Genomic DNA, 121,195 nt, shown 5'->3' on the forward strand with positions numbered 1-121,195 from the left:
GGCTTTGCATTTTTGGTTTGATCTGCAAAAAAATATTTTTTATTCCCCTTCCCACCCCTCCCACTCTCCCTGCATCACAACACTGTGGACAGGGGCAGCCTAAGAATATTGGGGAAGGTTAGCAAGCGGATGCTTGGGGATACACCCCACATGTAATAGATCTATTTTACACATGAAGCATGTGTAATGACTTTTTTTGTGTGTGTGTTCGCCACCACCAGCTGTAGTGGAGGGGGAACCTACCTACTTGTACCTTTTAACCCTTGAAATCAGCTCTTACACTCATTTATATTTTCCAGGCTATTTTTGCAAGGAAAGGAGTGAGAAACTTGCTTTTGGATTTTAAATGGAAAGTGAGTCTCCTTTCCATGTCTAGTTCCCCGAAATCTGGGAGGAACCGAGGCCTGGGCGCTGTGGGGCTTGAGAGCTCTCTCTGCTTTTGCAACACAAAATGAAAGCCACTCCACAGAATGAACCAGTAGCATAGGATGTTTTCAAGATCCGTGTGTTTTTCCTCACTGGAGTGACCTTTATGGAGCTACCAAAGCTGCTGCAAGTGTCCCCTTCAACTACATTATAATTTCACACAGTCTGTCCATTATCACTAGATAGCACACAAGGGATTGCCACAGCAAATACACAGATTTAAAAGGTGCATAAAAAGCATGCAACTTGTCCCCTGCTGCTTCCTCTGGGCTGCATGATGCCTCTACTTGTGCTCTGCAGTATTTGGAAAACACTGTTGTATATCCATACAGAAGGTACTAAATCAGGAAGGGGTGTGTCTAATGCAATGTGAGGAGTTCTATGGAACAATTTGTTACTTTCTCTAACCTTGATAAATTGATGCTGTCTCAAGGGACAGTAGAGTCAGGGGTGGCTCTAGACATTTTGCCGCCCCAAGCACGGCGGCATGCTGTGGGGGCGCTCCGCTGGTAGCTGGTCTTGCGGTTTCGGTGGACCTCCTGCAGGTGTGCCTGCGGAGGGTCCACTGGTCCTGCGGCTCCACCGAAGCCGCGGGACCAGCGGACCCTCCGCAGGCATGCCTGTGGGAGGTCCACCGGAGCCCTGCCTGCCGTCATCCCAGCGACTGGCAGAGCGCCCCCCATGGCATGCCGCCCCAAGCACGCACTTGGCGTGCTGGGGCCTGGAGCCACCCCTGACAGTAGTACTCTGCCCCCTCTAACCATGATGGTACATTGCACACACTGGGCGCTATAGACTCAGGTCACATTACTTTCTGATACAATAAGACAGCCATGTTGGATATATGCATTCAAATAAAACATTGCATGCTGAAGTGGGTAGTCTTCCCCAAACCACCCCTACATGAAAAATGAAGGCAGGTACAAAGTGGCCTGTTTCATACATACACCTCTACCTCGATATAACACTGTCCTCAGGAGCCAAAAATCTTATTGCGTTATATCGAACTTGCTTTGATCCACCGCCGGAGCGCAGCTTTACCGCATTATATCGTGTCGCGTTATTTTGGGATAAAGGGGTATTAGGTATGGCCCTCACTGTGGCAAAGTGTGGACACCTGGATAGTTCTGATAGGAAAGAAATCCCTCTTTTCCTTATTACATAATTGAGAAGTCTTTACTTACACATTATGGGAAAGGCTTATTGATTTAATAAATTGCTTCACTACTGTGGAAAAAAAAATCAGATCTTCTCCTTGGGGAGAAATATATTTTCTTTGCTTTTCCTTGAGTGAACTGTATAGATGAACCATGTGGAGGTTGATCTGAGTAATCTTTAAAAAAAGATTGAGACCCAAATTTCGGAGTATGTGCTTTTGTGCTATTCAATACCACTGATGCAGACGGGTAAGGTTGAAGTTCAAGGCAAGCATGGAGAAGTGTAATTTCTCCCTGCACAGTCACAAATAAAATAAGATTCAGCTCTACAAGATTAAATTAATTAAAGATGGATCTTGTGCTTGATGGTAGTTGATAGAACTGGAGTCTGTAGTGCTTGTATCATGAACATAAGTGGACTTCTCTAGTGGTTAGCTAGTATTTTCTTTATACTCCTGAGTGTTTGCTATGGCACACAAATGTTAACTGGTTTTATCACACAGTCATCATATCTCCTTTCTTTCTACTATTCAAGGTGTCGCTATTGCAAGATAATTTTACTATCAGCTCAAGATTCGATCTGCTTTATTGGGGGTGGGGTGTGTGTGGAAGGATAGCTCTCTGTTAGCTATGCTGTTAACGGTTAGTCTCTCCAGTCCTCAAAACACCAGAATTTTTTTTTTTTTTAAAGCTGCATGTTAAAAATTGCAAGCAAGAAATAACCACACATTCCCTTGAATAAACTATGAACAGCTTGGAAGGAAATACATGCAGTGTGAGTGTTTATCTGGAAAATTCAGACCTTATGACATGCACCATAAGATTAAGCCAAGAGTCTTCCAAAGGTGTCTTTAAAGTTGAAACCATAAGATTTAATCTAACCTAAAACTGAAACAATTTTACCAAGAGCTGCAAAGTTTGTATTGTTGTTCAAAGCAAGGCCGTTTCCTCAAGCATGTTCTGAACACTAGTGTTTCCTATACAAGGATGACTGGGGATACTGGAACCATACAAATAAATGCCTTTTAAACTTTTCTTCTTCTCTCTTGTTTTTGAGTAAATATTAAGAGAAAAAGATTTTTTCCTCCTTTTTAAATACAAGAATCCATTTGAGAGTTTCATTTGTAGCCTCACAGTGTTTAGTAACTAACATTAAGGAGGTCTGGCATTTGGAAGGTTAATTTTCTTATCAAAACTGTACGAAATCCTAATTTTGCAGAGTAGCAATTTGGAAAAAAAAATCAGCAATGGGAAAATGTTGGTTATGCAGCACTAGACATTCAGTACTCAGGGGATCAATTATAAAAACACTCATTCAGCTATTTCTATTCAAATGAACACCTGAAGAGGAGGTCTCAATGGTTTTAAAAGTGTGTGGATATTACTGGATAAATGTTAGTCCAATAAAAGAGATCATCATCTGCTATTTGTGTGCATTTAAGTTGACACTAAAAAGATCTTTGTGGAGTATTGCTGCTTCTTTTTCTTTGTGTGTGTGCATCTTTTATCTCATATTCCCTTAACACTTTATGAACTGAAGAAAACAGACCAAATGAGCTGTTCTTTAAGATTAAAGGGGCAGCGTTTAGTTGAACACACCTGAATGTGGAAGCAGTCTGTTTCCCTCACACTTATGAATATGTAATAATGTGCTTGGAGGCACAGTCACGAACCCCTAATAAGAATTCACGAGTCTATGTTTGAAAACAGACATTTGCATTTGCCCTCTGGTCACAGTACATGGGTCATTCTTATTCAAAAATTTATTTGCCTTATTTTTACATTCTCAGCTCCCTCTCTTTGCCACCTCAAACTATTTTCTCATTTCTAGGTTTTATTCTGAGCAAAATTAAGAAGACGGATAAAACCACCAGAACAGTCAAAATTCAGTTAGAGAGCGCTTATTCAGGAATGTATATATTTATACATGCAAGTGGAATGTATATTCCATTCTTTGTTTGCCTTGAAATGAGAATGTTTGTCTATTTCATGAAGCTTACAGAAATCTCTGAAAAGGGCTTAGGTAAAAAGCAACATGGGCACATAAAACACAGAATTTTACCAAGCCAAAAATAGAACTGTCAAGGAAATGTTATAAATCAATCTAGACTTAGGATATACTTTTTAAATGTGTAAATACATTGAGAACAGTATCATCCAAAGATAAATCCACAGAGTATCATAAATGTTAACATAGTGTGCTAATATGTAATATACTGGGCTACCAGCTTTGAAGATATGGTAAACCAGGTTGGGGAATAGCAGGCTGTTAAGACTGGCACTTAATGAGAATATTGTATTTCTATTATAAATTTCTTGCATAAATAGCTTTCAATGTGTCATTGTGAAATATATCCATGAAGGCATTATTTTGGTTTTTGCACTTTCAGGACCAACACATAGTAGTTCTATAAGAGAATGGGGAAAGAAAGCTTGTTAAAGCTATTCCTATAGCTTCAAATAATTAAAGACTTTTTAAAAAATTGTTTCTTTCACTCCCCCCCCCCCCTTTTTTCCTGCTTTCTAATAGAAATACGTTACCTATCATCTAATAGGCCTGATTCTTCTGTCAGAGTTCATATTATATGTGTAAGTATGAGCCAAACACTATGAGAAGAATAGAATAGAATGTATTTGTACACAATCGCATGACTGGGCTATTGTAAATTACCGTAAACAATTTCAGATGTTCAGTATCAAATCACCATGTTAACGTTTACACATTCTAACACCCTACTGCAGATTGTACCATCACTTTGCTAAGGGCCAGCGGAAGTTAAATAGCAATCCTAAAAATCAGGGGGGATTTTGGAACATTTTCAGTCAAAGTAGTATGTCTAACTACATTCTTTCTGAAGAGATTTAATTTTACTTGTAGAAATGCTGATGTATTTATATCTACTCATATATAAAACAATACACACACACCCATTTATCCATAGATATATAAGGAGGGATCTAATTATACTTTTTGTACATTTCGAGACTTTGCATTGCTTTCACAAGTATGACTTTGGTAGGAGAAAGATTCCATTGTGACAGCAATAGTTAGAGAGCAAACTTTTATTTCAGATCTAATAGTGACACCTGCAGTTGAGCCCAACACACTGACGTGCAAACATCTTAAAATTAAAAACATATAGACATATTCTGAATCAAACTGTTCCACCCATACACATCTCCTGCTTAATTACACTGATGTACCTAAAATTTGCCTCTCCCAATTGGCAGCACTATTAGCATACACCAGAATGATTCAGCTTTTTTCCTGTAAGGCAAACGGTCTGCCATAATGTGTATAAATAGACTAAAAAACCTTCCCATGGCTGCTGGGGGAAGGATAGCTACCCATGCACACACATACCCACAGATTCTTCCTGAAGAAACACCCATTTAAGAAACAGTCAATTGTATTCTCCACCTGAATTCCCTGCCTATATGAACAAGACATTTAATCATCTTTTTGTGCAGTGCAATATAACATTTTTGTGTTCGGTCTGAAAAAGGACTGTGGGTTTTGATGACAAGATGATTCTCCTGCACTTACTGATACTCATGGGCTTCTGTCACCAAAAATAAGGGGGGGGGGAGGTAAGTGTGGGCTCTGTCTCTGCTCCCCTCCTCTTTCCCAGATGCTCCAAGGACAGTGGATTTTTACCCATTCACTCATTCTTTTCCACCTATTGTTTAAAGTGTACAAGAAGGCTAAAAGGAAGAAAATCCTATTAAAGTTCTTATTTTTCATTGTTGTTTTAGAGACTATTGCTAAGGGGGCCTGGATTCACGTATGAATAAAAATTAGAAGGTAAACCTTCATCTATTATTTGTTTTCCTCTTTCGCTGTTTATTATTCTGCTTCATCACAAAGCCTGTGATAGAAAACATGCACCTCTCTCAACATCTTAAAAACAGACATTGCAAGTGAAGGCAAAGCCACCACTTTGCTACAGAATAAGCATATTCCTTTTTTACTATCAATCTTATTGACCCACTTTCACTGCAACAGAAAGATTCTAACAAAGCTCAATACCCCCCTCCACCCCTAAACACTGTATGAATGAATTTGATTCTCTCCTTATGGATTTGCTTTACAGCTCTTATATCCATTTCTTCCTGCATGTAAATGTCTGCAAGTTTGTGTTTATATGCGTGTGAGAATGAACAAAAAGATTTCTTTATAACTTTTCTCAATATTCTGTTGATTGCTAGTTCAGTAGCAGATGTGCTATGCTTAATGGTGCATATACAAGAAGCATTCCTTAATCCCTAAATGAACTTCTTATCTCTAAATAGATACAGGACAAGCTATATAAACTCAATTTAGTCACTAGGCTATTAAATCTACCAGAACTGAAAAGTGATAAAATATTGTTAAAGCCAAGCACCTGTTAGCAAATACTTAACATACTAATAAAATTAAACAAAACCTTGATGACCACAAGTCAAAACAAAGCAGTTACAAGCCCACAGATTCGTTTCTTCTATCATTTGCACCCCATTTACTAGTAACAGAAATGCATATATACAGTTCCAAGCAAACTCTTCTGGGTTTGCTGGCACCAAAGTGTGTCAGTCATAATTCATTGCCAAAAAATGAACTGTCTTTAGATTAGCCTTCCTAGCTTTGCATGAATGCAGATGGGTCTATTACAGGATTTAAGAGAAATGCACGACAGGAAGCGTCATCTACTGGTTAGAGCTCAAAACTAGGAAGCCCAACTCTGATAGTTCCAGCTACGACACTGACTTTCTTTGTGACTTAGGGCAAGTCATTTAACATCTGCACCTGCGTCTCCTTTTTTTAAGAATGGGAATATTCATCTACCTTATAGCTGTGCCCCCAAGATCTGTGCACTATGGTCTTTATCTCACAGAAGGGTACGGTTTGCCTGTCAGACACACCTGCAACAACATTCCCTCCTTTCCCTGTACCCTGCAGAGGAGTAAGTAGCCCCAGGGTGGTGCCGGGGAATGCCTGTCCTATCCCCCAATGGCCCTGCAAAGATTCCCTCACAAAGATAATGAATCCCAGAACACTGTCATATTGAGATTAGAAATGGCCCTTAACATGAGACCCCAGGGGTACCTGTCAGCTAGAGAAGCCCTATTAGCATGGTTCCAGTGGAACCACAGCAGTAGGGAAGAGGGGACACCAGTGACCTCACAGTCTCCATGCAGACAGCCTTGACCTATTGCTAGCCTTTCAGCATTACAGCTATTCCAAGCGTGGGACACACTCCAATCCGATGGAAGAACTGCAGGGAAGCTGTACAAAATATAGAGATTTCCTCTAGTCCCCTTCCATTGATTTTTTGCAGGAATGATAAATCAGGTCCAGAGTATTGAGAGGCTGGATTACTTAATCTTTGCACTGAGATCCAATGCAAGGAGAGAGGTATCCACTCAAAACGTACCCACGCTTTGCCCACGTCCAGACTACCCCGCCGTATCGGCGGGTTAAAATCGATTGCTCGGGGATCGATATATCGTGTCTAGTCAGACGCGATATATCGATCCCCGAGCGCGCTTACATCGATTCCGGAACTCCATCAACCCGAACGGAGTTCCGGAATCGACACGGAGAGCCGCGGACATCGATCCCGCGCCGTCTGGGCGGGTGAGTAATTCAATCTTAGATATTCGACTTCAGCTACGTTATTCACGTAGCTGAAGTTGCGTATCTAAGATCGATTTTCCTCCCCTAGTCTGGACGAGGCCTTTGTGTGCTCATCAGAAAATAAGCACTGCAGTCTTGTCTTGAACTCCATAGTTATGCCCGGTGCCATCTTGAGAGAGAGAGAGAGGGACTGGTACTGACTTTTCCTATCATAAGAGTAGTTATAAACTAAGTGGTACGAATATGCAGAGAGCACACAGTAATGGATTAAACCTAAAATGGAGCCCTTTGTTTAGATTGCATCCAGCCCCCACTAAAAAACAAATTGGTGTTTACAGCATTCCTGGTTCCTGATGCTACCTGCTCCCCAGTCTCTTTGGCAGATTCCACCACACTCCAGTGGGTCATCTCTGTCCTAGAAAAGGAGTCTCTGATTCAGGCTTTGTGAGTTCATAGGCCCCTAGACCTGGATCCACTTTAAATCAATATGCAGGTAGTGAAGCAGCACTCACAACTTTTATCTTTGCAGACCTGGGTTTGAAGGTGACCTAATTCCCAAGCGAAATTAGTTGATGGCTTCCCTGGAGACAACTGTGCATGTAACAAGCGAACCATGAAGATGACCACACCTCAGCACAAAAGGAAGGCCCCAGGGCTGGGACAGGAAGAGGGAGTTGCAGGTGAGTGCTGAGGTGCATGTTTAAGAGTATCACACAGCTCCTGCCCACATGATGCTCAGCTCTGGCCCATGTTAATGTCTTGTCACATTGGCTAAACATCAAAAAATTTAAAAGAAAAAACATTTTAAAAGAAAAAGTCTTATGCATATGCAAAATGGATTCAAATACTTTCAGATTATACCACAGAAAAGCTGTGGCTTAGTTTTTGAAATACACATTTCACTTTCTGTTGCACACAGCTGGGTTTATATTGGCACTCACACTAATATGCAAAATGCAGTATCTTGTATTTGTAAGTGACTCTTTATAAAATGCCAGGAGGGCACCTGTCTTCTTTTAAGTCTATATCATGACAAATAAAAAGCATGTATTAATGGCCAACTTCCAGCTCTGACCATAGCCTAAGAGGATATATGCCAGCTGGGTCTGAAAGAGGGTTTGAAGCAAGCACTGTCCCCTGGTCAAAAGGAGTTACATACATTTTGTGGGAAAAAAGAGACTTGTTAATTAGAAGCAGAGTATTGGAGAGGAAGTGTTTGTCTAAGTTGACCGTGTATGGAGCAATTATGGAGAAGTGTATACAAACTCATACACATAGTAGACACAGTCTGATCACTTGTGTAGAATGATACGAGGAGACCTGGTTCATTCAGATTAAGCATATAAACAAAAATTAATTGTATGCAGATCAACAGATGCAGCAAAACATCTGCATTCATTGGTTATCGATGTTCTTATAGCTATCAAAAAAAAATCAGGCAAAATTGCCATGAGTAACCTGGGAAAATTGGTAGGATTTCCTATCTTAAGAGTCAAATATTAGAAGTGTCTCATCCCAGTACTTTCAAAGGAAAGAAACTGGTAGCAAGGTATTTGACATGACTGACCTTCATCGTGGGAAATTACTCCTCTCACCTTCCCATTTGACAGAGCCTGGATGTTTTTATTTTCAGGTCATGATGCAAGGCTCATCAATTTTCCAGGATTTTTACTGAGAAGATGGGTTGCAGTATATGAAATAATTTGACAAAGAAAGCTGGTTTTTGAAAGCTTGATTAAATGGGCAATTTTTATTTTAAGAGATGGATTGAACAGCCAAGCCTTTGCAATGGGGGCATTTAACGTCTGGCTTTCTACATTGTTCAATGTTTGTACAAGCACCTAGAGCCTCAGATAGTATATATTAATTGATTTTAAAAACCCTTAACATTGCATCACCCGTAGCATATCAGCCAGTGTCTCTCAAAAGTGCAGTGCCTTTATCATTCATTTATTTCACAAGGTTTAGGAAGGCAGAGTTCTATTCTCCATGATGAAGTATTTCTTTTGAAATTTATAATTATGTTTGAATTGCAGTTAACCACTTTCAATGCCTGATGCTATTTGAGGCATCCTCACTATGAGCAGCAGAATCATGCTGCACCACTGTCTCATTTTTTGTCATATCTCAACAAGTACTTCACATTGGTAAATCACTTAGAAATAAAAGTCATCAATAGCAAGAGCTCTGCCTATAAATATATGCATACAAGAGAAATGCACAGCAACAGCACAGGAGAAGCGTGCCTCGTATGTGGTATCTCAACTCCCCTCGCTAGCCTTTGTTCTTCCCTGAAGTTTGCCATCAGATCATTCATTGCTACCATAGCCTCTCCCTCTTTGCTTTTAATTCAGCATACTAAAGATATCAAATCATGGAAATCAAAGATGGATAAAGACCAAATAGGCCATGTAGAGACTGCAGTACAGGATTGTGCCATACAATGTGTTTTCTATCTTTATCTAAATTACTTTTAAGGTTGCCCTTTAAAAGAAAAATTCTACTAACCAAGGACATTACAACCTCAACTCCCAGCAGGATCAGCATAGACCATCATCCTTCCACAGTAGGTAGGGTAACATAAGGTCAGGTAAGATCTTATTAACTCCTAGTTGTGCTTTAGTCAGGACATTAATGACCCCATCCAGGGCAATTTTCCGTCGCTGTTGTGCAGCAGTGTGTGCACAACTTGGCTGGCATACCAGAAATAAGTGAGAGAGTCCTGTGGCACACTATAGACGAATACCTTATAGACTAACAGTCTATAAGGTGCCACAGGATTCAGTCGCTTTTTACAGATCCAGACTAACATGGCTACCCCTCTGATATTGATACCAGAAATAGCTGTATTTCACTAATGATATATATGTGCATACATTATATATTGCCAAGTATCAAAACAAAAGAAGTCTGTCATCCTCTAAAAATGGAGAAGATAGTGCACAATCCTGATGTAAGGCAACAACTGCTTGTGCAGTGTTATCTAATGTTCATTAAAGGAATCTCACTGTGATCATACTATAACTGACACACTCATGTTTAATAAAATAAGCAACCTCAGGGCAGCTCTAGGACAAAGTCCCTGCCCTCAGGCCATGTCCTGCTTCCTGGACCAAGGAAGGAACAGTATAGGGGAGAGGAGGTGGGACTCAACAAAGTGGGCAGGATTGGTTGCAGGCAGCAACTCAGCAGCTTCTCTTACCAACAGTCACTGAACCCTCCTTTCTCATTGTCACAATGCTTTACAGTGGCCTAACAGTCCAGACGTTAGCCAGTCTCCAGGTTATATTTCCTGCATAGATCAGCGGGCGTTAAAGCAACAACCAGAAGCTTTGTGGGGGTTAATATAGTAAGGTGCCTGGAAATTCCTCGGTAAAAGATGTAAGTGTAAAAAAATGCATTAATTCTACAATACTTACAAAAGCTTGCTTTGAAAGGGAACATGAGGAGATGTTTGTTAACAATTAGCTATAATCTAATAAAGGTCTTTTGACATTGATGCAGGGAGTGTGAATTTTATGTTGATCAATTAGGCTAACTGTCTTGGTTAGCCATTTTACTGATAAGAACAGCAGTCAGGATCAAAGCCTACAATGAAGGATATATAAAATATAATGCTGCCCCCCCCCCTCCAAAAAAACCTGTTATGCTACAAGGACTCACAAAAAGGAAGGATAAGATGAGGACTTTTAAGAAGGGCAGTGTGCTATAAAGGCGGTAGAGTAAAGATACTGCTTTAGTTTCACTTGGTAGTGAGCCATCATTTTGCTAAACGAGGTGTGCTCTTTTTATAACATATGACAATGTCTGCCCAGTACGGAATTCGATACAGAATAAGAAAACTTCATATGTAAAACATCTGTTTAAACAACTATAGTCATCTTACGTGGGCCTTCATTTTTCTATTTCTCCATTCTCAATTACTGCTAATCCAATTCCTGACTCAGATTATATTTAAATTACAGTATCTCTCTGCATTCAGTGAAGACAATGATCAGAAATAGAAGGGAGACTGTGCTGTCAAAAAACAGAATGCATCAAAACAAGAATGGTTTGTTCTTCCATTATAGTTGGTATATAAACTGGGTAAAACGTGGGGTGGTTATTTTAACTTAGGCTACAAACAGCAAGGATTCGCAGAGCTGTACATGGTTAAGAGCTACACTCATTGCCAGCATTTGAACCACAGAAATTTGCTGATATTACTTTTCCCAATATGAACGACTGGGCTTTGGCTGTAACAATCCAGGGGATATAAAAGACCTAGTGGTTAGAAATTAGGAGTAAGTGATTACTTATATTTTCAGCTCTATTGCTGAATCACTGGGTGACATTGGGCAAGACATAACCTTTATTTACCCATCTAATATATGCGTCTACTACTATATTTATTTAGCTCATAGGGGTGGCATGAGACAATTAATGTCTGCTCAAAGCTTTAAGATCATCAGATGAAAGGCGCTTATATAAAATATTATAAGGACAATGAGAAAAATGGATCAGTGCCAAGGCAGTCAATTGGACAAACGGCTTCTCATATCAGCATTGTCCATATTTCAGTTTCTAGTTTATCAGTGGAAATATACACGGCTGTTTAAATAAAAACTCATACATATTCAACTGTGTACAGACTCAGTCACCACAGTTTATAGTTTGAAAACCATTAGAAAGCTTTAAGAGAATTGTTAGCAAGACATATATTGTACCTTGAGTCCTAGCTGTAAATAGTCCATCTTACAGTGTTTGTACACACTAAGGGGAAATTTCCTATGGCAGCTACCAGCATGTATGTGGGGTTTAAATAAAAAAAAATTTATACACTGTAATATTTGATCAATGGGCACTGGAATTGCTTTCTCTTGACTGTTTTATGGGCAAGAGCTTGAATTTAGTATCTGCCAAGCACATCACCAATGCCTAAATAAATAAGAATCGTTTACTTCTCCGAGGATACCCATGTCTTAGTATTGAGACTACAGGCATTAATCTTTTACCAAAGGACTGGAGGGAGGAACTCCTTTCAGTGCCTTAATGGGCTGGAGGGACCACTGATGAATGGAAGACCATCTCCTGTGCTTCTCCTGCAATTTGATGATGGGTAACCATAGCTGATTAAACAGCATTCAAAGCCACGCTGGTACTGTAATCCAAAGTACAAGCCACAAAATAGGTGAATCTCATGCCTGAACAGCTGTAATATGGTTCTGCCCCCTCAGTCCTTAGCAGCAATAGCCTCATGCCTCACTGCAATAGATAGGGCTGGTTCAGCCAAAGGTGCCAAAACTGCAGCTGCAAGATCCTACCATTTCTGGTATGATCACTGCTCATGCTCCCATGGTACATGGGGCTAAGCATGAGCTACTTTTTACCTAATTCCAATGAGTTCTATAACATGGAAGTAGTCCCACTCACAACAGTGGTAAGATGATCTGTTGATAGCAACACATTTCCTTGTTTCTTCATTGCTGTCTGTAGCGAACCGTGGAAGACTGTGTAACGGCCTAGCTAGGATAGTTCTGCTTTCTCGGTGGCCGGTCACTGTAGGACACAGCATGCCAGTTATAACTTGCTTTAAACCGGTTAGGACTAGTTTGCTTGGCCCTCAGCCAAAGGGCGGACGCCGCCTGTGGAAAGTCCCTGGCCTTGGGCCAAGGGGCGGACACAGCCTGTGGAAAGCCCCTACTTGCTTATGTATGAGTTGTGTTTGTATTCTGTATATATAGTTGCATGGTCTCAGTCCCGCCCTTGGACTCCATACCAGGCCAAGCTTCGGTGCGCTCGGTTCCCCGCCTCCGTGGCAGCAACGCCAGGAGCCCCCGTTGCAGGTGTGTCACTTTACCTTCATTAAAGCCAATAACTCACAGTGTGTGTGGGCCTCGTTCTTGCAGAGCACTCTGGGTAGGCCCGGAGCCTCCCAAGAACCTTACACGGTCTTTTGTAAAAAAACAAACAAACAAACAAACAACGTAGCTCTTTTTGTCCACAGATTTCGAAGTGCTGTACAACAATCACAAATGATCTTTACAGTACAGATGGGGAAACTGAAGTGCAATCAGGTTAAAAGCCTGGAAACGTAATAGATTTTTTTAAAAAAATTGCTATGTAGTTGTGCTCCAGAACTAAACTTTCCTCAAAATTAAAGCAGTTACCGTACAAATGTGAGCTATGTCCAGTAACACCTGCCTGCCATTGGCATAGGTAATCCACCTCCCCAACAGACTGTAGCTAGGTCATCAAAAGAATTCTTCCACCATTCTGTTGTCTACACTGGGAGTTAGGCTGGCATTGCTATGTCTCTCAAGGGCATGGATTTTTCACACCTAAGACACATAGCTATATTGATGTAAATTCCCAGTGTAGACCAGGCCTGAGTCTGCAGACAGCATGACACTTCAGCATTAGAATTCACTGGTTTCTGGACTGAGTTTTGCTTCTGCTTAGTCATCTGGGGTAGGTCTACACAGCAAAGAAATCCCCTGGCTGGCCTATGCCAGCTAACTCAGGCTTGAGGACCCTGTAAGGTGGGCAGGTCCCAAGCCTAGAAGTCTGCATAGCAGTGAAACAACCCTGCACTTTAGCCAGAGACAACAGGCATGGGCCAGCCACAGGTTTTTCTTTGCTGTGTAGACATACCTCCACGAGCCTAGGTCAACATGACACCAAGCGAAAGTTTTGTACGAATGGGAAGCCATCCTCAAGTCACTTACCAGACACTGCCCAAACTTCAGTATTTTTGACTTTCAGGAAAGCTACATTTACTTGACAACAAAGACAACATTCTACTTCCTTCAGCCCTCCACCATCCTTTTTCAGTCTACAGAGTATACCTTGTAAATAGAAACTTGTCCTAATACAGTGTGGCATAAAAAAATTTCCCCAACCATCCCTGTAAGGTCAGACTGAAAACTTAAGAACAAAGCATCACCAAAAAGGAAATCATAGCTCCATCTAGATGTTTATGGAGCTGGAAGAGTGGATTCACTATCTGGAATACAGCAGAAAGCCCTGCCTCCAGTACACTGAAAACTGTATGTCTCACCATATAATATATCTACAACAGCTGCTCTGTTTTGTTAGAAGCATGATAGTGGTATACTCCAAATTAATTCTGAGAAGTACAATTAGTGTACTGTACTGTGCCAAAAAACCCAAGTTTTTATACACGGATGAAAACATGAGGAAAAACCTGCTCTTAGATGTGGTTTCACAATATAAATGTGATTTAAACAGGGAAACCAGTCATGGTTAACTTGATAAGAGCTATATTATTTTATTAGAGTAGCACCCTCAGTAAGTAAGGCTGAAATTTAAGATTACAGATACGCAAAAGGAAGGAATACAACATCAGACTAAACAATTCAGGTGGTAACTGACTATAGTGGTAACTAAAAATTAACTAGTGTTATCTATCTAAAGAACTCTAGTTTAACTTCAAGATCTCACCTGAAAGGAGAAAACCACCATGACATATGGCTGAGCTATGATTTAATAAACACCAAGGTAAAGCAGTACTGAATTGGCCAATCTCAGTTTTTATCTTCTCTGGGAGGATGTACCTATTATTCATATATCAGAAGACACACATCTGAATTTACAGATACAAAACCAGGTAAATCTAAGACTAGAGAGCCCCTACTGGTGTGTATTACATGTTGTCATAAACAGATAGCTAAGGGTTAATGTCTCTTACACCTGGAAAGAAGGACCTGAAACACCTGACCAGAGGACCAATCAGGAAACCAGACTTTTTCAGATCTGGGTGGAGGGAAGTTTGTGTGTGAGTCCTTTGTTTTTTGGTCTTCTGTCTGTCTCTCTCTCGGCTATGAGAGGATTTCTGTTTCCTGCTTTCTAATCTTCTGTTTCCAAGTTGTAAGTACAAATATAGTAAGGCAATAAGGTTTCCATTGTTTTCTTTTGTATTTACCTGGGTATAGTTGCTGGAGTGTTTTGAATTGTATTCTTTTTGAATAAGGCTGTTTATTCATATTTCTTTTAAGCAATTGACCCTGTATTTGTCACCTTGATACAGAGACCATTTTTATGTATTTTTCTTTCTTTTTACATAAAGCTTTCTTTTTAAGACCTGTTGGAGTTTTTCTTTAGTGGGGAACTCCAGGGAATTGAGTCTGTGCTCACCAGGGAATTGGTGGGAGGAAGAAGTCAGGGGGAAATCTGTGTGTGTTAGATTTACTAGCCTGACTTTGCATTCCCTCTGGGTGAGGAGGGAAGAGAGATTAGCTCTCGGTACTTCTGTTTTCCAAGGCTGGAAATGGGGGAGGGTGGAATCCCTCTGTTTAGATTCACGGGGCTTGCTTCTGTCTCTCTCTCCAGGAACACCTGGAGGGGGGAAGGGAAAAGGTTTATTTCCCTTTGTTGTGAGACTCAAGGGATTTGGGTCTTGGGGTCCCCAGGGAAGGTTTGGGGGGACCAGAGTGCCCCAAAACACTCTAATTTTTTGGGTGGTGGCAGCTTTACCAGGTCCAAGCTGGTAACTAAGCTTGGAGGTTTTCATGCTAACCCCCATATTTTGGACGCTAAGGTCCAAATCTGGGACTAGGTTTATGATACATGTACAGTAGGGTTCAAATAATAAATTTTACAGCATCTTCCTTATGAAGAGTCTCAAAATACTTCACAAATATTAGACCTCAACATTCCTGTGAGGAAGGTCTGAAACATTCTCATTTTACTGATGGAGAAACTGAGGAAAAAGATCAAGTGACCCAGTCAAGCTTATATGTTCATGCCCATCTCCAGCCTAGATCCCCCCCGTCCCCCCACAAATCTCCTCAGTGTTGTGCACTGATCATTAGAAAATGCTGCTTCCCAGTGAAAGTAGGGAATCCAAAGAAATGTTTAAATTTTGATAGTACCCATGCATTTTAAGTCATTCCCCCTCCCCCCCCCCCGATGTAAGGCATGGCATGGCATCCAACGTATTTTGAACCTTGAAACAAACATGTAACTTTTATTCACACAGAATTTGAACAATCGACTACATACATTTCTATAGACCACATTGCAAAAGAAGAAAGGCCTTACACTGTGCAAAGAAAAGCTGATGCAGCTGACGAATGTATAGAATTTTTGCTAAAACACTGACAATTAGTTGACTGCCTCATAGATAAAATTAAACACTAAACAAAATGTATCAATATAAATTATAGAAATTAAAAGTTACCCATATTTGGGCATCAAGAGGTTTGAGTCCAGATTCAAAGTTTTAGCACCTACTATATGTATGACTAAATAAAACAATGTGACAGAACCTAAATTAACTCACAAACATAAAAGTTATAAACAAATAAGTAAATAAATTCCCCACTTTACATAAATAACCCCAAACTAGAAACTCATTTTCAAGAAAAAAAATCCTCAATTTTATGTTAATCTTTTAATGATTGTTGGGCCAGACAGTAAAAGCAACTTTGTGCTGTGGCTGTAAAGACTCAAACTGTGAATTTCATGCTTCATTATTTTTTTTTAAATACACCCCACAGTAATCAAATCAAAGTATTCTCACTGCTCAAAAAGCAACCAATGGTGAGGAGCCCAAACTTGCTGTTTAGACTTTATCTGCAAAAGGGAGAACATCTGGTGCACTTCTGGCTAGATAGGTTTTAGGGGCAACATCACTGGAGAATACAACGCAGATCCCAGATCTCCAAAGGAAGGATAAGTATTAGAAATGAAAAACATATAGCCACAATAGAAAAAATTCCTTGCGTTTCATTAGTCTTATAGCAGGTGATTGGTAGAACCTCAGTAAGGAAAGCTGAGATTCTTGGGATTCAAAACTGTTTTCACACGCTCAAAGATTTCTGAAATGTTCTCTTGGAGCTAAGATTTCTCATGATTGTTCCTAGCCAAGATGTAAAATACGGAAACTTCAGAGCGAAATCCTTTCAGTCATATTGAGCTATTGCAAAAAGGCATTAATTAGGATTTTTCTGATGATTAAAGAGAAAAAGGTAAATTCTTTTTTTGCCAGCCTATAAATAAAAAAAAAAGTACATCTTCAAACTTTACATGCACACAGTCCCTTTATAGAAATTGTAACCTTCAGCGGGTTAGGAAGAAGTGTACAAAGATGTAATTGGAAAAAATCACTTCTGGGCATGCTTAGTAGGAATTTACAGACTTTTTTTTTTTAAAGCAGACTACTAAATCTTTGCCCGCTTTGTGCGATCATAATGTACATTTTCCAAGTCAGGGCTAGGCTCTCCTGTTAGGATAACACTAGAATACTTCTGTCTTATGTTATCTGTGCCATTCTGTCTGAAAGAATGAGTTTCCACTGCACAAAGTGGGTTGGCACAAAAACCGGAAGAATATAAAGGCGCTCCCTCCTGCAAACAAAAAAGACAACATACTAAATAAGATTGGAAGTGGGTATAATAACCCCCGACTAATTATTCCTGAAACTAAGGAAAGTAGATTTCTCCTCAGATGGTTACAACTAATATATATACTGTAAAAATGTTCCCAGCAGACACACTACTTCTTGTAGTCAGAATAATTTGATCAAGAATAAACAAAGCCTGTGCCCTCCTCAGAGTGAAGATTAAGAACAGCTAGAAATACCATTAGTACACATATATAAGGCTGCACAAACATGGACAAACTACAAATGTTATATCAGTCTTGCCATTCTCATATTGTGATGGATTAAAATGGTTCACAATAAACTGTGGCTAAGACACTGAGCACATCCATTCATCATTCTAGGCTACTCTTATTCCAACCATGTCATCGAGTTGAATCAAGCTTATGACACATCTCGGCAGGGAGATTCCTATGGAAGCTAATATCTAGATTGAGTACATGAATAATGCATTTTTCCATAAAAGCCCAAAATGTTAGCTTTAGCCTTAACAAGGCAACAGAGTTTTACTTCATTGAACAGGACCAAAATGGAAAATTCTTAAAGTCCTAACAGAGCAACCTCAAAAATATTTCAGGATTGTACATTTAGAATGGCATGTGGGTCATTTCAAACTGAAATTTCTCTCATGCCATGAAACTAATAAAAACCAGTGTGTGAAAAATATCCCAAATTAAAATGGATGCCAGAAAGTTAAAAGCTTGATACAAATCCTGTAGTAAAGCTGAAGATTTTTCTCTCCTCATGCACCTAACAGTCTTGGCACAATGTCCAGGAATGACCAGCTCTCTGCTGGGGGCAGCATTCTTGGCTCTGAAGGTAGAGCATGCCCTCTGTCACTCATGAGCATCAGTCCCATCCAACTGTCTCTTTTCAACAACTTTATCATCAATCTCTTTATTAACAGCTCCATTGCAGACTGAGAATGTAAACAAGGACCGATGCTCATGCCATATTTCTGGAAGGCAAAGAGTACCAGGCACCATGCAGTGTGCAAGTTTGTAAAGAGGGTATTTTAAGCAGAAGAAACTGAATCCATAAAAAAATGCTTTTGTTTAATTGTATTAAAAAAATACACATTTTATTATGCCGAAGGTCTTAATTTAGGAGCAATCTAAAATTGACTGATTTTGAAAAAAAAATTAGTTAAAGAATATTCCTCAACTTCGAACTCCAGAAACTTCCCTCAGTTGATTTCATTTTGCAGCTCAAATTGAACTGTCATATTAGTCAGGGCTACATGATCTAATATACCTTTCAACTTTAATAATTCACCATTCGTGCAAAGAAAGTATTTTATGTTTTAAATGCCTTAGGACTGCATATTATTACTACAGAAGCAAACTTATACCATAATATGAAGATAATTGTTTTCAGTGAACTCTAATAAATCTATGTATCAATTAAAACAATTGAAGATTTGTTTTGAATTACATAAAATGTGACCCAGAGTTGCCTTATCAGGAAAATTTATTTTTAAAAGGACAAAAGTAAAATCTATTCATAAAATGAGAATTGCTAGCTTGTAAATAAAACATACAAATTAGAGGCAAGAGGCAAGTAAGATTTGCTAGTTTGTGAGATGTCCATTGTCTGTATGGGTCACTGGAATTGTGGGGCTGTTTAAATGTACTGGCTAATTTTCTATGTTTAAAAAAAAAAAAAGAAAGCTTCAGCTTACTTAGCCAACTAAGTCTGAATTTTTACCATCATACATTAATAGCATTTTGCTTTATTATTCTTTTCCATTACAGCTGAAAGTCTCATCTGTACAAATTCTTGTTTAAAACAGTAATTTACTGGAACACTGAGTTTGAGAATATCTGCATATACCATTAAGCACAGTTTTTCCATCCATCAAGAGGTGGTTTTATTTGAATTAGTTTTCTCATTCAATATCTTTAAAGCTTATTTTGTTAGTTTTTCATTAAAACACATGTGGGAGCTTCTTACTTGCACTTAGATGAATTAGAAACATTTGACTACAATACTAGACTTCTGTATACACAGAGAAGTGGAATAATTTTAGTTAATGTGACTTGACCCAATTCTCTGGATGTGAAACCCTCACTCCCGCCCAAAGAAACTGCATTATAGAATATAGTGAAAACAGAATATGACTAAACTTTATTAAAAAAAAAAATTAAATATCCAAATAAACAGATGGGACATCCAGCAGTAGTTCACTGAATTATTTTTTAAATAATGAAGTTTGATATCAGAGTTAACATTTTTTGGTGATGAAATTGGCAGATGTTTGATGTTTATAGATATTTCAAATATTAGTTTGAACCTTGTACACATATGAAATTGCATCTGCCTCCAACAAATCCATGCTTTGTTTCTAATGAACAGTTAAAAAATATTTAAAGATGATTAAAGTAAACTAAATAAAAAATGGCTATTACTGCTATGTTCTATAGCATGAACATTAGGATCTTTGAAAACATGCATCTACAGGGCATATTCCTTACTATTTTTATGGAAGAGTGTAGAAGTGGAGATTTACTTAATTTCGTGACTTCCAATCAATTGTTTGTTCACCCATAGTAATGGTCACAAGATGTAAAACACTTCAGCTGCTTTTCAGGTGGACAACTCCAAGGAATTAAAATGATTAAGCTGCAGTGACCATTTGAACATATGAGAATTCTTTTATAAGTAGTCATATTTTCCAAGAATGTAAATGGAAGAAAATAAACTAAAGGAACAAATATTTACATACCAAAAAGCTATCTTCCTTTCACTGTTAAATTTAGTTGGGATGAGAGTATGGAAGAATGTAGCTTTTGGCTTAAAGTGATGTCAAGTCCAGTGTACTCTCTCTTGCAAGTTTGTTTTGTTATTTCAGCTGTAGAACTGTTATTATTATTATTTAAACATAGCACTTAAAATGCAGCATAAGAACAGTTAGATTTTTCAGGGTACATTTAGTGATTTTCTTTTTATATTCCAATTACTACTAAAAGCTACTCCTCAGTTACCACCAGAGGCAGTGCTATGCAGCTCTTGGAGAAGCAAAAGGTGTGTGATAAGAGAGAGTGTAAAAAAGAGGTCTAGAGCACTCACTGATCCACAATATAAAAGCAAAATTTTAGCCAACAATCACTAGTTCAGTGAAGTCTAACTCAAACATACATACCCCAAAGCAACCTAGCTGTGGAAATTAGGAGCTATTTTTATTAAAAGCACAGTAGTAGCAGTACAAATTTAAGTCAATTTTAGGTCACATTTCTAAATGTTTGCTGGATTGGGCCCGCAAGCTAATAAGATCAATCAACTGGCACCTTTTGAATTTGTAGTTTCAGTGCACGCTGGAGTCAGTGGAAGAAAAACAAGAGAAACAGTGCCATCTGCTGGTCATATAATGAGTTGCTTCCAAAGACAAGAAGCATGGTGCATTTTACAGAGTACACCATAGCTGTTTCAATTAATATTTTTACCTTAGAGCAGTGATGGGCAACCTGCGGCCCATCAGTGTGCTGGCCAGTGCTTCCTGTAGCTCTCATTGGCCGGGAACAGCGAACTGCAGCCACTGGGAGCTGTGAGGGAGCATGCTTGTGGATGGTCAACATCAGTAAAATGTCTTGCGGCCTGCAATCAGATTACCCTGATGGGCCGCATGTGGCTTGTGGGCTACAGGTTGCCCACCACTGCCTTAGAGGATAAAAAGTTAGATCAAGCTTTTTAAAAAAAAACAATAGTCTACACAAACTGATTATATATGCTATTTTTCTAGTTTTGCCTACCCCAGTCTTTAAGATTTTGATGCATGCACCCAAGTCAGGGAACAAGAACGGGTTGCTATTCAAATGGATTTGTCCTTTTTGAAACGAAGTGATGACAAAACAGCAATTTACATTTTTCTTCTAAAAACAGACTAAAATTTAGCATGCTGCTAAATGCCATTTTTTAAATCCAGACAATTTAAGAGTGTATTGTTCTTATCAGGCAGCATTACTTAATTGTTTCTGCTGATATAGAATGTAATTTAACTGACAAGTCTGGAATAAAAACAAATAGGAAAAGCAATTCTGGACATTTGAAGAAAAATCAGGCAAATGTGGGATTGTGCTGTTTTTTATTGTGTTTTCAATGGAGAAATACATCATCTGTTTACAAAATAGCTCTTGAAAAATACAAGGAGTACAGATACTATAAAACAAAGCAAACTCCAGTTATGAGACACTACGTACATCATGCGAAAGCAACAGTCTGATCTCCAGGTTATGAAAACTAGAATTAAAAAGTCACTATACAGAAAGATTCCAAGTTCCCAGCTTGGCAAAACTTGGGTGCAGTTACATGAAATGTTTAATAAAATGAAAAAAAAAGATTTCCCAATGTGTAAACAAAATGACAAAACTAAATTTGTGCCTGGCAATTTCGATCTAAACTCCATAACTACACAAAATACACAGACACCTTGTACACTTCAATTGTTAGTACAACCTTTTTCGAGGTGGATGACAGCAGGCTGCACAGGGTAAGGGAAAGAGAAATATTGTATACTAGACATCTTAGACAAATGGCAAAAAGAAAAACCTCAGTTACTGCACAGCCTAAGAAAAAAAAGTAAGCTACACTCTGATTTTGGAAAATTAATTTAGAAGGATATGGGGAGAGAGTGTAAGTAATTTAATTTTAACATGAAAGAAGCACATGTAATAGGATGGAGCACAATGGGAGGAGGAATTCATAAAACATGCTAATTAGAAAGTATGGGAAGGATGATTTTTACCATCCCAGTTATTTCAGACTAAGTAATAACAACAAAGTTTGTTATCTACATCTGGTACTATCACCAACATCCCTCATGTTTCCTAAACACTGATGGTCTGCTGCTTAATCACGAGAGATTCAGTTCTTTTAAAGAAAAGATTTGCTGCTAATCCTTTTTTTGCTAGGACTACAGAACAAAAAGTAGGAGGAGTAAAGAGAGCTTGCTAGATGTCAAGTGCTTTCTAGAAATATGATTGTTAAAAATTCAGTGTTGTTAAGTATGTAAAACAACTATTTTTGATAAGCCATCTAGAAATAAAAAAAGATTAAAATCATTGGGAATTTTTTTTTGCCTTTATATTTAAAATTTGAAATGTTTTAATGCAGACAGGACTTTTATGGAGTGTACAAAAATTATCTTATATTTAGTGGTCAAAAGGCCATCAAGACAGGCGTTATGCTTCACAGGCACAGTTTATTCACTCTGAAGTTTTAGCCATGGGACAAAATTTGATGTTTGTGCCTTTGGGCCCCAAAGTATTGGGTTTATCTAATATCATGAGTTTAGGTTATTAAAAAACAAACCAAAAAAAAATTTGTTTTTGACCTTTGTCCTATTTTGTGCATACAAGCTGCAAAAAACATTAAACACAAAAGCTTTTTCCAAGAAATATGGCAAGGGGATCAGCAAGGGAGTAAGGAGTTTGATTAGGTCAAAGGAAAGTGTATTTGCTGTTTGATCGCTGATCTGTATGCACCATAAAATAATCCTATAAATAAAAATAGATCACATCTTAATCATGTCCCATCAAATACCAAATGCTTCCCAATTATTTTTTCAACATATGTCATATAACCCCAAGATTTGACATTTTATTTTAAAGGTTTACTGCTGCTTGATGGTAATTTAACTAGATATACTGTACACTTTGTCTTCAATGTACAGTATATCACAGAATGTTATCCAATTCGCAGATTACTAGCACTGAAGAATCTCTTCAATAAAAATGAAAGAATATCAGTTGAATATCTAAAATTAGTCATACTCCAATAAAAAAGGTACATAAAAGTGCATTTAAGGGATTCTTATGCCAGTTTTAGCTCAAAATTTTCAAACAATGCATCAAACATAAATCCAATCAGAATGTAAATTATGGCTACAAATAGTGTTCATGTTTGTTTTTAAAGGCAGTAATCCTTCGAAATATTTAATGCAACTGTTGCTAACACATTAAAAGTACTCCTGGCTTCACATACTAACCTGGACTTCCAAAGAGGCGGTGATTACAGCCCAGTCAGGGAAGTGCACAAAATATACCTAAATCCATTTGCAGTCATGTTCTAGTCTTGCACCCTCCATTCTCCTTTTTTAGCATTAGAAGACAACAGGTTGAGTTGGCAGGTATTGTTTATGGACCCCTGAGGTTGTTTTTACCGATTCAATCTCAGTTTTATTGAATTCTTGATAACAGGAATAGGATTTGCAGGGAGAGCAGGGATATCTGAAAGGTCTGTACTGGGTGTTTTCTGACATGAAAGAGGAAAAAGGAAAAGTGTTACATGTATTTTAATTCTCCAAAAATATTAGTTTAGCAGGAAGCAAATATCTGAGCACCAGGTTTTAAAGGTTTATGTTGCAATATATTTTGATAGGGTATTCAGAAATATATACCCAAAATATGTTAATTACAACTTTTATTAGCCAACAGAAAATGTGATAGTTAAGGAAAGAATGTTTATAATAGTCCCTCTCCTAGTATGCATTTAGTTTTCTACGAGCTGATGAAATAGGAAAAATAGAGCTCAACAATAACATACTTGAAAAACTCCTACACATAGGTTTATTGCACGAGTCCTACAAATGCTATCTGAATTTTTCTTCTTCTTTAGGATGACTTTAAACTATTTGATATCTGAGATTCCCCCCTTGTGGAGGCACAACGAATTACAACTGGAACCTGTTTATCATAATTTCCTATTTCAGAAATAGGACTCTACACTGCTGATACTGATAAAGTTACAGGATTTTGCAGTTTGTTCATGAAACCAAACTAAGCCGCACACTTGAAAAATCAATGCTCAGACTGCAAGTAAGAATTTAGAAACTGTTTACATCTAAAAATTTGAATTGATTATATTGTGTCTATATTTAAAAAATTTGCCAAAAAGTTTGTACTGCCAACCACTGCCTAACATCAGTTAGGCTTTCCATATTAAAGAATGGCAAATAGTATAATACTGTTTGATGGCAATAAGAAAATTTATAACACTCAAAACTGGACTCCGAGAAAAAAGATGAACAAAGTTGGCTTCTCCTCATTTGTGGAAATTTTTTTTAAAAAATATTAAAGAAAGTTAAAACTAGTGCAGCACGACTCAGTAGTAGAAAACAAAACAAGGGAGCAAAACAAAGAACACGGGAATACAAAGATTTATTATGAACAAAAAGGACATAAATTACCTTACCATAAATTACATAAAATACAAACCCTGTATTTTCTATACTTAATTGTCAAATTTTTATTTAAAATAATTTTCAGTTGCCTCTCTCTTGACCATATTGCTATAGATATCATAGCGCTCAAATTATTTTGTTCTGCTTTTCACGGTTTATTAGGAAAGTTTCTCTCTTATATGTACGGATGGTCAAAATTCACACAAGTTTTTCTGTGCACAGGGAAAAACGGTGCATGATACGATGACTACTGTGTTTACTGACCTTCTCCTATAAATGAACTAAGGTAATAGTGATAGATATGGCAGTGAGTGTAACAGAAGCAGAGCTCAGACAGTACACAATAGCTGTTGTATCTTTATTCACTTCAAACATTTTCTTTTGCTTTTCCCTCAGTTTACTCCTATTTTCTGGCTCACGTTAGCCAAACTTTCTAGAACTTTTGAATTGTTAGGAATAAGCAGGAGCATGCTTTTATGACTTACTCTGTGCAAAGCAGATAAAACTGGGAAATATGGTGACAGATGCAGCAAGACCTAGATCCGTGGTGAGAAACCTGTGGCCCATGGCCCGTCAGGGTAATCTGCTGGTTGGCCACGAGATAGTTTGTTCACATTGATCATCCACAGACACAGCCGCCCACAGCTCCCAGTGGCTGCGGTTTGCCATTCCTGGCCAATGGGAGATGTGGGAAGCTGCGGCCAGCATGTGCCTGCAGCTCATGCCACTTCCTGCAGGTCTCATTGGCTGCAAACCACGGCCACTGGATGCTATGGACAGCCGTGCCTGTGGATGGTCAACGTGAACAAACTGTCTCGTGGAAGACAGTGGATTACCCTGACGGGCCGCAGGTTGCCCACTACAGACCTAGATACAGCCCACCAGAATTTTGCAACACCCAAACTACATCTCTGCCACAATTGCAACAAATCATTTTCTGAGATGTCAGAACTAGAGAAACTTAATAAAGAACATAGGTCTTGGACAACTGAAAACTTCTGTTTATTTCAATATTTGTTATTAAGTGAGCTATAAAGATGCTGATTTCTGTGAAGCAAACTATTTTATCTTTTTTGCTGAGCATATACAATACATAAAACCTAGTTTGTCATAAACAATCTTGACACCTACATAATTTGTTTACTGCTTACCCCATTTCAAATCAAGTTAAGTGACCTATACAGCAGTGCAGCTATTTAAACAAGTATGTGTCTACAGGAGGTTTGCAATGGTGCAGCTACATTAATGGAGTAATAATAGTGCATTAAAACCCCAGTGTAGACTAAGCCTTGTTTTAGAACTGTTACAAATAATATGGAATTTCAAAGGAAAAACTTAATTATGGTGCTAGATAGCTGTATAGTTGAAGACTCATCCTTTTCAGGGTATCTACTGAGAAGCAACATGCAGGTAGTAGAATATGTGAAGTTCTCTATTTAACATATATTTGAGAGCCTTAAGCAGCTGTCTCCGAATAGGAATTATTTAACTGACTTGTTAGAAGTCCTCCTCCTCTTAGATTACATCATAAAGGGAAGAACAAAGAAAAAAAGTGAGCCATACTTTTAAGTGTTTTTCTGTCAAACAAATATTAAGGGCACAACTGAGAAAAGATAAGAGTCTGTCCAGCTTTTCTAACAAGCAACACAGGCACTAAGAAATAAAATACATATGTAAGATGTGAATGTTGTGAAGTAAGCACAAGCAACCTGCTATACAAATATGTATATGAAAATGTTCCATTATATATTTCTTTGCTGACATAGATCATAGAAGATCACAGATCATAGAATACCAGGGTTGAAATGCTCAAACCACTGAGCGATCCCTCCCCATATGAAGTAGAAGCATATCTCCTCTCATTCAAAAGGACTGCTCAGCGTGAGACGTGGCCCCAGTGGGCCAGCAATCTCGTCCCTTTTTGTGCAGAGAGGCCCAGAAGGCCTACTTTGATTTGCTTGCCACGGATGCCACTGACTATACCCAGCTGAAGGCAGAGATCCTAGCACGATCAGAAGTGACAGCAGCAGTATGGGCCCACAGGTTCATTGAGTGGAAGTACCAGGAGAACAAACCCCCTAAGTCCTAGCTATTCAACCTCATACACCTCGCACGGAAGTGGTTACAGCCCGAGGTGTGCAGCCCAAAGGAGATTTTGGAGACCCTGGTCATGGATCATTACATGCGAGGATGCCACCAGATCTCCACAAATGGGTAGGCCAGAACGATTCATCCAACTATGACGAGATGATCATGCTGGTAGAAAGATGCATGACAGCCACAGAATTGACCTGACTACCCAAGGAAGGCCCCTTTCGAAGCTAGCACCCGACCCCAACCCAGGAAGGTGGAACAGCCAAACCCCTGGGGACTCCTAGGTTTGTGGGGTGGGGGAGTTGTGAAAACCAGCAGGGACCCAAGACGGAAGGGATTGGCCTGAGTAGGGGGAACCCTGGGACTAAGCCCACTAACCTCTGTGATAGGGGAGTGATTAGATGTTATGCATGTGTGGAGTGGGGACACATAGCAGCACGTCCCAGCATCGAGGAGCCTATGCAATGCAACTTGGGGGATTGGGAGGTCCCGAGCTCCCTTATCCACCTTGCGGGCATTGCATTAGCCCTGCATAACTACAGCAGGCCGGTGAAGACAAACGGAGCAGAGACTACAGCGTTTGTGGACTCAGGGAGTGCTATCACCCTTATATCGGGTGAGCTGGTAAAAAGTATCCAGCTGCTACAAGCCAAATGCATAGCAGTGACACGCGTGCATGAGGCCATGGGCCATTATCCCACCATCTCAGTGAAGACAGAGGTTCAGGGGAACCCCATTGAGGTGACAATGGACATAGTTCCTAAACTCCCATATCCTGTAGTCAATGGGAGGGACTATCCAGGGTTTGATAATTTACTCCCCCTGGAGAGGCTGTAGGGAGGTGGGGACCCTGATGGCAGCAACTTCTGTCAATCCTCAACGTCAACCCCCAATATTCACTGAGATGTCTCAAGATCTGTTCTCCGGCTCCCAAAAGACCCGGAAGACAAAAAAAAAAGAGGAAGGCTGCGAAAGCTTTGGGAACCCGGATCCTGACCCAGGGCCAGAAGATCGCCCTAGTAGGCAGATGAACATGAGCAGCCATCAGAGAAACTACCACCACAGAAGGCGAGCCGGAGGCTGGCCCCAGCCACGACAGCGGAAAGACATTGGAAGAAGCAGAAGCCAGCCCCTGGGAGCTTGGGCAAGTTAGTCCCAGGAGAGAGACTTTCGGGCGGGACCAGGAGGAGGACCCTAGATATGATAACGTCAGGAAAGAGGTGGCTGAGATAGATGGGATACCAGTGGAGGGGAAGGTCTGGGGTCCAGGAGTTTACATTATAGTGAAGAAAGATCTCCTGTACTGCATGGTGCAAATGCAGGAGCAGGATATACATCAACTTCTGGTGCCACGAAAACATCAAAAAGCCATAATGAGTCTCACTCATAGTTACCTCGGGGTAGAGAAAACCTAGCACAGATCCTGTGGAGGTTCTTCTGGTCATTATATTTAACATTTGGATTTACTTTAATCTCAGTATTAGGTCATCATGATTAGAATATTCACAATATAACACTTCTTTAATGTCAATACCTGAGGAGCTTGCAGAGATGCCACTGTCTGAACAGTTTCTGTTTGAGAAGAAATATTTGCTTCTGCATCAAGTTGTTCCTTAAAAAAAAAAAAAAATTAGCTGCTTGTATATATCCTTTAGAAGCTACACAAACAACATTCTAATATAGCCCAATGTATCCCAGAATGAGCTGCACACAGGCAGTCTCCACCAAAACTAGAGTGGCTCTGCACTGGTACAAGTATCTGTCTGTGTACATCTCAATGCAGGATCAGGCATATACATATTACACAGAAGCAGATATGACTATCCAGTGCATCACACAACATTTTCGTACAACAAAACATTCATTGGTTACCTATTAGAATGCCCTGTAGCTTGCCTAATTTACATAGTTCCTGATTTGTCACTTACAACTTTTCCAGGAATCTTTCACATTTGGATCCATGTGGGTGGAAATCTTTAAACAAGAAATTATCTCCACATTTTTTTGGTCCAACTCAAAATAAAGTGTTAAGGATTTTTTTTTTTCATATTCTGCTTAGCATATCAAAGCTCCTTGATCTGTGAAAAAGCAGATCAAGAAACGTGTAAAGTCACAGCATTTGCTGTGTAAAGCATAGGAACATGTAAAGTCACAGCATTTGCTGCAGATTCCATTCTTTGCTCTAGCCCTATTCCATTGAAGAGAAAACTTTAAAAACATGAACCAAATGTAAAACATTGCAGACTTTGGAAGATAATACTGCAAACAGGCTGAAATAATAGCTCTGAGATGTGAAACGTCCTCAATGGGATACCTCTGAAAAACGGAGATGTTAGTTTCCATAGTAGCAGTAATACCAGTCAATATGCTTTCACCTCAACCCCAAACTATTGTGCAAAGTTCTAATAACTCCCTATCCAGCCTGGTATCTTACAGTACAGTTATACATAGTCAGTAAAAATCTTCAGCATGTTAAAAGAAAATCTGAAGATAGTAAATTGAAATTAATTTATTCTATCAAAACAGTCTTCTGCACCAATTATTTAATCCATTAATGACCTTGATTTTTCACTTGATTTGTCACCTCCGATCTGACATATAAGACTGCCAATGGAACACAGGGGCCAAGAAACAGAGTTTAGACTAGTTTACTGTGGACTATATGGGAGTCTGGTTGTAAATCAAATAAAGCACACATGCCACTTATACTGTCTGTTCCATTTATGATGCAAAACATTTTTAAAATTCCAACTTGAAGTCACAAATTACACTGTGTACAGCCAGTTGTTGGCACAGAACCATGGAACCAGCTAGTCCTAATACTGCTAGACTAAGCAACACTGGCACCTGAAAGAAAATCAACATGTACTGTCATGTCAGAATTAAATGGAACAAACTGCAAGAGGGAATTTTAGGGCTAGGTGGTGCAATGAGTTATTATTTGTATTGCAGTAGCAGAATTTTCAGTCATAACTGAAAGGTGTTTGAATTTAACGTAGTCTAAAGTGGACTATTAAAAATATAATGGAATTGAAAATTAGTGCACTATCAGCACTTGCTTGCAAGCAGCCCAGAAGCTTTTAAATGAACACTGCCTTATGGAAGAAGCCTGTACAACACCAACTGCCAACACTAACAACAATGGCTAGAAATATGCATAGTCTAACTTGAATGGACAACACAGTATGGACAACACAATATCTTCCACTCTGTTTAAAAATTTAAATCATATATACCTTAGTTTCCATTTTATCATGATCACACATATCAAGACAACTAGCATCTTCATTTATTTCATCCTGTTAAAACAAAAACTTTTAGTAAAGTACATTAAAATAGGCAGAAAAATAAAGTGACAAGAAGAAAACTTTTAACGAAACTCAAGATAAACCAGTTTCACAAGCAGAATTTACAAATACCGGTGGTAAAATTGTGTGTTCTTAAGGACAGAGTGTGGAATGTGTTTAGTATGTGTGTTATTGTTTGGAGTATAACAAACGACCTAAGAAATTTCTGGCTTCAAACAATTCTGGTGTCACTACTGTTGATTTCAGATTCTGTGACTATCAAGGTCTCCATGCTCCTTCACAAGAACATCGAGTCCACTCCATTACACTGAGGCAGGATTATGCATACCTAGGACTGCCTGACAGATGTTTATCTGGCCTGCTCTTAAAAACCTGTAATTATGGACATTCCATAACCTCCCTTGGCAACCTGTACCATTCCTTAACTATTCTTATAGGTAGAACGTTTTTCCTAATATCTCACCTAACCTTTCTTGCTGTAAATTAAGCCAATTACTTCTTGTCCTACCCTCAATGGACAAGGAGAACAATTAACCAGTGTCCTTTTCATGAAAGCTTTTTACTTATTTGAAGACTTGTTTCCCCCTCAATCTTGCCTTCTCTAGACTAAACATGCCCAATTTTTTCAACCTTTCCTCCTGGGTCATGCTTTCTAAACCCCTTGTCATTATTGTTCTCTAAACTCTCTTTGATTTGTCCACATCTTTCTTCAATTGCGGTGCCCAGAACTGAACACAGTACTCCACTTGAGGCCTCACCAGTGCCAACTAGAGCAGAACAATTACCTCCCATGTCTTTCCTCTGCCACTCCTGTTAATACATCACTGAATGACAGTTGCTCTTTTTGCACTAGCACAGGGGTGGGCAACCTTTCAGAAGTGGTGCACCGAATCTTCATTTATTCACTCTAATTTAAGGTTTCACATGCCAGTAATACATTTTTAAAAGGTCTCTTTCTATAAGTCTATAATATATAACTAAACTGTATGTAAAGTAAATAAGGTTTTTTAAATGTTTAAGAAGCTTCATTTAAAATTAAATTAAAATGCAGAGCCCCGCTTGACCGGTGGCCAGGACCTGGATTGTGAAAGTGTCACTGAAAATCAGCTCGTGTGCCGCCTTCAGCACGCATGCCATAAGTCGCCTACCCCTGCACTAGCACATTGTTGACTCATGCAATTTGTGATCCACTCTATCACCTGACCCTTTACTGCAGTATCACTGCCAAACTAGTTATTCCTCATTTCATATTTGTGCATTTAATTTTTCCTTCCTAGAGTGCAGTACTTCACACTCGTCTTTATTGAATTTCATCTTGTTGATTTCAGACCAAGTCTCCAATCTGTCAATATCTTTTTGAACTCTAATCCCATCCTCAAAAGTGTTTGTAACCCCTCTGCAGTTTGGAGACATCTGAAAATGTTGTAAGTGTACTCTTCACTCCATCTTCCAAATTGAATAGTACCAGACCCAGAACAGACTCCTGCAAGACACCACTTGAAACGCCTTCCCTGTTTGACAACAAACCATCGATAACTACTCTGAATATAGTTTTTCCTCTTGTGTACCCACCTGAGGGAAATTCCCTGGGTCTTCCTTTCTCTTCTTTACAATGTAATCTCCCCATAAAACATAAATGTCCGAGGTGAAGTACAGATAAATCATTCAATTGCAGACCAGTGAGAGGTTTACGGTTCTAACCCAAGCCATTGAGGCTAATGAATACTATACCCCAATGGAAAAGTATAATTTTCCACTTTCAATGGGGGTACAGAATTTGCTCTTAGGCCTGGAAAGTTTCATAAGACCTGCAATTTCTGAAGTTCTTTCCCAAGGTCCTGTATAATTAGAGTCATGGTAAAGGCAGTCTGGTTAACAGGTAGAGGGAGATAAAACTACTGTTGATACTTCTTCCTCAAATAGTAAAATGTTTGAAAAACATTTTCTGTAAAATATGTCACATTTATAGCATGTGCAAAGGTATAGCATAAGAGATTTATTAGCAATTGCATGGGATGACTTCACTCATAACTCTGCCACTTATAAGAATTGGGGACACCTCAAACTTATGCAGATAACACCTTTAATATACAAATGTATTCTATTGACAAAATAAATTATTCAGTTATATTTGGTGCCCTCTGCTGTAGCACTGAAGCCCCACGCAAAGTTAAAAAAAACCAGACGTTAAAATGAGTGAAATCTTGTACAACATAATCACATTTAAATTTCTTTTGTCCTTAAATATTTATTCCCTTACACTGAGATTTTCAAAAGACCCAAGCAGGTCTAGGCATCCAAATCTCACTGAAATGCAGAGCTGTCTGTAACTCCCTTAGGCTCTTTTGAAAATCCCTGCCTTAATTCTTAAAATAGGCAGTAAACAGGATGTTAAAACTCTTCATAAATGCACTCCTAAAAATTTAGAAAGTCTCTTTCTTACTTTGGAAACAAAAGTGTGTTTGTTCATGCATTCATAAGTACATCTTAACCTATTGACTTAACAAGTAAGAATAATAGTCAATAAAAGTGATAGTTGCATTGCAAAGTTCAGTTTATTATTTAAACTTTAAACAAAGTAATTAAGGAAGAAAATTACTTGGAACTTTTTTAGGTAATTCCTTTTCTGTCAATGTTGCTTATCTTTTAAAAAAAGATTTTGTTGAACTATTTTCTGTCAAATTCCAGAAATAAGGTAAATACATTTTGACCGATCATATAAAGCCAGTGTAATGGGTAATAAAAAATGAACTCAAGACTGAGTATGCTTTTAAGTTATCACAATTCAAATCTGCAACTCACTATTGACAAAATCGCAAAACGCAGGGCCAGATTCAACTTGATTAACTTCTATCTTTGACCCTTGGTTCTGTTTTTATTGTGAAGTGCTTTGAAATATATTAGCATAAAGTACATGTATGAAACAAGTTCTTAAAGTTCATTTAACACCATAAAGATGACCTACTGACACTTAACAGAACTGATTTATTTTACATGTTCTTATTAAGGGTTACCCAGCCAGACCAGAAAGACACAATTTAACAAGATGTCTCACTGCAGTACCACATGTACCAACTCTCTGAGTTGGCAACGATAATACTAATATTTCTTATGCGTGGATACAATTACAACCAAGGACAAAATACCTCTTCTGTTTTTATTTTCTTGGGAGACTCTTCTTTATGAGGGGAAGATGTCCTCTTCACCCCTACGACAGGGCTAGGTATTTTTGTTGCAGTGTTCCCTGATGGTCTTGGTGATTGGTTTGCCAGACGTGTTGAGGAAACAACTCTAGAGATGGTAGGCTTTGGTGGTGGAGAAATGGCGGGCTGTGTGGCAGTTTGAGGAATGCTTTCACTTGAAGTACCTATGAAATAAATAGGATACATTTTAAAATAGTTTCAGCATTTACATTTAAATTTGGAACACAGACTACCTGAAACCACAGGTTTAAAATCAAAGAACAATTAAAAATTTGGACTATCAGTCTAACTAGATAAATTGAATATTCTGCAGTTTACTGTGTCTTAAAGGAGACTGGAAGGTCTCTGTGTAAGAACGAGTAGGCCTTCATGAGAAAAAAACGCCCCTTTCTCTCAGTGTTGTATCACATTCAGTGAACTAATTAGCTGCCTCAATCTGATAACTAAAGATGGTTGCAGATATGCAGTTGGTGTAGCCCTCTGGGCGTCTTTAGAATGACAAGCTAAGTACAAAATTATAATAGTGATTGCTCATCAACATGAATGGGTCACACCACACAGCTGATTGAGATGAGTAAATTAGCAAATCAGGACTGTTTTTGTTTAGATCTTTTTCCAAAATCCAGAGTAGTGTAACCCCTGACCATCTCTAGCACTGGCTAAAGACACGGTTGCTTACATTGGAGGCAACAGTGATTTATATGACAGAGGACAAAGTGGTGAAGTCAGGTCATCCTCATTCAAGTTTTAATTGTACTAGGGAGAAGAAGTACCTAAGAAAGTGGCACTGTTAGGGCTTTAGCCAGTACCTAGCCACTCTCTCCTTCATTGGCCTAACTGGGAGCATAGCCATCATCTATACCGGGTTTGCCCTGAGCAAAACTGTATCACTAATATGAACAGCAAACATGAATATCCATTTTTAGAGGATTTGCAACTGACAAATGTAGATTACTGAAATACGAGTATATTATGGCTATTTTGATCATTATATCAAAATATCCTGACTCCTACAGGACATGGTTAATGCGTAAATCAGTTCAATGAGATAAGGATACAACATGCAGTATATTTAAATCTTCCAAATTACAATGATACATTTTTAGTAAGATACTCTCCAGAAATGAATGCTAACAATATAGTATGGAATTTTCCCTACCCCCTGAGCTTTCACTGGAAATGGTTGGTGGCACAGTGACTTCAGAAGCCTGTATGTTGGTCACGGATGCTGCTGTTACAGCTGGAGCAGGACTGCTTCTGCTAAAACATTGAAAAGGCAAAATGGATAACACTGACAAGTAAAATGTGCATATGGTATACTATTCGCCTTTCATGATATAGCATTTGCACTGCCAAAGACTTGAATTGACATGATTTAGCCAATTGCATCATCACTACAATGTTAGAAAAGGCCAAATAATATCATTGTAATTTTATGAAATATAATGTGAAGATAAGCAAAACAGTGTTAGCAACATTACTGTTATAAACCTGCACTACATGAAATACTACAGGAGAAGATTAATTTTATATGAAATAATCCAAGTTTCAATAAAGTTTTTAAAGCTATTTGAAAGGGAAGAAAAAAAATACATTTTTAAATCTATCATCCCCTTTATCTTCACAACAGAGCAAGCCAAGTGGAGAGGGCTGGCATGATAAGCATGTGCTAATATCCCGTAATATCACATGCACATCACCATTACAAACTCAGTCCCATAGATTGCCTAATCAAGAAATTGGGATTTAGCAGGATTGCAGCCTTGGTTTTGGCATTATAATAGATTTTGCTATATCAAAAAGGATGGGGGCATGATGTGTTAAAAACCAAAATGTAGGCTACATTAGATTTCAGCCCTGAGAACCATGACAGTATGCTTAACTGTACATTTTCTTTCCCTTTCTCCCCGACCCCTTCAAGAAGAGTGCTAAGTAATGTAAAAATCCTGGGAACAGTTTAACAAATGAGAAAGATTAAAGAACAGCTTTCACAGGCATTAAGAAAAGCTAGCTACTTTTTTTCTAAATCATATTCAATGTTTTATAATTTAATTTGTATATTGCATAGCTGTAGAGAGTCCACATTATCATCAGATATTTTGCAAATTAACATAAGGATATGAAAGTGACCATGTTGTCAAACAAAGAAAGCAAGAGACTGGAAAAGAGTGTATCATTAGAAATGGAATCTAACAGATCAAATGAAAAAGCTTTTTATTAGCTGTAGACAATGAAGACATAGTGCAATGATATCCCCCCACCCAAGTTAAGTCTGAGATAAACGATGACAATATGCCCTCTTGCAATATACAGAGTAAATACGTTCTCCAACAGATGTAACTTTTAGAGTATCATAAACTTGAATATCAAAGATTAAGATTAAAATCATTACCCCTGAGAGCTTCCAGAACTGTTCAATGGACTTGTCTTCATAGCACTAGTAGGAGAAGGCACAGACGTGCTGTTATCACTGTCCATAGATAAGTCTAAGCTGCTGTCATTCAGGACTGTCAGTCTGACCCCTTCTGTTGAATGCTACAACCAATCAGATAATAAATCACAGATGTTACTTACCCCATTAAGGACTGAGAATCAGTTGAAAGTCAATGAAGCAGTATTTCAATTATACTGATAATTTTCTGAAAATGAATTAGCTTGAGCTCAAATTGACGATATCTAAAAATTTAAGGTTAATTGTCTTGACATCAGTTGCATAGATAAAGAACATTTTTAGAGAAAAATAGCACTGATAAGTTCTAGAAGGCATACCAAAAAAGCAAACCAAAACCAACTACACTGAGTGGCTTGAATCTCAAATACAAAGGCTTCTAAAAGTCATACAAAATAGAGATGTGCAGAGTTCTCAGACTTTTCTACATGCAAAGGTTCTACTGGCCTGCTACCAGAACCATTTAATTCCTATGTTCAAAATTAAGGCCAGAACTTGAACGATCCATCATTTGCGCCCAGGTAATGTAACATACAAGACCAATTTCTCCTGTACTACCTTTGTATCTAGAATTCCAGCTTCATTTCAAGTTTCTTTGATTTTGTGGAATGATAATATCTCAGTTTCAATCAATACAAGTGTACTGCATCAAGAACTCAAAGAAATTAGGAAGCTGACCTGTGGTCTGGGTCATTTTTATCTATCAACAAGGCTATCAATCCTCATGCTGATCACCAAGTTTCTGTTCATGCTCCAGAACTGCCTAATCAGATGCATTGTGTGAGGTTTATATTTTCCTCTGAAGCAGCCAGCATTGGCTAATGTTGGAGACAAGACACCAATCAACTAGATTCCTACTGGATGTGTTTCAGTTTACCATGTGCAAACTTTGCTACACAATTTAGAGAGATTTTTAAATGGTGACAATGGCTTTATATGATATTAATCTTATATTGAGCTATTCATATGAATGCAGACAAGAAAACAGCAATACATAACCATGACATGCATGTTTCCAAAAAGACTTTTTTTTTTTTTTTTTTTTTTTTAACAAGTCAGCTTTAATATATGATTGCTCTCAGACTACAGTCAAACAGTGAGGCAGGGACTTCTTGCATTACTTACTTGGCCCATAAACACTCTTTCCTGTGGCAATTAATCATGCTCAAACTAACCAAATAGCTTAATCTTAAATTGCTGCTGCCCTTCATTAAATGCTGTTTTGCAGGCTGCCCTTTTTCTCATATATGATCACATGGGCCTGCCATGCATTTAAGGGAAAAACAACTTCAGACAGAAACGAGCCCCTTACTAAAAATTTGCTGTACAAGTATAGCAGCCAATTTTCAAGATTCATTAACTGTCATTTAAATCTTTCCCATCCAGGAGTAAAAGGTTATATCTAAGACAGAAAAAACTGTCAAGTGGAGACCCTTTTCAAGTTTTAGGCCAGAACATGTAGTCAGTCACATTAATTGTTGAAAGCATTCTCTAACCCACATCTTTAGTTATACGAGCAAATGTGTGTCTGGTAGCTACAAACGGCAGCAGCAAAGCATTCAACATTCTACTGAGTCATAAGAGAGGTCATACAATTTCTTAAGTAATTGTGTGTAGACCACAAAATCTCAAAACTATTAGTACAAGGATATGTTAGAAAACAAACCAAATTATTAAGTGTGTGTGCATCAGATAACCTTTGTTAATCACAAAAGTGCTGTGTTGTAACTATTTCCTTAACTTGGCTTCCAAATTACACTAGCAAAATAGTTTTGAATTCTCTAAATCAGTGTTTCTCAAACTTGGGACACCGCTTGTGTAGGGAAAGCCCCTGGCGGGCTGGGCCGGTTTCTCTACCTGCCGCGTCCGCAGGTCCGGCTAATTGTAGCTCCCACTGGCTGTGGTTCGCCGCTGAAGGCCAACAGGAGTTGTTGGAAGCAGCAGCCAGTACGTCCCTCAGCCCAAACCGCTTCCAGCAGCTCCCGTTGGCCTGGAGCAGCGAACCGCGGCCAGTGGGAGCCGTGACAGGCCGGACCTGCAGACGTGGCAGGTAAACAAACCAGCCCGGCCCCCCAGGGGCTTTCCCTACACAAGTGGTATCCTAAGTTTGAGAAACACTGCTCTAAATTAATCAAACTTAAAAATCTGTTTAACATTTCCAACAAAAATCATCATGTCATACCTGCATGATTTTAAGGAGAAGACATGAAATCAGAAGCAGATATTTTCAGGAGATAGGAAGAAAGGCATGCATGAAACATGTACAAATAATACAGTATTAATGCAACTAGGAACTATCAATGCATATCAGGATATCAGCACCGTTGTACCAGATAGGCTAGAAAGTTTGTGTAGGCGATACAAGTAAAACTGCCCTTTTAAAGTGGGTTTTAGTTATTTTGTTAACACACCAAAGACCTTTGGGAATCACAAAATTATAATGCAATTAATTATATTATAACATTAGTTATGTTTGTCAGTAATTTGTATGTTTACCTTTTTCTTTTTCTGAAGCACATGATTAGGTAGTAGTTGATGAAGTTGCTTTCGTTTTACATGCATTGCAGCAATTTTCATATCCATCTCAAACATCTTGCTGTTTATTGCTTGCCTATAAACTACACAATTAGAAGAATAAGATGACATATTGAAACACTGTGGAAAATGCAGTTACTTGCCCTGGAAGAAAGGATTGGCATTCCAGAGTATCACTCAACAAGAAGGCTAATATTTCCTCAGTCTTGAGAAAAAACGAACAGCCCTTTCTCCTGCACTGACAGTTGCATCACATCTGATAAGAAAGTAAAGTATCTGAGTTTGCTTATTTTTTAAAAAAAAGGAAAATCCATTAAAATGTAAATTTCCTCTCTGAAATATGGGACTGAAAAAGTATTTTACAAGTATGTGAGCCCCTTATTATATTTATGGAAGAATAAATTCAAAGATGGAACCAAGTAGAGTCAAAAGGTTTCTCATCAAACTTGATATAAATTAAAGTTAAGACATATATTTTGCTCTTCATGTTGTTATTGTGTTTGTATCAGTGCCTGACACTGATGGCCTTGACACATGAGCAGGGCCATTAGGTGCTGCTGTGATTATTGGGCCTAAAAATTCACCTTAATTGTAAGTTCAACTGTAAAAAGTACGTGAAAGTTCATAAGATGTCACAATAACAAATTTTTGCCTGCTTGGGAATTAACTATGGAAAATAGGTCAAGCTGTTTTCAATAATGAATGCTATGAACAAGTGCAAGAAAACAGACTGAATTAGTCCAAACAAAAAGAGGTCTACTGACATGATTCAAGGACTGTGCTGAGGCTGAACTTAATCAGCAAGAGATATCGGTCCTGAAATTAATGGACCAAAATTGTTAAAGCAGACAGTAGGCCTAATTGATGGACAAAATAATGAAGGGATGAAATAAAACACCCACTTTTTAAAAATATCTCAAAAGAGTCTAGATATTTTTTCCCCGCAAAGTCTCATCCCAGCTCAGTGCATCCTAGAGCTCTCATCTTGTTCCATCTCATCAGTGCACCTCATCTTCCCCAACCCCTAGATAGAGAGAGCAAACCTGACAGATGGATTCATTCCTGAGGAAGAAGGCTGTGATGGGGTGGCCACCTTACACTGGTACGGAAGGGATTAATAAAGCCCTACAGAGACTGTGCAGGAAGCAGCCAATAAGACAGAGACTGGGAGAAGCTGCCAAATCGAGGCCCAGCAGGCTCATATAAAACAAGCAGCAGGCCAGAGCAGGGTCAGTTACTCCCTGGAACTCAAGGAGGGAGAGACTGAGTGCCTTGCAGGCAGAAGGAAGCTAGTACCCTGGACAGAGCAGTGCTGGACAGGAACAGGGGAGCCAGAGGAAGCTACTGGTGGGCTGCTAGGACTGGCATGCTGAGATCCTGAGGCAAGGGTGAAGAATGTGCTGGAACCATGGGAAAGTGGTACAGGGAAATGTACAGAAGAATTGGAGGGGGATGCGGTACATGGCTGCCCCCTACAAGATTCTTGGCCTAGGAGCTTGAGTAGTGGGCAGGCCCGGGTATCCCCCACACTTGCCACTCAGTGTCTTTTCTGAAGTGTATCCAAAATCAGGATCTTAAATATGAGATCCTCTCTCTACTCTTCCAATCATCTACCTTACTGATTGTCCATCCTATGCATTCAATAAGGGAAGGGTCCTGTAGAACAAGTACTTTAATTACATGGTCACAGTATTAAAATGGATATTTATAAACGGGCTGAATAAAAGTTGCATACTGAAGGGGATGGCTATAGTGCTCCATTAATTCTTTGCTATGGAGAAGCCCATATGCTGTTGTGTAAGAATGGCTCTAATATATGCACCCTATCTCCTTCCAGGGCTGCACTGGTCCCTGAAGCAGCCCAGATTCTAGGAGACACAAAGTTTGCCTACAGCCATTTGCCTCCTCCGATGCTCTTCCTGTGAGGTATAGTACAGAATCTGGCTTCTGGAGTCTTATTGTTTTACTAGAAGTGAACTTTTGCAACCCTGCTGTTACCTCATCAATTGGAAGGAATGACATTTTCCTGCCTCTAGAGTAAGGTTATTACATCTTGCATAACAAGCGCTGAGAAGTGCACTGAATTACTAACACCAGTCCATGGAAGAGAGACTGGAACTAGATAAGTTCATGAAGGATAGGTCCACCAATGGCTATTAGCCCGTATGGGCAGGGATGGTGTCTCTAGCCTCTATTTGCCAGAAGCTGGGAATGGGTGACAGGGGACGGATCACCTGATGATTACTTGTTCTGTTCATTCCCTCTGGGGCACCTGGCATTGGCCACTGTCAGAAGACAGGACACTGGGCTAGATGGACCTTTGGTCTGACCCAGAATGGCTGTTCTTAAGTTCCTAAGTGATCAAAGCAGATAAAACACAAGTGGGAGCAGTTAAGGAGGCGAGGGAGCTGCAAAGGCGTACTGCTCTCCCAAACCTGGGAGGAGGAGGAGAAGGAGGAGGAGGAGCTCTTTCTCTGCTTTTAGTACAGGAGAGGAAACTGAGCTCTTCTTTAGCCTAAGAGAAGGCATATGTTAAAGTAATCATTCACCTAGGTAAAGGTGTGACTGCTGCAGTTGCTGCTATTATTGCTTCATCATCCTGTCCATAAGGATCTCTAGCTGTGCTTAGGAACATGCATAATGAGGCTGGCACTAGGGAAATTCACTGGGGTGGAGGATGCTCAGTGCAGATGGAATCTTCAGAGGTTCAGCAGAAGTCCCTAACATGCTCTGAGCATATGCAAATGGCAATTTTTAGTGGCTTATAACTTGGACATATGTAGGTATATTTTCATAAGCAAAGCAAAAAGGACCTCCCGACACCACGACTATGTCCCTCACAAATTTCAATTCCAAATCCCGAGCTCTTCAAATAATATTTTATGTATACACTAAACACTGCAAAACGTACCTATTTCCCTCTAACCCCATTTCTGGAAATAGCTGGAAGCTAGTTTAAGCAAAGAGGCAGAGAGCAAGCATAGAAAGTTCCAGCAAAAATGATTGTGTGGCAAAGTTTAAGCAACCAAAGACAGTGGTTTATAACAAAATATCACACAATCTTAACATTAGGCTCAGTAATGATGTCCTCGTCTGGGGAAGGATTTGATCATATCCTTAAATTCCTGGGTTAATTGTGGTGTGAGGAGTCTTTGGGTAGTTTATAGCAGGTAGTATTGGAGTGGTGGTGTTTGCCCTCATTAATGTAAACTCACGTTTGAGAACTATGATGGCACCCCTCTTTATCTGCTGGTTTGATCACTAGCTGGTGGTTGATTTTAGGGACTCCTCTCAGCAGTGGAGCAACTGTGCTGGATGTGATATTTGTTAAGGATTTCACTGTTCATTTTTTCCCCTGAAGTAATCAATGTAATGATCAAATGTGTGGCTTTTTCCACTGTGGGATGTCCAGGAAGATGATTCTTTTTTCTTATGATTGTCGGTGGGGACGTAGCAGTTGTGGGTGACAAATACATTGTTGTGAAAGAATTCTTCAAAGCAGAGTTGGTACAAGAATCTTCTAGTTCTCCATCTGTTAGTATGGTATCAGGTTCTGCGCAGCAGTTCAATCCCTGGGACAGTACAGATAATTCAGCTCTGGTTAGGAGTAGTCTTGACAAATTGATGATGCTGGGGTATGCGTAGTGTCCATATGGTAAGGTCTTTGTGTCATAGTTTCTCCTGGGGATGGTGTTCTGGGGATTGTAGTTAGTTCCACTTTTTGATTCTGGGTTGAATGGCTGTCAGATTTTGTTTTGTTTTGTTTGTTTTTAAAAATAGTTGTTTTGGATTTCTTGAATGATCTCCAGGTAGATTTCCTGATTTTTTCCTTCCAGTGCGTGGGACTTTATGACGACTTTTTGTCTGAGGTGGCTCCCGTTTTGAGAACTTTGAGGTACAGAAAATAGTTCCTCGGTTTTTCTGAAGTCCTCCTTCAGAGCTGTTTGGTATGTATGGAGATGTATGCAGTGGTCAGAAAGTTATATAGAGCAGGGATCATCAACCTTTCAGAGGTGGTGTGCCAAATCTTCATTTATTCACTCTAATTTAAGGTTTCGCGTGCCATTAATACATCTTAACGTTTTTAGAAGGTATCTTTCTATAAGTCTATAATATATAACTAAACTATTGTTGTATGTAAAGTAAATAAGGCTTTTAAAATGTTTAAGAAGCTTCATTTAAAATTAAATTAAAATGCAGAGCCCCCCGGACTGGTGGCCATGACCCAGGCAGTGCGAGTGCCACTGAAAATCAGCTCACGTGCTGCCTTCAGCACCCGTGCCATAGGTTGCCTACCCCTGTTATAGAGGGTGAATCTTCTGGGGATGTTTTATTTCTTGCATTTGCTCAGGAAGTAGATTTTGCTGGTAAGTTTTTCCTCCTTTTTCTTCATGCTGTGGAGTTGCCATTTCAGATGGCAAAATATGATATCCTCCATTGTTGTCTGCAGTTTTGTTGTGCCCACATTGGCCACAGGATATTACAAAGATACGGTGGGTGAAGCAATACCTTTTACTGGACCAACTTTTACTGGGGAAAGAGACAAGCTTTCAAGCTACACAGAGCTCTTCATGTTTGGGAAAGGTACTCAGCAAGCTAATGGTTGATAAAAGTTTATACAAACATATAGAGCGATGTTTAAAAAAGTATAAATATCTGCAAACAGCAATATTTCTAAAAAAATCCTATTAGCAGCACCAGGCAGCTGGCGTAAGGTAGAGGGGTTTGGGTTTTATTATGGAGGATGCACGGGGAGTGTTGGCAAAGGAGATGAACTGATGAATGGGAGCACTGGTAGGAAACTGGGAGAGAAAAAAAAGTCAAGAAGCGGGAGTTCATGGCATAGGAGACCATGGAGCCACTCTCTCTAGTCTGACAATGGGAGAAGAGGCAAAAGTTATGGATAGTATACTAGGAGAGTCTTTTCTATAATAGAAATTTAAGTGTTTGAAAAAATTCAAGTGCTTAAAAATTTACAGCTGGATATAAAACTACCTCTTCCACCCCAAACAAATTCAATTCCCATCCTCCCATAGGCTTATTTAAGTCTGCAGGAGTGGCTCCCTGCTTCAGTGAGCCTCACCGTGTGTTTGCAAGGGTAGCCAATGCAGCTCTTTTACAGTTCAAGTGCAGCTCACAGAGACCATCATGCCCCCAACCCCCATTCTTTGGAAGCTCGTGGCTTCTACCCTGCGGAGGGAAGGTGAGGCTAGGGGCTTCTGCCCAATGGGGAGGAGGGGGTCTCAGGGCTGAAGGCCCAGCAAATGCCTCCCACGGGGCAGAATTCTCTAGCGCCACCATCCCGCTGCAGAGCACAAGCTCTGCAGGGCTGAAGCTCTGGACCCTGACAGGCACGCCTGACTCTCAAACTTCTGAAGATTATTGTATGTGGCTCAGAGGGTTGGTAAGTTTGGCCTGGTGTATTCAAGAGGGTTCCCCTTCTGCAGACCTTAATGAAAATTTGAACTTCTGGCGCTCCTTGAAAAGACAAAGGAAACACCACAAAAGAAAAAGTATTCTAAAAAAGAGTTAAGCTTGAGAGCATATTACATTATTGTCCAGCTAAAAGCCCTCCCAAATTACACTTTGACAAGGAGTCTACAGCTTCAGAAAAAAAATATTAGAAGCCATAGTAATTAACAGCTTAGGGATCCAGTATAGTAGGAGTTGGGCGTGATGGGCTACTTAAGTACAGGCAGCCATGTGGCCTAGCAACCTTCGGCAAGTGCAAGTGGTGCTGAGCAGGTGGCCCCTTACATGGGAAGTTACGTCTGACATGGCTCAGAAATGGGCCTCCAGAAGGAATGCCCTGTCCTGCGTGGAATCAAGGACCGCTCTGATGAATTCTATCAGTCACACTGCCATGAGGCTCGATTTCTTTTTGTTCACTAACAGGCCTAGGTAGCAGCAGGTAGATCACACCAGATCTAGGTTGCTCTGCACTTGATCCTGCGATCTGCCCTTGATGACTCAAACGTCAAGATAAGGATAAACCTGGACTCCCCGATGCCTCAGGTAAGAAGCTACTAGGGTCATACATTTTGTAACTACCTGCTGGACAGAGGACAGGCCAAAGGGAAGTGCTGTGAACTGGAAATGGCGCTGGCCACCATAAAATGGAGGAACGGTCTGTGTCCTTGGAGAACAGAGATATGGAAATAAGTGTCTTTCAAGTAGAGAGCAGCGTACCAGTCTCTCAGATCCAAGGAGGGGATGCTGGAGGCCAGGTCCAGAATGGGTCTTAAGCCCCCTTTTGCTTTTGGGATCAGAAAACAGCTGGAGTAGAAACCTTTCCCCCTCATTTCCTGAGGGACCTCCTCTATTGACCCCACTTGTAGGAGGTTGTCTACCTTTGAATGAGGAGTTGCTCATGAGAAGGGTCCCTGAAGAGGAATGGGGAAGACGGGGAATGGGTGGCTGGAGGGTGGCTGAAAGGTGGAGGGTGTAGCCCAGCAACAATCTCTAGCACTCAACAGTCCAAGGTGACTCTAAACCAGGCTGAATGGTAGGGATGGAGATAGTTGAGAAAAAGATGGGGTAGATCCGGGGAGGTGACCAGGGTGTTGCTCTCACGCTTCTGCTCCCCCTGGTGTCTCGCTAGGCCAGGCTGCACAGGTGACTGGGGGGAGGAAGGGCGAAGGCAACTAAAACCAGTGTCCTTTCCCATGGTAGATACTTGCTGAGACTGCCAAGGCCTTGGTGGCAGGGGCAGCCAGAATTGCTTCCTCACCAAGCATCCTGTGACACCTTATAGACTAACAGACATATTGGAGCTACCCCTCTGATACTTCCTCACCAACTGAGACATATGCAACCCGAGAGTGGAGGGTGGTCCAAGTGTCCTTCAGACTGTGCAGCCTTGCACCCTATTTGTTCTGCAAACAGCCCAACTTCATCAACCAGGAGATCTTGTGTCAAGGACTACATCTCCTGTGACAAGCCTGCGGTCTGAAGCCAGAAACTGCACCTCCTCACGTCCACTGCCAAGGCGACCATCCTGGTCACATCCCTTATGTCTGTGCTGCCGCGGCACTGCCTTCAGAGCTGGGCACCTGGCCAACATCCGCCACTTTCCAGCCACCCAGCTCTGAAGGCAGCAGAGAAGTAAGGGTGGCAATACTGTGACTCCTCCTAAAATAACCCTGCAATCCCAGTGCAACTCCCTTTTGGGTCAGGACCCCCAATTTGAGAAACACTGGTCTCCCCTGTGAAATCTGTATAGTATAGGGTAAAACACAGGACCAGATTGCACAGTCTGTGACGCATTTTTCATGGCCATGAATTTGATAGGACCTTACGTATAAGTATTTGAACCCCTTGGCAGAGACAAAATATTTTTTCTCAGTTCTTTTGGAAGTGGGTGGGATTCAGGACGGGGTCTGCCAGAGGACTTTGGCAATATTTAGGACCCCTTCATGCACTGGCAGAGTGACAAGTGTGGGGGTGGATGTGGAGATCACATTGAACAAAATGTCTGATTGCTCCGGCATCTCTTCTGCCTCTAGGTCAAAGTTAGTGGCTACCCTTTGGAGTAGAGCTTGGTGCTCCTTAATGTCATCTAATGGGCTAACAGGGGAGGGCCCCTCCACTGCTTTGTCTGGAGAGGAGGACAATGACTAACCACTGGGAGAGGGCCTCAGGCATCACCCCATGCAGGGGAAGGGTGTCTCGGGGTGGGGACCTGTCCCTCCACCTCTGCATCCACTAGCACTTCACACACCAAGCCCATTGCCACTGGTGTCGATTGGAGTTTGTCCGATGTGGCAACTGATAATTGGCAAGATGGGGGCATCAGCTTAAAGGCATGCCCCAGGCATTCCAGTAAGACCACTGAGCTGGACACTGGCCATGCTGCCAGGATGGCATCACTGAGGTGGATGCAACCTCAAGAGCCCAGTCACGATAGTGCTGTTTGGGTGAGGAGCTGGACTCCCTCTTCGTGCCAGAGGAATCCTCCTCTGGTGACCAGGGCTGTTGAGTAGGGAGAGCAGCACTGTGTTGAGGAGCATCCCCGAGGTCTCAGTGACAGTAATTGTTGGTGTGGAGAGGGTTGGCACAAAGGTGACTGCTGCCGACTATATGGCGACCAGCGCTTCCCTCTGGGTGAGACTTGACACGAGGGCAGAAACCAGGAGCGCAGTCCAGGCAATCTGTGGCAGCAAACCGGTGACCTGAGCTAATGAAGAGATCACGGATGTGGTGACAAAGGGCACTGCCTCGGCTCTGGAGACCAGCAGTGCTCACTCGCCTTCTGGGAGGCTTTCACGGCTGGCTTGCCCTTGTAGGGAGCCTTTGCTGGTTCCATTGCTGATGCGGTGCTGGCTGCGGTGGGAGACTCCTTTGCTCTCTGGGCACTGAGAAGGCGTTGACTCTGACATCAGTCCGGATTCCCTACCACTCTCCGAAGTCGGTGGCAGATCCCTTAGGGGTGTAGGAGATCCCTTTGGGGAAGTGCCCCCTTTCAGCTCTGGTGTGGGTAGGTGGCCCTGACAGGGTCCTTTGCACAATGCCCTTGGTCCATCTTGCTTGGAGTCAGGTCCCACTTCTTGGTCGTCTTCTTGGGCATCAGCGAAGGGGATTGGTGTGGGATAGAGTCTAGTGCTGGGGGCGTGCTATGCACTGAGGCCAAAGTGTTGGGTGATGGAGCCGGCCTGGCCAGCTCCGAGGCTGGCCAAAGAACAGCCTCCATGAGGAGGGCCCTCAAGCAAATGTCACGTTCTTTCTGTGTCCTGGGACAACAGTTCTTACAGATGTGACACTTTTAACGTGGGATTCCCCCAGGCACTTCAGACAGCTACCATGCAGGTCACTAACAGGCATAGGCCTACTACAGTCAGTGCAGGGCTTAAAACTCGGTGACCGGGGCATGTCCTGCCTGGGGCAAAGTCCCTGATGGAACCCTAACTAACTACAGTACTTAACAGCTACTTACTAACTAATCTAAAATAAAACAAAACTATTTACAGATGGAACACAAAGTTCGAAAGGGAAAGAAACCACGGATCACTTGCGATGCAACTACCAACTACCACGCACAGTAAGAAGGAACTGAGAGAGGGCTTAGGGCTGGTGGTGCCTGATATATTGACACACGAGTGCGGCACTCAAAGAGGTGCCACAGCCAACCCTACAGATACTGTTAAGGCAAAAGTCTCTGACAACTGTGCATGTGGGTGCCCATGCACCTAGAATGGAATCAACATGAGTGAACATTTGAAGACTGTATTCCTATCAAAAATAATTTTAAAAAGTTATATAAAATCAATATACACCCAATAGCATATTACCAACAGATAATAAGAAAGGAGTAAATTCAAAGCTGAAATTGGTAGTGTATGTCAGGTGGGATGAGTACTGAAAGATTATATAGCAATGGGGAGCTGGATGAATCTCTTTGCTGTTCATTTCCAAATTAACAACTGGTTAAGATTCTCCGTACCTCGGAAAGGAACATTTTTGGAGGTATTTGTTAAAACTCTAACTAAAAGTTTTGGTTTGGATATGGTCTATAAATTCTACATATAGACCTCCATGTTTGACAACATAGATATTCAGAGACCATTCAGAAACACAAGTCTTGAATGCTGTTTTCATAGAGATAAGAATTTAGGATCTATTTGTAACGAGTATATTTGCCATTCCAGTTGAGGGCAGAGCTTTTAGATTACATTTTAGATTGTAAAGCAAGAAAATTAAAAAACACGAAGTAGGACGAGTGCTAATCAGCCTGTCTACATTCTCTAGTCAAATCAAACAAGTGTAGCATTCGCTATCTTTAATCAAGTAGGTTATATTCACTGTTTTGCGAGAGCAAAAGCAATTTCCTTTTGATTGAGAACAGATGTTACCTGCACATAGAAGCACCAAGATTTTTTAACAACTCCCTTAAAAAAAGTATGAAATCTAAATAAAGTGCTTTTTTTTTTTTTAAAGGGGGAAGGACAGGGAAACAAAGAGAAGAGTAATTAAGGGATGACAGAACGCAAGTCATTACACAAATATCTCAAATCAAACTAGTTTAATGTTTAAACTAGAGATTTTAAACATTTTTATATTGGACTGGGAGAACTATCCAGGTTCATTTACAAATGGCTGAATCTTGCATTTCATGTTGGGGGTGTGGTTTCTCTCTCCCCCCCCATTTAAGGCAACTTCATTACATTATTTTAGTCTAGTTTAAGATACTTTTCCATATTTTATATTTAACACTCACTATGACTATATTACTGTATGCCAAATTCACAGTATTCACTAAATAAGCCTCAGTTTGGGAATCCATAGACAGAGGTTTGTTAAGAAATGCTTTATCGCACACACCCAAGTTGTGAAATTATACTTAAATTGTTGTCATATTGCTTCAAAATAACACTGTCAATACATCTAATCAGTCTTCCACAGAACACTGCCATATTCTTAATTTTACTCTTCAGATGTTATGTTGCAAATTTCCACCAATGTTGTCCTTTTTGGTTTGTTAAAAGCAATTTAAATAGATTGCGAAGTTAGCATGACTTGTTTATTTTTGTGTGGTGCAACATCTCTGAATATAATCATACAACACTAGGAATGAATTAAACTTGCTAGTTAGTATGAGCTCCGACATATTGGATTAACTGCAGCAATGCGCAAGGTATACTGCCTAGGTTCTACTATTAATCTGTTTTCAGTAACAAATATAAACATGAGAAAAGATTTAGACTGAAACATACATTTTCCATTAGATTGTAACATAATCAACACACATGACCTAAGTAAGTATAAATGTTTATCCTATCACTTAAGGCCATGTAATTTACTATATTGAATAAGAAACATTAAAAAACTTATAGGTATCATTTAATAAAAGTTTTACCTTTTTCAGTGAAAAGTATGTTGCAAATTATGCCTTAAATGACGTACAGTTTCTGAAAAATTTAAATTCTTATGACCAAATTGGTCAGTTATGTCCCAAATGTAAAGATGTCTAGTTGATTGTCCTGCCAAATGTCTCCAGAATTAACAGACTGCAGCGATTAAAATAAAAGTTTTGCCACTAATTTTCTATACATCAAATAAGCAAGAAAAACACCGATATTATATCCTTCCACCTAGACCATGGTAGAATATTTTTAAACAAAGGCCATATAATCATACACTCAATACAAATGAATTAATTTCACGATTTTTAGAGAAGCTAAGCTTACCTGTGTCAGTGAAAGACTGGATGTCGTATGTAAGATCAACACTCAGATTTTCAGAATTTTCTGTCTTCTTAAACACTAAACCAATCACCCACATCGTACGAAATTCTTCCCTGAAAAGTGTTATTAAAAGAATCATGTAATATTGGAAGAATGAATTTAAGTTACTTAATCTAAAACTCAGATGTGGTTTGCTGCAAAATTTGATAATGTAGTTGGTTACATTTTAGCTCAACTGGCATGAAATAAGATTAAAGTACCAAGAGATCAAACTGAGATCCAACTACTGAGAACTCCTACTAAATCGTAACAGAAAACAAAAAGGTCCATTTCATACAAACTATTAATCAGTGTCATTAACCATATTTTAAAAGGTATAAGGCTACTACGAAACACTTATGACTTGCTTTTTCAGTTTCAAGTTTCATCTGTTTACACAAAAGACTTCAGACTTAACAAGAAAAGTTACTTGTCTTTAATTGTTGTTTGCTTACACAGATTATCACTTGAGATTTTCACTACATGTTTTGGCATGTAAGCTCAGAATCCTCTAGCAAAGGGCAACTGTTAGGAGCAATGTACGCACTTGTGTGGATCCACACATCGAAGTAAAGGTAGATAAAGGACCTTGGGTCCAACTGTCCTCATTTTTTTTCCCTATTAATGTTTAAAGAGCTTAAATTCCAGAGAAGGAAGGCGCTGTCATGGGTCTATCTGCAATCTATTCAAAGAATGACAGTTACAAGTAAGGCTACATCTACACTACCACTTATGTTTGCAAAATTTATGTTGCTCAGGGGTATGAATATTGCACCCCCAGAGCAACATAAGTCACACAGGGATAAGCGCACATCTTTTGCCAGTCATCGGGGTGGTTTTTTAAGGCTTATAAGAGAGCTCTCCCATTGGCATAGAATGTCTTCACTACATGTGCTGCAATGACATGGCTGTATAGTGTACACATGCCCTAGGTGACCTCTTTTCAAGCATTGCTTATATATATTCTCCCACTCTTGGTAGAGTGATTAGTCATTACAATCCTCAAATGATATGGGTCTAAACTATTTAACAACAACAAAAATGCAAGGACTGCTCTTCCAAACCTGACATCAGACCTAAAAGACAAATTAAAAGAGCACTACCGATACGAATTGGCCAATGCACGAGAAGTCACATTTTCAATGATGTTTCCACATCCAAATTTGTTATACAAATTTATTAAATATGCTGTATAGAATTCTTTGAATACAGTATAATGCTTTGATTTTTAAGGTATTGAAATATCCCTGAGGGTTGACTATAAAGTGTAATACATTTGGATAGCCTGGAAATTTGTAAACTGAACTAGTCTTAGAAGACTCCCCCATCACTTCAAGAAGTCGCTTTACTTTGTCAAGTATGAAATCTAGAAAGAGATACCGGCAGACTGATAAAGACTGGTTCAGAGCAAGGCCAGATCCAATTGATTTCAAATGAATTTAGGGGCAAAATGTTAGGAATCCAGCTTTGAAAGTTGTGGCTCATATTTAGGGCCCTACTAAATTCACGGCCATGAAAAATGCATCACGGACCATGACATCTGGTCTCCCACTGTGAAATCAGGTTTTGTGGGTGCTTTTACCCTACACTATACAGATTTCACAGGGGAGACCAGCATTTCTCAAATTGGGGGTCCTGACCCAAAAGGGAGGTGGGGGGGGTCACAGTATCGTTACCTTTACTTCTGCGCTGTCTTCAGAGCTATGTGGCTGGAGAGCAACGGTTATTGGTCAGGAACCCAGCTCTGAAGGGAGTGCTCTGCCAGCAGCAGCATAGAAGTAAGGGTGCCAATACCATACCATGCCACCCTTCTGCACTGCAGCCTTCAGAGTTGGGCAGCTGGGGAGTGGCGGCTGCTGACTGAGGGCCCAGCTCTGTACCATACCATATCATGCCATCTTTTTGCGTGGCTGCTGGTAGTGGCTCTGCCTTCAGAGCTGCGTTCCCAGCCAGCAGCTTCCTCTCCAGCTGCTCAGCTCTGAAGCCAGCGCCGCAACCAGCAGAGCAGACAGAATTACGGGTAGCAGTACCACTACCCATCCTACAATATCTTTGCAACCCCCCTACAACTCCTTTTTTTGGATCAGGACCCCCACAGTTACACCATAACATTTCAAATTTAAATAACTGAAATAATTAAATTTGCAATTTTCAAAATCCTATGACCGAGAAATTGACCAAAACGGACCGTTAATTTGGTAGGGCCCTACTCACATGTATAAACTTTGTTTACATCTGGAAATTAATCCACTGGTAGAAAAGTTTGTCAGCAGTAACTCCCCTATTAGGTCTGGTTTACACTACAGTTAGGCTGATACAAGGTAGCTTATAACCTAGTTTTGCATGTGTCTGCACTAGTCTCCCACCGCTGTACTGACCCTTACACCAACACAGTAACACCACCTACCCGAGTGGCATAGAGTCAATATATTTAGATCAACACAGGGCGAGTGTAGACACAGCATTTGTTATGTCGAACCAGCACTTGCTATGTTGGCCCAAACTGTCCCACAATGACCCACACTAACTGCTCTGGTCACCATTGTGAACTCCACTGCCCAGGGGTCATGGAGACCAGAAGTTCCCTCCCCTTTAAATCCTAGCAAATTTTTGACATTCCTTTCCCTACTTGCACACCTAGCAGCTCTCCACTGTTTGTGGAGCTGCCTAGTTGACTATGCTGGCTACATGCTCCTGACATGGCCCAGTCTGGAGTAGACAGGGCCCGTGAGGAGAAGAGGCCGTGAAACAGCCATAGAAATGTTGACATCAACCAGCAGATTGCTCAGTGGATGCAAGAGAAGTACAACAGTGACCAGCAGCAGTGCTGGCATAGAAGGAGTTGCGGCAGGCATACCAGGTGGCCAGAGAGATCAACAATCCAACTGGTGCCAAGCTGCAGTCCTGCTGCTTTTATAAAGAGCTGCATGCCATACGCCGCAGAGATTCCACCCAACCACAGCACCGTGGATATCTCCAAGAAGCCCGAGTGACAAGTCCCTGCCGTGAACAGTGAAGAAGGTACAATAGTGGACAGGAAGAGATTTACATGGAACAGGTGACTGGGGGCTCCAGCTGTACAGCGAGCCAGACCATCACAGACCAGCCAGTCAAGCACAGGTAAGCCCAATGCACGGAAGGAATCTTAGGTAAAAGTATGCAGATAAATTTTCAATTACATGGATGGCACCCCCAAAGTAGCAGAGCACAGTATTTTGACTATTAATTCATTTCCTTATGCTTGAAGAAGTAGTGGTTCAACCAAGAGGGGTAGAGTTGCTCTCAGCTTTTTCACACATCTGTAGAGTTGGAGGAGGGGCATGCAATGCAGGGCAGTTTATATACACAGGGATGTCCTCTGAATGCTCCTGAGAGATCTCAATGAAACTTCCATGGAGGTATTCTTTAATCCTCTGCCAAAGGTTTAGAGGGAGGGCTGCCTTATTTCTTGCTCCATGTTAGAACACTTTCATACAGCACTCAGTAATAACTTCAGGAGGCACCACTGTAGTACACAGGCTACCAGCATAGAGACCTGGGAAGCTTCGGGACACCAGCAGCACTGTGCTGTCTCTGCCTTTGTTACCCTCAGGAGTTAGATATCAGCGAAAACCACCACCACCTGTGGAAAATGGTGCCAGTGTTCAGTGTCATTGCCTTCTGCTATTAGAATCATGCAACCAAGCAATTCCCTCATTTCCCCAACCTCTGGCAGCCATACTCACCATGGCTAGTGCAGTGACTGGTGCCGTGCACATGCAGTCCCAAACAGAAGTGAAAATCTAGTGCTTAAAACTTTAGGGAAGGAAGAGGAGTGAGTTCAGCATCTTAAGTTTTGCTTTCTGTAGTGAATATGCTAACAATGGAACCTCTTTGTTTTATCTTCTGCTGTCTTTGTGGCCTTCAGGGTCTCCCCCTCCACACCTGTGGAACTCCTGAACCAGATAAGGAAGAGGAGGAGAAAAGAGGATTCAGGATGACATGTTTAATGAGATCCTGCAAGCCAGTACTGCAAGGGACAATGAACACAGGACCTGGAGAATGAACACTGAGGATAGCCTGGAGAAGGAACAAATGGAGAGGAGAAAGGTTCAGGAGTCCCAGTAGGAAAAGGAGGAGATGCACTAGGACACAATGGGGCTTCTCAGGCAGCAAACAGATGCAGCAAACTGGTGAACCTGCAGATTCAACAGTCCTGCGTTTGTCTCCCCCTGCAACCCATTGAGAACTCAATATCAGGAAATCCCAATAACCCCTTCCCCCCACATTCCATGTGGCATCATAGTTTGCAGCACTACTCTTACCATTCCATCCCACAGGACATTAAAGACAATCACAAGCTTCATATATACAGACACATGAAAGCCTTGGTTGGTGTATATATAGCTGTAGAGGACATGAATTCTTTCCCTTTCATAAGTTCAGTGGCGATCTCAAGCTTCTCAGGTACGAAGCAGAAACAACTTTCAGATCCAACACCATGCCATGATCTGAGTCTCGCTGAGGCAATAGACACTCCTCTGGTGTTCGTTGCTCAGAGGAGCAGCGCCGGCAGGATACAGAGTTCTTGAACCCTGGGACATGGGCATAATCCCCAAGGGAAGGGGCTGTCTCTGAATGGGAATGACTAGCTAACTTACCACTAACTACTACCAATGCTACAACTACTAACTATGAGAAGAACTGCAAAGAACTATGAACTACTATACACAATGGAAGAAGTCACTCTCTTAGTAAAACCTAAGAGCGCAAAGGAACAGGGCTTCTGACTCAGGCCATGCAGCAGTAATAGAGAACTAGAGAGGTGTCAATTCGCACGGCCTATTATGCCCTTGACTGAACAAGAGGAGATGCACGACGTATGTGTGGGTCAACCAACACTGACAGGGAAAATCTTCTGACTCTGGTGCATGTGCAACCACGTTTGGAATACATATAGGGACTATCACTTGAAGAAATCTGGCTGATTCATTGAGCTTTATTAAGTTTTTAATATATTTGTTTTTAAATTGCATGGGGTTTTTTTGGCACCAATTTTGTTATAGAATAAAATTATATTAATAATCTTTATAAGTTCACATCATATGCTACTGAGAGCTGAGCAGTTCTGAAAGAAATCAATTATCTGCACAGTGTCATACAACTCAGAGGGTCATTCACAAACAAAACGAATAGGTGCACTGATAATGTTACATTCCTACATGTACAGCAATCACCACACAATTCCTAATAGGCCACAAAAGGGCATGGGCCAGGTAGAACATACCACACACTACTCTCTCACTGTTAAATTGGTCTTTCAAAGCCTCCATGAGCCATACAGCACTGTACTAAGCTCTTATAATAGTCCTTGTACCCGGCTGTTCAAGTTCAGCAGGCAGCCTCTTCACTCCGCCTGCCATCTGGATGGAGACTTCTCCCCCTTTGCTTCACATGTATTATGCAGGACATAGCATGCAGCTATAATCACTGGGATATTTTTCTCACGGAGATCCAATCTTGTGAGTAAACGCCACCAGCGACCCTTCAAAAGCACATTGAGCTGTCACTTTCCATCCGCTGAGCGAGTAGTTGAACTGTTTCTTGGTGCTGTCAAGGTGGCCAGCATATTGCTTCATGAGCCAGGGATAGGCTGGGTCCCCATGATCACTACTGGCATTTCAATATTCCCAGTGCTAATCCACCAGTTGGGAAAGAATGTCTTCGCTTGTAGCTTTCTGAACAGTCCCCTATTCTTGAGGATGAGAGCACACCATGCACCTTCCCTGACCAGTCCACACTGCCGTCAGTGAGGCATCCCCAGTGATCAAGCAATGTTGCACAACCATAGAAGAGTAGCCCTTTCTCTTGATGTACTCAGTGGCAAGGTGGTCTGGTGCCAAAATAGGGCTGTGCGCTATCTACTGCCCAACCGCAGTTCGGGAACCCAACTGCTGTACATCCTCTTATGTCCTGCACATTGCTCAGAGCCACAGTCCTGCGAAGTAGGAAGTGATTAATGCCTCTTCACATTTTCCCCAATGGCCTCTCCAATTGATTTCCTGACCCCAGATTGATTCCTGACTTACCATTAGCAAACTGACCTTGGAATCACACTGTGGAAATGTGCCACTCGCTTCTCCACTGTCAGTACAGCTCTCATTTTTGTGTCTGTGCTGAGAGGCTGGGGTGAGCTTAGTACACAGATTTAGGAATGTGGCCTCGTGCATCCAAAAGTTTTGCAGCCATTGCTTTTCATCCCAAATCTGCATTATAATGCCATCCCACCAACCAGTGCTTGTTTCTCAGACCCAGAAACAGTCCTTCACCAACTACAGCTGCTCCATGAACTCCATCAACAATCTTGAATTGATCATCACTATGCCCCACAGCAATCAGTCCCCAAGGAAATGTCATGATCCCCGCTGATTGAGTTCTTCTGGAAGCTTTGCAAATACTCCAGGATTGTGCGCCCTGTGCTTGCAACGCTCAAGATGATAATGAAGAGTTGTGCAGGCTCTATGCTTCTGTCAGAGATAGTGGACAATAAGAAGGGCCATGCAGGTTTGTGATATTTTGAAAAAAAGGTAAAAAAACCTATTGGATACAGATAACATTATGGGATGGACACAGCTACAAACTGGGAAGTTGACCCATTGCTCCCAGTCACCCCTTGGGAGATTCGTTTTGGCCCTACCATGCATTGCCAAATTTTCCCAAAGGACAGTGCACTTGATGATGGCAGGTTGCACAATGGGACACCTACCCATAATGCACTACACTCCGTATTAAAACAAACATTCCTGGAGAGTATATGCACTGCCAACACAAAGAGCCAAGTATGCATGTGCACAAGTGACGTACTAATTGGGGGGCTATATGCAGACATAACTGGAGTCGACATAAGTTTGTAGTGTGGACATGGCCTTAGTGTAGGCAGAGCAAAACTAATTTCAAATATGCTTTTTGTAAGTGAAAATGATTTTGACACATTTACAGCATTAGTCAGACCATTTTCAGCCCTGTTTCAAGAGAATCTGTTAAGTAACTATTTTAAACAGGTAATTTCTAGGGCTGTCAGTTAACTGCCATTAACATGTATGATTAACACACAGCATAAATAACGCGTTAATCTTTTTAAACGCGCATTAATCGCAGGCAATGGTGAGGGGGGCAACATCAGCTGTTCTGAAGAACCTACCTCAGGTCAGACGCAGTAACGCAAGCCACCACCAGAGGGCGGGCAGAAAGAGAAGAAGCTACAGAAAGACATGGTTCTCATGCCAATTCCAGCAGAGAAATATTTTTTAAAAATAAAAAACAGGACAGCCAGGGGCTCACCCGAGCTGCCCCCGCACTTGCAGGGCTCGCCCCAGCCACCTGCCCCATGCCTCCACCAACCCTTTGCCACCCGCATCCGGGGTGGAGCCCCCCCTGAGCTCTGCACTGCCCACAGCAGGGTCTCTCCCCACAGCCCCCATGCCACTCGCAGCTTGGGATGATCCTGCCTCTCCAAGTTAGGGAACTCACCCCTCTTCTGAGCCCCAAAGCATCTGAAGCTGGCTGGGGCTGGGGTTGAGCCTGAGCCTCCTGCCCCCGAGCTCCACACTGCCCATGGTGGGGTCTTCCCCCCACCAGCCCTGTGTCGTCCACAGCTGGGGCTGACCTCCACTCCCGAGCTCCATTTCCCCAGAACTCAGGAGCCGACAACCTCCACCCGAGCAGCCTGCAGCTGGGGCTGAGCCCCACCTGAGCTCTGGAGCTGACCCTCACCCCCATGCCTGCTGAGCTCCGTGCTGCCTGCAGATGGGGCTGAATCGCCACCTTCCCAGCTCTGCACCTCCACTGGTGGAGGAAGATTCTCTCCCCCCAGCCCCTCCCACCTCCCCTCCCCAGCCAGCTCTGCGCTGCCCAGGGGTCAGCACTGAAGCCAGCACTGCCCACCAGCAGCAAATTTCTCTGCTTTCCTGCTGTCAGGCAGTGCTGCCTCCAGATGGCCCTCGTGCAGAAGCTGTCACGCTCTGCTCTGCCTTGAAGCCAGGGCAAACGCATAGTTTTAGTGAAAAAGTATGGATGGCCAGTTCAGAGCTGAAAAAGAGAACTGTCCTGGCCAAAACAGGACATATTGTCACCCTAGCTAGCCCCGCGCCCTACTATGCCCAGCTGGCTCCTCACTTGTGGGACCAACCCCCCGAGTCGTGTCCCATTGCCCCTAGCCGGCCGCTCACTCCGGGAACACCTCATAGAGAACATGGGCCTGGTGAGCTCAGCCTCCCTGCACCAGCCTCTCCTCCCCTGTAGTATGATGAGTTCCTGAGGTAAAATCCACCCTCCCTTGCAAACAAGGGCTCACTCAGCTGAAGGGAGCCCACCTAGCTCAGTAAAAGGAGGCGAGCCCAGTACTAGAAGCTACCTTTCCTGAAGCAGCAGCAAGACACTCCCTCAGCCTCTTCCTGCACAAGTTATTGTGAGCTCTTCCCCATTGTGATCCCGTCCTCCCAGACCCTCATCCTGCACAAGTCTTTGGTTATTTCCCCCCTCCCCTATTCTCCTCCAACACTGAATGCAGATTTCTAAGATGAAACTCTCTTCGGACAGGAGGTGAACCTGGTGAGCTCAGAAACCCAACCCAACCAGAGCAGCATCAAGAATTCACCTTTCTCCTGCAGAACTCTTGCCCTCTCTCATCTTCAGAGCACTGACTTTCTGAGATTAAAAAAAAAAACAAAAAACAAAAAAACAAAAACCTTACCCCTTCAAAAAGCCAAGACTCCTTTAAAGACACATACAAAATAGTATACAAAAGGCTAATCCTGCAGCAGCAAGAGAAAAAAAAGCCTCCAGGCACAAATCACTCCCCTACTGAAGGTTAATCCTGAGGTAAAAATCTTTCCGTATCCATGGCAAGGACTCTTTTGAACAGGTCATAAATATATTGATTATATAGAAGAATTTATTGAATTATTCCAGACATTGATACAGTTCAGAAAAAGTTAATGGAGCAAAGCAGCAACAGTTCAGGTCTTTTGAATGGGAAGTTTATGTTTAAAATACTTCCAGATGCTTTTTTGTCTCAAAAGACTTAGCCGTAAAATACCTACAGATGAATCCCAATACCACAGAAGCACTTCAAGTCTGCAGTACCATCTACGTTATAAGCATGCTTTTGCTTCTGGATCTTGTGCTAAAGATAATACACCACCAGCAAATGAATCCAGCCAACCACAACAGAGTACAATTACTGAGTTTCAGGATTGCTACAAGCCCATGGATCAAACACAGTACAACACCTTAATCAATACTATTGCAAAATGGATAGCTATGGACTGCAGACCACTCAACATTGTAAACGTCAGAGGGCTAAGAGATATTATTCAAATTGCATCTTCCAATCTGTCATACACCTTGCCCTCCTGAGGAACCACTGCATCACAAATAAATGACATATATGACAACGAGAAGACTACAAAGTTGGAGCTTCAGAAAAATGCACAAGGTGTTGCTTTGACTGGTGACCACTGGCCATCCTGGAGCAATCATAACTATCTTAATGTCATGGCACACCTTATTGATGCTGCCTGGACACTGCAGTTGTTTGCTGTAACAGTAACTCATACTGAAGAGAAACATTATGCTGAAGCATGTGCAGAACATTTCATGGATGTTGCAAAAGAATGGAATATTCAAGAGAAGGTAACAATTAGTACTGACAGTGCACGTAAAATTGTAGCAGCTGCCAGTCGCTTGCCTTTTGAACACATGATATGCATTGATCACAGTCTGCAGCGATCAATTACAGTAGCACTCAGTGATGGAGGTTTTGAAAACATCCTGGTAAAATGCAGAAAACTTGTGGGCCATTTTAAACACAGTCTAGATAACAGTACAGAACTAGGAATACAACAAGCCGCAAATGGACAGAAACAAGACCCTCTTGTACAAGATATTTCAACCAGATGGAACTCCACATTGGCTACGATTCAGTGCTGGCTTTGCAACAAAGAAGCTATCACATCCACATTAGCTCTTCAAAAGCACAATCTATCAGTGACAACACATAAGGATTTTGAAAAACTGCAAAAACTAGGAACACTACTTGAGCCTTGCAGGTCTGTGACTGAACTCAGGGTGTGTGTGTGGGGGAATATTGTATGTCTCCTGCTATGTGGTTTTACCCATATTCCACCTTACGGTAGTCTCTGATGATGACCCAGCATATACTGTTCAATTTAAGAACACTTTCATGACAGATTTCACAAAACGCAAAGAGATACCAATCTGAGATTTCTAAAAATAGCCACAACACTAGACACAAGATTTAAGAATCTTAAGTGCCTTCCAAAATCTGAGAGGAACAAAGTGTGGAGCATGCTGTCAGAAATCTTAACAGAGCAACACTCTGATGCGGAAGCTACAAAACCCGAACCACCAAAAGAGAGAATCAATTTTCTGCATCTGACGCAGATGACGAAAATGAACATGGGTCGGTCCCCACTGCTTTGGATCATTACTGAGCAGAACCTGTCATCAGCATGGACGTATGTCCTCTGGAATGGTGGTCGAAGCATGAAGGGGCATATAAATATTTAGCACATAAATATCTTGCGATGCCGGCTACAACAATGTCATGCCAACACCTGTTTTCACTTTCAGGTGATACTGTAAACAAGAAGTGGGCAGCATTATCTCCCACCAATGTAAACACGCTTCTTTGTCTGAGTGATTGGCTGAACAAGAAGTAGGATTGAGTGGACTTGTAGGCTCTAAAGTTTTACATTGTTCTATTGCTAAGTGCAGTTATTCTTTTTTACATAATTCTACATTTGTGATAAAAAGATTGTACTACAGTACTTCAATAAGGTGAACTGAAGTTTTTTCTAGTGCAAATGTTTGTAATAAAAAAGATAAAGTGAGCACTGTACACTTTGTATGCTATGTTGTAATTGAAATAAAATATTTGAAAATGTAGTAAACATCCAAACTATTTAAAGAAATGGTATTCTATTATTGTTTAATTGGGCGATTAATCACAATTTTTTTTAATCTAGTAATTTCTTATTTTAGACAGAGCTATAAATACTCTTGCTCAAATTCAATTTTTGGGCATGTAACTAAATTATGCTTATAGCAGCCACCAATGGGCTCAATCCAAGAAGCCACTGCCTTGCTGAATAGCCTATGTAGAAGGTTACATGGACTTTCTGTAGATATTTCATAATGAAATGAGCACTGATTTTAAAGCTAAATTCAATATGAAAATGTTTTACACGCTACAGACAACACAAAGTCAAAATGTTACACCTGCAAAAACACATGTTGAACTGTTCACAAAAAATTATTTCCCAACCTCAGACTTGATAAATAACCTCTCACTAATCTGGCTATGGCAACTGATATATAGAACACACCAAGTCAAGTGCAGTTTTCTGGCCAAAAAACAAACACAAAACAAACCCCAAAATACAGTCCTACCAGTCTGGAAAGCAAAATAATAGAATCAGAACTCGCCAAACATCCTAATGTCAGTTTTGAAACATGTACTTGCTTTCTTCCTTCAGGTACCAGACATTAGTGTTTCCTAAAACATTAATCACTGGCAAGTTAAAGTACAAAAACTATTAGCTATAGATGTATTTCAAAACTCCAAATCTAACTAAACTGTTTTAGATTGATAATTAAATCAATAAGAGACTGAGTCTGCGATTCTTGTTTGACTCTCCTTGCTACTAATAAAAGCATAACAGTCTTTGGTAATAGTCACTCAGACAATTGCAGTACAAGAGGGGAATACCCTGGTTAGTATTATGGCAACTTTGCACAGTATATACTGTGCTAATTAGCAAAGTTGTATCACTCCATTAAGGTATTCCTACTGCTACAAAAATATCTGTATGCAAGCCAAGTGATTTTCATTTAAAGGGAATAACTGCTGACAACTCAAGTCATTAGTCAACTTTACTTTCAATTAATTGTTCACTCATTTCAGTAAAAGATTTGAATAACGTCCATTGTAAATTTACAGTTATCTGTATAAAATGTCCTTCAGTTATTGCATTAAGGAGCGAGGATCTGGCTTACTTGTCAGGATTCTCCTTGGGTGCTGGGAATGATTGAGGATTCACGTGAGCCAGTGTAATGAACTCATTCTTCTCCAAGCTTCCAACTAGAATGCGGATTTTTGACTCCACCAAGCCCACCCTGAATGAATAAAAAACTTATTAGTAAGTGACAATTTAAAAATACCTGAAATACAACTACACATTTCTGGAAGGAAAAAAGTCCAATAGTTCTGATTATATCAATATCTGGAAATATCAAGTAACAAACTACCCAGCCAGACAAGCTCACTCCAGACCATTATGCTTAATATTACTTTCCAACAAAGCCACGTAGCTTTATTCAGTGGAATTCCACATCATCGTATCTTGAAGTTATGGATGACCTTGTCCAAACTGCCTGTGCCCAAAATGACACTAACAATGAAAGATTTTGCTTGGTGTAGTAATTAAAATACTATGCATTGGTTTAAGTCTTCAGAAATCAAATATTATCCTAGCCAGGAAGGGCTGAAGGCAGCAGATTGAGAGAGGAATTAATTTATATTCAAATGAAGGTCTGTGTGGTTTTTTTTAAAACAGCTATTTTACTCTAATGCCTAAACATGTGAGAAAAAGATATATTTGTTGAAGATTCAACACCTCTGCCACTTCAACTAAGGTGAGAGAACTCAAATATCTGAGAGCCCCAAATAAAAACCAGAGGAGAGGGAATGATATCTAGCTATTCAGGCCTTCTCCATACATCATAAAACTCATGGGAATATCTTTTTAAACGTTTGCAGGTTCTTTTAAATAGAGTACTGCAACCAATAATATTCTCCTTCATTCTGTTTCCTTAATGAATCTCTGGTTAATGAAAGAGGAGCAATAAAATTAACTGTCTGAATCTATTTAACTCTGGAACACAGAATCTTCACTTTTTTCTTTGTAAAATATGTATTACTTGTTCATTTACATCCCAGGTTGGTTGGATAAAATTATTTTGAAATTTGGGGAATTAAAAAAAAAAACAGCATGCATGATACTCACCATTCTAGTCGCTGTTTTTCTGTTGGTGCACTTGCTAGAAGTACAATGTAATGCCTTTGGAGATAAAGACAACAGGCTATTCTATGTATGTCTGACACTGGACATTCACAGTTATTAACATCCTTATTAGTTTAAGCTACAAACCCAGACAGAAGAATAAAACAAACAGTTAAAAATAATATGCACCTTATAATAAAGAGCTTAATCTACAAGAGGCTGCAGACGAGTATGGTATTAGATTTTTTTTCCAAAAAAATTTCAACTCACATTGATGTCCACAGCTGCATTAATATCAACAAAAGGGTAATAAATGCATGGAAATACAGTAGCACTTAAGCCAGAATCTCAACTAAGTGAGACTATGACTTAAATTGCGAATTGCAGAAGGCTACTCACTTTGGGCAAGTGAAAGAAATACAAATAAAAACAAATATTCAGAGTGCTGCCACAGGAAAGTCTGATGTTTTAGTCACAATTACCTTATTTCTCAAGACATAGCTAGATGACTGATTTGATACACTGGTTTGAGTAATTTATCAAAAAGGTAAATATAGCCATGAAATGTAGTAAGTAGTGTCAACTTTAAGAGTTTTTCCAAATAATTTTTCCTGAAGCTTCCTAAAGAGTCTTTTCTCTCCCCTTTAATCTGAGAGTTCAGGATTTACTCCAGAATAATCCTGACAGGTTTTCAATATATTGAGTCAAAAATCTCTAACTGCATAAAAATCCAAAATATTTTTAATGAAGGAAGAACTAGAATAGTTAAGCTCAAGGGAGGTGGATGGTCAAGGGAACTTCATTTAAAGACAAGGATTGAATTAAAAAAAATTTTTTTTTAAAGATTAATGGAATAAAAATTTCAAGATCTTGTAAAATGATCTCAAAAGCTCTATCCTACATGCCTAAGACCCGAACCTGCAAAGATTTAGAAACGTAAATTTATACACTGAATAGGTTTACTCACACTTTGTAAAATTAATGCATACCTAAATCTTTTCTGGATTGGGGCCTAATTTTTTAAAGACAGGAAGATTAGGGGCCGTATCATAGTATATTTCATGATTAAACATACTGATATATTTTTTTAAGTCAGTGGATAAATAAGACTGTCCAGAAAATTGCGAGGTCAATCTACAAGTCACTATAAACGTAACTCAAAACCAACAGGTCAATGTAAGGTATGTGCGTGCATATTGATTGGTCTAAGGGGGAAAATGGGCTAAAAGTATTCTGGACTAATACAATTGAAAGGCTTGTACTTTAAGAAATGAAAGGGGGGGAATGGAGGAAGAAATTTATTCTCTTTTTAAAGTGGCTAAAATGAAATTTTACCATAAAAGATTCATTTGGTTATGTTAGTATTATCATGAAGCACTTGATGCTAAAATGTTCTGTCTTAGAAACAATTTTATCTATTTTTAAGAACGTACTTGTGAGTAAACACTAAGCCATTTAAATTCCACAGAACTAAAACACTACTTAGAAACGTGCAATGTCACAGTTACAGACAGTAACTGATTCTTTCCAGAGTGCTATTCCACGAATTTAGCAATGTTATTGCACAAAAACTCATGCACCTGAAGCAGAAAATGAGATTCTTTTAAATATTACTACTATATTATCTGACTTTATACTGTTATGTAATTTTAATACCAACTCCTCTTAATGAATACTAGATTTTTTAAATTGTTCTACTTGACACACCAACAGGATCTCTCACAATGGGAAATGAACCTTAGTCGTAAAAGATTTTTATAGTGAAGTGGACATATTTCCAGGTATTTAAAAACACTCATTTTCTAGTGGTTTGTTGAAAGCTGCTCTTTAATGGAGCTTTAAAGGCCTTTAAGAACAACTCTATGAAAGTAGCTTGATAAATCTAAAATCCTTGCTTGGTTAGTGAAGGATGCTTCATATTCTGATTATAAATCTCAAACAATTAAACCATAGTTACTGAAATCCAGATTTTAAATAAACTCAAGTCTATTAACAATCTTTGTTTAGACAGAGTCAGTGAACGCAGGTTGGAATTGAAGAGGAGAAGGAAGGGAAAAAATCAAGATAACCAGATTTTGTGATTAAGGTAGGATTTTGTGTTGCATAGCAGGGTGAGAAATAATTTCATCACAGGATATCCAGTATTTCCAGCTTTCCAGTGAGAGAATATTAGTTTCTAGCCACTGGTGCTTCACAAAACATTGGACCTTAAAAGCTGTCATGGGTCCTATGACTAATAGCAAGTAACATCTTATTGTAATTTTCAATACCAGATATTCTTACATAATCCTTTTAACTTTACAAGATCTTTGTTGCTTTACTATGAGATCAGAAGAAAATAATAATCCAGCTATTACAATAATTTTTTAGCACTGTGACCATTATTGAGAAGTACAGTATATTCCTTTCAGAAACATTTGAGTTTTCCTCCATTATGCCTCTTCCTGAACAATTTTTTTAAAATCAAGACTACTGAATGAGAATTTAGTGAACTGCACCCCATTTTTAATATCCATAATCACATAAAAAGCCAAAAGCCATACATCCTATCGTGCCTCTTTTATTCAGAATGTTTTGGAAAAAATATTGTAATGAACAATTGAGGGTACCCATCCGGACTTGCCTACTTTAAATAAGGTTTCTTCAAATCTAGGTTTAGCTATATTTAGCCAATAAATGTAGGTCCTATTATGTGCACAAGATACATTAATAAGTAAAGTACCTCTTTAAAGTTTTCTATATTTATTACAACTGATATTGTTTACTGAAGTTTGTACAATGTGTTTAAAGTCATTGTATATGGAGAGTATTTTATTACCAGGCACTTTTTATTTTTAAACTCTAATATGGAAAGAGTCCGAACCATTTCACTTTGTCATTTAACTACAGTCAGATATTACACCATGCTGGTAACTTTTTGTTTGTTAATTTTTGTACAGGCACACAGTCCAGATGTGATGTTTTCTGTTATCTGCTTAACACAGTTCTCCCATCTAGAAAATGGAAACAGTAACAAGTGCAAATAGCCTGAGCTCTGGCCTCTCAAATTTGAAGTGAGTTTTGTCACCTATTCAGACAAATCAGACAACCTTTTCTATTTCAAATCCCCTGCAATTCAGGATATATAGTAACCCCCAAAGTTCTGTGGACTATTTGGAATTCACTTAAATTAAAAATTCATTTGGGAAAAATTAACTGTCTATTCTGCTGCTGATGCATTGTTTGCCAAGGCAATTCTCATTAATAGTGAAGTACGTATTTAAATCTATGCATTTATGGATAAGAATCAAACAGGTTTGCTAAATTATTTTAAAACGTGAACTTCAAGGCAGGAACCATGTCATCTTGTGTCTTGTACAGCACCAAGCATGTTTAAGTTTCAGTAATAAAAGGTTTGAACCGTACAAGGATAAAAACAAGGTTGAAAAAAAAAATCTAGTTTTCAGATCAAAAGGTTTGGCCAATGTAGCCCAAGTTTCTTATTATTTATTATTACAGATAATGCATTTGTATTTAGAGTTATTAAACTGATTAATCAAAGTTTTAGAAGACCAATAAATCTCTTCTATACATTGTAATTACTACTTTCAAAGTCCTCCCAATTCTGAATATTAATAGGCTTCCATGTATCATTCCATAGTCAAGAAATTGGAAAGTCAGTCTTTTAAGTAGAACCTACAAAGTTTGAGCACTCACTGATTGCAGTGACTATGTCCATTTCTGTGCTGCTGTAATTACTGATACTGGTGCACATGCCAGGATATAAAACTTTATTAAATGGGTCTTATTTCAAGTGAACTCAGTCCTGTTAGTGTCAGTTACTTTCAAAACCAGGAGAGAGCATTTGGCAAACTGGAAAGGGGTGTACTTTCAGCTGTTTTAGAGGGCAGTACTAACTAACTGAGTGCAAACAAAAATTCATGTTATAAAAAAAATGAAATCACCTTAATGAAATCCATTAAAAGGTTTCAAATTGAATCTCCAAGACACAACATAAAAGCTGTTCAGGTGTTTTAAAACTTTTATCATGCAAAAGATACAGAAACAAAACACAGACACATTATGATGGTCATCAGTCTTTTTTTAATGGGGGAAAACTGTATATTTCAATCTTGTTTGATTAATACATAACCACCCAAAACAGGAACAGAATTGCAGAAAATATTTAATCTTAACTCCAAAAGTGGGTCTCCAACAAAATTGAGGGCAAATAAAATGTAGTCCATATAGTTTAATAATCTGTATTTATTATAAATTACATTTTTCAGCAAATCCAGTATACATTTAAACAAGCTTCTCCCCTACAACCACAACATACCAGTAGGAACCCTTAAAATGTCTGTTAAGCCTCAATAATTCATTTCCTAGATTTCTCTCAAAAATAAAGGTTTAAGGGTAAAAATTCTGCAAGTCTTTTCCCTAATGTAAAAACATTACATGGCAGTTAGAAATAAACTAGCTGCAATGAAGATGAATATATTCTGAAGCCTTGATCAGCTTTATTTCTTATTGAGGAAAAACTAGTAAAAACTTCACAGTCCATCGAGCTGCCAGATATAGTAAAGGATATATTGTATTATTAAAATTTATGTTTACGATTATGGTAAAAGAAATATATCTTTCTAGTGGAACAGTCTTAAATATCTACTTTCCAGAACTAATTTCCTCAAAAAAAAATTTTCTTTGTGGAGAGGCAGACTTAATTTTACTTTACTTCATTTTGGGAATCTATCAACAATAGTAGCTCATTACCACGACTTAGAATATTTCAGCAATTGGTTAAACCAACTTCTAACTCAAGTATCCTAGTTTTAACATAGTAATTCTATAGCTCTCCAGTAACATTCTGCATGTCTGATCATGGTCTGTCAGGGTGGTGTTCAATTATACTATGGAAAAGAAAAAAGCAGTATAATCATGTTATTTAAGTTACTTTAATTTTTGATAAGAAAAAGGCAAAACTGATCTCAAAATTAACCAGGAGAAATACCCTCCAACAAAAAGGAGAACTTTCAGGTTTGTTTTGTTTTGTTTTAAAAAGATAACACTTTAAAGGTTTCTAATGGAAGTGTTCAACCATACTTAATGCTACTGATGCAAGTGCCTGTCTATAAAATACCATTAATTTTGTTCTGTAAATGATAAAAAACTTAAACATGTCTGCCATGCCATAAAATACATACTTGTACTTTTGAAAGAAGTTTGGAGCTTCAAAAAGTTTGGACCACTCTGCCTTACTCAGCAAAATTTCATCTGTGATAGCAAGACCTGAATTATAAAAACACATTTAAATCTTTTTCACACAGTTGATCCACACCATGTATCCACAAAAACAGTCCATAAACTAAACGGTTATTTCAAGCTAACTGCTAATTTGCTTTTTTTTAATCCAATGGTCTTCTCTTCCAACAAACTTTGAGTAGCTGATTACCATACATACAAAATATCACTGGGAGCAGTGTGTGTTGCTAAAAATTTTCTTACAAGGTTAATTGGACCAGACTATTATATTGCAAAGCTCTACTACACCACCAGAGAATTTTATTCTCTCCTGGTTCTTGTTCACGTTCTTGGAATAAGGCTGAACATGCCATAGAGGAAATGTGCTAAACCCAGGAAGGAGGAAAAGGTTTTCCTTATAGGTCTTAAATCCTCTTCGGGATGAGGGTTACATGTTGCGATAGATGACTGTTAGAAATGGGAGAGTGAGCACAACGCCCTGATGAGAATTATCAGTATTTCCCCATGTGCATCAAGGCATCATCTGGCCAAGACTGTCTCAGTAAATGTCCTTTGACTGTCAGAGGTTGAACTCAATTAAGGCAAGGTACCATTTTCCCAATTTTCTTAAAGAGCTATGCATACTGCCTCTTTAGCACCACTAGCACCTGTAAACAAAGACGACAGATTTGCACTGCAGTCTTCCACATGGTAATGCAGACTGTAAGACCACTGATACAGCCTAGAAAGAACCAATTGTCAGGCTATGATTCCCACTTACAGAGAATGCTACTTTCCAATTAATAATGATCAATTTCTGGAAGGAAGAAATAGGAATTTTTATAAATATTCCATTAAATTTCAAAGTTATAGACAAAATATGAAGCAAAGATGACTGACTGAATCAGTTGTTTTAGGAGGACGCCTGTTGTCAACTAATTATTCATAGGCACAACAATGTTTTAGGTGGAATTATTTTGAAGTCTTTTGGAATATATAAGAGCATAAGATAATACTTACCTTGTTTAAACTCCTCAACCATGACCATCCGTGTAGAAACGGACACATTGTAGGTAGAGTTCTGCTGTGGGTATGCTGGTGTAATTATAGGCATAAGATGGTACCTATCACTGGGATTTACCTATACATAACAACAGCCAATCAGTTTTCTTCAAGCACACATAAAATAAAAAAATTTGGAATTCTCTCTTTGCTAAAATGAATCTTAAATTCCAACGTAACAAATGAGATCTTAGTATACAAATTAGACTGAACAACTTTGAACAGAAGTTGAGAATACTCAAGGATAACATCTTGTCTGCATATTCCTACAGGTAAACTATATTGTGGAAGTTATTCCAAACTCAAATGGAACTGGGAAGATCATAAACTATCAGCATGCCTCACTGTCAATACTGGATAGTTTTTAAAACTAAAAAACACCAACTGAAATAGATCAGTGGTGAATTTATTATTACATCTGCAATGGAAGCTGTGATCATACTGAAACACGAGTACCTCGTTACCATCTGAGCACCTTGGACACCTTCAGAGAAACAGCTGTTTTGAAACCCTTTGAAATATGATGTATGATTTATTCCTATAACACTATTGAAAATAAAGAGCCAGTCTAAGAGGAAAGGCTCTGTGCATCCTGAGAGAAGCAGCACTTGTGTTAATATATCCTTTATTAAAAACCAGCAAATGGGGAAATAAAAGAAGGAAACAGCAAAGACAAAACTACATTTAAATAACGTTAAGCTAGTGATCTTGTGTTTTGTCAAGTTGTAAATTTAAAGTTAAGGTTGAAACCCTGTCCTTAACTTACCCTGTTTTGTTTAGCTACTACAGCACATATGGTTCGTAACATCACACACTGACCTCAAACCCCTACAACAGGAACAATAGGGTGACTTAAGAACATTGTTTTAATCTTACTTTACATCACAACCCAGACGCTATTTAAATGCAGACTTTTGTCAAAGCAAGCGGAAAAGATATTTTAAAAACAGGTCATGCAGTACAGTCTTCAAGCCTATTGTCCACCCACCCTAAGAACATTTCACGATTGGTGAAATAGTACATTTCCCATTTGACAATACCATCTATTTACACCTTAAATAATAATAGTTTTATGTTTAACATAGGATGTTATTCTGAGTCCTTGCATGTTTTTCATCTTTTAAAACTGAAAAATATAAATGATGGAGATGCTACGAAGTAGAGAGGTCAAAATTATGGTAACTGAAAGAAAGGCAAAGTTAGTTTTATTTTGTTTTTTTAATATTTGTATTCCCCTCTGGTCCAAACCACAAAGGACATATTATTGCAAAATTTACAACAAATACATCACAGCAGTTAAAACACAATTTTGAAAAAAGTTAATCGATCACCCAGAAAGTGAAATGTCGTGAAGAAGTGTGATCAATGTTTTAACAAATTGCTTTAGTGTATGCATCTATTTATATAAAAATTGTACAGGGAGCATTTAGCAAGCATTTATTTAGATCACTTACTGCTCAAGTTGACTAGTAGTATAATTAGTGAAAAATCTGGAGTTTAAATGTAGTTTACAGAATGTAAACTCATGTTCTGCGCAATATAGAAGTATTACACATGAAGTTACCAAAAAGAAAATGTAATATCCACACATTACGTTCATTTATAATCTAAAAATAAAGTTTCCCTGGGTTTCTTTAAGCAGTTGATTTTACTCTACTGTAAAATGTAATTTATAGGGGGAAAAAATAATACACTAACCCTTGGGTCCCATACAGGCAAATTAAGATTGCATTCTTCTGGCTGTTTCAATAGCACTGGATTTGGCCATTCCCTGTTTAAAAAGATTGTAGCACTGAATAAGACTAATGGACATGATGACTTATTTTGTAAAACATACAATACGTTTGAATGTGATTCTTCTTCATTTTGCCCTCCTGGCACAGCATCAGATGATTTTTTTTCACCCCTTGAAGTCAAGTCAGTCTACTGTCGGTTTTCAGTTGCTGAGCTAAAGACTTTACATGGATTTATAACAATTTGCTCCAACACATCAGCACAAAGCAATTTCCGTGCCTCTTAATTAAGGGAATGAAACAAACAAGTAGCTGTAAAGCAAACTTCTTTAAATTGTTCTTCAAATATACTCAGACTTTAAGGTCTGAAGGGACCATCCTGATCATTTAGTCTGACCTCCTGTGCATTGCAGGTCACAGAACCTTGACCACTCTTGTAACAGATGCATAATCTCTGGCTGAATTACTGAAAGAACCACCTCTGAAAAGATGTACTACTAATTCTGTCTTCATGCTAGTTCTGTTCATCGACAATCTAGAGAAGAAACTATCAGTTGTGACTATGGTACATTGCCGTATGATTAGTTATTATAAACTACATGCACTAAATTTTAAAAGGTTTTTCCATCCAATCATTAAAGAAAAAGCATGCCAAATGAAACGCTTTCTAAACGAAATGCAACAGTTCTTCTCTTCAAGATGCCCTTAACCCTATAGAGCACCGCCAATTAAGGAGTACATTTAATAGTCTAATAGCCACCAATTAGGTTTTTTTAAAATTAGTATTATAAAAATGACAGTTACCCACAATGGGGTTTCTCAATATTTGTGCATTATGCTCTTGGGCAATGCACATGATTAACAGTTTTTAAAGTCCTCACATAAAACTGGCAATGCATATGCTTTCAGTGTACAGTACCCCATAAACAGGGAGTTTCAATCAATATGCTGAATCAGCATCGTGTGACATGAGGCCAACAATTTGTTACTTACAAATCAAACCCCTACAAATACAGGGCCATCAGACCCTATGAAGCCACTGGACTTTCAGAAAAAGCGAACTGTAATAATGGTCTTCATGTTAGCAATTTAAAGCAGACATGCTGAACTTAGTATCTAGTTGTCATTTTGTACAAGGATTTTAGAAAGTTTCCCTCAACATCTCACACGAGGGACCACACAGCTCAAAGTTACAGATACAATCCTTGAGGGAAATTTTAGTCAACTATTCTCTGCAATTACATGTTTTGCCAAATTTACTTTGCATTTTAATGAACAATTCCCTTGCATACTACTACCATTCCTTAATGTATATTCTGAGACAATAATTCTTGAACATTTTCGTGCTCTTTCGGATTTAGGACAATGCTTGGGTCACATCTGAAAAGTGACAGAGGTCCTGAGTTACCCCACACATTTTAAAACCTTCCAGTTAAAAACCTACAAAAAAATTTTTTTTGTGTTTTTTTCGAAAGGCTAAAGACTACGCCTCTACCCCAATATAATGCGGTCCTTGGGAGACAAAAAAATCTCACCACGTTATAGGTGAGACCCTGTTGTATCGAACTTGCTTCCCCCCACCCTCGTTCCTTGTTCCCTGACCGCCCCCTCCAGAGACCTCTGCCCCTAATCACCTCCAGGATCTCACCCCCTCTCCAACCCCCCTGCTCCCTGTCCCAACTGCTCCGACCCCTACCCACACCCCCTGCCCCCTGACACGCACTCATCGGCAGCAGGAAGTGGAGCAACATGGCCCCAGCCCACTCCACTCTGCCACCTCCCACCCACGGCCCTCCACTTGCCGCTGCCGGTGAGTGTGGGGAAGTTGGGGAAAAGACGCCCTCCGCACTCACCGGCACTGGGAAGCGGAGGGATGTGGCCGCTGCTGGTGAGTGCGGGGGGATCCCTTTCCCCAAGCCCCTTCCCCCGAGCGACACGGCTGGGGCGAGGAAAGTGGAGCAGGCTGCTCCTGGCCCCCCACTAATCCCCCGAGCCAGTCTGGGACTGCGGGTCCCCAAAATTGCCTCCCCCGCCAGCTCCTACCTCCTAGACTCTGGGGGGAGAGGGGGAGCCTGACTGTCCCCGAGACCCTCTGGCCCTTATCCAACCTCTCAGCCCTCAAAGCACCGTGTCAGAGCTTTACCGCGTTGTATGCAAACCCACGTTATATCGGGGTAGAGGTGTAGTATGTCATATAACCTTTAACAAAAGGCTATGTTTTCTACCTCACCATATAACACAATTCACTAAAACAGAGGCAGCAATATTCTTTGTAAATTACCAACTTAACCTGATAGCAGCTGAAGAAATGCCATAGAAACAAGACTAAAATTCAGTGTCTACAAACAATTTTATTTTAGTGTAATCTAAAATTAAAACATACCATTTAGAAAATACCAAGAAAAATTTATGTACAAGAGTTGATGCTATTGCATTTGGATAAAGCTGGCAAGTTCTTGCTACTAACATAGCCCAGGAAACACCACCAAGGAAACCTAGTATATTGGAATAGATGTTGTGGCCTGTTGATGCAGGGGAAAAAAAAGACAGAAGAAGAGAGTTAGTTATCATCATCAGCCATTGCTGATAAGAATTTATTGAGAACCTGTTTTCTGAGACTAAACTTACGTTTTGCCCACAGTTTGATAGCTCTCAGTGTTAACCTGAAGTTGTCGATGTTTGGTACTAGATGTAAAATTTCATCGGTTACCCTGCAACCTGGCCAACAGAAAGCACCTGTTATCTCCAATGGTTAACAATAAAGAATCTGTCCTCACTCCACCTTCAAATCTACTAAAGATTAGCACAACAAGAAATTATGTTTCATACTTGGCTCACTTATGTTTTGAATGTGAAAAGGGTGTTTGCTTTTAATACATTTTCATATGCTTTTCATTATGTTGTACAGCAGCAGCATTTTGGGGAAGAAAGGATAATTCATATAAAAATTAGTACTGTCAATCGCAGTTAATTCATGCAATCAATCACAGTTGTAATCTCACTTTTAAACAACAGAATACCAACTGAAATGTATTAAATATTTTGGATTTTTTTTTACATTTTCAAATATATTGATTTCAATTATAACCCAGAATACAAAGTCTTATTATTTTTTATTACAAATATATGTACTGTAAAAATAACAAAAAAGTTATTCAATTCACCTCATGCAAGTACTGAGTGCAATCTCTATGGTGAAAGTGCAATTTACAAATGTAGAATTCTTTTTGTTACATAATTGCACTCAAAAACAAAACATTATATAACTTTAGCGCCTACCTGTCTACTCATTCCTCCTACTTCTTCAGCCAATCGCTCAGACAAACAAGTTTGTTTGCATTTGCAGGAGATAATGCTGCCTGCTTCTTGTTCACAAATGTCACCATAAAGTAAGAATAGGTGTTCGCTTGGGAGTTCCGTAGCTGGCACTGCAAGGTATTTACGTGCCAGATAAGCATGAAGGGAAATAAAAAGGTTTAGCGTATCTGGCACGTATATACCTTGCAATGACGGCTACAGAACTCCCATGCGAACGCCTGTTCTCACTTTATGGTGACATTTGTGAACAAGAAGCAGGCAGCATTATCTCCTGCAAATACAAACAAACTTGTTTGTCTGAGCAACTGGCTGAACAAGAAATGGGACTGAGTGGACTTATAAGCTCTAAAGTTTTACATTATTTTATTTTTGAATGCAGTCACTTTTTATACATAATTCTATATTTGTAAGTTCAACTTTCATGACAAAGAGATTGCACTATATTACTTGTATTAGGTGAATTGAAAAAATACTATTTTGATTTTTACAGTGCAAATATTTGTAATAAAAATATAAAGCGAGCACTGTACACTTTGTACTGTGTTGTAATTTAAATCAATATATTTGAAAATGTTAAAAATAAAAAAAAATTTAAATAAATAGTATTCTATTGTTTAACTGTGCGATTTATTGCACGATTAATTTTTTTTAATGGCTTGACAGCCCTAATAAAAATTAAAACAACATACAAAAAAGGGAGGTACCTGCACAACAGCAGTATACAAACACAACGGAAATATGAAGAGCAGAGATGTTGCACACTGACTTCTTACAACTAGGATCAGATTTTTAAGCAATTTCATTGCTATGGAATTTGACATAAAGTTGGACTGCAGAATATAAACAATCATGTTGAAAAATTAAGCTTATAGCCCTCATGGCTGCGAAATCTTCCAAACATGAACCATTGCAGTGGTGAGTTTGCAAAGGAACAGCCTCAAACAACAGCTCAGAGATATAAACAACACCTCTACCCCGATATAACGCGGTCCTCGGGAGACAAAAAAATCTCACCGCGTTATAGGTGAGACCTTGTTATATCAAACTTGCTTTGCCCCCTCTTCCCTGTTCCCTGACCACCCGCCTCTCTAATCACCCCCAGGATCTCACCCCTACCCAATCCCTGTCCCTTACTGCTCTGACCCCATCCAGCCCCCCACCGACAGGCACTCACCGGCAGTGGTGGGAAGCAGAGCAGCACAGCCCCAATCCACTCCACTCTGCCAGCTTCCAGCTGCGGCGCTCCGATTCCCGCCGTGGGTGAGTGCGGGGAGGTTGGGGAAAGGATGACCCCCCACCCCCTACTCACCTGTGGTGGGAAGCGGAGCAACGTGGCCCCAGCCTGCTCCGCTTTCCTTACCCCGGCCCCAGTTATGTCGCCGGGGGGCAGCTGGAGAAAGGTTCTGCACTCACCTGCCCGGCGGGTGGAGCGAGGTAGCCCCAGCCCAATCCACTCTGCCAGCTCCCAGCCACAGCGCTCTGCTTCCTGCTGCCGGTGAGTGCAGGGAGAAAGGACACCCCCGCTCCCCATACTCACCTGCGGCAAGAAGCAGAGCACTGTGGCTGGGAGCCGGCAGAGTGGAGCAGGCTGGGGCCGGGCTGCTCCACTTCCACTGCTGCTGGTGAGTGCGGGGGGGATCCCCTCCCCCAAACCCCCTCTCCCGCTAATCCCCCAGACCACTCTGGGACTGAGGGGTCCCCAAAAGTGCCCTCTCCACAGCTCCTTCCCCCCAGACCCTGGGGGAGTGAAGCCCCTGTTCACCCCCGAGACCCTCTGCCCCTTATCAAAGCCCTCGGCCCTGGCCTGGCCCAACCCCCTTAACACGCTGCTCAGAGCGGTGTGTCAGAGCTTTACCGTGTTATATGCGAACCCGCATCACATCAGGGTAGAGGTGTATACCATTAACTCAGTGGAGTACCAACTCTGAAGCTTACAGATGCATTATAGTACTAACTTTAACTGCTTCACCAATTTTAGCTAAACCCCTCTAGTTAATGTATGGTGGCAACTATTGCTGTTAAACTCAGGGAGATGCTAGTTGGTGGGAGCCAGGAGTTCAAGGCTCCTTCACAAGACATTTCACACAAGCAGAAGGCACAATGGTGCTGAAAATTTGAAGGCCAAATAAAACTGACTTTAATAGAACAAGGAATACTGTCCTGATTACATTTTTAACCTAATAAAATGCCTATTTTTTAAAATTTGAAGCAGTCAGAAGTTCCAATTTGCCACAGAAACCAAAGAGCCCTCACTTCAGATTTTATACCTATTTTGTGACAAAACATGTGATCCCGGTTGCATTATATAAAAATGCAATTTTCATCTACGCTAACATTTTGATATGTCAATGAAAACGCTTATTTTACACCTCAGAAGTTAGATCAACTATAAAAACTTGCCAAATTTATTGAGGGTCTGACAGCACCTGAAAAGTAATCTTGATACTAGGTAGGCCTCAAATCAGTAGTGTTTTGACATTCCTAATTTGCCATGGAAGAGACTGCTTATATATATATTTCATGAATAAGTGTGTAGGTGAGACCTCCACAACCAACCCAATTTGAAGTTTCTAGGCTTCGATGTTTAAGACGTGATTTGAAAAGGAGGCATAAGAATCTAACAGAAAGAACAGGCAATTTTTCAATGTGTCATATCACAGTATTGGCTTGCACAAGTTACTTTAAATCTAGACAAGTTGAACCACCAGGAGTTCACTTAAACTTTGCAACTCGGCTACATACCTATTGTACTGCCTCTCTCCCCCACATTCTATTAGACACTAACTTGACAGAGAAACTGATACTTAAAAATCCAAAGTTTTATACATACCGTTAAGACTTCGTATGCATCTAATGTCTAAATTTTTAAGTAGGCTATCATCTCGAAGGTCCAAATCCTCAGGAATAGTCTGCAGTGCTAATCTTGCAAACAAAATATCAATCTAAAAAAAAATTCAAAAAAAAAAACAACAAACCAAACCAAAAATTGACTTTTAACCCTCAATCAAGTTATTTAGTGAATTATTTTAATCAAGTTTTCTATCATGACAAAAAAAACTTATTCCCTTTACGGTAACTAGTCTCTTTCCACAAACTAAATGGTCTAAGCCTGAATGCGTTTACCACTAATAAACGTTAAAGAAATGCTCTCACCATCCGCCCTCCTTCCTACGATATTACCTCTAAGTCAACTCTAGGATGCAAGAAACAACCCAATTCATCTAACCTGAGGTTGAATAGGGAAACCGGTCTGAGACAATTTTCCTTGCAAATACCATTGAATTGCAGAAAAGAAGTGAATCATTTGCCTGGCACTGAACTTGCATTGAGAGTTGAGGTTGTGAGTCAGAGATCCCAATAGCTGCTGCAGGTTGGGGCACTGGTATGGACACTCCTGCTGTTGACTCTGGCTTTTGTATTTCTTTACAGATGCTATTTTGGAAAATCTTTCCAGCTGCAGGAGGAGGAAATCATTCTCCTCCTGTACTCATAACCAGGGGTAGGAGAGAGACCTGACTAGAAGGGATACAGGATGAGGGAGCATAACTCCAAGCTAAACCTGGGGGCAGGGGGAGGCAAAAGAGCAAAAGATGAGAGAGTGTTCCCATGCGAAGGATTCTGAACCTCCTAAACTATCTGCCAGTGGATAACCTAACCCAGTCAAAGGGATTTGATAAGAGATCTCTGGAGGCAGAGAGTTGGTATATTATCAACAAAGGAAGCTAATGGGTTGATAGGTGGTCAGAGAGGAGACTACTTTTAAGAGATGTAAGCTACTCACTTCTGTTTTTTCAGTAACTATGTTGAAAATATCATACCTAAAACGCAAATCTAGATATAATACAGCAAACTCTCTTTTACTATTTTCTCTGTTTTTAATAAATCTTATCTTGAGTTCAATTGCTTGTGTCCATACAACATCCCCTAACAAAAAAAAAAAGTCCTGTAATTTGTAAGGAATAGTGCTGAAAGGCAATGAATTTCTGGAAACTCTCACCATCTCTGCTGAGAGGCCTAAAAAAAAGGCAACCACCACTTGCAAAAAGTTGTGTTTCACTGAAGTAGGTAAGCAGAAAGGGAGAAACCAAAAGACCAAGGCAAAGACAAAACGTGGCAGTGTTGTTAGTCAGAGATGTTAAATGGAGTTTGAAAATATTGGGACCAAAAGGATCACCTTGTTCTCTTTTACCAAGAGATTTAATTTTTGAAGTAATTTTGAGTTTGAAGACTGGATACTTAAGTGTTAATTTTTGCTAGTACTCGTTAAAAAAACCACCATAAGAATTTGTCATTGACTTGCAGACAAAAAGGACTCTATTAGTACTAATACTTGCAACATTCAAAAGGCAACCTTGTGTGATTGGCAGTTCACATAAGCAGTCGCCTTGACATATAACTCTAATAAGAATTACACACACATCACGGGGAACCCTAAAAAAGTGTTAATGTTTTGATTATGACTATAGTAAAACCAGACTCAAAGACAGCTGGCTAACCCTTACCTCTATCCCATCAAAACACAGTTTGATAACTGGGACAAACGCCTCTTCAACAGCCTGGAAAAATAAATGTTTGGTATTATTTTCAACGTGGAAAAAAGAGTATCCACAAATAACACAATGACAAATTTAAATTACTACAACATTAGAATTTATATTGACATTTCTTCTCCTTCAGACTCAAAATGATTGCAATAAATAGAAGTAACTGACAAATCTTAATACACAGTAGAAGTTAGATGCTACCATTTTAATAGACAAATGATAGCTATTCTCAGTTTATGTCAATTAAAATCGTGATGTGAATCCTGTGGGATTTGACTGCAGTCTTTCCTACTCTTAATAGATGTAAACCACTTTTGCTTCACTTATTTATTCTGTATTTTTTCTGTTCACTAATTTTACATCATTTGTGTCCTAACAACCCTTTGGTAGAGGATCAACATACCCTTAAGTCTTTTACTTCTTCCTGTAGTTTCAGTTTTTCATAAAATGAGGTGAAAAAGTCACTCCTGTCAACATGCCTTGGTGCAACACATAATGCATCAATATCAGCTCCTAAAACACATGTTCATAAACACCGTGAGGCTACAGACACTTTATACAAATACACAGAGAATACCAGCAACAGCCTACAACATAATATTCTATCAACAAAGGAAAATGCAATAGTCATCCTTTATACAGCTATAATCTAAGTATAAGATATTTCAAGATGCGCTCCAAAAGGAACAATTAATGTGTCTTTACCAACCATTGTACACATTGAAAATACCTACATATATCTCTTTGGTAAGGGAGGTTTACAAGTTTTCAGTAACTGTACATTAAAGTCCTGAGAACTCAGATATACTCACTCCTCATACAACAAAATTATATGCATCTCTTTGTAACTTAGCCCTTTTACCTCCCAGACCTTGAACAAAAAGGGTTCCAGTATCTTACTTTGGACTGACTCTCACTCCTCAAGGCATCAAATGAAATCATATACTTACCATGGCCACATGATACTTCAAAACCAAAATAACTTTTCTAATGTCTTACATATGACATTTTATAAATACTTCATTAGGTCAAATATATAATTTTGTTCCATAAGCAGCAAGGTAAATTTTTACCTTTTGTGTGCACCCCTAGTCGGTAGGATCCAAACGTAAAAATTTTTCCTCCAACATTTTCTATTACGGATTGTGGAAGATTCTAATGGAGCAAATATACAACTAGTTATTGTATAAGCAAAGGACATTCAGACAATGGACAAAAGTTACAAGAGAAAACATAATGCAAACAAAGAAAATAAATGTTAAATTGCATATATTAAAACTTATTCCTGTTATGATAGTTTGTTCTCATTTTAAAGAAATACACCAATAGCTAGAAGTTATCCAATTATCAACACTAGGTCACAATAATGGAATTTGGTGGAAGACAGAGGTAATAATTTGATACTCAGGAACCATGTATGATGTGACAAATATATACTATAGTGCTAGAAATTCGATGATGCTAGTTGTAACCATTCTATTATTTAGGAAACAACGGTCAAAAGATGGTTTGTGGACACAGTGTTCTGCTTAAGCTTGCTGTAGTAACCTATTTAGCACATCTGAGAGACCGGAACTCAGTCTATTGCATTAAAAACTAAGGTGTATCTGATCTAGTATGCATGAAACCATTAATTATGTTTATAATATTGTACAGTTATTTCTTTCAACTGTGATTTACTTCTAAGAAACTTACTAAATATAAATGTATCCAAGACAAAAATCATCAACAAGATGGGCAAGAATAATATTTAGAACTACCAAATCCATGCAATCTAAGCCCCACTTGCCAATTTTGGTTTTACATTCATTTTTCACTTTTATTTTAAGGGTTTTCCTCTTCAGTTTAATGTAGACATTCACATAAGGAAAACCAACTATACAGAGAAAACAGTAATATCAGTTATACACAAAGTAAGTTGAAAAAAGGCTTTTAGTTACAGTCATCTTTGGTCTTAAATATATTATGTAAAAATTCAAACAGAAATGTGATTTTCAAGTTCGTATCTCTAAGAACTAGAAAATGAGAGTAGCTTAAAAAGTATGGCCCAACAATTTCAAAGAGCATTTTAGAAAAAATTAAAAAACCATTACTGCACTAAGAAAGTAATGAAAATTGTAATTAGGTGCCAATTTAAGTAAGTTCTGAAGAGTTAAGCTTCACAGGAAAAGTTAAAATAGCTCAATGTAAACTATAAGATCTTATATTTTGCTCTATCACAATATATATTTATCTCAGTCTCAAAAGAACTTTATTACTCCCAAACACCAGTTCAAATGATCAGATTAAAAAAAGTGTGTTGATAATTTTAAGCATGAAGTTAAAATTCAGTTTTTAATAAGAATATGTAATAAATTCCAGTTTCACTTGAGTAGATGAATAGCTCCCCCCTCTGATTTGAAAACTAAGCAGTAGCTAAATATAAAATCTCTGAACATCTATTAACACAGAAGTTTCAGTCTTGCACACCTATCTAGTGAATGTTTACTAAAAGTGAAATCAAGAATATTAATCTTACTTTTATTTTCTAGTGAGCTGAGACTCTAGGGATTAAGTGAAATACATCTCTTGAACTAGGAATACATGCTGGAATTATCTTGTATGCAAGAAATGTTAATAAAAGTAACTCTATAAGGAAAATACATCCATACCTTGATTTCACTGATTTCCTGTATCCATTCCTTTACCAGATTATTTAATTTTCCCAAAATTAGAATCCTGTTGATACAATATCAGAATTCACAAACAATAAATTATAGCAAATTAATAGGCTTTACTAAGATTTTGATCACCATTACATAAAAAGGTAAATAGGGTACATTGGAAGTTAATCGCAGATCTTATCTGTTTTAATACAGCTACAGAATTGAATATATTCTGCAAATATTTCCACTATTTTTGTTACTCTAGTTGAACAAACAAATATTTCATTAATTTGAGCTAATAAGGGCTCTTTGGGATACACATATGCATGAACTGTACACAGATTTTTAAGTGTGTGCATCCCAAAGATGTGAACTTTCTATCATTTGCTCAGGTTCACATTTCCTGCAGTAATGAAAAGTAGAATAACTTAAGTTTCAGAAAGTTTTAACACGAGATGTATACAGCAGGGGTAGACAGCCTTTCAGAAGTGGTGTGCTGAGTCTTCATTTTTTCACTTTAAGGTTCCGCATACCAGTACAGTAACTCCTCACTTAACGTTGTAGTTATGTTCCTGAAAAATGTGACTTTAAGTGAAACAACGTTAAGTGAATCCAATTTCCCCATAAGAATTAATGTGAGAGAGAGAGAGAGAGAGAGTATGGGGTTGGGGGTAGGTTCCAGGGAAATTTTTTTCACCAGAAAAAAAAATTATATATTATATAGATATACACACAGTGTAAGTTTTAAACAATTTAATACTCTTCACAGTTATGATGATTGTGAAGCTTGGTTGAGGTGGTAAAAGTTAGAGAGTGGAAAAGGAAGGAATATTTCCCAGGGAATGCTTTTTTGCTAAATGATGAACCAGCACTTCGCTGAGCCCTCAAGGGTTAACACACAGATATATATTATGGAGATATACCTATTTCATAGAACTGGAAGGGACCCCGAAAGGTCATTGAGTCCAGCCCCCTGCTTTCACTAGCAGGACCAAGTACTGATTTTGCCCCAGATCCCTAAGTGGCCCCCTCAAGGACTGAACTTAAACCCAGGGTTTAGCAGGTGAACACTCAAACCACTGAACTACCCCTCCCTCCCCCCAGCTGTTGTTAATGTATCCTCTCACACAAGGCAGCACGAACACGAGGGAGGGGAGAATGATAGCAGACAGAGACAAACACACACCTTGTGTGTGTGTTGGGGGGGGGGGAAGAGAGAGAGAGAGAGAGAGATGCACACTGCCCTTTTAAGTAAGGTGACCCACGCTTAAGTGCATTGTCTTTTTAAGTGGATCAGGAAGCTGAGACAGCAGCTGCTGCCCCAGGCTCTCTCTGTCTCTCTCCGTCCTCCCTGCTCTTTACAGAGAAGGGATAAGTGTGGTGTGGGAGCAGAATGGAGGGGGACACCTTGACATTAGCCTCCCTCATTCCCCCCTGCACAGCAACTAGGAGTCTCTGGGAGCAGCTCCAAGGCAGAGGGCGGGAGCAGCACATAGCAGTGGGGGGAGGGACTACTGAACTGCCAATTGCTAGCCTGCAATTGACAGCTGCAGCACAGGGAACTTAGGAGAGCGAGGAGCTGACGGGAGAGCTGATAAGGGGGCTGCCGGTCCACCTGGTTACAAGCCCCCACCAGCTAGCTGCAACGGGCTGCTCTTCTTGGAAGCAGTGGACAAAGCAGGCGGCTGCCAAACAACTAGAAGGGAGCACTGCACAACTTTAAACGAGCATGTTCCCCAGTTGATCAGCAATGTAACAAAGAAACAACGTTAACTGGGACGACTTTAAGTGAGGCCAGCTGCAGCGGCACAGCAGCCAGCAAACAGAGCTGTAAACAGGGGAGTTTCAGAGGGAGTTCTCTTGGGGGAGATTGAGGGGGAGACTAAGACAGAGGAACTGACAGGCTAGTAAAGGGAGTGGGTGGAGGTCTGCCAGTTTTCTGGTGCCTGTTGGCGGTTTGTGGTGTGTTGTGTTTCTTGGACTACTAGGTTTTAGATGGGAAGGCTATGACTGATACAGAGGTGGCAGTGAAAGACACAATGAGGATGATTGGATGTGGCAGCTGTGGCATGTACATGATCCTTGAAGGGGTACCTGAAAATAGTTTTGTCTGCATGAAGTGCCGCCTGATAGAGCTGATGGAAGAAAAAATCCAAGGACTGGAGATGCAGGCGGAAACTCTGGTTGAGTTTAGAAGGGGGTTCGAGCAGATGATGGAGCACAGACATGAGGGGGCTGAAGGGATAAGCTCAGACTTTCAGACGGAAGCAGGACCAAAGAATTCTGAGGAGAGACTGCTGGGTGAGGAAAGCGGACGGTGGAAGCATGTGACTAAGAGAACCAGGCAGAGGAAAAGACGGGCCAGTGAAGGAGAAATAGAACTCAAGAACAGGTCTGCAGAGTTGGAAAATGAAGAAAGGGCACAGCAGGTGGTCACTGAAGGAGCGAGGGCAAGGAAAAAGAGAAGAGCTGTTAGTCCTACAGGAGATGGGGAGGAGTCAATGGAGGCAACACCAAATATAAGCCCCAGGAGGACTGCAAGGGTGAATAGGAATCGAGAGGACTTGCAGCCAGTGGGTGCAGGGGATAGCCCGGAGAATCACACTGTCACCAGGAAAAGGCAGGTCTACGTGATTAGAGACCCTTACTGAAAAGAAAGAAAGGCCTGTAACTAGAGCTAATCGGGAGAACAGAAGGGTGTGCTGTCTGCCGGGTGCTAAGATACAGGATGTGGACCTGAGGCTGAAAAGGATCCTAGCGGGAGCGGGAAAGAATCCGTTGATTGTCCTTCATGTGGGAACGAATGATACGGCTAGATTCTCGCTGGAATGTATCAAGGAAGACTATGCCAGACTGGGGAAGACGCTTAAAGAAATCAAGGCTCAGGTGATCTTCAGTGGGATTCTGCCGGTTCCTAGAGAAGGGCAACAAAGGTGTGACAAGATTATGGCGATCAACAGATGGCTCAGGCAGTGGTGCTATAAGGAGGGCTTTGGGATGTACGGCCACTGGGAAGCATTTATGGACAGAAGACTGTTCTCTCGGAATGGACTTCACCTGAGTAAGGAGGGAAATAGACTTCTAGGATGGAGCCTCGCCCAACTGATTAAGAGAGCTTTAAACTAGGAATCTGGGGGAGATGGTTGGGAGATGTCCAGGAGATCTCCACGCCAGAATTTAACCTTGAGAGGGAAGAAAAAGTAAGAGGGGATACAGCCGTGGACAGAAGAATTGACATAAGGAGGAAGGGTAGTGTAGATACCAGACTAACAGGTGATGCTGGTGGTAGAATGTCTGTGCCTAATAGGGTAAAGAATGTCAGTGAAGCCAAACGGCAAAAATTAAGATGTCTGTACACTCATGCGAGAAGCCTAGGTAACAAAATGGAGGAACTAGAGCTACTGGTGCAGGAAGTGAAACCGGATATTATAGGGATAACAGAAACATGGTGGAATAGTAGTCATGATTGGAGTACAGGTATTGAAGGGTATGTGCTATTTAGGAAAGACAGAAATAAAGGTAAAGGTGGTGGAGTAGCATTGTACATCAATTAGGAGGTTAACTGTAAAGAAATAAGAAGCGATGGAATGGATAAGACAGAGTCTGTCTGGGCAAAAATCACACTGGGAAAGAAAGCTACTAGAGCCTCCCTTGAGATAGTGCTTGGGGTGTGCTACAGACCACCGGGATCTGATTTGGATATGGATAGAGACCTCTTTAATGTTTTTAATGAAGTAAACACTAATGGGAAACGTGTGATCATGGGAGACTAACTTCCCAGATATAGACTGGAGGACAAGTGCTAGTAAGAATAACAGGGCTCAGATTTTTCTGGATGTGATAGCAGATGGATTTCTTCACCAAGCAGTTGAAGAACCAACAAGAGGGGATGCCATTTTAGATTTGGTTTTGGTGAGTAGTGAGGACCTCATAGAAGAAATGGTTGTAGGGGACAACCTTGGTTCGAGTGATCATGAGCTAATTCAGTTCAAACTAGATGGAAGGATAAACAAAAATTGATCTGGGACTAGGGTTGACGACTTCTCAAGGGCTAACTTTAAAGAATTAAGGAAATTAGTTAGGGAAATGGATTGGACTGAAGAACTTGTGGATCTAAATGCGGAGGAGGCCTGGAATTACTTTAAGTCGCAGCTGCAGAAAGTCTGCATCCCAAGAAAGGGGGAAAAAAACCATAGGCAGGAGTTGTAGACCAAGTTGGATGAGCAAGCATCTCAGAGAGGTGATTAAGAAAAAGCAGAAAGCCTACAAGGAGTGAAAGAAGAGTAGGATTAGCAAGGAAAGCTACCTTAGTGAGGTCAGAACATGTAGGGATAAAGTGAGAAAGGGTAAAAGCTATGTAGAGTTGGACCTTGCAAAGGGAATTAAAACCAATAGTAAAAGGTTCTATAGCCATATAAATAAGAAGAAAACAAAGAAAGAAGAAGTGGGACCGCTAAACACTGAGGATGGAATGGAGGTTAAGGATAACCTAGGCATGGCCCAATATCTAAATAAGTACTTTGCCTCAGTCTTTAATAAGGCTAATGAGGAGCTTAGGGATAATGGAAGGATGACAAACGGGAATGAGGATATGGAGGTAGATATTACCACATCTGAGGTAGAAGCCAAACTTGAACAGCTTAATGGGACAAAATCGGAGGGCCCAGATAATCTTCATCCAAGAATATTAAAGGAACTGGCACATGAAATTGCAAGCCTATTAGCAAGAATTTTTAGTGAATCGGTAAACTCAGGGGTTGTACCGTATGATTGGAGAATTGCTAACATAGTTCCTATCTTTAAGAAAGGGGAAAAAACATGATCCGAGTAACGATAGGCCTGTTAGTTTGACATCTGTAGTATGTAAGGTCTTGGAAAAAATTTTGAAGGAGAATGGTCAATGGTAATTGGGACAAATTACAGCATGGTTTTACTAAAGGTAGATCGTGCCAAACCAACCTGATCTCCTTCTTTGAGAAGGTGACAGATTATTTAGACAAAGGAAATGCAGTAGATCTAATTTACCTTGATTTCAGTAAGGCATTTGACACGGTTCCACATGGGGAATTATTAGTTAAATTGGAAAAGATGGGGATCAATATGAAAATTGAAAGGTGGCTAAGGAACTGGTTAAAGGGGAGACTCCAACGGGTTGTACTGAAGGGTGAACTGTCAGGCTGGAAGGAGGTTACTAGTGGAGTTCCTCAAGGATCAGTTTTGGGACCAATCTTATTTAACCTTTTTATTACTGACCTTGGCACAAAAAGCGGGAATGTGCTAATAAAGTTTGAGGACGACACAAAGCTGGGGGGTATTGCTAACACAGAGAAGGACTGGGATATCATACAGGAAGATCTAGATGACCTCGTAAACTGAAGTAATAGTAATAGGATGAAATTTAATAGTGAAAAGTGCAAGGTCATGCACTTAGGGATTAATAATAAGAATTTTAGATATACATTGGGGGCACATCAGTTGGAAGCAACAGAGGAGGAGAAGGACCTTGGAGTATTGGTTGATCACAGGATGACTGAGCCGCCAATGTGATATGGCCGTTAAAAAAGCTAATGCAGTTTTAGGATGCATCAGGCGAGGTATTTCCAGCAAAGATAAGGAGGTGTTAGTACCGTTATATAAGGCACTGGTGAGACCTCATCTGGAATACTGTGTGCAGTTCTGGTCTCCCATGTTTAAGAAGGATGAATTCAAACTGGAACAGGTTCAGAGACGGGCTACTAGGATGATTCGAGGAATGGAAAACCTGCCTTATGAAAGGAGACTCAAAGAGCTTGGCTTGTTTAGCCTAGCCAAAAGAAGACTGAGGGGGGATATGCTTGCTCTTAATAAATATATCAGAGGGATTATTATTAGGGAGGGAGAGGAATTATTTAAGCTTAGTACCAATGTAGAGACAAGAACAAATGGGTATAAACTGGACACTAGGAAGTTTAGACTTGAAATTAGACGAAGGTTTCTAACCATTAGAGGAGTGAAGTTCTGGAATAGCCTTCCAAGGGGAGCAGTGGGGGCAAAAGACATCTGGCTTTAAGACTAAGCTAGATAAATTTATGGAAGGGATGGTATGATGAGAAAGCTTAATTTTGGCAACTGATCTTTGATTATCAGCAGATAAGTATGCCCAGTGGTCTGTGATGGGATGTTGGATGGGATGCAATCTGAGTTACTGCAGAGAATTCTTTCCTGAGTGCTGGCTGGTGAGTCTTGCCCACATGCTCAGGGTTTAGCTGATCGCCGTATTTGGGGTCGGGAAGGAATTTTCCTCCGGGGCAGACTGGCAGAGGCCCTGGAGGTTTTTTGCCTTCCTCTGCAGCGTGGGGCATGGGCCACTTGCTGGTGGATTCTCTGCAGCTTGAGCTCTTCAAACCACAATTTGAAGACTTCAATAACTCGGACATAGGTTAGGGGTTTGTTATAGAAGTGGATGGGTAGGGTTCTGTGGCCTGCTTTGTGCAGGAAGTCAGACTAGATGATCATATTGGTCCCTTCTGACCCTAAAGTCTATGAGGAGTTACTGTAATACATATTTATGTTTTTAGAAGGACTCTTTCTACAAGTCTATAACATATAACTTAACTACTGTTGTATGTAAAGTAAATAAGGTTTTTAAAATGTTTAAGAATCTTCATTTAAAATTAAATTAAAACGCAGAGCCCCCCAGGACCCGGGCAGTGCGAGTGCCACTGAAAATCAGCTCATGTGCCACCTTTGGCACATGTGCCATAGGTAGCCTACCCCTGGTATAGAGAAAAGTAAATGAGAGTAATACTAGAAGTAAGGGAATACATAAACTAACACTCCCAAATACAAGACTAGCCTTAACTCAGGGACATTAAAAAACTGTTAGAGCTCTGAATTCTGAGGGATTTTTCACTGATTCCTACTGTTGAGAAGAAAGAGTCCAGACTCTTCCAATAACGTTGTTAATTTTGAAAACAAAATTTAAATATGATTTTTCATTTCACTGAAATACACTTTAACATTAGAAAAAAACTATTGTAGCATTCACTCACCTGCGCTGCAGTTCCTCCTCTTCTTCAAACACACCAAAGGGCTTTAGGGTATCAATTAATTTCTGGGTAAGTATACAGTCAATCTCCTTGGGGGAAGCCAAACTGATAGGTGAGGTAATGCCATAATGCTTCTGTAGTTGCTGTGTTTGTTGTGATCCCTGGGTTGTAACTGGACTAGAAGATAATTAGATAAAATTACTGTCAGAAACATGACAAATTCTATTTTCTTTCATCATCGAATAATCAGCACAAACAGATCAAGGAAAAATCAGGATAAATCTTATTTGCAACCATTAGACCCCATAACCAGATTAAGTTGTCACTTTAAGATGAGTTTATGTAATGATTTTAATCTACTCTTTGATCAAGGAGTGATTATTTACTGTGAAAAGTTACTATAAATTGTCACTTTAGTCAGATTTGCTCCCTAAATACTTTACTTTTAAAGTACTTTTGAAATCAATATAAACTAGTTGAAAACAAATGCACATGTCCACCAGTATAATTAAATTGATTTTAAAACAATTGTAATTAAACTGGTGCAATTTGTGTGCATGGACAAGGCCTCAATGATGTTAAGAATGAGAGAAATTTGCCATCAGAAACAGTTTTCAGATAAGCAAATGAGGGCAAATGTGGTCGACCATGTACTTCAGAATCAGGAAAAAAAATACAACTTCAAAAGAATTCTACAAAACAAAATCAAGAACCTATTAATAAAATTTGAACTGATTATGTGAAACAGTTTATTATTTTAAAAGAAGATCAAGTTTTATTACATAATACAGAAACTATTTGGTAATGGAACTATAAAGAAAATCCTGAAATATATAATAATCTTTGAGCACAGATGATTGAAGTTCATATGAAGACAATAGTCACTCAGATTAAAATTAGTGAACAGAATTAATATTTTTGACCCCAAACTGTCATATCTAAAGAACAGAACAATGAGCATTGAAAAGATGTTTTGACTAAAAGATTATTCTCAGAAACATATATGAGCAACAGGGTGGATAAAAATCTATCTTTTTTTTTTAATTGAATTTTTAAAATTTAAAAACAGATTTTTTTTATAAAATGCTTTTTCAGGAAAAACCTATCTAAAACTAGTTTTAGATAAGATACAGCAGTGGTCCCCAACCTTTTTGTGGCCAGTAGCACATTCATGTTTTCAGAAGAGTGTGGGGGGGGGCCCAACAATTTTTCAAGGCTTATTTTGTATTTGTACATTAAATAATACAAAAATCATCATATTTAATATAACATAACATATGAATCCAGAGAGAAGCTGGAGAGAAGCTGCGAAAACAGAGAACACCGGCGCCCGCAGCCCCACAGTTCTCTGTTCCAGGCAGGCGTGGGGCTGTGGCTTGTCTCCCCTGCTAAGCACAAGGCGGGCCCCATGCCTGCTGGGAACAGAGAACACTGCGCTCGCAGCCTGAGTTCTCTGTCCCCGTCAGATGTGGGGCCAAGGCTTCTCTCCCCTGCTGGGCACTAGGTGGGCGCACATAAATGCCCCAGCGGGCGCCACGCTGGGGACCACTGAGATACAGTATAGCTCAAAGATATCTCATCATGGAATATGGATTATAAATTCTAATTCTACAGTATGAGACAATATATTCATGTAATGTTTAAGAAAAGTTTTGTAAACAAGTTCCAGTAGTTCATGGATTAGGGATCCAATATTACGGAGTTCCAGGGACTTCTGTACAGATTATTTAGGTTAATCTTTCTATTTACCTAATGGGACTCAATACTCAGTCTAGAAGATACCCCCAGAGATGCTTACTCTTGTAGTTCTCAAACTATGGATTTGTGTCTCCAAAGATCACGTGTCAACAGTAAATAAAATAAATAAATAAATATTTAGAGGTGAGAAATAACAGACCTCAACTGTCCCTCTACAAATTTGTGTACACAGAGTCAATCCCTTACCTCTCTCTAAAAGTGCAAAGTTTCAAAAAGTTTAATGAACAGATGATTGTTGGGCAAGGAGATAGATCTGGACAAGAAGAAGTCTGGAGATAAACGTGAGAAGGGAGGGACAGGTAGTAGAAACAAAAAGTGAAAGTTTTTGAGCAGCATATTCCAGACGTCTTGAGGCCTGAGTTTAGCCTTCATTGATTTGAGATCTACCATACACTATTCTCTCACTAGAAGGGAAAACTTGAAATTGCAGCAGGCTGTTAAAGAGACCCAGTTTGGGAATAAGAATCATTCAAGAAAATATCTGTTTGCTGATGATGTTTTAAAGAAAGTCACACAGTGAACTGGTGGAAGTCACTTAGGCACTTGGATTTAGAGACTGTTGAAGTGATACTCTCTCACTTTTAACCAGGGCTTTTGGAGCTGTGCTCTGGCTCCGCTCCAGCTCCAGGCTCTGCTCCAAAGCCCTGCTTTTAACAGCAGTAGCTTCTTCTGCCAGAGTAGAAAGAATATTTTCTTCCGTTGGATTACTTCACTCCAAACCGAGAAATCATTTGGGACCTGGAAAGGCAGGAAAGCTTGTATTTCTTTTCCAGATTATGAACAAACAGGAAAATGGAGGTGAAGATGACTGATTTAGCTGCAGAAGCCAATATTTTAAGTTTCTCATGTTGACCTGGCTGACATAGTCTATTTTAATTTGTGTTTTTTAATATTTCATTTAAATATTTTAGTTAAACAATTTTAACAAAAACAAATCTGATTTTTAAAAACTTGAATGTTTAACTAAATTAAAAAATTAATATGTTTGTTTTGTTAAGGGCTTGTCTACATCACAAAGTTGCAGCGCTGGTGAGGGGGTTACAGCGCTGCAACTTAGGAGGTGTACACATCTGCAGGGCATCACCAGCGCTGCAACTCCCTGTTTGCAGCGCTGGCCGTACTCCCGTTTTGTCTCAGGTGTAGAGGATCCAGCGCTGGTGATCCAGCGCTGGTAATCAAGTGTAGACACTTACCAGTGCTTTTCTTGACCTCCGTGGAATAAGCAGGTATCCCAGCATACCTGAGGAAGCCTCTCTGGTAATCAAGCAGGTATCCTTCCCCCACGGTTTGCTCCGGTGTTCTCCGAATCCCCCCCCAAGCGGGTCTCCTTCCCAGCGGTTTGCAGGGGGGTTCAGGGAACGCGAGAGCAAACCGCGGGGAAGGAGATCTGCTTGCTCAAGGGTTCGGGGAACGCGAGAGCAAACCGCTGGGAAGGAGACCTGCTTGCTCGGGGGTTCGGGGAACACTGGAGCAAAACCGGGGAAGGAGACCTGCTTTCCCGTGGTTTGCTCTCGCGTTCCCCGAACCCCCCTTGAAGCCGCCCAACAGCGCTGCAGTGTGGCCACATCTAACACCACTTGCAGCGCTGGTTGCTGTAAGTGTGGCCACTCTGCAGCGCTGGCCCTATACAGCTGTACTAATACAGCTGTAACAACCAGCGCTACAAAATTGTAGATGTAGACATACCCTAAAATATTTTATGTTTTCTGTTGAAGAAAAAAATCCAGAATACATAATGTTGTTGTTTTAGTTAAATAAAACAATTTAAATATCTGTCTGGTGATGTTCTCTTCCTAATACAGCATGGTAAAAAAAAATCCTCCAAATATTAATAATTAACCTGTTGAATTGGAGATATTTAAGTGGTTGGACTTAAACTATCTGCTTCATTTACCTTTGGCGAATGAAATAACCAATCATTCATTTCCTGATACTGCTGTAAAACTAATCTGAAAAGTTTTCAAAATAAATCACTGTTTAAAAATATACAGTGTGCACCTTCTAAAAATGAAACCTACATCTATCTCTGAGTTGTGAAGAATATGTATTAAGGTTATAACAACCAGCAAGAATGCATTTTTAGGTAGAAATCTATCATTAAATTGAGTCTTCTTGACTAGTTATTTAAATCATGATTTAAATCAAATCCACTCTGATGAGCAAGACAAACAGCAGCTCAACAGCAGAGTATAGGGACTCTTATTTAGAAGCCACAGAAGCTGACAGGCTACAAGAGGTAAACTAATATTTTTGTTAAGTATTTAGTCATCAAATTTCTCTGGATCTGATTAACTTCTTCTGGCTTACATTACAACAAAATTGACAGCATCCACTAAAGTTAAGTTGCAGCAGGTTTTCCCTTGCAGCCCAGCCCTCGCGTTCCCTCCTTTTCCAATTGCTCATAACTTGAGAAATGAATATTTGCACTGAAAGTTTTCCATGGTTCACTTCAGCACAAGTTAATTTTTGAAACAGTAAGCTATGTTTGAGAGTTGTTGTTATACAGGTAGAACTTAAACAGCTTCATCAAATGTTTCACATATGCATAACCAGACAATAACCACAAGTTTGATCAAAATTGATTTGTATTGATCTCACTGAAATCTAAGAAGCCCACCTTGAAGGAAACTGTTTGTGGATTTGAAATTATAAGCATTGAAAGTTTACTCACATATCTATATAGAATTTTCAAATAGGACTATTTGCGTTGTCTACAGTTTCAAACAAGGATTTTCAATCTACGCCACCATGCACAACCCTATAACCAGACAAAAGTTTTTGGTGCCACTTAAAATATCCCTTTGTGATCACATTCCAAAATCATTTGCAGCCACAATTTCTAATTTTATAAATATAAAATAACAGTTTAAAAAAAATAAGTATTGATAGGTTGGGGGATGAGGAGAACAAAGAACAAACAAACAGTGTGCATGCAGGCGAAAAGGAGGCATGAAGAATTATAACAGGGGTTAGAAACAGTAGCAGGAAAAAAGCCTGAGTCTGCTTGGAGTGGGTACTGTCAGCAAAGGACCTCCATACACAAAAGTCCTCTCCTAAATCATCATATTTACCAAACGACTCGAGGATAGCTAATGCAACGCCTATTTTTTAAAAATGTTGCAAAGGCGATCCTGGCAGCTACAGGCCACTAAGACTAACTTCAGTACCAGGCAAATTGGTTGAACCTATAGTAAAGAACAGAATTATCAGACACAGAGGAGCATGTTACATTGGGGAAGAGTCCACACAGCTTTTGTAAAGGGAAATCATGCCTCACCAATCTATTCGAATTCTTTGAGGGATTCAACAAGCATGAGGAAAAGGACGATCAAGCTGAAATAGCATACTGGAACTTTCAGAAAGCTTTGACAAGGTTACACACCAAAAATCTCTTTAGCAAAGTAATCAGTCATGGGCTAAGAGAGAAGGTCCTCTCATGGATCAGTAACTGGTTATAAGATAAGAAACAAATGGTAGGAATAAACCATCAGTTTTCACAATGGAAAGTAGGAATACTGTAGCACGATTCCCCCAGGAATCTGTACTGGGACTAGGACTGTTCAACGTATTCATAAATGGACCTGGAAAAGGGGGGTAAAGACTGAGGTAGCAAAGTTTTCAGACAATATAAAATTACTCAGGAGAGTTAAGTCCAAAGCTGACTGAGAAGAGTTACACAAAGCAATCTCATGAAACTGGGTGACCAGACAACAAAAAAATTACAGATGAAATTCAGTGTTGATAAGAGCAAAGTAACTCATACTGGAAAACAACCCCATATTTTTTATACATACATATATATTATACACACACACACACGCACACAAAATCACGGGGTCTAAATTAGCCATTACCAGACACGAAAGAAATCTTGGAATAATCAAGGATAGTTGTCAGAAAAGAGCTACTCAATGTGCAGCAGCAATCAAGAAAGCTAACAATGTTAGGAACCACTAGAAAAGGGAAAGAAAATATGACAAAAATACCACTACATAAATCCCTGGTAGTCCCACATCTTGAATACTGTGTGCAGTTCTGGCTGCCCCATCCCAAAAATATATATAAAAATTGAAAAAGGTACAGAGAAGGGCAACAAAAATGATTAGGGGTATGGAATAGCTTCCATATGAGGAGAGAATAAAAAGACTGGGATTGTTCAACTTCAAAAAAAAGAGCATATGATAGGGGTTCATAAAATAATGAATGTGTGGAGATAGTGAAGAGAGAAGTGTTACTGACCCCTTCTCATAACACAAGAATCAGGGGTCACCCAATGAAATTCATAGGTAGCAGGTTTAAAACAAACAAAAAGGATGTGCTACTTCATACAATGCAGGCAATTTGTGGACCTCGTTGCCAGAAGACGATTTGAAGGCCAAAAATGTAACGGGGTTCAAAAAAGAATTAAGCTCATAGAGGATAAGTCCATTGATGGCCATTAGCCATGGTAGTCTGAGACTCAACCCACGCTTTAGGTGTCCCTAAACCTCTGAACTGTCAGGACCTGGAAGTGGACAATAGGGGATGGATCACTCCATAATCCCCTTGTTCTGTTCATGCTCAGAAGCATCTGGCACTGGCCACTGTCAGTAGACCAAAATATTGGGCTATATGCACCACTGGTCTGACCCACATGGTCATTCTTATGTTGTCGTAGTGATGCAGGCAGGAGTCTCACTGCTGTTGGTCTTCAGATTGGCTGCAGCATCCATGCTTCTCAGCCCCCTGCTCCCTTTTTCAGGTAAGCTGGAGATCAGTCCAAGAGGCAGGAAACCTTAGCCACTACGACAGTAAAGGGCTCTCTGTGTAGGAGTCCTCGTGCAACCCCACTGTGGACTTAGCATAACTGACTGTTAATGAGAAATTGCCAGCATTGAGAAGGGCAGCATAAATTGTTTTACTTGGCATTTGTGGGTGGAAGAAGTAGCCTTAATTAGAAGCTCCAAGTTCAAACTCGGAGGAAACCAGGATCTTCAGTCACAAGAGGTACCTGACAAGCAAGGGGCATGTGATTTGGTGAAATTGGCAAAGTTTCGCTGATAATTAGATTTATTACCTGGACTAGTAAGTACTGGGTATGTTTTTCAAGGTTAGTATTTAATCTACAGACTAATGGTGCATTTAGGCTGTGATGCAGAGAATGGCTTAGCAGCCTGCTTATCAGATTTGGCATCATATGCTCACTGATGTCAAGGTTAAAGTCTTGTAGGCAAGAATGGCACTGGCCTTCATTCTTAAATTATATAAATTTGAGTTCCATGCAGTTTCTTGCATGAATTTTATTATTTTCCCCACAAGACTTTTTTAAAAAAGTAAAGCCCTGTCCTTTCTGTATGGACAGGGAAGAGCCTATCATGGATTTTTTTAAGAACAGGAACCTGCTCCAGGGGTACCGTACAATTCCCCAGCTCTCCACAACTGTTACATCTGATGTTCTAGTTAGCTGCTTTCCTCCATTGCAGAAACTGGTGCATAAACATCAAATGTTACAATATATTGTTCTTATCTGGGACACATTTAATCAGGAGCACTTTAGTGGGACATCTCCCAGGAAACTGTCCTAGCCTAATTACCTTTTACTATCATGACTTGTCTTAGTTGGGGCAGTATTAGTAACAGTAAACTTTCAGCAATAAGATTAATCCAAATCGTAATTAATTTCAGGGCATGCTGAAAGACGCTCCTCTTCAGTAAAACATTTCTACCATAACTGGCAAGATGATTAATACTCTGCAGGCAGTCTCTTCCAGGAGTATAGCAGGAGCAGAAAACTCATCATTCACTAGAGATTTTCACCATGCTGATTTAGTTTATAGGAAGTGTTTAAATACTATGACAATAAATACTAAAGAAAACCCTATGGCCTTGCCTCCACTAGAGAAATCAACAGTTTGTAAGTGATCTGCTACTAAATTCATGTAAACACAAACAATTCAGTGTGTCCATATTAAACATACTGAAATAACTTAAGAATTTTTGCACGTCTACCCTACATCAACAGGAGCACTACTCTAAACAATCGCAGGCTGTGTCTAGAGAGCTGTACCAATGCAGCTGCACTGCTGTAAAATTTCTCATGTAGCCGCTCTATGCCAATGGCAGAGAGCTCTCCTGCCGACACAGCTGTGTACACTAGAGCTTATGCCCGCATAACTTGTGCTGCTAAAGGGGTGGAATATTTACACCCGAACGACATAAGTTTTGCTGACATAAGTGGAAGTGTAAACATAGCCTCAGTCACAATTTCCTCTAAGTACCTATGCCACAGTTCCTGGCACAGCTTCCAGAAGCGTGAATTCCAAGAGATTTCAGAAGGCTTAAGGTGAATTGTAGGGCTGTAATGGAAGAACTAGTTGAAACATACCAGCAATTCTGTCCCCTCAGATCAAAATATTTCAGGCTGAAATTTAGGCTATTCTAAATGATATTTACCATTTTTACAAGCCACTTGGAGCACTTTTGTGTTAAGTCATTTTAGGAAAAACAAATGGTACACTGCATGACATATTAGTGTAGACAAGGCCTAGGATAGCTAGCAAGAGATGAAATTGACTTAAGGGAGATAAATTTAGCTAGTGTGAAGTAATTAAGTGATGTTTAAACACATTTAAAAAGACAGACAACAGTTCTTTTATTTGAGGCATTGTTTGTATTAGAAAATTAAGCTGTCTCAACTACATTGCTCAGAGGTGTGAAAAAATCCACACCTGAGTGGCATGGTTAAACTGACCTAACCCTCATTGTTCTTTCCTTGACCTACGGTATGTCTACACTAGAAACTTCCAAGCACTGCCACGGAAGCGCTCCCATAGCAGCGCTTTGAAGTGCCAGTGTGGTCGCGCACAAGCACTGGAAGAGAGCTCTCGCAGCACTCCCAGTGCTCAGAGCCTGTCCACACTAGTGCTTTAAAGTGCTCAGACTTGCTGTGCTCAGGGGGGGGTGATTTTTCACCCCCGAGCCAGCAAGTTAGAGCGCTATAAAATATAAGTGTAGACAAGCCCCTAGCTACTATGTCTCAGAGACATGAATTACCTACGCTGATGTGAGATCCCGTCCTGTTGGTGTAGGTAGTGTGTACACTGAAGCACTACAGAGGCACATCTGTGCCACTGCAGCATTTCAAGTGTAGACAAGCCCCTACTATTGCCACTATTCCCATACAGGCTTAAGGGGTATGCCTTCCTGAGATTTTGTGGTTCACAAGCTGTTAAGACAAACGGATCCAGAATTTTACTAGCTTCAACAGCAATTATTAGTTTATGAAAAATCCCATACAATACAACAAATGTAAATGCAATATTAAAGTTGAGAAATGAAACAACAAATGTCAAGAAACACAGAATCATGGTGCTAAGCTAAGAAGACTTGACAAAAATTGGTTTGTGTTGCATTTTCCTTCTTTATGATGTAAAATGGTCATCCCTCTTCATTGCACTCCCCATGTATGTACATGTTCTGCTTTGTTTTTTAACCACATCAAGATTAACAACTCCGGTTTTCCCTGGTTCTCCTCATAAAATCTTTGGGGGTTTTTTTCCCTTAGGAGAGGGGTTCAAGGGGGTAAAGGGAAAAGAGGTGGCAGCATGTGTTTCAGAGTTAGCTCTCTGATTGATGGGGCAGTATATCCTTCATTCAACATATTAGCCACTGAAGTTATGCATTAATAAAAAGCAAGAGTTTTAAACAGTGACTAAAACCCCCTTCCCAACTGCTCAACCTTCACTCTTCTCAACTGTGATGTCACCATTTTACTAGTGCTAGTCATTGTAAAGCCTTCCAGGCCTACTTGAGGTTTTTGTATTTTTTTAAAGCCTTCATTATACGTCATATAGCAAAAAAAGGTACAATTTTTATTCTGCCCACCACCTCAACTTTGTTTTGTCTAAATTTGGTCTCTAATAAAATGTCTCTGACCCTTTTTGAGGGAGATGGGAGCGGGGGGTGGAGGAGAGGGGTAATTTACAGCACAAAACAATTTTTGGACCTTATTTGAATGTCTGAAGACAGCAAGTTGAAAAATTCATTCAATTTACAGCCATAACGACTGTGGTTTACATTACTGGGCCATATAATTGTAAACTACCTTTAAAATTATTGAATTTTTTTTAAAACTTGGCTTGATTTTTAGGGCTCAGTACAATCAAACCAAGTTGAATATTCTGTACATAAAGCTGCATATGAAATTCTAGGCTGCATTATATTGACAGTAGTATGACAGAGGGTATGTCTACACTAGCACTACGTCAGCTGGCACACTGGCACTATATCTGTCATGCAGGGGTGTTAAACCCTCCTTCCCATCACTCTCCCCCAAAAGATTAAAGCTTTGCCAACGAAAAGTGCAGGTCCACAGGCGTGTGCTCCTACCAACAAACAGCAGCTACACTGTAAGGCTTTTAGCAGCACGGCTGTAGCGGCACAGCCATCTTGCTAAAAGCTGCATAGTGTAGCCATAGCCTGAGAAAGATCTCTCTCTTCAAAAGCAATGTCACAAAGCTGGTGGATCAGAGTATCTGTCCCCATCTATATGGATACCGCAATGTTGTACAAAAATAGCTACACTAATAGTCACCATTGTTACAAAATTGTAATAAATTTTGTACAAAATATGTAATGCAAGATATCTATGGAAAAAACTGATTTTCCAAGTATGATTACCTTGTTTATATGCATGTATCTTTGTATCTGTTGTTATGAATATTAGCTATGTACTTGTATCTTAAACATGGTGTTGTATTCCTGAGTGACCTTCCCCAGCCAGATTTCCATCAGGATTAGTCAGCTGTGTGTTGATGGCCCATTAAGGATACTTAACTCTCACAATGGGCCACAGAAGAAACACCCAGATACTGCAGAACCTCAAAGTTAGGAACACCAGAGTGACAAACTCACCAGTCAACCACACATCTCATTTGGAACTGGAAAGTACACAATTAGGCAGCAGCAAAGACCAATATAAAAAAAAGCAAATACAGTACAGTACTATTAAAACACAAACTATTAAAAACAACAAAACAACAAAAAAAGAGCATCATTCTTCTACTAAGGGCTTGTCTACATCACAAAGTTGCAGCGCTGGTGAGGGGATTACAGCGCTGCAACTTAGAAGGTGTACACATCTGCAGGGCATCACCAGCGCTGCAACTCCCTGTTTGCAGCGCTGGCCGTACTCCTGTTTTGTCTCGGGTGTAGAGGATCCAGCGCTGGTAATCAAGTGTAGACACTTACCAGCGCTTTTCTTGACCTCCGTGGAATAAGCAGGTATCCCAGCATACCTGAGGAAGCGTCTGGTAATCAAGCAGGTCTCCTTCCCTGCGGTTTGCAGGGGGGTTCGGGGAACGCGAGAGCAAACCGCGGCGAAGCTGGTCTCCTTTCCCGGTTTGCTCTCGCGTTCCCCGAACCTCCGTGCAAGCGGGTCTCCTTCCCTGCGGTTTGCAGGGGGGTTCGGGGAACGCGAGAGCAAACCGCGGCGAAGCTGGTCTCCTTCCCCGGTTTGCTCTCGCGTTCCCCGAACCCCCCTTGAAGCCGCCCAACAGTGCTGCAGTGTGGCCACATCTAACACCACTTGCAGCGCTGGTTGCTGTAAGTGTGGTCACTCTGCAGCGCTGGCCCTATACAGCTGTACTAATACAGCTGTAACAACCAGCGCTGCAAAATTGTAGATGTAGACATACCCTCAGTAAAGTTTCAAAGCTGTATCAAGTCAATGTTCAGTTGTAAACTTCTGAAAGAGCAACCATAACTTTGTTCAGTTACCTTCCTTAACTCTAAGGGCTAGTCTACACTGGCAACATAATAATGTGGCTTGTGTAGTCGTGGCAGAGTGCTGGGAGAAAGAAGCTCTCCCAGCACTGGTGCACTGACTACGCAGGCGCTTTACAGCGCTAAACCTGCTGCGCTCAAGGGGGTGTTTTTTCACACCCGTAAGCGAGAAAGTTGCAATGCTGTAAAGCGCCAGTGTAGACAAGCCCTAAGATTCAACTGTAACCCTACTCATGTGATGTGGATGTGTGACCTCGGACTCCATTTTCGTCAGTAACTGTCCATACATACAGACTGTGAACTTTGTTTGGGATAGTAAATTTCCATACATGTGGGAGATGATATTAAAAGATACCTGAGACATCTCCATTTTGCCTCATTCCTGCTCTAATGCTCTGGACTGCAGATTTACAACTAAAAGAAGTATTTTAACTATGGACCAAGGACTTTCCAATCTTTAGAAAGTTACCAGAGACACTTTTGCAAGCTAGCAGTCTATATCATCACTGCTACAAACCGATCTAATCATTTGTATGTTTATGATCTATTAACCATTTATAACTCTATTCTTTTCTTAAAGAATCTTTAGTTTACTTATGATTGGCTGACAGCATGATATTTGGGTAAGATCTGAAATATATACTGACCTTGGAATAAGTGTCTGATCTTTTGGAATTAGTAGAATCTCAATATGGTAAACTGGATTTTCAGTAACTTCTCATGACAGACTTGTTTGTCTGGATGTGAGCCAAGTGCTGGAATGCCTAAAGGGGACTGAGTTAGGGCTTGTCTACACTGGCACTTTACAGCGCTGCAACTTTCCTGCTCAGGGATGTGAAAAAACACCCCCGAGTGCAACAAGTTTCAGCGCTGTAATGCACCACTGTAGACAGTGCCCCAGCGCTAAGAGCTACACCACACAAGTCCTGTTAGTGCTTTAACATTGCCAGTGTAGACTAGCTCTTAGGCTTCCTGTTAACCAGTGTGGTGCTACAGAAGCTCTTTTGCTACTAGTTTGGTGAATCTAATCATAGAATAAACCACCAATTTTGGGGGACTGTCTTCCCTGTTTTTTGCAGTCTGCCCTAAGGTGGCACTCTCAGCGTGGTCGAATCCAGGCACCCAGGCACAGTACCAGTAGACCTTGGACTTAAAGGAAAAGCCATAAAGGTAGTGGCATGTCTCCCCCCAACCCCAGTGAAAAAGCAGCAGAGTGGAAATGAAGCTTCTTGTATATTTTATAGCTCCAGGAAGTGCGATGAACTTAATAATAGAAGTACATGTACAGGGTTCTCACCATAAAGAGCATGCAGCCCAGCTTTCAGGATCAGTCCTATATTGATTATTTTCCATAGAGTATTAAACATGTAAAAAGGCTTAAGGGTTCATTTTAACCATTACACTACTGAGTGTCATACATATAAATGCACTTGCTCTGAAAAGGGAACTTCTGATGGAACTTCTGTGCAAATCAAACATATCAGGCATATTACCTATTTTCTAGTCTTCATTATTTTCATGCAACCGAAACACTGAAGCCTTATTACATATCATGCTTCGACTGATAATAAGCACAGTATATACTTGGTGCACCCTCAGCGCAGGGAGTTTTAGTCACATTATTAAACAGAATACCAATTGAAATTTAATAAATATTTTGGATGTTTTTCTACATTGTCAAATATATTTCAATTTACAACACAGAATACAAAGTATACAGTGCTCACTTTGTATTACTTTTATTACAAATATTTGCACTGTAAAAATGATAAAAAGAAATAGCATTTTTCAGTTCATCTCACAGAAGTACTGTATTGCAATCTCTTAATCGTGCAAGCAACTTACAAATGTAGATTTTTTCGTTACATAACTGCACAAAAAAACAAAACATTGTAAAACATTAGAGCCTACAAGTCCACTCAGGCCATGTCTACATCTAAAATTTTGCAGCGCTGGTTGTTACAGCTGTATTAGTACAGCTGTATAGGGCCAGCGCTGCAGAGTGGCCACACTTACAGCAACAAGCGCTGCAAGTGGTGTTAGATGTGGCCACACTGCAGCGCTGTTGGGCGGCTTCAAGGGGGGTTCCGGGACGAGAGAGCAAACCGGGGAAGGAAACCAGCTTCGCCGCGGTTTGCTCTCTCGGTCCCGGAGCCAGCCAGCAAACCGCAGGGAAGGAGACCTGCTTGCTCGGGGTTCCGGGACCGAGAGAGCAAACCGGGAACGCCGCGGTTTGCTCTCTCGGTCCCGGAGCCAGCCAGCAAACCGCAGGGAAGGAGACCTGCTTGCTCGGGGTTCCGGGACCGAGAGAGCAAACCGGGAACGCCGCGGTTTGCTCTCTCGGTCCCGGAGCCAGCCAGCAAACCGCAGGGAAGGAGACCTGCTTGCTCGGGGTTCCGGGACCGAGAGAGCAAACCGGGAACGCCGCGGTTTGCTCTCTCGGTCCCGGAGCCAGCCAGCAAACCGCAGGGAAGGAGACCTGCTTGCTCGGGGTTCCGGGACCGAGAGAGCAAACCGGGAAAGGAAACCAGCTTCGCCGCGGTTTGCTCTGTCGGTCCCGGAACCCCGAGCAAGCAGGTCTCCTTCCCTGCGGTTTGCTGGCTGGCTCCGGGACCGAGAGAGCAAACCGCGGCGTTCCCGGTTTGCTCTCTCGGTCCCGGAACCCCGAGCAAGCAGGTCTCCTTCCCTGCGGTTTGCTGGCTGGCTCCGGGACCGAGAGAGCAAACCGCGGCGTTCCCGGTTTGCTCTCTCGGTCCCGGAACCCCGAGCAAGCAGGTCTCCTTCCCTGCGGTTTGCTGGCTGGCTCCGGGACCGAGAGAGCAAACCGGGAAAGGAAACCAGCTTGATTACCAGAGGCTTCCTCCTTCCACGGAGGTCAAGAAAAGCGCTGGTAACTGTCTACATTGGATTACCAGCGCTGGATCACCAGCGCTGGATCCTCTACACCCGAGACAAAACGGGAGTACGGCCAGCGCTGCAAACAGGGAGTTGCAGCGCTGGTGGTGCCCTGCAGATGTGTACACCTTCAAAGTTGCAGCGCTGTAACTCCCTCACCAGCGCTGCAACTTTCTGATGTAGACAAGCCCTCAGTCATACTTCTTGTTCAGTCAATTGCTCAAACAAGTTTGTTTGCATTTGCGGGAGATAATGCTGCTCGCTTCTCATTCACAGTCACCTGAAAGTGAGAACAGGCGTTCGCATGGGACTTTTATAGCCGGCATTTTAAGGTATTTACATGTCAGATATGCTAAACATTCATACGCCCCTTCATGCTTCAGCCATCATTCCAGCGGACATGCTTCTATGCTGATGATGTTCGTTAAAAAATAATGCATTAATTAAATTTGTGAATGAACTCCCAAGAGGAGAACTGTAGGTCTTCGACTGTTATACCCACATTCTGCCATATATTTCATGTTATAGTAGTTTTGGATGATGACTCAGCATGTGTTGTTCATTTTAAGAACACTTTCGCTGTAGATCTGACAAAACACAAAGAAAATACCAACGTGAGATTTCTAAAGATAGCTTCAGTACTTGACCCAAGGTTTAAGAATTTGAAGTGCCTTCCAAAATCTGAGGAGCACAAGGTATGGAGCATGCTTTCAGAAGTCTTAAAAGAGCAACACTCAGGGTCTGTCTACACTTACCATTTAAAGTGCAAAAAGTCTCTTTTTTGCGCTAAAACCACGGGAGCATCTACACTTGTTAATGACTCAGATGTTTCACTGCAAAAAGAAAACCCACCTTCACAAGAGGTATACAGCTCTTACCGCTGTTCTTTTCGCGCTGCTGTGAAAGTGAAGACACGTTCTAGCAGTGTAAACATCTTTTGGCCTCTGGAGGATATCCCACAGTTCCAAAAGCGACCACTCTGGCCAGCATCTCCGCTGCTCTGATGCACGGATGTCTGCCCCTCCTCCTGTAAGCCCCAGGAAGTTTGAAGCTCTCTTTCCCTTTTCTTTGTAGATGTGGCAGGGAAAGTTGCCAGACAGCAGGTGGTTTTCAAAAAGATGCCTTCCGCTCACCCCCCTTCCCAAAAGACCTATCCAGAGAGCTGCACTGTCGGATAGCTGCCCTACAGCACTGCTCTCATCAGTGATAGAAGTGCTGGTAGTCTAAACACTCTCTTACACCTGAGGAATTGAGTGAGTACACAAACCAGTGCTTTACTTTCATGGGTTCCCTATTACCAGTGAAACTTACAGCGCAAAATCTCTAAGTGTAGACATGCCCTCAGATGCGGAAATTACAGAACCGGACCACCATGAAAATCAACTTTCTGCTGGTGGCATCTGACTCAGATAATGAAAATGAACATGCATCGGTTCACATTGCTTTATATTGTTATTGAGCAGAACCCGTCATCAATACGGACATATGAACCTTTAGTGCATCTTGGCATGCAAATATCTTGCGATACCTGCTAGAACAGTGCCATGTGAAAGCCTGTTCTCACTTTCAGGTGACACTGGGTATGTCTACATCTACAATTTTGCAGCGCTGGCTGTTACAGCTGTATTAGTACAGCTGTATAGGGCCAGCGCTGCAGAGTGGCCACACTTACAGCAACCAGCGCTGCAAGTGGTATTAGATGTGGCCACACTGCAGCGCTGTTGGGCAGCTTCAAGGGGGGTTCGGGGAACGCGAGAGCAAACCACGGGGAAGCAGGTCTCCTTCCCCGGTTTGCTCCAGTGTTCCCCGAACCCCCATGCAAGCAGGTCTCCTTCCCCGCGGTTTGCTCTCGCGTTCCCCGAACCCCCCTGCAAACCGCGGGGAAGGAGACCTGCTTGCACGGAGGGGGTTCGGTGAACGCGAGAGCACACCGCGGGGAAGGAGACCTTCTTGCACGGGGGTTCGGGGAACACTGGAGCAAACCGGGGAAGGAGACCTGCTTCCCCGCGGTTTGCTCTCGCGTTCCCCGAACCCCCCCGCAAACCGCGGGGAAGGAGACCTGCTTGGGTGGGGGATTCGGAGAACACCAGAGCAAACTGCGGGGAAGGAGACCTGCTTGATTACCAGAGAGGCTTCCTCAGGTATGCTGGGATACCTGCTTATTCCACGGAGGTCAAGAAAAGCACTGGTAAGTGTCTACACTTGATTACCAGCGCTGGATCACCAGCGCTGGATCCTCTACACCCGAGACAAAACGGGAGTACGGCCAGCGCTGCAAACAGGGAGTTGCAGCGCTGGTGATGCCCTGCAGATGTGTACACCTCCTAAGTTGCAGCACTGTAACCCCCTCACCAGCGCTGCAACTTTGTGATGTAGACAAGCCCACTGTGAACAAGAAGTGGGCAGCATTATCTCCTGCAAATATAAAGAAACTTGTTTGAGAGACTGGCTGAACAAGAAGTACAACTGAGGACGTGGAGCCTCTAAAATTTTACATTGTTTTATTTTTGAGTGCAGTCATTTTTTGTACATAATTCTATATTTGTAAGTTCAACTTTCATGATAAAGAGATTGCACTACAGCACTTGTATTAGGTGAATTGAAAAATAACATTTCTTTTGCTTTTTACAGTTGAAATATTTGTAAAATAATAAATATAAAGTGAGCATCGTACACTTTGTATTCTGTGTTGTAACTGAAATCAGTATATTTGAAAAAGTAGAAAACATCCAAAAATATTGAAATAAAAATGGTATTCTATTATTGTTAAACAGTTTGATTAATTGAGAATGATTTTTTAAATGGTTCATCAGCCCTAGTTAAAACAAAATATTCTCAGGCATATTTGCTCACATCATAAGTCCATCCTTCCACTGGGACTGTTTTCATTCATTGTGTTACATGTATCAATAAGTTTGTAACCTCTCTGGGATAGGGTTTTTCTCTTATTTTATGCTTCTGACATGCCTTCCACTTATGGTGCTACATAAGTAAAAGTAATCCTTTTATGAGGAGCACACTGTATTAACTATACAACACTGACACATACTAAGAGTAGCTGAGATGGCTAAAAGCAAATACCCAATCAAAAACTGTAAAAAAACAGGAAACAGAAATCCACGTGAGCATCATTTTCGCTAATATAGTTAAAAATCCCTCTGTTATTAAGTCATAATGAAAAATGCAATTATTAGTTGACATTCTCTAACAATTCAGGTACTTAATGCCTTATTCAATACTCCAGTTTACTAAAAAGTGTGATATTCTTGCTTGTGTGAGGAATTTAAGGACTCTGTCCACTGGTTTTTCATGAAGGCAGCTCAAAAAAGGAGAGACTTCAAGTCAAGTCTTTTTAAAAAGCCAGGCTAATTTAACTAGATAAATTAACATGTGCTTTATAAAATTAAAAAAAAAAGAGCTGATTTGTAATTTTAAAATATTTAATAAAGTAAATCTGTAGAGAAAACACACACTCCAAGTCCCATGAAAAGGAAAATCCTGCGCAGCCTTAACCATGGAGCTGCTATCTGTGCCTCCATAATTATAGCAGAGCAACAACTCTGCTAAAGTTATAGTGCAGCATCACTTTCTGTTTAAAGGTAGATTATTCATGGTGCCTTAAAACCCACACATTGATGCATAGTCTTGAAATTTGCTGTGCTTCATGATAGTGAGCAGAGCTAATGGTCCAAACACCTAAAATACAGCCTCCGCTGTAAAAAAACACACACCCCAAAACCAATATTTTACAAAATCATGTATTTTTTTGGCTGCACATCTGAGGCTCCAATTATGGCTCTCATCCTCCCAAAAGAGAACTCAATTGCTCTGGATTTATCTAGTGTATGGCACCTGCTGCACTTTTGGAGAAGCAAGACAAAGTAAAAAGCAAAGTTTTTAACTTAAGGCTGGAGCATGCCAAACTGATGTGTCCAAAAGACCACAATGCAGGTCTACAGGCAAGACTCAGCTGGCTCTGCTGAAGCAATAGGGTTCACAGGGAATACGCTGCCATAGTAATTTGGTGTCCCAAGGCAATATGCTGTGGTCACCGAACCCGAGCTGCATGCATGTGCTGGGAGCTATCCTTAGCAGCTTTCAGAAAAGTTGTCTTGTGCATATTCCTTGCTCTCTGCCTGCATTTAGCAGGGGCTCCTTCTGGAATTTTAGCCCCGAGACTAAGATTTCTGGTTTAAGAGAAGTATTTTTCCAGTGTTCTAAAAACCATATGCAGACTCAGATTTTACTTAAGTACTGCCAAGGAAATTAGCATTAATTGAATAGAGGGAAGAAGAAAGACTCTTGTAAGCAGTTAGAATAATGTAATCGTGCTTCTTAAACAAGGGGACCAATGGTGATCAAAGGAAAGCAAGCTGTTTGGTTGGCTGGTCAAACAGTTCCTGATACACAGATCCTCTTAACATGAGCTGCTCAGAATATTTTCAAGCCAGGAGGGAGGAAATGGTGTAGCTGGGGATTCGGCGCAGGAGGCCTATCACCTCCACATTCTCCCTTCTCCTTTGAAGTCACCACCCCTTCCTCAGCCCCACTCTATTTTTCTTGACTGGGCATTGGGGAAAGATATCTCCTATTCACAGCTACATCCCTCAGGGAAGTGACCACAGAGGGTCTTGCCTCATGCACTGGGTGGGGGAATGAGGCAGCAGTGACTGGGGGAGAGCGAGGACCCTCCCCCTGTGTAAGCTAGTATCCTGAGGGCTCTGCTTTTCCGCGGAATCCTTGCGCCCTTGTGTGTTAGCTAGGATCTGGAGGGTTATAGCCCTTCTCCCTGCATTAGCTGGGATACTAAATGCCCAAAAGAGGAATGATGAGTACACCCCCTGAAATGAATGGAGCGGTTCACATGTCTCAGAGCTATTGTTTCAGGGTGCATTTCCTCCAGTGCGTGTTCCTATTCAGCTGAGAACATCTCACTGAGATGACTAGGTCACTGCACACCTCTCTGGGCCTCTTATGCTTAAGGCTCCGTGAGAGAGAAAAAGGCATCCTTTAAAAAATGGAAGTTAAATCCTAGTGAGGAAAATAAAAAGGAGCAAAAACTCTGGCAAATGAAGTGTAAAAATATAAATCGGGAAGGCCGAAAATTTTTTGAAGATGCCTCACAAAGTAATAGGAATATATTTAAGTACATCAGAAGTAGGAAGCCTGCTAAATAAATAGTGGGACCACTGGACAATTGAAATGCTAAAGGAGCACTCAAGGACAATAAGGCCACTGCAGAAACACTAAATGAATTCTTTGCATTGGCCTTCATGGCTGAGGATATGAGGAAAATTCCCAAACCTGAGCCATTCTTTTTAGGTGACAAATCTGAGGAACTGTCCCAGACTGAGGTGTCAGAGGTGGTTTTGGAACAAATTGATAAACTCAACTGTAGTAAGTCACCAGGACCAGATGGCATTGACCCAAGAATTCTGAAGGAACTCAAATGTGAAATTGCAAGACTACTAACTGTAGTTTGTAACTATCATTTAAATAAGCTTTTGTACCAAATGACTGGAGAATTGCTAATGTGAAGCCCATTTTTAAAGAGAGCTCCAGAGGTGATCCTGGCAATTACAGGCCAGTAAGCCTGAGTTCAGTATGGGCAAACTGTTGAAACTATAGTAAACAACAAAACTGTCAAACACATGGATTAACTTAATTTGTTGGGGAAGAATCAACATGTTTTTTGTAAAGGGAAATCATGCCTCACCAATCTACTAGAATTCTTTGGGGCGGGGGTGTCAACAAACATATGGACCAAGGGAATACAGTGGATATAGTGTACTTAGATTTTCAGAATGCCTTTGACAAGATCGCTCACTGTTAAGGAAAGTAAGTTGTCACGGAATAAGACGGAAGGTCCTTGCATGTATTCGTAACTGGTTAAAAAATAGGAAACAGAGGGTAGGAATAACTGGTCAGTTTTCAGAATCGAGAGAGGTAAATAGTGGTGTCCCCCAGGGTCTGTACTGGGACCAGTCCTATTAAACATATTCATAAAGTATGTGGAAAAAGGGGTAAACAGTGAGGTGGCAAAATTTGCAGATGATACAAAACTACTCAAGATAGTTACTGTACATACTTGATCATAAGCTGGCTCATTTATAAGCTGAACCCCTCGCCCCACACATCCATCTTGGGGGAGTAAGTAAAAATGGAAAATTTTTATAACCCGTTCAATAAGCTGACCCTATAATTCAGGGGTTAGCAAACTTTGGCTCCTGGGCCATCAGGATAAGCTGCTGGTGGACAGAGATGGTTTGTTTACTTCGAGTGTTCATAGGCATGGAGGCAAACCTAAGTAAACAAAGTGTCTCGGCACACGAGCTGCTTACCCTGACCGGCCAGGACAGCAACTGGTGGGGAATTTTTTTTTTCGGGGATGGGGGGGGAGAAGCTGCAAGTCAGGGGAGTAACCCCTATGACCACCCCCCACATGACCCCACCCCTAGCCCAGGACCCCCACACTCTTACCATACCATCCCTTCCAACCTTATCTGGGGGATGTCTCTGACCTGGCTGGAGCTGCTCCGGCTGGCCAGACCGGGCGGCGCAGCCACAGCCTGCTCTGGCTGACCAGACCCAGCGGTGCGGCCACAGCATGTTCCAGTGGGCTGGGCCAAGTGGCATAGCTGCAGTGTGCTCCGGCGGGTGTGGCCACAGCCTGCTCTGGGGGGAGAGGGGGAGCCGAGCAGCATGGCTGCAGCCTGCCAGTCCCGGAGCGGAGGGACTCTGGCCCAGCATCTTCCCTTCTGGCTCTGCTGGCTCTCTTTGCTCCTTCTGTCCCACCTCTCCCTCTTTATACCTGTTCATAAGCCGACCCCCTTCTCTGGAGCTTCTCTTTTTTACTAAAAAAATTCAGCTTATGAACGAGTATATACGGTAAGTCCCAAGCAGACTGTGAAGAGCTACAGAAGGATCTCATAAAACTGGGTGACTAGGCAATAAAATGGCAGATGAAATTCAGTGTTGATAAATACAAAGTAAGGCACATTGGAAAACAATCCCAATCATGTATATAAAATGTTGGGGTCTAAATTAGCTGTTACCACTCAAGAAAGATCTTGGAGTTATTGTGGATAGTTCTTTAAAAACATCTACTCAATGTGCCACAGCAGTCAAAAAAGCAAACAGAACACTGGGAATCATTAAGAAAGGGATAGATAAAACAGAAAACATATTGCCTCTATATAAATCCATGGTACTCCCATATCTCAAATACTGCATGCAGCTGTGGTTGCCCCATCTCAAAAAAGATATATCGGAATTGGAAAAGGTTCAGAAAAGGGCAACAAAAATGATTAGGAGTATGGAACAGCTACCATATGAGGAGACATTAATAAGATTTTTCAGCTTGGAAAAGAGACCAAGGGGGAATATGATAGAGACCTATAAAATTATGACAGATGTGGAGAAAGTAAATAAGGAAGTGTTATTTACTCCTTCTCATAACACAAGAACGGGGGGGGGTGGGGGTGTCACCAAATGAAATTAATAGGCAGCAGGTTTAAAACAAACAAAAGGAAGTATTTCTTCACACAACGCACAGTCAATCTGTGGAACTCCTTGCCAGACGATGTTCTGAAGGCCAAGACTATAACAGGGTTCAAAAAAGAAGTAGGTAAGTTCATGGAGGATAGGTCCACCAATGGCTATTAGCCTGGTGTCTCTAGCCTCTGTTTGCCAAAAGCTGGGAATGGGAGACAGGGGATGGATCACTTGATTACCTGTTCTATTCATTCCCTCTGGGGCACCTGGCATTGGCCACTGTCAGAAGACAGGATACTGGGCCAGACAGACCTTTGGTCTGACCCAGTATGGCCATTCTTCTGTTCTTACATACATGCACCCTTGCAATACAACTCTGCCCCCTGTAAGTGATGCCCCAAAATGCCACCACCACATGTACTACCACTCTATCCTCACAGATACTGCAGAAGACTTTGGGAACAGAGCACATGAGCACTGTAGGACAAAGTCTAACCCTTCTCTTTGTTAAGCCAAATCTTCATGTTTAGGTAAGGTGCAGCAAACAGAAGCTATCTATACCTACCCTGCACTCAAAGAATGACTTATTCCACACAAGCGACCTCAGACTTCAGTGTTACTAACCCTTCACACCCTTTCACCGAAGATTCCTTCTGAGCCATTACCCTTAACTAAGCCCTGGAGACTACTGTCATATATGCAAACAGGTTACTGACAATGCCGTCAAAAAACACTACCATGTTTGTGCACCCCTACTGATGCAAATTTAAAAAATACAGTTCGGAAGTGAGGCATACTTTATCTCTTGAGGTATACATGCACATGCCAAGACGCTTCATCTTATCCCTCCAACAATGAATACAGCTATATCTAACACAGTGAACACAGATGGAGTGCATGCAGATAAATGCTGGAATTCAAAGCTGTGGAACACAACACAACAGCACATTCTTTGAGTCTTTCTTCATATGTACTTACTGTAGATTCATAGATTTTGAAGTGAGTCCTATACTGAGCCTTGTAATTCGTGACTGACTAAGGCATCTTCCAGTAACATATCCAATCTTGATCTGATGATACCAAATGATGGAAAAACCTACCACTTCCCTTGGTGGTTTGCAAATTTTTTCATCACCTTTACTGAACCATTCCCAGTGGCTTCTGCCAGCTCCTGGTGGAAGTAGGCAGAATTAAAGTTGCACTGCAGGTGTGCTCATGCCCTAGTTTTCAGATGTTTATGTTTAGCCACACTATATTCTGGAATGGCACAAGGCCCCACTGGGCAGCCTTAACACTGCAATAACCAAGTTCGGGGGTATTTATCACACCCACTACAAGATACCAGGTTGCATTCCTGCTAAGAGCACTGTTTAAGCTCCAGAGGAAAAAAAATCTCTGCCAAACTTCTAGGGAACTCTGCACGTGTCATCTGAATGAAAACGACAGTAACATACTAGCTTAGAGACAATCACTGGCTTGGTGTCCATATACAAGTGGCAGAGCATTGGAGAGTGCTTTCTGTTTGCTAAAAGGTGATAGCTGTAGCAGAATCGAGGTGGAAAGAAGCTCTACAAGTCCAACATATAAATTGGAGTATGCAGCATTAGAAGGACTTAGCAAGAGATATTGCAACAGTATTTTACTTCAGACTCACAAGATTATCTTTGGAAAATAAGGAATAGAAACCTGATTTAAAACATTATGTTCTTCAGAACGCTATTTCCCACTTGGCACTGTTACACAGGATTTGAAAATTCCACTTAACATTACCATATTAAGAAGTCACTACAGGACTGAAATTGATATATTAAGAAGGAAAAAAGAAGAAAACTGTTCTTCCAGTGGTGGTGGGGGGGCCGGAATCACATTGCTAGTGCAGTTGCTCTGCACTGTGACTATGGCATAATCTTCAATACAGAGATTAGGAAAATAATGATAAACAACTGTTTTTTAAATTTTATTCTTGAGAAATAAAGATTGCCCACTGAGTTAAGACACTGGAACAGAAACAAACAATGGTATAAAGACAAAACTGGTAAGTATACTAACTTCTCTCCAACACACATACCATCATTCATAAAACACTGATTCCAGCCCATTCACAAATGCAAAATTCTTCCACGCCCAACAAATTCAAACCAGTTTGAATGTGACCTCAACTTACTTATATCATAATTAAAAGCTCTTGAATTTTTTTATTTATTTATTTTTTTTAAGTAAAAACCACCACAGAATTATACTTTCTTGTACCTGAGTGGTTTAGAAATGATTTTGTGTTTTAGGTAGCTAGATATTCTAGTGACCAGAGTGGCATAAAAACCTTAGATTTCTGGAAATATGAAATGAGAATTAATTAATAAAGTTGAGTTTAAGTACAAATAATTTAATTCCAAAACTCACAACTTGAATCAGGTGAAGTATGATTCAAACAAAGGGTCAGACACTGCCCTCAACCCAAAATGGAGCTCACATTGACAGCAAGGAACATGTACATGTGGACAGGATATATTTGCATTTTTATAGCACTCAGAAGCTAAGAGTGACCAGATAGATGGCTCAATGTAAAATAAAAATAAATAATAATAACTGGCGATATACCTAACTCTTAGAACTGGTAGGGACCTTCAAAGGTCATTGAGTCCAGTCCCCTTGCCTTCACTAGCAAGACCAAGTACTGATTTTTGCTTCAGATTCCCTAAGTTGCCCCCCTCAAGGACTGAACTCACAACCCTGAGTTTAGCAGGCCAATGTTCAAACCACTGAGCTATCTCTCCCCCATCTATTTCTCTATCTTTGTGTCTACTTCTGGTGATTTTATCTATTACAATAAAAACATATTTTTGACTTTTTTGATCATGTAAACATTCATAGGCCAACTTATACTATTAAAAGTGAAAGAATTCTACAAATCCAGTTTAATAGCTATTATTCACAGTCCATTCACTCTTCGTATTTCTCATTAAGGATAATAAAAATAAGGCCAACTCGACACTCAGAGATTGCACCAATTTAAATCAATTTAGAAGCATTTTTATACTGTAATTTCTCTGTGCAGGCCAGCCCTAAGAGAGTCTGTCTCCAGTTTATAGTCAGTTTCAGGTTCTTACTGTCCCAATGTTTCCATTTCAGACAATCCAGAGGAATTCATGTTTGTAAATAGCATTATAATATTTTTTTTAATTGTGGAAACAGCTAACTCTCTTCAGTTTTATAAAAGCTCGCAACAAAATTTAAGTTGAACACATTCCTTTAAACAGCTTTCACCTTCCACCCCAGAAACAGTATCACAAAAGTGATGGATTAAGTGACAGCCATATATCCCTTAAACACAAGTGTTTGTGAGGCTTAAACAAACGCTTATGAGGCTGGATCATCAAATCAAAAGGGCTATATAACTTTCAGCTAATAGTATTGCAAACAGAATCCCAGTTTGTATTTTGGTGTTTGAGAATGCCTTAAGATAAAAAATAAAAATGTGTCAGATTCCTTACATTCTTTATGTTGAGTTTTTGTTAACTGAATTTTGGTTTTTTTAGTATTACATGCTTTTGTATGTTCTCAAATCGAAAAAGTGATAACTCCTGGGGCAGGGGAAAGTCTTGTGTTTGGTAGTATAGGGCTTCCTGGAATGGAAGCAAAATCCTGATTGGGGTCTCCAGGCGCTATCGTGCAAAACTAAAAGATCTACAAGAAGATCATAGAAAAGTTAGGGTGACTCTACCTACACATGCTGTCAATGCAGAAGTGAGGTTTTTTACCCACGAAAGCTTACACCCAAATAAATCTGTTAGCCTTCAAGGTGCCCCGGACTCCTTGTTGTTTTTCTAGCTACACACGTTCTGAAAGTGGACTGAGTAGCAGTGACTGAGCCAGTGGTGTGTGTGTGTAAGAAATCTACTAATGTTAAATGCAGGTAAAAAATTTATTTTCCATTTTGCATAAAGGTTAATGCCTATTTGCATTCAACAGGAGGAAAGCATAAGTATCAAGGGGAAAGTAGCATGCTAAGTTTTCAAAATAGTGAGAGATTTTAATTAATGCCCCTACTGATCTAAAAGAAGTCAGAGGTACCACTTCATAAATTCAGAGATTAACTAACATTATTGATTGCTTATATTGTACCAGTTTGTTTGGAGTCATGGCTGTCTAATGAATTTTAAATTCCCAGCAATTCCACAGTCATACAAAGCATCACTACAGGGATTTTTAATTAATAAAACTTGTCAGTCTTTTCTAATTAGAGTAACAAGTTCATTTAAGAGATCAACAGCGCAAGTTTTTAAAATTATGATTTGTAAAATTACTAACACTTCCTAAATGAACTATATAATAATGTACTACAGCAGTCCAACTGTACCATGCAATAAATTAAATTCCTTTATTTTCTATTTCAAAAAAGTTCTCAGGATGGAAATCTGTATGACAAGTTCAATCTGGAAAAGACTGAATATCAGAGTTAAACCCTATAAATAAAAAAACCATAGTAACCTAATAATGTATATAATTTCAAACTTGTACTATATGTGAAAGAGTTTGGGACTCACCTATTCACAGGCCTACATGTGCAATGGTGCAACTTTAGAATGGAGCCACAAATGGAAAAGTAGGTACAAAAAGAATTACTCACCTTAATTTCATTTTCTCGAGATATAAAACCCACTATGGAATTATCTACTGTATACGAGACCCATGCTTTTTTGCAGTCTTTTTATAAAAGCTTTGCAAAAAAAATCTTTATAATGTACACCTCCAACCAAATATATTCAGCCACTCATCATGATAGTAATGAAAAACACTAAATATTAACTCAAAGATATATCCACGCCACTCAAATAGTAAAAAAAAGAGTCTTGGTGTGTTCTGTTACCTCACTGAACCCCCTTCGTTTGTATACTGTCAAAATCCTAGATGACTTCAAGCTCTGCGGGACATGGATTGTATGTATATTATGTTGTGTTTGTTCATCGTGCACAATGGCGGGTTCTGGTCTACAACTGGGGCTCTTAGGCACTACCATAATACAAGCAAATAATAAAACTAACATTTGTATAGTGCTTAGCACAGTGGGGTCTCCTGACTGGAGTCTTTACATGTTACTACAATCAAATTCATGTCACAGAAATACAGAGATGCTCTTTTGAAAAAAAAACATTCTTGGGATTTAAAAAGACAGTGCATGTAATTCCTTATTTAAATCTGAATCATGTCTTTCCACAACACTATCAAAAAAATCTTTTGTAAACCAACCTGCCTGACCTTTAAAAAATATTTAATTAGCCCCCCATATTGAGGTGTCCACTAAATGTAGACAACTGTAATGGGCCTATGCCAAACAAGAACCTTCAAACTATTAAAAAGAAACAAAGGAATGCAAAACTTCATCTGTCTCCAACACTGCCCCATCATTAAGCAAGGTTGCCAAACCTGCTGCAAAGAAAGAGCTACCCAGAGCACCAGTCCTAGTTGTTCCAAAGAACTGTAGCCAAGAGATAACAAACCCCACTGTTTTTCAGAGCTGAAATGGTGGTGGGAAGTAGAGAAAGACAAGTACGATGGACTACCAGCTACTAGCTTCCACAGGGCAGGGGGCGCTAATGTCATGGGTTTACAGAGTAACCTGAACTGAACGGCTTTTTTCCAGTCTAGTAAAGGGATTGGAGAAACATTTGCAGGACACTGGCTTAGTCCGAAGGAAGCACATATTAGAAATGGAGGTAAAAGAGCAGCACTTCCACGTGCATCGCTTCTGTGGAAGAGGCTCCCTGAAGGCCGCGATTACCTCCTCATTGTGTGCGGGGGAAGGAAGGAATGAAGGCAGGCGTGCGGCCCCCGCCGCGCGGTTGCATGAGCACAGAGGCCGCGCGGCCCCTCACGGTGGAAAGGAGGCCGGCTACAGGGAGCCCTGGCAGAACGATGTACGGGCTGTTCCAGAGTCTGGCAGGGGGCCGGTGCTGCGCGGCGCCTTCAGCCCTCCCATCCTATCATAAGGGGGCTCAGAAAGATCAGAGACCAAAGGGAGCGAAGCCCGGGAAGCTGCGAATCCGCGGCCCCTCAGGTTGCGGCACCGGAAGAGTCTTGTGGCCCAGGGAGGGGGGCAAGCCGAAGCCCCGCTACGCAGAGGAAGAGCTTGGGGGAGAAGGCTAAGGGGAAACAAGGCGCAAGCCTTCGAGACACCCTGCCGGGTTCCAACTTACAACGGCATCGTCTCTCCGGCTCCCCCGCTGCCGCCGCCTCTTCTTCGTCCCCCTCCTCCTCCCCCACTGCCGCCTCCGGACCGGTTACTCGTCCCGCCAGGAAGTGGAAACCGTGAGCATGATATGGGCCGGAGTAGGGCCCTAGAGGGAGGAGGGAGCTGTTCGCTGGACCGAGCCGCTGCCGCCGCTTCTCCTTCCTCTTTCCCTTCGGCCTCCTCCTAACATGGCGCCCGGGCGCTACCACAGCAACGTTCTAGAACGGGGGCCTACGCAACGACGCGTCCCCCTTGTACGCACGACACGCAGAACCGCCGGCGCATGCCCACTAAACGCGCGGCTGGCCGGCAACACGGGATTTGTAGTCCTAAGCAGGGAGAGCGGCGGTGGGTTTTGAAAACAAAGTTCTAACGGCTACCGGGAAGGGGAAGGAGAAGGAGAAGGAGAAGCGCACGCGCAGAAGAGTCAGAAAAACGCAGCTTTGTCGGCGATTCGTGCGGGGGGGAGCTCCCAGTGAGCCTGTCGTTCTGTTCCCTTTGAGAGCAGCGTCGCCCCCGCCCCCCAAGGCAGGGAAGCCCCCCTCAGGGCGGAGCGTATGCTGTTGCGGAGCGGCGCAATGCCTCCCTGCGTGACGGTGGCCGGGTAGCCTCGCCCTGTCCAGGGGCTAGGAGAGCGCTCGGCGTGGAGAGAACAGGCTTTCAGAGAGCCCGTTGCAGGCGAGCTTGCGGTGAGCTCCCTGGGCCCCGGTGACTGGCAGAGCTGCAGCCAGCTCCGGGTAGCAGAGTCTGTGCCTAGCGCTCCTCCTGCAGCTGTCGGGATTTACACACCAGACCGCCTTCCCGCTTGGTAACACCCGAGACTGCACACCCACGAGACTCCTGTCCCTTCTGGGGAGTGAGTAGGTGACGGCCTGACGCGACACGCTTTACACATAAGTAAACAAGGCAAAGCCACAGAGAGAGGGAGTCATTGATTCAAAACGAGGACTCCGGACAGCCTTCCTGCTTCTCATGCTGGTGCTCAGACTACTCGGTTTCTCTTTTTATACTCCATCCAGAGCAGAGTTCTTATAGTCATGCCATATGGAAGGCTCACCGCGCATATGTTGCAATGAAGTCCATTTTTGTACCTTGGAAAATTGAAGGATTGAGTTCTCTCATTTTTTCAAAAAATTCCCTCCTAGATGTCTAACGTTTCAGCAGCAGTCAGAGTTTAAGAGAATTTAGTGGTGTGGTCTGAAACTTTATTTTATTCACATAAATCCTAATAAGAAAGAAAATTCAGTTTATTGTCCAAATCAACGATTAGTCTCTGTAGGAATTTATGCAATAGAGTTTCTGCTGGGAAGAAAAATCACTTTCAGGGCTGGTCCACACTGGGGCCTTGGCTACACTGGAGAGTTGCAGCGCTAGTGGCGGCTTTAAAGCGCTGTAACTCACTCACTGTCCACGCTTGCAAGGCAGATACAGCGCTGTATCTCCCTGGCTACAGTGCTAGCTGTACTCCACCTCGGCCTGGGGAATAACAACTGCAGCGTTGGTGATGCAGCGCTGCTCTGCCAGTGTGGCCACCAAAAGCGCTGTTATTGGCCTCCAGAGGTATTCGGAGGTCTCCTAGAATGCCTGTTCAGCCACTCTGCTCATCAGTTCGAACTCTACTGCCCTGGCCTCAGGTGACGCTCCCATTAAAATGCCTCAGGAAATTTTAAAAATCCCCTTCCTGTTTGCTCAGCCAGGTGTGGAGTGCAATGAGTGAATCTTTCCAGGTGACCATGCCTCCTTGTGCCAAACGAGCCCCAATATGGAGCAATGGCAAGTTGCTGGACCTCATCAGTGTTCGGGGGGGAGAAAGCTGTGCAGTCCCAGCTGTGCTCCAGCCGTAGGAATTACAATACCTATAGGCAGATATCAAGGGCCATGCTGGAAAGGGGCCATGACAGGAACGCGCTGCAGTGCAGGGTTAAAGTAAAGGAGCTGTGGAGTGCCTATTGCACAGCCCATGAGGGAAACCGCCACTCCGCCACTGCTCCCACGACCTGCCATTTTTACAAAGAGCTGGACGCGATGCTTGGGGGTGACCCCACCGCCAATCCGAGAACCACGATGGACACTTCAGAGTAGGGGGAATGAGAAGGGAAGGGGAGGAGGAGGAATCTGAGAGCGAGGGTACTGGAGTAGGGGGAGACACCCCGGAGTCCCAGGAGGCATGCAGCCAGGAGCTCTTCTCAAGCCAAGAGGAAGGCAGTCAGTCGCAGCAGCCGGTACTTGGTGAAGGACAAGCAGAGGAGCGGGTTACTGGTAAGCGGCTTTTATTTTCAGGATGGAAATGTTTCCAGAGAGGAGGGAGGGTTAGGGCTGCATGCATGCAAGCCTAGATGTGGAATAACCCATTGATGTGGTCTATCACATTGCGGTAATCAGCCTCAGTAATCTCTTCAAAAGTTTCAGCCAGAGCGTGAGCAATGCGCTTGCGCAAGTTTATTGGGAGAGCCACTGTGGTTCTTGTCCCAGTCAGGCTAACGCGTTTGCACCACTGTGCCGCGAGGGGTGGGGGGACCATTGCTGCACACAGGCAAGCTGCATAGGGGCCAAGGCGGAATCCGCATTGCTGTAGAAGACCTTCCCGCTCTTCCTAGGTGACCCGCAGCAGCGAGATATCTTCCAGGATCAACTCCTGTGGAAAATGTTGGGAGAGTGTTCAGTGTAGGTGCCGCCTGCAGCTGTTTGCTTCAGGGCTGTACTGAGGTTTCTGTGCGTTGGGGAAAGCAATCACTCCCCCTTACTCACCATTTTGGGGCTCCTGTGGGTTATGTGCGCTCTCTTTGGGATGGGAAAATTATGCTAAAGTGAAGACAAACTCCTTCACTGTGTGGGAATAACTGAGATATAAACAATGCTGTTTCTGTTAAGTGTTGCCTTTTTTGCCTTTCCACAAGCAACCTTGAGTTCTCAGCTGCCCGTGTTATCAACAGCTCAAAGACTCTAAAACCTCCGGAAGAAGCCGCGAGAAAGCAAAGACGACTTGCTGCAAGCAGTTATGGATCACTCTGCCAGAGAGAATCAAAAAGTGCACGACTGGAGGGAAAGGGAAAGCAGGATCCGCCATAGAACTGCAGCGGCCCGGAAAAAAAGCACAAAGCAGCTGATAAGCATCCTGGCGCGCCAAGCGGACTCTATCCAGGTGCTCATAGCCATGCAGGCAGAGCACTACTACTCCAGCCCCACCCCCGTCCCAAAGCTCCTTCCCCTGTGCCCCAATGTCAGCTCAAAACCCCGATCCCCAGCATCCAGGTTCTTACCACCACCAGCTTCCTCCAACACCTGTACGTTCACCGACTAGCCCTGAGAACTACGACCCTTACCCTCTGCACTCAACCCCCATCACCATGCAGTATAGGCATCCTGAAGTGCAGCAGTCATTGCACAGCACTCCAGACAGGATATATTCAAACCTGTGAGTGTACAGTTCCCCTCCGCACCCCCCTGCCCTTTTAGGTTGCCAAAATGTTGTGTGTGTGTCAATAAAGTTAATTTCTTTTCAATAAATGAATTCTTCACTTTGAAAACAGTCTTTATTATTGCAAAAAGTCAAAGATACCTTAGCCCAGGAAAGAAACAGGCACTGTAAATCAGTTTAGGAAAAACAGATTCCTACTAACATTGTAACCACTGAACTTCACTCCTGTGCAAGGCACCAAACATTACTGTTGGTTTTCAGCCTCAAATTCCTCCCTCCAGGCATCCCTAATCCTTGAAGCCCTGTGCTGGGCCTCTGTAGTAGCCCTGCTCTCTGGCTGTGCAAATTCAGCCTCCAGGCGTTGGACCTTGGAGGTCCATGCCTGACTGAATGTTTCACCCTTCCCTTCACAAATATTATGGAGGATACAGCATGCGGATATAACCGCAGGGATGCTGCTTTCCCCCAAGTCTAGCTTCCCATACAGAGTTCGCCAGCGCCCTTTTAAACTGCCAAAAGCACACTCCACAGTCATTCGGCACCGGCTCAGCCTGTAGTTGAACTGTTCCTTGCTCCTGTCAAGCTTCCCTGTATACGGTTTTATGAGCCAAGGCGTTAATGGGTAAGCGGGGTCTCCAAGGATCATAATAGGCATTTCAAGGTCCCCTCCTGTGATCTTCTGGTCTGGGAAAAAAGTCCCTGCCTACAGCTTCCTGAACAGGCCAGTGTTCCAAAAGATGCCTGCATCATGCACCTTTCCAGGCCAGCCTGTGTAAATGTCAATGAAACGCCCACGGCGATCCACAAGCGCCTGGAGAACCATAAAGAAATACCCCTTCCAATTAATGTACTTGGATGCTAGGTGGGGTGGTGCCAGAATAGGAATATGCGTCTCATCTATCGTCCCTCCACAGTTAGGGAAACCCATTTGAGCAAAGCCATCCACAATGTCCTGCACGTTCCCCAGAGTCACAGTTCTTCTTAGCAGGATGTGATTAATAGCCCTGCAAACTTGCATCAAAATGATTCTAACAGTCGACTTTCCCACTCCAAACTGGTTCCCGACCAATCAGTAGCTGTCTGGAGTTGCCAGCTTCCAGATTGCAATAGCCACCTGCTTCTCCCCCGGCAGGGCAGCTCTCAATCTTGTGTCCTTGTGCCGCAGGGTGGGGGCGAGCTAACCACACAGTCTCATGAAAGTGGCTTTTCTCATCCGAAAGTTCTGCAGTCATTGCTCGTCATCCCAGACTTCCATGACGATGTGATCCCACCACTCAGTGCTTGTTTCCTGAGCCCAGAAGCAGAATTGCACAATGCTGAGCATTTCCATGAATGCCACAAGCAAGGTCGTGTCATACGCATCAGGCAACTCGGTATCATCGTCGGACTCATCACTTTGGCTCTTAAGGAATATCTCAACTGCCAAACGTGATGTGCTGGCCAAACTCGTCAGCAT

General features: G+C 40.9%; 1 protein-coding gene and 1 long non-coding RNA gene across 8 annotated transcripts; one reads left to right on the forward strand and one right to left on the reverse strand.

Moving 5' to 3' along the window:
- Positions 1 to 12,807: 12,807 nt before the first annotated feature.
- Positions 12,808 to 69,671, forward strand: LOC115649800. Of its 5 annotated transcripts, none has more exons than XR_003999933.1 (6): positions 12,808 to 13,025; positions 42,187 to 42,297; positions 42,801 to 44,365; positions 64,641 to 64,719; positions 65,573 to 65,686; positions 69,188 to 69,671. It is a non-coding gene; the product is annotated as an uncharacterized LOC115649800 (long non-coding RNA). The 5 variants fall into 5 exon arrangements; XR_003999934.1 differs by lacking the exon at positions 12,808 to 13,025 and having other exon boundaries at positions 41,029 to 42,297; positions 42,801 to 42,934; positions 44,246 to 44,365; XR_003999931.1 differs by lacking the exon at positions 12,808 to 13,025 and having other exon boundaries at positions 41,029 to 42,297.
- PAPOLA (poly(A) polymerase alpha) lies at positions 21,649 to 117,788 on the reverse strand. Of its 3 annotated transcripts, none has more exons than XM_030558797.1 (22): positions 116,287 to 117,780; positions 88,187 to 88,360; positions 81,162 to 81,228; positions 79,584 to 79,665; positions 78,914 to 79,023; positions 78,469 to 78,522; positions 76,797 to 76,908; positions 73,277 to 73,366; positions 73,032 to 73,170; positions 70,614 to 70,686; positions 68,874 to 68,994; positions 67,817 to 67,901; positions 62,637 to 62,690; positions 61,627 to 61,746; positions 49,534 to 49,643; positions 38,312 to 38,433; positions 35,759 to 35,901; positions 34,526 to 34,623; positions 33,310 to 33,530; positions 30,092 to 30,154; positions 28,390 to 28,467; positions 21,649 to 23,833 (listed from the first exon to the last, which is right to left on the reverse strand). In XM_030558797.1, exons 1-22 carry the CDS (start codon positions 116,292 to 116,294, stop codon positions 23,738 to 23,740), a joined length of 2,220 nt encoding a protein of 739 aa, XP_030414657.1. In that variant the 5' UTR covers positions 116,295 to 117,780; the 3' UTR covers positions 21,649 to 23,737. The 3 variants fall into 3 exon arrangements, with proteins under 3 accessions (XP_030414657.1, XP_030414656.1, XP_030414658.1); XM_030558796.1 differs by having other exon boundaries at positions 34,526 to 34,626; positions 116,287 to 117,778; XM_030558798.1 differs by lacking the exons at positions 21,649 to 23,833; positions 28,390 to 28,467; positions 30,092 to 30,154; ... (6 more) ...; positions 62,637 to 62,690; positions 67,817 to 67,901 and adding an exon at positions 69,682 to 69,743 and having other exon boundaries at positions 68,917 to 68,994; positions 116,287 to 117,788.
- Positions 117,789 to 121,195: the final 3,407 nt, after the last annotated feature.

This window comes from Gopherus evgoodei, chromosome 4 (genome assembly GCF_007399415.2).
Source record: "Gopherus evgoodei ecotype Sinaloan lineage chromosome 4, rGopEvg1_v1.p, whole genome shotgun sequence".
In the NCBI taxonomy this organism is placed as follows: domain Eukaryota; kingdom Metazoa; phylum Chordata; order Testudines; family Testudinidae; genus Gopherus; species Gopherus evgoodei.

Coding starts and splice junctions, on each gene's coding strand:
- PAPOLA (XM_030558796.1), bottom strand. Junction 33,531..34,525: donor TTCCAGTGAAAGCTCAGGGG/GTAGGGAAAATT, acceptor TTTATTTCATAG/GTACTTCAAGTGAAAGCATT. Junction 28,468..30,091: donor ATGATAAAATGGAAACTAAG/GTATATATGATT, acceptor TTTTTTTTTAAG/GAACAACTTGATGCAGAAGC.